This window comes from Onychomys torridus, chromosome 19 (assembly GCF_903995425.1).
Source record: "Onychomys torridus chromosome 19, mOncTor1.1, whole genome shotgun sequence".
Lineage (NCBI taxonomy): Eukaryota > Metazoa > Chordata > Mammalia > Rodentia > Cricetidae > Onychomys > Onychomys torridus.
In genome coordinates, this window is record NC_050461.1 from 35012349 (window position 1) to 35156527 (window position 144179).

Here is a 144179-nt window from a genome sequence, read left to right on the forward strand (position 1 = left end):
GGCTTTGGTTCCCAGCACCCACATAGTGGCTCAGAACTATCCATTTATAACTATAACTCTAGTTCCAGGATATCCAATGCATCCTTCTGACCTCTGAGGGTACCAGGTCTGTACATGGTTCATATTCATCTATGCAAGCATAACAGTCATACACAAAAGATATAAAATACATTTTGAAAAATTAAAAAGATATGTTTATCAATACAACATAATTCTAAGTATAATTTGTTGAATTTTAGGTGTAAAGGAAGCCAGGCATCCACTTAACAATATGGAAATTGATAGATGTTGTCTACAGGGAGGTTCCTTTCATTTCTACTCGCCCACTGAGCCAGGAAAACAGCTTCCCATGTCAGTAGAGTGTCTCCTTAATTTTGAAATACAGCCTGGGCACGGCATCACATATGACTTTAATAGACAACTTGAGAGGCAGAGGCAGGAGGATTTCTCTGAGTTGAAGGCCAGCCTGGTCTACATAGTGAGTTCCAGGACAGCCAGGTGTATGTAGAGAGACCCTGACTCAAACAGCAACAACATTTTTGAAAACACAGGTGGCTAGATGGTTGAGAGAACTTCATGTTTCACAGAGGAAAGGGCTCAGATACTTGGTTATAACCACTCTTTCAGTTAGTATAGATCTGCACTTACTCTATGCCGGATGATGTGTCTTCAGAGGCAGAGCCTGGAACAGTGCTAAGTGAGCTGAATTTGAGATTTTGTCCAATACCAGAAAGCCAAGAAATTTCCTCTGCAGTGGCATAAAACAGTTGAGGGACCATGGCAGTTTGAATGAGAACAGCCCCCATCAACTCATATATTAGAATACTTGGTTGCCGATGGTAAAACTATTTGAGAAGGATTAGGAGGTGTGGTTTGTTGGAGGAAGTATGTCACTGGAGGCAGACTTTCCTTGCATCATTCCCAGTGTGTGTGTGTGTGTGTGTGTGTGTGTGTGTGTGTGTGTGAGTGTGTGTGTGTATGTGTGCCTTGTGGGTGGGTGGGGTTGTATATCAAAATGTGAGATCCCAGCTGTTTCTTCACCTGTCATCATGGACTCTAACTCTCTGAAACCATAAGCCACATTAAACATTCTCTTTTATAGGTCGCCTTAATTATGGTGTTTTATCACAACAACAGAAAAGTATTGAAAACGGGTCTTATAAGAATGGCCTGAGCCTTCTTTGGTCCTCATCTGTTGTTGGACATCCAGCTATTTAAAGATATAGTACTTTCTTGTTTTGGTGTTTTTGTTTTGTTTTATTAAAACAGATTGTAGTTGCAATAGTTTATGGGCAATTCTGAATAATGATATAAAAGGAGACATGTCAATTGCTGCATCAGACTTCACAAGGAGCTTTCATAGTGGGTATTGTAACCCCCATATCAATGAAAGAAGAACTAGAAAAGTATGACCAGTCAATATCAGTCATAAATAAGTATTGTGCAGCAATTTCCTTCAATATAACCCTTGTAACTTGGAAGTAAACTTGTTAAGATACAGGATGTTCTAAGGGGAGGGAAATATTCCATCTTGTAGGAAAGCTCTTTCATGCCCAGGAAGAAAGCAACTTAATTGCTTCAGGAAGTCCCAGAAACTGATCAGATTTGCTAGGCCCCTCCCTTTCCAAGCATATTTAAGCAGTAGGGACTGCTGAGAGATACTCTCAGATAAGACAAGGTGCCTGGAGGGGACACTCTCTAACCCAGTGGTTCTCAACCTTCTTAATGCTGTGACCCCTTAATACAGTTTCTCATGCTGTGGTGACCCCCCAAGCACACAATTACTTTGTTGCTACTTCATAACTGTATTTCTATTACTGTTATGAATCATAATATAAATATATGATATGTAGGATATCTGATATGCAACCCCCAAAGGAGTCATGACCCACAGGTTGAGAACCACTATTCAAACCTTTTGAACCACCTGTGATTGTACAGTGGTCTCTAGATTTCCTGCTTTTTTGAGCAGTCAGCTAGTGGACTTGGTGATGTAAATGGCTTTGAGTCATTTCTGATTTTTTAAAGTAACCCCTCATCCATACCTTTGTATATAACTCAATAAACTCACTGGTTTGTCAAGCTGGATTTTGGTGGCACCCTTACTTTGGGCAGTTATCGGTTCCTTGTTTAGGGTTAGTAGATGCTGGCTCAGGTCTTCCCAGGAATAGTATCACACAACCACAGGTAAGATTAGCAGTACTTGACCACATGACCCATCTTTTTTCTCTCTCTGACATATGTTCTCAAGGATTAGAGCAAAAGTTAGGTTGGAGATTTTCTTGTGTCCAGCCTGGTCCCGCAGCTGCTCTGTCCCAAGTAAACACATAGAGGCCTATATTAATTACAAACTGTATGGCCTATGGCTCAGGATTCTTGCTAGCTAGCTCTTACAACTTATCTCAACCCATTCCTATTAATCTATGTTTCGCCATGTGGCTTCATGACATTACCTGTCCTCTCACATCTTGCTTTTCCTGGTGGCAGCTTGATATGTCTCCCCAACTCCACCATTCTTCTCTCTCTCTCTCTCTCTCTCTCTCTTGGATTTCCCTCCTGACTCCATTCTGCCCCGCTATAGGCCAATGCAGCTTTATTTATTAACCAATGGGAGCAACAACATATTCACAGCATACAGAAAGATATCCCCCAGCAGTTAGCAAATTACAATCTGTCATCAAATCAAGCTGTTTTTGAACAGCTAATGACCGAAGAATGATTTTTAAAAGATTCATGTATTTACTTATTCACTTACGTATATATTTTTGTCTCTACATGAGTTTGTGTGTACCATGTTCCTGCAGGTGTTCTTGCTGACCAGAAGATGGCAATGGATCCTCTTTTACTGGCAGTTGTGAGCTGCCTGATGTGGGTGCTAGGAACCAAACCTGGGTCCTTTACAAGAATGGTAAGCACACTGTTGTGCCATCTCTCCATCCCACTAAGAACAAGTTTTATATTTTTTAAAAGATTGCAAAACCAAAGAACAATATTGGTCCAAAAAGCCTAAAATACTGGCAGTGTGGACATTCATGAGAGGACTAAAAGTTTATCGCTTCCTACTCTCTGGGGACTATTCATGCAGCTAACCCAGAAGAACATTTAAAAAATCTTTACACAATTGTTGTAAAATACTGTTTGAAAAAGGCAGTTTTGGCTTTCCTGATGAATATGAAGAATACCAGCTTAAAAACAGGCTGTACATGTTCCTGGATCAGAATGTGTAAGAGCCAGCTGAACATGTTGCTGTCTAACTCCAGGCTTAGTGATAGCAAGATGAAAGCATGCAGTAGTGAAGGAAATATTTATATCATAGAAACTGACAAAATCTACACATGAGGACCTATTCCTTCCTCAACAGCTAGATTTGTGGCAAGAGTGCCCCCCTCAATGTCTGTCATTTGATGTCTGAAGTTGCTTATTATCAAATATGATGGACCATCATCCTAGTAAGAAAGAGATTTGGGGGTTTTCTAATTTCACAGAAAACAGTTTTTGACATGATACTGATTAATTTTCTTAGAGGATGAAACCAAGGTTTACAAAGAGATAGATACCACTTATAGAGGAGAGTAACAAAAATAACTAGGTTATGGGTTGCTGTGAGAATTAAATGTGTAAGTACATGCAATTTCCTGTAAAATTTCATAACTGAGCCAGTCATGGCAATGTCCAGCACATTCTAATTATTCAATTAATATTAATATCTACTCCTCCCATATGAGATGCTAATTCTGTGCAATAGAGCACACCTCAACCCTACCTGAACTATAACATAGCACTATGTTATCTTTGAATTAGGGAAACCGACTGTCCATTTTTATTCTGCCCTTAACCCTCCCAGACTCCCATCCACAGTTTTGCTTTCCAGGCTTTCAGTTACCCTTGGTTTGATAATATTAAATGGAAAGTTCCAGCAATGTACCATTTTAAGTTTAGAGGTATATGCTGTCCTGAGTAGCACATGAAATCGCACACTGTTCTGTTCTGTCCCACCTGAGATGTGACCACTCCTTTGTGTAATGTACCTATATAGCATGTACTACCTGCCTGCAAGTCACTTTGGTTATGAGGTTGACCATCGTAGTATCTCAGTGCCTTTGTTTTAGTTAACAGTGGACCTGTATCAAGGGTAGTGATGCTGACAATTTAAGTTTTTCAAAGAGATTCTGTAAAATGCTTTCTTGAAGTGGCAGGTTGAAAATAGAATAAGACAGGATAATAGAGAGGAGAGAGAGAGTGAAAGATGGGGGAGGTGGTGAGAGATTCATATAACATATTATGATGTCCTAATTGCTCTATGTTATTAATAACTATCTCTCATCTTCTTGTGTGCCTAACTTATACATTAAACTTTATTGGAAGTATTCCTTTAGGGAAAGAGTATCATTTATACATGGAGTTTGTTTACTATTTGTGATTTTAGGATCCATTGAAGGTCTTAGACCCTGTGTCCTAAGCTAAAAGGGACTACAGGCAAGTCAATATCAGGGCGTCTGGCCCTGTTCATCAATAAGCAAAGCTTAACGGCACCTGCCTTGTCAGCTAGTGGGATGATGAAGCGGAATAACAACGGGGAAGGTGCTTCACTAGAGGCAGTGTGCCGCATGAGTGGAAGGCATTATTATCTTCTAACAGTATCTTGAAGTGTGCACAGGGAGGCTTGGGGTGATGCTTTGCTGAAAGGGGAAATCAATGAGTCACATCTTCCTCTGCCTTTTGCCGCTTCATCAAAAGTGGTGAGTCACTGGCTGAAAATGAAAACATGGCTGCCATGATGATTCCCATGAAAGCTCATATCCCAGTTAGAGGTGCTCTGGTGTCCTTGTATGCTACAGGAAAACAAAAGTATTAACTGGAAACCAAGATCCTAGACTCTACTGATGCAGAAAATAAACAAGATATTCAAATAGGTCATTTGTTACTTTAGAAAATGTGTATTTATAAAAATGCTGTTCTCAGGGGTTGGAGATTTAGCTCAGTGGTAGAGTGCTTGCCTAGCAAGCACAAGGCCCTGGGTTCGATTCTCAGCTCCAGAAAAAAACAAATGCTGTTCTCTTATGCTCTAAAAATGTTAATTGTACCTCCCCAGCATCCTCAGATACTTCTCCAGCACCATGTCTGCCTGCATGCTGCCATGTCCTGCCATGATGACGATGGACTAAACCTCTGAACTGTAAGCGAGCCCCAATGAAATGTTTTCTTTTATGAGTCACCATGGTCATGATGTCTCTCCATAGCAAAAGAAACTCTAACCAAGACACCGGATCTTAACTAATGACATCTGCAATAACTTTTTTTTTTTTTTTATAAAAAATGTTCTGAAGTATTGGAACTTAGGATGTCATTATATGAATCTTGGTAAGATATAATGCCATCTATAGAAGCAACTTGTCTAGCTTCTCGATGTCTTGGTTTTCTCTCTTCTGGGAATGTAGAACCTTCATGAACCATAGAGGTGAGGCAAAGATTTAGCCAGTTAGAACACAGAGCACATTTTGAGATGTCCCTAGCAGATAGCAAGTCATCACTATTCTTCTCTCTCACCATGACTACAAATCATGTTCCCAGGAATTTTTTGTTTAGTATTTACATGTTAACACTCCTCCCACCTGACCAATAACCAGTGTTTTATACATATAAAAATAACATAAATATATGCTAAGTATTAAAGTCTTAAGGAGGTGATGCCTGTGTTAAAGGTAGTCCTGGTAGGCTGGAGAGATGCATCCGTGGTTGGGAGTACTTGCTGCTCTTACAGAGGACCAGGTTTTGTTCCCGTAACTCAAATGGTAGCTCCCAACTGTCTATAATTCCAGTTTTAGGATATCCGATGCCCTCTTCTGGTCTCTGTTAGCATGAGGCACAAATGCGGTGCATGTCCATACAGGTAAACAAACACTCATAGACATGAATAAATACTTAAAGAATAGTCCTGGAAACCTTCATGGGATGTGTTAGAAATGAATGGATCAGGGGTGGGGAGAAGATTTTAATTCTTTCAAAATCTCCTTTGGTGTACTAAATTTACTAATCCTTGATGTTCATTTCTCACCTATCAAATTATGAAGACTTATTACAATGATCAAATGAGCGTAAGTGAAGTGCTTGTCAAATGTTCCAAACATAATAGATGAGTAATGAATGTTGTAACATGTATACATATGCACACATACATACATACATATTTCTGCATATATAGAATGCTATAGGCAAAGACTTGTGCAAATCATTAAGACTAAGCCTCTACGTTTTAAAATCAAGGCAAAATTGAGCTTACTAGTTCATTGTTTCAGTGTGCAAGCATAATGTCTATTTTTCCAATTAAGACACATCCGGATCTCACTACCATGAGGACCTCTGCTGCAGATGCTGTGTGCCCTTCAACAAGGTTGGCTTAAAGTGGAAAATTGGCACCTTGAAAATATGGCCACAAGGGGTCAGTCGTATGCTGCATTCTATAAAGAAGTAAAACAGAGCCCTTCACTATAGTATTAAGCCACAAATTTCCTGTTCTGAGCTAGGAGTATGTGATTCCTTTGAAACCTCTAGACAAATGTCATTTTAGCTTGAAGAAGGTATGATTTTAATCTACAAAACAGAAATTCACTCACATGTTCATAAAGATTCATGTGCTGTGCTAAGTGTGCATTTGGGGAAAAGGATATTTTCATTAAACCTATGCTATGGCTAAAATGGCTACTACACACACCACACTACTTTAAAACAAAAATGCACACAGATATAGCTAATACTATAATTATATTAAACATAGTGGAAGATCACTTTGACGTTTAGAATGATACTTCTACATCTTGAATCTAATCATTACAGGCGATAACTCATTCTCTTGTGGCCTGGATTCTCATCTTTAAGATTATCGTGAGTAAATTAGAAACAAGAGAGTTATTGTCACATGTAACTCAGACAATTATAGGTGTCGTTGTTAGTGTTTTATTGCTGTGAAGAGACACCATGATCACAGCAGCTCTTACAGAGGAAAACATTTAATTGGGGTTGGCTTACAGCTTTCATAGGTTTAGTTCGTTATCAGAATGGTGGGGAGCATGTCGACACACAGGCAGACATGGTGCTGGAGAAGAAGTTAAGAGTTCTCCATCCCGATCTACAGGCAGCAGGAAGAGAGAGACACTGGGCCTGGCTTGAGCACCTGAAACCCAAAAAGCCCATCCCCAGTGACACACTTCCTCTACAAGGCCTCACCTACTCCCACAAGATCATCCCTCCTAATCTCTACTAAGTAGAACCGTTCCTTAATGACCAAGCATTCAAATATATGAGCCTATCAGGGCCAATCCTATTCAAACCATGACAGTAGGTAAATATCCATCCTGAGGCCCTAACATTTTGTGGTTCTGGATGCTCAATATCCTCCTTATTCTGTCTGTTAGAGCATAGGCACATGGCCAATGTGTAGTCAACAGATCTTCCCATTTGGGCTGTGCATGCCAAAGGCTCAGGGACATTTGGATATCTTTTGTTGCAGATGTGAGACTCCTAGCAAGTATCCAGGGTTAACAGTCCAGGGGGATGTTGTGGGGCTTTGCCTCTCTTGGTTTTTGCCTAAGGAAGCATAGTTTGCCCCCAAACATCTTACAACTAATTTGTATCTTTCTAACAAACTCAATTTTATTAGTAATTGTCAGGAAATGTTCTGTTTCCTGCAAGCTTCTGCTTCAAGTTGGTAGCAATGTGAAAGTTTCTGGTGAAAAAGGATTCTAACTGGTGGAAAGTGGAGTTTTTCCTGAATTTTATTTCACAGTACAATACTGGTTGTAAAGGAGAAGTTAGACACTGAAGAAAAAGATTAGGATGACTGTAATGGTATTCCCTAGACTGAGAGAACAGGGCTTCAACCATCCTACCTCGGGGACTGAACAGAAGGGTCTGAGAATAACTGGGGTGGCCATCACCAGGAGCTGCATGAGGCATCAACTAGGTCCTGGCTTCCTCTTCTTCAGAGGCTGCACTCAAGCTGTATTTCCTGTTGGACTACTGCTTCATCCCTTAAGCTTGAATGGCAGGAAAAAGGTAAATACCTCTGAAACCCACTGGGTCGAGACCAGTAGGGACATTGTGGACTCATGTGTATGTACAGACATGCTTCCTCATTAAAGCTTGAGTTCCTAAGCATAATTCACTAAACATGACCATTGCATCAGATGGCAAATATTAGATACTATTAGAAGATGACGTGCTCAGTTTCTAAAGTTAAATGTCATCAATTTTTTCAAATGGTCCACTGTGACTCAAAACCAGTCACTAAAACCAAGCTACCACCTTGAAACAACCAACTCCCAAGTAGCTGCCATTTGCTTCTCCAAAAGGATCTTATTTCTTGATGTAATACTATCAGGACAATGTTCTTGGAAAGAACGCCCATCTCCCTACCATGCCTGCTTCCCCAGACCTAGCCTGGGGGATGAGGCAGTTTGGGACAAAGACTGTCACCTAGTGTGGATGGGCATGCAAATGTCACTCCCTATTATGAAAAGATATTTTCAACATCTGTATTCTAGGTTGATGACAACCTGCCTTGTTAAAACTTGAGTGATTGTACTTAGAACTACTTTCTTTGGAGAGGTAGGTCTGAGCTGAAGAGAGTGGTAACAAAGGATGGTCTCTTCACAGTTTTCACCAGCAAAATCTGAAGCCTTACAAAATCCAATCACAATGGTGCCCAACTATATAAAACCAAGATCATTTTTCTCATGTCATCACTATTTAAAAGCCACTTGGCTGACCATTTGGGGGCACCTATGTCAAGGTGTCTGCGGACACAGCTGTGGCTGTGTTTATAGTTTTCCATTCAGTAAGATGCTTCTGATTCCAGACCCATGATTTGAAATTGCCATGTTTATAGATTGTTTGCAGAACAGCTACAAGTTAATATGAGATGATAAAACCCTTTTGAAAAAAACAAAAAACAAAACAACTTAGCTCAAACCCTGTTGCTTTCTAAACTTTCTCCTTGTAAAATAATGTGTCTTGCTTAATAGTACTTACCTTTAATCTTTAAGTATTTTCAAACTCCCTTACACAATTCCACTTGCTACCAGAGACCTTGATAGAGAGCCTCCTACCAAGACTAACATGCATACCTCTATCCTAACATGTGACCAGGATGTGGTTAAAATCTATACAAAGAAAAAATGAAGGTACTAGAATCTAAGGGTAGATTTAGCACCCTAGTGTCATAGGGAAAAACCAAGCTACTTCTTGCATGATTGATATTTATAAATCATTTGATGAGCTATTTTGAGACCCTTCTCTTTGTAGCCTGTGTAGTTAACAGCTGGGACACATTTACAGCATCCACTCAGTGATGACTCAGGGGCCAGGTTTGAATTTATTGATCTGTAGTTTACAGGTGTACTTACCTCCTGGTGTCAGAAAATTTCTTAGTAGTAAAAAACAAAAAACAGAGCAAAGAGTCCTGATTCTACTTTTTTCCTTCTCCTGATTCTACTTTTTCCCTTCTGTGTTTTTAAATTGGCAAGTAAATACTATTAGCATGATTGTTCTTTCTTTTAAGAAATAAGAAAGGACACAAAAATCTTAACATGTCTCCTTCCTGTCAAAGTTGTAGTGAGCAGGCTTGTTACACAGTTTAAGTTAAAATAACATGACTTTCCAAGGTGCTCCCAACCCCCACAACCAACAAAACCTTTCTTTGCAGGGGTAGCCAAGAATCTAGGAAAAGAATTGTTGATCAAGGCACCTTGACCAAGGAATGGTGCTTTAACGACCTTCATCTTAATACAAAATTATTGTCTTTCAACCCTGCTTCTTATTGAAAATAACAACGAAGACACATTTAAACCTTAGGAAGCTCTCAATGTGGGAGAAAACAGGAAAAATTAAAGCAACTAAAAATAATTTGTGTGATGAAGACTGCACTAAATAGTGGTTTGGCTCTTTCCAAGCAGTCTGTGATGGGTGCCAGTGGCTTCAGAGCAATGGCATATCAAAATATATAAGATGGGCTAGGCGGTGGTGGCACACGCCTTTAATCCCAGCACTTGGGAGGCAGAGGCAGGCAGATCTCTGTGAGTTTGAGGCCAGCCTGGTCTCCAAAGCGAGTGTTCCAGGAAAGGCACAAAGCTATACAGAGAAACCCTAATATATATATAAATATATAGAAAAACTAATATATATATATATATATATATATATGTATGTATATATGATGTTCTTAGAAGAAAACACTGTCGTGTAGATGGTGTGATCTCTAATAGAAGTGACAGTCCTTGATGGAACATACAAAAGTTAATATAAAAACTCTATGAAGATGCCAGTTTTTATATTATGGCCGAGAGCTTGAAATGGTTTGCAATTCTATATGAAATGGTGAATGCCCAGAACAGTGCTGGTTTGTCCTCTGTAAAAGGGCTTTGTGTTAGCTTGGATTTAAATAACAAAATATTAATGCCTCAGTGGCTTTTCAACTACAGATTTTTTTGTTTCACAGCTCTAGGGGCTGGACAAGTTTTGAATCTACTGAGAGCCCATGTCTTGGTTCCTGAGTAGCACTTTCTTGCTGTGTTCTCAGAGCAAGGTGAAAGATTTCTCTTGTGTCTCTTCGGTAAGAGTATCAATCCCATTTATGAAGGCTCCTTCTCCAATCTCTAATGGTCTCTGTAAGGTCCCTGATACATTTGAATCTTAAATGTCCTCCCGAAGTCGGGTGCACTGAAGGATTACTCTCCAACTAGTGGCCCTATTTGGGAAGACTGTGGAACGCCTTGAGGATCTGGAGCCTGAGTTGCAGAAGTCAGTCACTGGGGCTGGGCCTTTGGAGATGATAACCAATCCTTGGTTCCTATCACACTTTCTCTCTGCTGCCTGGTCAACTGCAAGGCAGATGGTTGTAGTTCACCACTTACTCTTGCTGCATGATTTTCTGCTCAAGCAAACAGGGCCTAGAAATTATGGATTTCTGCAACCATGAGAAAAGTAGCCTTACCTCTCTTGTCTCTGTCAGGTATTATTACAAAAGCAACACACAGTCCCACCTCCTTGAAAGTTAGAATTGCAACTATTTTTTTTTTTTTTGGTTAAACATAGATTCTTTTTTTCATACAATGTAATCTGAATACATTTTCCCTTCACTTTGTTCTTCCCAGTTCCTCCTCACCCCTCCAGATCCATTCCCTTTCTATCTCTCATTAGAAAAGAACAGGCTTCTAAGAGATAACAAATAAGACATAGTAAGATAAAATAAAAACTATCGTATCGAAGGTGGACAAGCCAAGCCAACAGCAAAATAGAGCCTCAAGAGCAAGCACAAGAGTCAGTCTTGAACCCTCCAACCTTTGGCCATGTGATGCACTGGGGATAGCATGACTGTGAAGCTTGGTCCATCTGTGTTTAAACCACAGCTCAGATGAATGCCTTTGAACTTGAGAATTCATAGACCTCGGGCTTACTCTCCAGTGAAACATAGAAAACTAAGCCAAATTCACAGGGCTATGTCAAAGACCAACCGGAAAATAGGAAAATAATAGTTAATATCCATAAAGGAATCACCACATGCATGGCATGGCTGATCACTTTACCACATAACACACTCACAGATGAAGTGTCCACGGAAAGGCTGTTGAGCCATGTGCCTTCATTGCTGTCATTTCAAGTTCTTGTAAGAACATAGATTTTTACGTTTCCACTTTATTTTTATTTTATGTGTATGGGTGTTAGGTCTGCATGTATGTCTGTGCACCACATGTGTGCAGCACATAGGCAGAAGAGGGCAGCAGATTCTTTGGGGCTAGAGGTCTAGATGATGGTAAGCCACCATATGGGTGCTGGGAATGGAACCTGGGTCCTTGAAACCCTAGCCAATCCTCTTAACTGCTGAGCTATCTCTCCAGTCCCAAGAATAATTTTTTTTTTCTTTGTTTTTTGAGACAGGGTTTCCCTGAGTAGTTTTGGTGCCTTTCCTGGATCTTGCTCTGTAGACCAGGCTGGCCTTGAACTCACAGAGATCCGCCTGGCTCTGCCTCCTGAGTGCTGGGATTAAAGGCATGTGCCACCACTGCCCGGATCCAAGAATAATTTTTTAATGAGAATATAGTACCCTAATGGACACACTTATATACTTTACAAAATCCCTACATTGAAAGACATTTCAATTGTCCCACTCTCGTTTCCTTTGTTATTATTAGTAATAACACAATGACAATAATTAACCAAGAAACATTTTCAGTCTTTCCTAGCTGCATTAAAATCTTTTTGCCTTTGACACAACTAAGCCCAGAAATATTATTACTCAGTCAAAAGATGTGAACATTTTAAAGCCAGTTTGCCTTCCAAATTGATTTCTCTAATTTTTTTACCTCACTCCATCTTTGCCAAAGTGAATATAATTTCATATTTTTCTAGTTGAGGCCTACAATGATATTTTGTGTAAGATATTTTGAACATCATTAATTAATTGAATAGTAAAAGTGAAAAATTTAAATTTCCTCTTTTTTTTAGGATTGTTTATGCTTACACATTGCTTTGGTATTTTTGTTGATTTGTGAGAGGCCTTTAAATATTAAGAATACCAACTCTTTGCTCATGAATTTTGCTCCAAAACTCACATCTCATTGTTCTCCCTTGAATTCGGTTTATAATAATTTTAAGGTTCATAAATTCTTATGCATGCTACAAAATCTGGAAATGTTCTTAGCATAACTCCTTCCATATTGTTTTATGCTCTGAAATTCCCTCTCCTCCCAGAACTCAGAAAAAGAAGTGCTTCCTTCCTTCTAAGTCTATTTTACGTCAATAGTGCTTTTTGCTTTGATTCTTGGGTCAGCCTTGAGGTTCTCTGATGGATGGTTTGAGAGGAGGGAGAGCACAGAGATGGGCCACAGACCCAGGCCCCATGCAAATGGAGGAAGAACAGCAGCTAAGGCAAATGAGGGCCCAGAAAAGTAAGCAATGGACTTCCTTCCTGGAAACACCAAACAAAGGAGACACGTCAGCAACTTGCACAGGCTCAGGTTTAGCTCAAGATTTTTAAAGCACAGAGCAGTTTCTTTTCTTTCTTCTTAGTTACACAAGGCAAACCATACATGCTCTCACCTTATCTCAGTGTCTCTGTCAATATATAAAAACTTTGAATCTCTCTCTCTCTCTCTCTCTCTCTCTCTCTCTCTCACACACACACACACACACACACACACACACACACACCCCACACACACATTTGGCCATGCAGTCACCATTATGTTCAGGTAAGTGAGGAGGATCCTATCTGTGAGACAAAGAAAGGACTTGCTGGCTTAATTCCCTACCACATTCAAGTTCAGACGGCAGGCAGGGATCCTGACTGAGACTGAAAAGCATACACAAATAAATCCCCAGCCAATGCTTGACTGGAGTAGATATATGGGAGTCAGGGGCAGAATTGACCAGCTGCTGGACCATATGATAAACACAGAGGATCATGGTGTGGTATAAAAACTGGGCATTTATATGGTACAGCTGGCCATGCATAATCTTCCCCTAATTTATAAGGCAGGAGCATCTGCTCTCTAGCTGTCTCTCTTTCCAATTTCCTAACAGCCTTCCCCTTGAGCTCTTAGTCAGTGGGGCAGCCCCATGATACTGCAGGGAAGAAGGAAGGACCACCTCCCGGGAATAAATGAAGGTCCAGAATCCTGTAGGTCAGGATTCTTGTCCATAAGAGGAACTAGAAGATGTGAATGCTGTATTGAAAATGGAGGCTCGCTCTCTCTCTCTCTCTCTCTCTCTCTCTCTCTCTCTCTCTCTCTCAGAGATCACAAAGCAGGAATTCTCATTCATGATTTCCTAGCAGTAACTCACAAATAACTCTGTCAGGAGCACAACCTTCACACACACACACACACACACAGAACTTTTGCAAGGCCATTGGTCAAACCACTATTTAGTTCACACTGGTACCAACCTCGTTATAAGTCCTTGAAGGTCAAGTGTGGTTGTTTAAGATATCTTATATATTCCTCATGGTACCTTTAACAACTTCCCATTGCCCCAACCTGTGAATGTTTTTACAGCTGACTATAGCCTGTGTCTTCCTATTGCTAGGCTATTCTAGTCCCAAATAAATATTACTGTTCTTTTGAGAATTTCCTTTTGATATTTAATTTGATAAAGACATGTTCTAAGTACCCATTATGCTGGCTTTGTCTTTGAACACTAGCACACACCCAAGAGGAGACAAAAACAACTGAACAAATGAACAAAGGACTTCTTTACATATATATTAAATGGTTGAGGACACTAATGTTCAACAATACTCAATGACCTTAAAAATCCACTCAGTGATCTTCCAATATTGTCCCTTGACATGGAAACTCATTGGCTGTGTATATTTTGTTGAGTTTTTTGTTCTCCACCCATGAGATCAGTAGAGGGTTAACAAAGCCCTTGGCAAGTGGTTGAGATGGTTTCAGAAACACTTGGCACACACTGAGCCTGTCAGTCCTTTCTCACACTCTACTTCAGCTGTCTCTCTTTCTCCTGGAACCCACAGACTCACCTTTGAAGGCCCACCATCATTCCTTCATGACTTGCTCAATGTCCACATTCAGCAATACCAACATTCAATGACGCATTGTATAATGTATAATGAAGTGATAAGGATCATCCAAGACGCTCACCAAAGCCTCAGAGGCTGGGAATCTCAAGTGGGGAGGGCAGAGCTGAAGTGTTGGCCAAATTTCTAGGTGATTCTTATCCTGAGTCTGAGACAAATGGATTTAACTAAAAATGAAGGCAGAAAGTTGCTCTGGTTATCAACAGAACCAGTAGATATTAAAGTGGGGCTCAACCAGGGCTTCCACCATCACCTCTGGACCAATTAGAAATACAAATCATTGCAGAAAGAATGGGCCTATGGAGGTGGGCCCACTTTCCTGTGTTGTAACCTGCTTTTCCCCAGATCCTTCTCCTGTGGCTGTGAACAGGTTAGGAAGTCGGGTATAAAGGGCTATTGAGGATGCACACCACTGGCAATGGTCCTCAGCTCCCTTTCTTGTCTCTTAAGGAGATGGGCCTTGTCTGCAGAAAAGGAAGGGTTCATGTTTGCTGGGGGTGAGGGGGTGGGGTGAAGGGGTGGGGTGAGGGGTGGGATCAGGGGGTGGGGTAAGGGGGGGGGGTGGAGATGGCCCTCTGCTAAAAGAAAAAAAAAGCTCCCAAAGAGCCATGACCTGTGGTAAACCAGAGCCCCGGTGTTGATAATAACACTTCACTAAGAAATCCCCTGAGAATCCAGCCACCAAGGCGACCTGGTTCCCTCTAGACATAAAGATGTTTCACTTTCCAAGTAGTTTCAGCTCTGCTTTCAGTGGTTAGCTGCTGTTCATTCTCAGAGTCTTTGGTGTAAGACTCTTCTAATTATTGCCACGGAAGCAGTGGCTGACATTACCACCTGCGGGCAGACGTTGCTGCAGTGTATTCACACATATTTCTGCCGCACTGGTTGGAAAGAACCAGGGGTGAGTAGGAAGTTCAGCCTTCAGCCGGTTGGCTCCAATTTTCTAAATGGTTCTAATATAAGTAAAACATGTCCTGTCTCTCATTTAATGTGTTTAAAATACTCTTCTTGAACAAGCAAATAAGCAAACGAATTCAGAAAAGTTTCAAATTAGGAAAGATCACTGTGAAGGCAGGTTGAAGAGCTCATATCTACCACACACATGGTGTTCCCCCACACACACACACACAATAGCATCAGATGTCAGCAGCACACACTCGTTATTACATTACATTACATTAATCAATACATTATTATTAGCTAAAGTCTCTCTTGTTCAAATACAAATGTCCTTGGTTTTACCTCATGCTTTTTTGTTGTGGTTCCTGGATATCACTCAGCACAACACGTTAGAAGTAATTAACACATGATATTTAGGCCCCATCGATCTAGAAGTGCTTGTTGCCCAGTGAACTGCTACAAGATGGCGCTTCTCCAATGCCGCCAAATGACCTTTGTCAGACTCGGGAGTCTCTTGTCTACTGCTGGCATCTCTGCAGTACTGACAAGTTAACTCAGTTGCATCCAAGTAGATTAAAGATCACACAGCCTACAGTTCCTGATGACTCTTCTGTTCTTGGGCAAAACACTGAAAAACATGGAGTCTAAAAACCCCAAGTTCATACATTTTTAAAGTAAGAAAATGATAGAAGCTTTCTTAAGAATGATGGTTGTTAACCACTGTCAGATTCATAAGCAGAGTCAGAGAAAAAAAAATGCATCAGTTGGACTTAAAAACGCAAGTAAAAGCAAAGGATTTGAAGTTATGGTTTTTACAAACTTGATTTGAAAATATGTAACATCTTCACTTTCTTTTCAGTCAAGAACTCATAATATTTATATACACAATATTGAGACAGTCTGGGGTTAAGGTTTTACAGTCATCTGTCCAAGAAGGGGATTTTCTTCCTGTTCATGAGTCAAGTGTATTTGTGCTTTGCTAAAAAAATGAACAGCTTTGTCCAAAGAGTGGCTGACTGATGACAGACTTTTATTTTGCTCTACGAAATTAGAGCCCCTTAAGTTACCGTGGGAGCAAACATCCATTTCTGAGAGTCAGAGGGTAACCAAAGGTCTGCTCCTTTGCCCTGTGTGTAAACGTTTTGGTTTAGAACTGGCACATTTGGTATTTATTGAACATGTATAAAGAACGGTGATTGAGTGAATTAAGGATTTGATTTTAGCCCTGTTCTAGTTTTAGAAAGGTTACTCTGGATGTATGTATGAAAATTAGAAAGAAGGGGGCACAGTGGGCATCCCACCAAACAGGAAGTCTGTGGCAAGCCTTGATAGTAGCCAAGACCCTTCCCTACCTTTGCCAGCAAGTAATTAGTCTGGAAAATGCAATGGACTTATTCACTGGACAGAGGAAGGCTGGAAGCCTGTGTGTGGGATCCTATGTGATCACATGATGTGAGTGTCCCATCATGAGTAGACGTGCTTTATTCTTTCACGCCACAAAGCAGGAGGAGCATTTCATGACTAGATGCCACCATGTCCTTTGGAACTTATGAAAAGCCAAATGGACCCCATCTTGACGCTCACATTGTCATTTTAAAATGTAAACTGGCTGAGTGTGCGTGACTAAGCAACTCCCTGCCTTTCCAGAATTAGTTGGTTGTGAGATTGCATGCTTCCAGTTACCATAAAACAGCCCTACCCTGCAGGCTTCTCTCTGCAGCCCCTACCCACCAGCCCCAAAGTGTTGAAGTAAGTGACTCAGGATTACACTCCCTATCTTCTTGATTTTTCAAAAATCCCCTCCCCTGTCCCTCATCAGAACACACCCTGGGTCCGCCCTTGGTTGAGTGCCCAAAGTACCGTTCCTATTTTCAAACCAGTTCTTCTTTTGCCTTTAGTATACCCTGGTTCTCTTCTGGGCGCTAATTCTGTGGCACAAATGGACTGCAGGATCTTTAGGATCCTCGAGCAAGAAGGTTCACTCTGAAAAAGGGACCCACCCATTCCGTCTCTTTCCCAGGCCCCTCCGTTTTTCCTCAATGTGCTCACGGCCAAGCGTCTATGCAGTAGGGACTGAGTCCTGTGTAGCTGTGAGGGTTAATACTGTCAGCTTGTGAGAACCTCTAGTTACCTAGAGATGGAGTGAAGTCAGGGAAGGAGACCCACTCTGAATGTGGCAACACCGTTACATAGGCTGAGGCGGCATCACTGAATAAAAACAAGCAGAGCCCAGGTATTCATCTCTCTCCGAGTCCCGAGTGCCAGTGTTTCCACTCCCGCCTCTACAATTGCCCCGCCATGACGGACTGTTCCTTCAAACTGTGAAATCAACCTGTCCTTTTCAAGTCGCGTTTGTCAGGCATTTTGTCATCGCCACAACAGAAAAGTAACTCAGCAGTGCTGACTGGCTCTCTGAGGCTGAGCAGTCTTAGTACTCCATCAGCCAATAGTCATAAGCAACTCCTAAAACCCTGGCATGTTGGCGTGCTTTGGAGGGAACCGTGATTTCCCAGGGGAGTGAACGCATCTATATTTGGTTTGGCTTCTATAACCCATCATGCTTCTGTGTGGCCAGCACTGCGGGCTTCCTGAATGTTTCATCATACAACTCCGTTTCTCACGAAAGAACCCAAACTTAACTGACATCAGGTCCCCTTGCTCCAGTAACTGGAACACTCGAGTTTGTATTGCCTGCCAGAGTCCATGAACTGAATCTTTCAGTTGCGCCGAATTCAGAACCACGGAGAAGGCAGCAGATTGACAGCTCAGAGATCTGTTTTACACCCATCTCTAGGGACCAGACTTCACAGTGAATGAAACAAAGAGAAATGGGAGCTAATCATTACAAGGTTTAATTGTATCCCTCTGGTCAGGTGGCCCGCCTTGTCTCTGAGAGTCACGGCACTGGCGCCCCTCTCCTCCTAATCTCCTACATCCCTTCTTCATTATCATCTCTCTCCGTGCATATTTCCAAGCCCACTGTATAAGATCTACATATGAAAGACAGGTGCCATCCTGCTGCCATGTGTCTGCTGTTAGCATGGCATCTTACTGGTAAACTTCTGCATGCAGAAGCATTCCATGTACAACAGCAACCAGTTATATGGAGACAGATTGATTAGTAAGGCTCTCAGAGTAGGAAAAGACCCTCCCTCTCTCTCCCTCTTCTTCTCCCTGCTTCTCCACCTAGGTAATTTTATGAGCTGTCCTAATCTTTTGTTAAACCTAAACAACTTCAATCACATCTTGTAAAGGCAATAGCATTGAGCAGATGAGGCATTTTGTAGCATCCCCTATCCAGGCAGTGTGGCTATGCTTCCTGTTGGCTATATGGGCCAGTGAAGACTCCCACAGCTCTTTTCTGTATCCAGATTTTTAGTAGGATATGTCTCCTCTCTTATGTGTTTTTGTTCTGATAGATTTCTTTTCTTCTTTGAATGGCAGGTACCTTGAGGTCACCTGAAAAAAAAAAATGAGGTTGTGTAGGAAGACAGATCTCTTTGCCCAAGAGTTCCTCTCTTTGGCTGAGGAGTTTATTAACAGGCCCCTGAGAAGGCCTACATGCAATGATTTTCTCTTTCTCAGTTTGGGATGTGTTATCAGTTGTCCTATCAAACCTTACCTGTCTCATCCTCTAGATTTCTATTTTTGCTCATCCCTGCTGATCGGTAGGCTTGCCATGACTTGTCTTTATTCTTTACTTTAAGGGAAAAATTTGTACAAATAGCAAAACAATCACTACATCTCAATATTCTCATGACTTCCAATGGCCTCCATTGAAGTAACAGAAGGGGCCTATGTTTTCAGTTATTGTAGATGACACTTTTACCAGATGTGACAACAGGGTCATCAGACTTTTAGTGTGAAATGCCTGGGCTTCTGTCATCATCGACCTCCCACTGTCCTATGCTGTGGAATAATCCTTCTGCACACTGTGTGAATATACTTCACTATGATTGATTTAATAAACAAGCTGACTGGCCAGTAGCTAAACAGATAAAATTAGTTGAGAAAGCCAAACTGAGAATGATGAGGATGAGGAAGGACAGAGTTGAGGAGTCACCAGCCAGCCAGAGAATGAGTCAGACATACAAAATGGGATAGAGGCAAAAGCCATCAGCCTTGGGGCAGCCCATAGAGTAACGGAAATGGGTTAAGTTGTAAGAGCTAGTTAGTAACAAGCCTGAGCTATTGGCTGAGCATTTATAATTCATATTAAGTCTCCGAGTTAGTCATTGGGAAGCAGCTGCTGATTATTTGGGAGCAGGCAGTGAGACAGGAAAACTCTGCCTAGAATCTTACTTTAATTTCCCAATGCTGTGATAAATACCCTAACAAGCAATGTAAGGGGAAGGTGTTTATTTCAGTCACAAGTCCAGGTTGCCATCCATCATTATGAGGAGGTCAAGATGGTAGGAATTTGGAACAGCTATTCCATCCAGTCAGAGGCAGAAAGAGAATGAACACTTACGTGCTTATACTCAACTCGCTTTCTCCTTTTTATACCGCCCAGGACCTAAACACAGGGAATGGTGTCACCCTTTTAGGCTGGGTCTTTCCACATCAATGAACATAATCAAGAAAATCCCCTCTCCCCAGCAGTTCACAAGCCAACCTGGTCTAGGCAATCCTTCGTTAGGATTCTCTTCCCATCACACACACTGTACCAATTCCACATTCTAGATCAGTGGTTCTCAACCTGTGAGTCACAATCCCTTTGTGGGGGGAGGTGCTGTCAAATAACCCTTCCACAGGGGTCACCTAAGACTGTTGGAAAACACATATTTACATTACAATTCATAACAGTAGCAAAACTTCAGTTATGAAGTAGAAATGAAAATAATTATATGGTTGGTGGTCACCACAAGATGAGGAACTACTGTATTAAAGGATTGCAGCATTAGGAAGGTTGAGAACCACAACTCTAGAATTTGGTTATGATGGTGTCACGCTCTCTTTCTGTATTACTTAGGTCAAGTACTGAGCTGTAAAGAGAATACAAGATCTCTGGCTTAAATCTGACAGACATTTCTTATCATCACGGACAGAACTAGTTAGTGTGTTCTGTTCCATGAAATCATTCAGGACCCATAGAAGTAAACCCACGGCTTTAGAAACAGAAAAATCAAGAATGATTCAAAAGTAACTGTCTTTCAGAGGACAAACTAGCAGGTTCATATACACCAAGTCCATTCACTTCTCTTTGATGAGAGCTAAAATATGTAACTTTTCCTAGCTTCAAAGGAGGCTAAAAAGTACCTCAGGCAGGCTAGCCTCAACCCTGAAAATGATGAGTGTGATTTTTGGGGGGATGATCGATAATGTCCCTTTTATTTTTACATCTTAGGTAGCTTCCAATTTGTTCCTGTTTTGAATCCTCTTAGTTTGTTACACATTACATACCTTAACCATAGTAAACCAAACATTTGTACCTGAAATTTATTTTATTTATAATGAGCATGTATGTAAGTCTGTAGATTTGAAGGCAGGTGCTTACAAGGCTAGAAAGTGTCCAGTTGTGAGCCACCGGACATGGATGCTGGGAATTAAACTCAGGTCCAGTGCAAGAGCAGTGCCCACTTGTAACTACTGAGCCATCTCTCCTTTCCCATGCCCTATAATTTCAACAACTGCACCTAACTTGACTTTCGAGGATATCCTTCAATCTAATTCATTATTCTGTTTGGGGTGTTACGTGTACCTGCTTTCTTACACTGTCATACACAGAAACACATCAAACTTTTTAGGTCTGGCTGAGTTTCTAAATATAAGATACTATCCCAATTTCGTTTGTGTTCCTTTATGTTCAAAATTTCGCCTTTCTTTATAAATGTTTTTAATTCTTATTTTAACACTGCCTTGAGAAAGTGCCTTGAGTTTTTCAAGTTCGTTAAATTCTGAGAAACATAACATAGTTAGTAGCAAAGTATAAAAAGGTATCATTTCTCACGAGGCTCCTCTTTACCTCTTCTGCATCTCCACACACATCCAGACACCCCAAAACCAAAGCCTAGGAGAAACATAAAGGGGTTTTCCAAGAAAATGTGTCTGGCTATGCAGGCTCAGAAAAATTCCTTAGGCATTAGTGAAACTTTATTATAGATAGTATTTTTATGGGGGTAGGCAAGTCACATGTAGCCCAAGTTGCCTTCGAGCTGTGGCCAAGGATGCATTTGAACTCATGATCTTCTTGCTTCCACTTCCCAAACATTGAGATTATAAACATGGCCAGATTCATGTGATGCTAGGAATTGAATCTAGGTAAGATTCCTGGGTGCTAGGTAAGGCACATCCCTAGCTGGTCTAAGCCTGTAGAAATAAGGGTCCCAGACAATAAGGTGTCAAGTAGGAGGACCAGGGATGAGAAATAAAGAAAACAAAAGTGGTGGCTGGGACCAGGCAGTCTTGCATAACCTGATGACTGATGCCAAGCTAGTCTATTACGAAGTTCAGCATTATGCTACTTGGTAGTGGAGTAGGGAATGGCCAAGGTCAGCAGAGAGCTAAGCCAGACAATGATGGCAAAGGGAACATGGATATCTTAGACACAGTTGCCTAAGGATTGATAACCACAACTCAGGGAGAAAGTTGGGCCCCCAGAAATTGCAACTTGGACTCCTTCGAGGCACTGGCTCCAGCCCTAACCAGGCTTGCCAAGGCCACTCCTGGGACAAGGCCACAGGACTAAAGATCCCATTGTCCTTTGATCGGGGCCTCTGAGAAAGTCCGGGCTTGGTCTGCCTCCCCACACCTAGCTGTAAACAATAAAAATTTTAGGTCAAGGCAAGAAGCAGAATTTCTTGCATGTCAAAAATAAAAGAATTCTCTTTAAAAAGACACCTGCCAAGCTGTGTTAGAAGCACAGTTTTAGAACAAAGCCACTTTCCAGACAGTCCAGGCCCCGTTTCCAATAGATGTCCCAAAGAACAACGCTATGTCAAAACTTCTCGGGAACCAGGAAGTAACTGGTTAATGCCTGAAGATTTTACTTTGGCATCTTTCTCAAAAATGAATTCAATTATCCTGCTCTGCTTTGGTGTTCCACGTGACGCTTAGACTTTGTTCGATCCTCCTTGGAGGCTCCGTTTGTTTCTGTCTCTCTCCACTTCACTGGAGTGCATAAGGTTCTGCCCTGGAAACGGGGCACGGCAGCTGATGCAGTACTTTGACTACAGAAGCCTCCAGAGTCAGTGTTCGCTTTCTGCGTGGTTTTCTGTCTTCACTCCTGGGGAGATCTGTTTCATTACCTCTCTAAATATTAAAGTAAGTAAAAGATCCCCCCCTACATGTTTATATGATCTAATTTGTTAGATGAAAAGAAAAATCTTTTTATGTCACACCGCTGGGCTAGAACTGTCTTGTGCATGGATTAGAATGTAAAGTTCCTCTGTGACTTGTAAAAACAGAATTGAAGCATCCAAAAACAAACAAAGAAACAAACAAACAGCAGAACATGTCGAACCATTCTCTATGCTTCTCAGGGTGGAAGTTTGGAACTGATATTTTCTTTTAAATGTCACTTTTAAGGCCAATAGTTTTAAAGGACTACATTCTATTGAATAGGTGTGAATGGACTTTGCATTATGAAATGAACATCTTTATTCTAGAAATGCTATTATCATTATTCAGAAAAGGAAGACACACTCTTCAAGCTTTCTGAGCTCTGAAAACATAGACCATGGAAGATGATGGCCTGGCCATGGCCCTCTCTGTCTGAATATCATGGGAACCACATGCTCAGTGTCATTTCTAAAGGGTCTTTGACTCATGTGAAGAGTTAATTATTCAGGGTACAGCGTGTCTATACACTAGATTAAATAAGTTTTCACCCTTCAAGAGAACATATACTTGTAACATGGAGATGAATGTTGAGAACATTACACTAAGTTTAAGAAAAAAATCCAGTCAAAGGACAGAGATTGAGCAATTCTGCTTAAATAAAGCATCTGAAGTAGCTAACCTCAGAAAACCCAGGGATGGTGGCCAAAGGCTGGGTGGAAGTAAGTGAGGAAACTCAAGAGTTTCTGTCCGGAAGGGCTAGAATTTCAGAGTATGTGGGAAAGATCAGGAGATGGGAGGTAGCAAGTGTGGCATGGCAGTGTGTATGTGTATTGTGTACCCAAAATGGTTATGACATAAGTTTTACATTTTAGATATTTTACCACAATAAAAAAATCAAAATCCTCTAGTTGAGGCTAAATTACAATCATGACACCGTTGGAATCAAAACCTCTTCTGTTTACTTTATCCTGTCCCCAACTCTGGACTGAACTGTGGTGTCAGAACACGCAGCAGTGAAGAGGCCTGGATTCTGGGCTGGGAATGTAGTTCAGTTGGTACAGGGCTTGAAAGCCATGGGTTCCACCCCTAGCACTGCACAACTCAGCATTCAGGAGGTAGTGACAGGAGAGTCAGAAGTTCAAAGTCACCCTAGGGAGGTCAGCCTGGATACATGAGACCCTGCCTCAAAATCAATCAATCAATAAACAAACAAACGCATACATGCATGCATACATACATACATACATACATACATACATACATACATACATAAACAAATGAAATTAAAGAAAGAGAAAAGAAAAAGTACCAGAATAATTTTCTGTTCATTTGCCTTTCCCCTTACCTCCTAGATTTTCTTATGTCCTTCTGGGCTTCCCCAGGCCAAGTCTTGGACCAGGTTTACTGAAAACGGAATCTTATTTTGGCTGAGTTGGTGCTTTTTTTTTCCCTCTTGTTTACTGTCCTGCCTGGCATTCTGGCAGGCATCTGAAGGCATTTGTAAGGCACAGTTGGTGATTGATTTCTTTTCTATCTTCAGAGCTTAACCACTCCACACAGGTGTATCAGTTGGTTTCTACCACTACACAGCAAATGATCTCTTCTTTTAGTCACCTAAGACAACAAACATTCATTTCCTTGCGTTGCTGAGAATGAAGAATTTGGAATGAATTAGCTGGGTGGTTTGGGGCCACAGTCTCTCATGATGTTGGAGTTCAGCTGTTAGGTTAGGATACAGTAATTGTAGGTCTTAACTGAGGCTAGATGATTTAAATAGAAGCTCTAGGTTGATCAAGGAGCTATTAATGGGTGGGGCTCAGTTTATTAGCTCGTAGCTTTCTGCATACCTTTGTTCACGATGTGGCACATCTATGGCTCGTTCAGTATATGTGAAGGAGTAAAGGCTGGCACGATGGCCTTCCTATAATGCTAGATTCATTCTTGAGTTCCCTCAGATAGCTCAGTGGAAGAAAAACCATGAACCCTGTAAGTTCTTGCAAGGAGAAGTGTGTGCTGCCCTCAGAGGACAGATCTGAGAGATTGATATGGAAAGCACAGTGATAAATATACATACTATCTCTTTATGACCCAATCTCTATGTGGCATATTCTCTCTTCTGCTAACTGATTAGATTTTGCTTTATAAGGAAGGGGACTGTGGGGGTGTGAATACCTAGAAGCAAGGACTTGAAGAGATGGCCATCTTGGAATCACATCGCAAGTGCCAGCCCTTAGGAGATGACTCTGTCTGGAGTCCTTCAGTGCCGTCATCCCCAGTGCTAGGTTTCCTTCAAGACAGCTGGAACCCAAGCTACCCCACTGGTCTCATGAAAACACCATTACCCTTGCCATGCTGAATGTTAGAAACGTGGATTTTTTTCCATTCTTTCCATTCCCACCTTGCTTCCATCCTGGACCATTTGGGCTAGTTTCTGCGTTCATCATTTTTCATAAGAAGCTTGTCATCTACATGTGTAAGAACACACATTCACAAATCCAGGGACAGGACCAAGTTCTCTTCCCATGGATCCAGAACTCCGGATTCTCCTAAGAGCTCTCACCAACTGCTTCTCTGTAGTGGTGTAACAAGCTGATGACTTCCAGCAGCTGGGCCAACCCCATGAGGAAGTGGGACACCTGCATCCTGCAATGCACAGGCATTCTCTTGGAATTCCCCTCCAATGGCTTGGTGGAAGGAGAACCACAGTGTCTGTGAATTCTTGCAGTAAAAATTTCTTCTCTTTAGAGAAACAGGCAGGGTGTGTAGGTGTTAGGGTCAACGGTCCACTTGGCCCTCCACTTGCTGGAGAGAGATGTCTGGCACAACTTGGCTGCATTCCTTATACTATAAATATACTTGAGCAATGCAGGAGGATGAGACGAACCTCATTTCACTTCCTGTTAGGTATGTGTTGCAGGGGTGGCATAAGTGCCAGCATGGAGGACCTCTTGGGGATGCCTTTCGTCTGAAGAACAGACTTCACATTCATGAGAAGCGTTGCAAGTGAACACGTTAATGAGACTCATGCTTCACATATCTGAATGCTGAAAACAAAGACAAGTCATTAAACCAAATGTCTTTCTCTGCAATCTTGACAAATGCACTCTCATAACAAAGTTAAAACAACACAAATCATGCTTCTTAAGTGATTTAAAAGTTGCCAGAATATTATTGCCAGGAAAGCAGGTAGGCTAACTGCTGATCTTTCCATATCCCTTCTCTTCTCCAAATCTAATCCCCCAGTCTCACCTCTATCTCTGCAGCAGAGCACCTGCTGCAGCCTCCCATGTTCTCTTGTCCCCATCTCCAGGGGCTCACACAGATGTCCTCTCCTAACCTCCCTCCCCAGATGTTGGATCTATACCAGTCCCCCAACTCCAGCAAGCAATCCCTGGCAATCTACAGGCTACTCCAGCCAGGGAAGCAGGCCAAATGCAGATCTTCACTTCTCCATCCATTCCTCCAAGTCCAATCCCCTAGTCTCATCCTCAGCTCTGTAGTAGACCACCTACTGAGGCCTCTCCTTACTCTCTGGTCCTAAGACCCAGGAGACTAAGCAGATGCTGAAAAAATACTTTGCTTTCCTCCCTCCTGTAGACCCCCCTCAACACCTCTATCTCAGTGCATCCCTATACCTAGAAACACATTTAACCTGTAATTCCCAGTGGTCACACTATCAGGATCCAAGAAGAATTCCCTACCAGGGAACACACAGCCACCACACTCTCCTAAGAACCAGAGAGGGCAACAGACAGAACAAAATACCCACCCAACAAAGACAAGACCAGGTATCAGCATCTAGAATTATAATCTTTCAAAACCCAGAGGCCTAGATACCAACATAAAAATACAATCAATTACAGTCAGAACAATATGTCTCCACTACATGCCACCAACCATATCACAGTAGGCCCTAAGGATGGTAACATAGTGGAAGCAAGAGACAGCACCTTAAAGCAGCCTTTATGAATATGATAGAGGTCCTTAAAGAGGAAATGAATGAATCTCTTTTTTAAAAAAATCTATGAAAATGCAAACAAACCATGGAAGGAAATGAATAAGACTTGAAGATGAAAAGAGACTCATTAAAGAGAAACCAAACTGAGGGGAAACTTGAAATGAAAAATTTAGGGTGTTGGACAGAAAACTCAGAGGCAAACCGCACCAACATGATACAAGAGATGGAAGAGAGACTCTTAGGCACTGAAGACAAGATAAAAGAAATGAATACCTCAGTCAAAGAAGATGTTAAGTCTGAAGAAATCCTGGCACAAAACATACAAGAAATCTGGAACACTGACAAAGCAAAATCTAAGAACAGCAGGAATGGGGGAAAGAGAAGAAACCTGGGTCAAAGGCACAGAAAATATTTGCAAAAATATTATAGAAGAAAATTTTCCTAACCTAAAGAAGGAGATGCCTATCAGTGTAAAAGAAGTATATGAAACAATAGACTGGGCCAGAAGAGAAATTCCTTTTGGCACATAATAATCAAAACAGTAAATGTGAAGAACAAAGGATGTTAAGAACTGCAAGGGGAAAAGACCAAATAATATATAAAGGCAAACCTATTAGAATAACATCCAACTCCTCATGGAGCCAAAAAGCTAGAAGGCCCTGAAAGATGTTCTATAGACTCTAAGAGACCAAAGATGATAGCCTAGATCAAAGACCTCAACATAAAAACCAGATACACGAAACCTGATAGGAGAAAAAGCAGTGAATAGCCTTGAACTCCTTGGCACAGGAAAAGACTTTCTGAATAGAACACCATTAGCACAAGCACTAAGATCAACAACTAATGAATGGGGCATCATGAAACTTAAAAAACTTCTGTATGGCAAAAACACTGTCATTCAGACAAAGTGGTAGCTTACAGAATGGGGAAAGTTTTTTACCAGCCATACATCTGATAGAGGATAATATCCAAAATATACAAAACTCTAAAAAGCAAGAAAACAAATAATCCAACTAAAAATAATTGAAAATTTAAATTTAAAAATAGGGTACAGGTCTAAATAGAGAATTCTCCAAAGAGGAAACTCAAATGGCTTAGAAACTTAAATGTTCAACATCCTTAGTCATCAGGGAAGTGAAAACCAAGACTACTTTGAGATTTAACCTTCACCAGCCGGAATGGCCAAGGTCAATAAAACAAATGACAGCTCATGCTGGTGAGGATGTGGAATAAGGAGAACACACATCTTTTGCTGTTTGGAGTGCAAACTTACATCTCCACTGTGAAAACCAATAGGATAGTTCCTCAGGAAGATGAAAATAAATCTATCTCAAGATACAGCTATACCATTCTTGGGCATATACCCAAAGAATGCTTCGTCTTTCCACAGAGAAACTTGCTCAACCAATTTCATTGCTGCTCTATTCAGAATAGCCAGAAATTGGAGACAATCTAGATGTCCATCAACAGAAAAGAAAGGATAAAAAAAATGTGGCACATTTATTCAATGTATTTAACAGCTGTGCATAACTCAAAACTACTGAGTATTACTCAGCTGTTAAAAAATGAAATAATGAAATTCACAGTTAAAGAGATGGAACTAGGAAAAAAATCATCCTGAGTGAGGTAATGTAGACCCAGAAAGACAAATATGGAATGTACTTACTTATATGTGAATATTAGCTGTTAAGTCAATGATAACCAAGCTGCAGTCCATAGAGTCACAGAGGTTAGGTATAGAGTAAGGGACTACAGGATCAGATGAACCTCTCTAAGAAAGGGAAATAGAATATATAGTTATGGATGCATGGTAGGGGCTGCAACAGGGAGACCAAGTGGGGAGGGTGAGAAGAAAGGAAGATGATGGAGGAATATAGGAAAAGACAGTTGAAACTAAGGGGCATTTGAGAGGTGGTATAAAAACCTAATACAGTCGAAGCTTCCTAAAATATATACATATATAAAGGTTATCTGAATTGTTGTAGAATATTATTTTAAGGTGTGTTACTTTTGTTTATGTTGCATTAGTTTAAGTTTGTAAAGCTGTGCTGCTGTGCCTGTGTAAAACACTTGATGGGCTAATAAAGAGCTGAACAGCCAATAGCGAGGCAGGAGAGAGAAATAGGCAGGGCTGGCAGGCAGAGAGGATAAACAGAAGGAGAAATCTGGGAGGAAAAAGAAGGTAGCCAGAGAAGGAGAACTCCATGGGCCAGCCACCCAGCTATACAGCCCCGACACAGAGTAAGAAGGAAAGAAATGGTATATAGGAATAGAGAAAGATAAAATCCCTGAGGCTAGAGGTAGATGAAAAGTTAAGAAATGTTGGCAAAAAACAAGGCAAACTAAGGCCAGGCATTTATAAGTAAGAATAAACCTCTATGTGTGATTTATTTGATAGCTGGGTGGTAGGCAACCCCAAAAGAGCAAAAACAATCAATACATAAATGAAATAGCCAAATAAATGGGGAGACATAACCCAAATTAGGCATCTCTGGTCAACACACACACACACACACACACACACACACACACACACACACTTCTCTCTTTTTACCCTGTTCCTTCTCTTGGGCTCTTTTCCTTCTGTTTTGTCCAATTCTGATGTGTTAGTTTTGTTTTATATTATTATATATTAATTATATTTGATTATTATTCTTCAGAAGATTGTTTATTTTCTAATGAGAGACATAAAGGGTGGATCTGGATGGGAGGGGAAGTGGAGAGGAAGTGGGAGGAGTAGAGAAAGGAGAAACTGTAATCAAGTTGTAGTATGTGAGGAAAAAAAAATCTATTTTCAATAAAAGGGAGAAAAAAGCGTCAGCCAAATATCAAAGGTGACTGAACTTAAATATTTCTACATACATCTAAGCTTTCTATTAATGCAGCAATAATATTTAGATGAATAATCTACCTATCTACTATTACTTAGTCTGTAACACGTATTCCTTGGGCCTCCTTTCTGATAGCTTCTATTAGTAATGACTAATTATATTTTTTTAATCGTGGTTGCTTTATCTTGTTTTCCCTCACAGCAATGACACACCCTCCTTCCTGCAACGGTTTCAATCCTTAGTTTCTTTCTGATTTTAATTTGGTGAGACTTTCGTTCTACTGAGGCCTTTGAATGGCTTTAAAAAATTGAAACAATCCAACTGAGGTTGGTGATGATGGTATCTTTGCTTTGTTTTTAGGAAGCTTTTGATAGTATACAATGTTCCATACCAAGAAACTGTAGAATATAAAAATTCAAGTTTTACTTTCTAGCAGAGATCTTCAGAGCGTGTCCCTGCTTTTTTTAGGGCCACTCATTTATTGTTTGGATTAAAAACAAGCCAACCATTGATTTAACAGCTGCTCCTCGGCACACTTGTTCTTTTGTCTGAGTGGTTTGTAAAATCAAATTTGATATAAGTTCCAAAAAGTCATTTGGTATTTAAGCAGATGGAAACAGTTGGTCTACTTCCTAAATCATTTCAAAGAATTTCATTATTGTTGACACAGTTTGGCCTCATCTCATGGTAGTAAGTTCTGACTATCATATATGTGATAAAGAATATGCCTAGACTTTCTGGCCAAAATTCTATGTTCTACCATATTTATTAACAGCCATGTGGATAATGTTAAAAGCTTTGTGTAGCTTTGGTAAAAATTATCCCACCAAGCACTGGTGTTGAATGCTTAATTCCCTCCGTAATGTCCAGAAGTAGAGCTTTTGGGATGTGACTGGATCATGATTGCTTTGACCTAAGCATTAGTTCAACCCTGTGATGGGTTCATAATCCATAGCACTGTTGAGAGGTGGATCTGCCTAGAGAATGTGGTTTGCTGAGAGTGTGGCCTTGAAGGTCAGGTCTTGACCATGGTCCCTCCTGCTCTTTCTCCTTCTCAGTGGCTGTAAAGTGGGCACATATGTACCTCACCATGGCATTCTGCTTTGCCACAGGCCTAAAACAATGGAGCCAACCACCCATGGGCAGAAACTTCAGAGAACCAAGATAATCCTTATTTCCTGCTAAGTCATTCATGTTAAGAGTCTTGTTACAGCAACAAGTTCAGGCTAACGAGTTTCTTATTAATGAGTTTCTTATCTATAATTTGGAATTTGTAACTAAAATTTCAAGTGAAATTTTCAAAATTTCAGACTTGTAAAATTTTTAATTGGTATAGAGTAATAAAGTTATTGATTTCTACATCTGTGATTGATTTTTCTGTTAGCTCAGCAGTATCCACAATAAAATTTGTTGCTCTGACTTTTACCCTTACTGTAGATAAACATTATATTTAGTTTTTCAATTAAATTACCCATTCAGGGACATGTTTTCCATTTAAAATTATTTTGTGCTGGATCATTAATTAACTTTCAAAATAATTTCTACTGAGACTAGAAAATCCATTGTCTTCTTTGACTCTTGTGCTATTAATGCCAAATAAATATCATTATACCTGGTGAATGTGTGTGCTTTGAAGACCACGGAATTGGTTTTCTCTGTTGGTGTGGGCTTAGTTCCTGTTGGTTCCGGTTGATTCCAGCTTTCAGTCTAATAGTTGCAAGTGTGTTGATGAGGTCTCTTCATTCGGAATAAAGCTGCCTTCAGTAAAGGTTAGGGATTTTGTATGAGCTAATAAAGATGTGCATTTGATGAGAATTTTTTTGCTTGTTGTCCTTAATCTGGTCCAGAATTAAACTTTCATTAAACAACTTCTAAAATTTATAAAATGTGGTTTTCCTTGCTTTAAAAAGTTTAAGTTAAAACTCCTCAAAGGCTTCCTGTGGCTTTTTCTCTTACCTTTCCCTTCTTTGATGTGTGTTTTACCAAATTGATCCATCTTTAGGCAGATCCAAAATTACGGGCTTATTTTTACATAACGAAGCCTAAATTATTCATTCTTACTTTATTCTTGATTAATAGGGATTCTCAGTTATGTAGTATTGAAATATAATTGTGTGCATGTTGTTTGGAATTTGTAATTTAATCTGCATTTAATTAAAATAAATGATAATATAAACTATGAGAATTATTATAATATCCTCTTCAAAAAGTTAATTCTCAGACTGATACGTTGAACAATGGCAGAACACTTGCCTAGCATGCTCAAAGCCCTGGGATGACCCTAAGAATTACAAAAGAAAACAATTACTTTATTCAGAACATTTTAGCACAGTAAGCGCTAAAGTGAAACAATGTTTCTATTTTATATTAGGTAAAGTATATCCAGGTAAAGTATATCCAGATAGCTGGCTCAGCAGGTACGGGTGCTTGCCAGCCACCAAGGCTAATAACCTGTGTTTAATCTCCGGAATCCCCATGGTAGAAGGAGAGAAGGGACTCCCACAGTTGTCCTCTGACCTCTGCAGACTCACCATGACACACACACACACACACACACACACACACACACACACACACACAAATAAGTAAATGTAAAAAATTATATTTATAATTAAGAAGATTTTAAACTAAATTATTTGCACTAAAATGAAACTTCAATGTTTTAAAATTTTAACTAAACTGTATTGCTTACTTTTATAAAAATAATCCTAGTTTCATACCTGTTATCTAGATGGGGTTGATACTACTTTTAATGATATTATGTGTAGGCTTAAGAGGGACAATCTTTTTTAAAAGTTAAGATTTATTTTATTTTAAACTCTCTCTCTCTCTCTCTCTCTCTCTCTCTCTCTCTCTCTCTCTCTGTGTGTGTGTGTGTGTGTGTGTGTGTGTGTGTGTGTGTGTGTGTGTGTGTGTGTGTGTGTGTGTGTGTGTGTGTGTGTTTGGTATATGTGTATGTATGTGTATATGTATGTTTGTGTATATGTGTGTGTGCTTGTGTGTATGTGGTGTGTGTATGTATATGTTGTTGTTAGTTGTTTTTGCTCTTTTTGAGGGGCCCACCACCCAGCTCTCCAAATAAATCATATGTGGAGGCTTATACTTAATTATAAATGCTGGCTTTAATTTGACTTGTTTCTAGCCAGCTTTTCTTAAATTATCCCTGTCTATCTTTTGCCTTTGGGTTATACCTTTCTCTATTCCTGTATACCTTTTCTTTCCTTCTTACTTTGTGTCTGGCTGTGTAGATGCATGGCTGGGTTGCTAGGTGGCTGACCCCTTGTGTCCTCCTCTCCTTCTCTCTCATGTTGTCTTCTTCTCCTCTCAGATTTCTACTTCCATTTATTCCCTCTGCCTGCCAGCCCCACCTATCCTTTCTCCTGCCTCGCTATTGGCTGTTCATCTCTTTATTAGACCAAGCAGGTATTTTAGACAGGCAAAGTAACACAGCTTCACAGAATTAAACAAATGCAACATAAACAAAAGTAAAACATCTTAAAATAATATTCCACAACAGTGTGTGTGTGTGTAAATATGACTGTGGCACCTAAAGAAGCTAGCAGAGGGTGTCAGATGTCCTGGAGCTGGAGTTACAGGCAGTTGTGAGTTCCCTGATGCTGATGCTGGGAACTGAGCAGGGTCCCCTGCAAGGGCTGTGTTTGTTCTTTACCACTGAGCCATCTTTACAGCCTGGAAGCAATCTTTATTTTTTATTTTAAATATATTTATTTATTAAAAATCTTTTCATTTTACATACCAACCCCAGTTCCATCTCCTTCCCCTTCTCCTGCCTCCTTACCTCCCTCACACTCTACACCCGTCCACTCCTCAGAGTGGGTAAGGCCTCCCATGGTAGTCAACAAAGTCTGGCATACCAAGTTGAAGGAGAGCCTAGCCCCTCCCCATTGTACCAAGGCTGAGCAAGGTATCCCACCACAGGGAATGGGCTCCAAAAAGCCAGTTCATGCACCTGGGGTAAGTCTTGGTCCTGCTGCCAGGGACCCCACAAACAGATCAAGCCAAACAACTGTCACCCACGTTCAGTGGATCTAGTTCGGTCCCCTGCAGGTTCCCGGGCTGTCAGTCCAGAGTCAGTGAGCTCCAACTAGCACCTGTCAGCTGTCTCTGTGGGTTTCCCCATCATGATCTTGACCTTCTTCTTCTTCTTCTTCTTCTTCTTCTTCTTCTTCTTCTTCTTCTTCTTCTTCTTCTTCTTCTTCTCCTCCTCCTCCTCCTCCTCCTCCTCCTCCTCCTCCTCCTCCTCTCCTCCTCCTCCTCCTCCTCCTCTCCTCCTCCTCCTTTTACTTTTTTTTTTGAATGCCGAATGCTGTTTATTGACGGAAAATCGAATTGTTCAACACTGATAGAAATTTCTTAGGTACTGTGTGCAATTGCTGCATACTGCAATCTAACTTGTTATAACATCCAGACACATGTTCAGAAACATGAGCAGGGTGCTCCTTGAAAGTGATGCTTTTTGGTGTGAACATTATCTAGTTTATGCTGAGAGAGGACAAATTTGGCAAAAGTACTTGCCTTTTTATTTGCTGTGGTGGTCTGAATGAGAATGGCCTCCATATACTCATGTTAGGATGCTTGGGCCCCAGATGGTGGACATGCTTAGAAAGGATTAGGCGGTACGGCCTTGGAGGAGGTGTAGCCATGTTGGAGGAGGCGTGGCCTCATTGGAGGAGGCATGGCCTTGTTGGAGAAGGCGTGGCCTCATTGGAGGAGGAGGTGTGTCACTAAGGGTGGGCTTTGAGGTTTCAGAACTCAAGGTATTCCCAGGTAGCTCTCCCTCTCCTTCCCACTTACAGATAAGACGGGAGATCTCAGCTCCATCACCATGCCTGCCTGCTTGCTCCCATGCTACCCACCATGATGGTCATATGCTTACCCTCAGAAAGTGTAAGCCAGCCAGCCTTCCTTTAAATGCTTTCTTTTATAAGCTGCCTGGGTCATGGTGTTTCTACAGCAGTAGAAAAATAACTAAGACACTCACTACTCATCTCTCAGGTTCCCTTGGAAGCATGAAGCTACAAGGTCTGGCAAACTCAGTAGCAGAATCCATAATGTGAATGGTGTGTGTGTGTGTGTGTGTGTGTTGTGTGTGTATGTGTGTGTGTGTGTGTGTTGTGTGTGTGTGTGTGTGTGTGTGTGTGTGTGTGTGTTGTGTGTTGTGTGTATGTGTGTGTGTGTTGTGTGTGTGTGTGTGTGTGTGTGTGTGTGTGTGTGTGTACGTGTATCATATTTGCACATGCATGTGGAGACTAGGGGTTGTTGTTACATCCCTTTCTTACTCTCCATCTTATTTTTTGAGACAGGCTCTCCTTATGAACCTTGAACTTGTCAATTTGGCTGGGCTGAATGACCAACTGGCTCATGATCCTCCCATCTCTACTTCCCCAGGAGATTACAGGTTCTCACTGCCGTACCTGGCCTTTTCTGTGGGTGCTGGGGCTCTGAACTGAGGTCCTCACTCTGAGGCTTTACTCATAGATCCACGCCCACCCCACCTACTATCTATACCCTATTTTATTTCCAGACATAGGACAACACATGAGAGAGATGTTTCCCTGAGAGCTGAATGGTATTGGTCGAGAGAACAGATGTTCTATGTGAGTACGGGTTCTATGTGTCAACAACTGGATGTAGTGCACAAGGTGTGTTCCATGTGCTTTTAATGATTCATAATTAGGTCACCAGGAATAGAAATGAGCTTAGTGCTGCTGAGGCCATGAAGCCTGGAGCAGGGAGTTCAAAGATTAAAAAAAAAATGTTCAAAGAGCTTTAGTATATGAGAAAATATGTCCTTAGTGTTTACTAATGGTTTAATGTTCAATTAATAGTCATTTTTAATTTGTTAGTCAAATGGCATTTTTTAAAAGGCAACATTCCCCTGAATAATTACATATTCACACAGGTAACAAAAAATCTTATAAATTTAATCCATTATATGTTTTCAAACATTTAACACTAATTGAAATCTGATAAAAAGCCTTTCAAAATGTAATGAATATTAAATCACAGCTCATTAATTCTGGAATCCTCTTAAGACAAACATAAAATAAAAAATATTTTAAAGTCCACAAAACCAATTAAAGCTGTTAGACCAAGGGATTATAGTAAAGATTAAACACTTCTCTTTATTCTTAGTCTTCACATTCCCAGAATTACATTTTTTTTAACGTCTTCTGGGGGTTTTGATAACCATCAGTTAATACTTGCTTAGGTTTTCAGCAACCTGACTAAATCTAAAGGAACATGAAACTTGCTTTGGGCCAACTGACTTCCCTGGCCCCTGGGTAGAAACCACCAATCTTCATACTGCACCATCTAATGCCAACTGCTGACCACAGGGTTGGCCTGCTGCATGAAATCACGTCATCGAGCATCCTCAGGTTGCTTGTTTGATGAAGAATCTTGTCACATATCTGGGTGCAATGAATGAATCCTGACTCCATTCTAAGTCATAACTGTTGTGATCACCCCAGGCTACTCCTGCTTGGTTTCCTTGTGGAGTTTGCCAATATAGGATTAATAAATAAAAGCAGTACAGTCATATGCAGAGCTTTATGACTGGAACCTTGTGCTGTCAGATCCAAGGAGAGAGATAAAGTTTTTGATATTAGCATGAAGCAAGGCAAGCATGTTCTAACTTGGATTTAGACACTCCCCCAACAACACAATTATATATGCACTTTTCTCCTGACACCAATTGCAGGGCTGTATAGGATCTTGCACTAGACAAGGACCATGTCTGTCCTAAACACTCGCTCAATAATACCTAGGTATATGTTAAAACTGACATTCAAATTTTCCCAGAGCAACAAAGGAAAATGAAAATCTTCTGCAGATGTAAGAATTATTTCTTTCAGAAAAGATATCTCTGCAGATTGTGCTTTCATTGACTTTAATCAAGTTTGAAGCTTAATTAGTGTTCTTTTTCTCAATGCTTATAAACATTTCTACTTTTCTATAACTCTTTGAACAAACTCTGTGTTCCTTCTGATCATGTCTTCAATATATACTCACTTGAATACGTATGTGCACATAATTAAATGTGGAGTTCCTACCAGGAATATCAAGATAAAAAATTAACAGTGCTAAATACCTACAAAGATTGAGACTAATTTAAATTATCATATTGTTATTGTATCGCTGGTGCAAAAAAGAAATTGAAACAATCGCTTCAGAAGACCATTTGCTGGTATTCACTTAAGCTAACCACACTCAAACCCTATGACCGATATTCCCTGCTATATAGCCAACAGAAATCTGTACTAGGCTTACTGAAAAGCAAATCTCCTTGTAATAGCCCCAAATAAGAGACAACTAAATTCCCATCCATTTACTATATGAATTTCATTTTAAGTAGATAAGGGAAATCTATTCATTTACACAACTATTGGTTTGTAACAAAATGTCAATGGATTTTATAGACATGACATTGGATGCAAGCAGTCAAATGCTAGAGAGTACATACTGGCAGCACTATTAACTGTGACCACTTGAACAAGAAGTGGTTTATCTATTGGAAATATTCTATATAGCAATGTCCCCTTACCTGCAATTTTCACTTTCCCAGCTTTCAATTACTTGAAGTCATCTCATTTCAAAAATATTAAATGGAAATCCTCAAACAATTTTTAAATTTTAAGCAACAGTATGGATCGCAGTATTATGAAATCTTGTGTTGTCCCACTGTACCCCAAGTGGGACATGAATTACCTATTTGTCCAACCTCTGAATGCTACTTATCTTAGGGACAGAATGAAAGAGATCACGTTTACACAATTTTATTACAGTGTACTATTATGAGTGCTCTGTTTTTTTTGTTACTGTTATCTCTCATTGTGACTAATTTATAAATTAATCTTTATTTTAGATACATGTAAGAAAACATATAGTATCACATATACAGGAGTCATCATTATCTGTGGTTTCAAGTGTCAACTGGAGTGTACTGTGCTGTGGATAAAGGGTGGCTAGTGTGTCTTCATGTGAGCAGTGATCACACATGTATGTATTTACACATGAGCAATTTAGTGATTTGCATTCTTTACACACATTTTCATATGTGAGTTATAAGAGGTGTTAGGAAAGATGGCATCTGCCATGATTTCATAAACCGGGCAGATTCCTCAAGCATCAGAAAGAGGTTCTGATGTGAACTCTCCTGTAAGAATAATGTAATTGTGCACAGTGGTAATTCAACACATTAGCTTGCTCTTCCCTGTGTCCATGCTGCACCAGCCATTATGTTAGTGAAGAAAATCCTTGGGGATGATTTACTACTAGATTATTTTTTCTGTGTTTCCTCATGCAGTTTGAAGTAAGGAAATGAACCTGTGCACTTTGAGGGTGCCCTTGTGGCAAGATTAGGTTCATATCTAGTATTTTGCAATACTAACACAGGCCTGAGATCCTAGCTCTTCCCACACCCACCCCTACCCACTCAACTTTGTCCTCTTTTTAAACTCATTCATTTCACCATCAAGTTCATTTTGTGCTGCCAAATATTCTTGGATGTGGGGCCATTGACTCGAGCATAGTCAACGTACTAGGGACCATACTCTTCAAGAAAACCAGCTCTCTCTCTTCTGCAACTATCAATTGGCGATAGATTCTCAGTCAGGGGTAGGACTTTGTGTCTTTTCCTTTCCTCCAGGCTGGGATTTATTTTCTGTCTTGAGTTTGTGTTGTGGGCTATTTGAAAATTGTGTGAAGATGTATTTGCTGTGACTGGTGTAATAAAAAGTTGACCGACAAGCTTGTAATCCCAGCACTCGGGAGGCAGAGGCAGGTGGATCTCGAGGCCAGCCTGGGCTACCAAGTGAGTTCTAGGAAAGGCGCAAAGCTACACATAGAAACCCTGTCTCAAAAAACAAACAAACAAACAAAGTTGAATGACCAATAGCTAGGCAGGAGGTATAGGCGGGATTTCCAGGGGAGAGAAAGGAAGAGGAGGAAGACTTGAGGCATGAAAGAGATGCCAATGAGGCACGAGGGGAATCAAACCTACAGAATGAAAGATAAAAAGCCATGAGACAAAATGAAGATTAATATAAATGGGTTAATTTAAATTATTAGAGCTAATGGGACAAGCCTAAGCTAAGGCCTAGTTTCCATAACTGATAATGAGCCTCCATGTCATTATTTGGGAGCTGGCTGGCAGAACAGAGAAAGACTCATTACAAGTTTGTGCAGGTCTTGTATACACTATCACAATCACTGTGAGTTCACATGTGGAACTTAGAACACTGGTTTCTTGTACTCATCTACCACCTTACAGTTTTCCTCTGCCTTCTTCCATGGCGGTCCCTGAGGTCTGGAAGGAAGGGGTGTGATAGAATTGTCCCATTTAAGGCTGAGCACTCCTCACTTCTTATCCTTTGCACCTTAACCAGTTGTGGGTCTCTGTGTTGCTTGCAGTCTGGTATAAATAGAAGTTTCTCTGATGAGGGTTGAGAGATGGAGTAAGCTATGGGTATAGTGATAAGTCATTAAGAGTTGGTTTAATATGCCCATTTAGAATCATAGTAGTGTGTTCGCTTCTCTGCTAGGGCCTATGATCTAAGAACCACAGATTCTTGGCCCTGATAACAGTGGGCAGATATTTCCAGGCTGGTCACTATTGTAGTTTACAGGGCTCACAGCTGGGTAATACTGATGATTATTTAGCACTATAAAAGCTAGTCAGGGGGTTGGGGATTTAGCTCAGTGGTAGAGCGCTTGCCTAGCAAGCACAAGGCCCTGGGTTCTATCCTCAGCTCTGGCAAAAAAAAAAAAAAAAAAAAAAAGCTAGTCAGTAGGGATGAGGCTTCCAGACAAGTACAAGCTTGATTTCCCCATGTTCAATGATTAAAGTAAGTATTGTCTTCAGCAATAGGATCTTACCATCAAGCTAATATGGTAACCAACAGTAGTGGCAATGGTCTGTAATGTTTAGGGATCTGTGGGACTCCATTAGCCAACAACTCCAAAAGAGGTGCCCCACTCCTGGCACTGGGGTTTTTATTTGTTGGCCTCCTGTAGTGTCTAGCAGGGGCATTGATCCCTTAAGGTGTAACTCTATTTAAAATCTTTTTATGCATATATATATATAAAGCATCTACATGAGTTTGACTTTTTTTAAAAAGTCTGTAGGGTTAGTCTTTTCTCCCCATACTTCCTCTTCTACTTATTCCTCAACCACATTTAACTCTTCCACTCCCCATTATTCCTCTTTCCCACTTTATACCACTGCATTCTATTTTTCATTCCTTCAATGTGCTTTTGCCCCAGACCTCAGATTCTTAATGGATTCATAGATCAAGGAATCACTTAAAGAATTCATCTGAATTCTTTATAGGTCTATAGAGCGAGTTCCAAGACAACTAGGGCTGTTACATAGAGAAATCCTGTCTCGAAAAACCAAAAATAAAATAAAATAAATAAAGGTTTTATTATTTCTTTGAGACTTTCATACAATGTATTTCACCATATTCATTTCCAACTCCTTCCCTAACTCCTCACAGATCCACCCCTCAACTTTGGGTCCTCCTTTTTAAAATTTTTAATAACTCATCAATTCTGGTTTATGCTATCCACGAATCATGGTCAATTTACCAAGAGTCAAACCTTTAAAGAAAGTTGACTCCCTCTACCCCAGAAGCCATCATCTCCATGTACCTCTTCAGTTAGGAGTTAGGGCTCATGAGCCACTTTTTGCTCCATGCCAGACTATTGGCTGGCTTGATCTTGTACACGTCTCATGCAGGGAAACTCAGCTGCTGTGAGCTCATGAGTGCAGTAGTCCTGTCATGTCCAGAAGACACTGTTTGGCTCTGGTCCTTCCTGACCTCTGACTCTTACAAACTGTCCACCCCCTTTTCCCAGTCACTGAACCTTGAGGAGGAGGAGGTATGACATAGTTGTCCTGCTTGCGCCTGGGCACTCCACAATCACTGTTGTCTGCACTTTGAGGAGTGGTGAGTGTCTGCAGTAACCACCATCTCTTACACAAAGAGATGTACCTGATAAGGTCTGGCAGCTACTTCTTTACAAAGACTTATTTTTAAAATAGAGATGACAGCATGAGGGGAGATTGTTGGAGGAGAGAAAGAAAGACACACACACACACACACACAGAGAGAGAGAGAGAGAGAGAGAGAGAGAGAGAGAGAGAGAGAGAGAGAGAGAGAGAGAGAGAGAGACAGACAGACAGACAGAAGACAGACAAGAGACACAGACACAGACACAGAAACAGAGACAACATGTAAGAAATTATTTGGCCAAGCCCTGAGGACATTATAGATGAAATCCATAGTTCATTTGCTAACACTGCCCTGCCCATGTATTAGGATGTCAAAAATCATTTCTGGTCTGAATTTAGAATATTAAGAAAAAGGGGCTTTGAGTCCGGCTTGTTCGCTTATGCCTGTAATATCAGTCCTTGGGAGGCTGAGGAAAGAGGATCATAAATTTGAGCCCAAACCTAGGCTTTTTATAAAGCAAGACCTTCTCTCAATTTAAAAATAAAAGACATTTTGCCCCTGAAGATTATATTCACAGAGGAAAAGAGAGCTATTGGTCTTTGGTATAGCATTTACACAGCCTTGTGGCCTCTGAACACTATCACATGGGCCTTGACTCACTGTTCTAATGAGTAGAAATGAAAGCTTGCTTGTGTTTAGAACCAAGAAAATGGAAATTTGGACCAAGTGGTATAGCCAAATGAGCATTTGCTGAAAACACAAGCCTGTGATTGGAACCATCTCTATAGATTCCTGGCCAGAATCAACAGAAACACTCCTGTAGGGCTTTCCAGTGTTAGCTACGGAAGGAAACCCTTCCCAGCATGTTCTTCTGAAAATGGAAGGTTTAAAGAGTGATGGGCAAAGGTTACTTTGGTAAATAGTACATCATCTCTACCACACACATTTGTACTATTGTCTCATTTACGGATCTTCTGATGGAAAAGGACAGAAATTCAAGTCCAATTAAAGCAGCGAAAAAAGGTAATTTATTTGTCCACTTAGAGCCCAAAGCTGGTTCTCGGCTCAGCTGGATTATATTATCAAAGATTCTCTCTCTCTCTCTCTCTCTCTCTCTCTCTCTCTCTCTCTCTCATCTGCTCTGTCTTCTTTGGGGAATTCCTTCTCTTCCTAGTGTTCTCCATCTACTGGGACCATTGCCCTTGGCAGTTTCAGGGTCATCTGATCCTGACAGCACATGGTTCTCAGCTGATCCCAACAGCACATGATTCCGGCACTGACAACACACTCAGTCCTCCACTCCCAATATTAATGGTTGAAAAGAACTCTGACCGTCCTCCCCAAGGCATGTCCCACCAGGTGATTGCCCTGTGTGTATGTCAGGGATGGAGGTGAGATGGTCTTCACCCTCTGAGAAGATAACCAACAGGGATAGGGAAAGGGAGAGAGCACATGGGGATGTCCTGCAGGAGTCCTGGGCTTCCTGCTAAGATGAGGGGTGGGCATGAGAAGAGGGCAAAGGTCTGAACCAATTAAATAGAGTCAATTTCAGGATTATCAGCCTTGGGTACAATATGGTTTCAGATGCAGGACAGAAGGCATGTTCGCTTCAAATACATATTTATATATTTTCAGTTGCACAATATAATGATGGCAGGACATTCTCAAGGAGTGCCTGGAGGCTTGTTCACAGGGTTCCTTTCTAGGTGTAGTTTCCTGTAAACCCCAGATGACTAAGTAGGATTTCATCAGACTCTCACACCAAATAACAACTACTTCAATGTGTAAAGTAAGAAGTAAGATTTATTGAAGTAATATGACAATGTGTTCTTAACATAATCAAGAATGTGGATACTGTAATGTTTCTCAAATCATTTCATATTATGTAAGCACGGCTGTGCTCAGGCATGAAGGCAAACCCAAAGCAAAACAAAATCAAAGTGAAACTCTGTTATCTGACAACATTCCCGTGCTAACAGTTGGTCTCTGTGTCCTTGAGGCTTCAGATGACTGAGTTTACCACCTCGCTGATGCCACCGTGACTCATGCTTCTGAGTCCCAACGATGGGGTCCTCCTCCTCAAGTCATCCCCTTCCCAAAGTACAAAAGCATAAAAAAGGTGCTAAGCCACACAAAGAGATAAAAATTGAATAATTCAAAATAGGAGTAAAACTCAATGTTTTCTGAACACACACGACAGCAAAGCCAATGCCCCAGATATTGCTTTACATACTTCTCTCACATTTTGAACCATCTGTGGCCATTTATTACTGATTGTATTTTTAGAAATTATATTTTGGAGCATCTTTCATGAAGATCACAATGTTCTCTCATAGACATCTCCTCACTAGCAGATAACTTAAGTTCTGTGAGCTACAGAAAGATTTAGCCACTTTCTGGGCCTTAGGCCACCTGAGCTTCACTCAGGAGAGGCAGTGGAGTTCACAGGGTTTTGATTTTCTTTATAATCTCAGAAACAATTTAAGTATCCATTGTCTGCCTTCAGCTTCCAGCCAAGTTTCCTACATGGACTCCAACTGTCCTCAACCCAACTATCATTCTAACAGAATGCTACCCCTTTGCCTGAATGGCTGAGTTACCAGTGTGGCCTCTATGTTTCCTCTGTCTTTGCTGCTGATAAATATATGCTTCCTTTTGACAACATAGGGAAATTCAAAGGCAATATTAGTCTTACTAACATTATGTGTTAAGTGAGGAGAAATTGTATTCTGGAGACTCCTTCAATATTTACATGCTATTGTTGAAAATCTTAATCTAGAGATTAATTCGGAGCCATGAGAGGTTACTTTTAAAGTGTTGGTCACTAAGTAAAAATATCACATAAAAAATAAAATTATAAAAATATATTCATGTAAAATAGAGATGTATAGAAATATATTAATTCATATAAAATATTAAATCAATGTATCTATGGCAAAGCAGAAAAAAATATTGATGCAGGATTGCCTGTTTATAATGCTTTAGAAATTATTGCAACATTTTATTAAATGCCTCTTATTCCTTTGGTCTTATTGTGCAGTTTTAACAGAAAAAAGATTATTGTTAGGGTTGCTATATGCAGAAATAAACTGTGTTTTCTAGAAGATCTTTATCTTACTATCATATCTTATTTTATTGAGGCAGAGTCTCACTGTGTAGCCTTGGCTAGCCTGGAACTCTCTATGTAGACCAGGCTGGTTCCAAAGTTGGAGATCTGCTTGCCTCTGCCTCTCCAGTGCTGGGATTAAAGACACACCCCATCACAAGCTCTTTATTCTTTATCTCTTCTTTAAACTCTAATTTTTGAATCTGTTCAAATTTACTTTATAACTGAAACAGAAAAGAAGGTGTTGACAGAGGAGCCTTTGAAAGGTGTTGGTAGACATCGCTCTAAGAAAATAGAAAAAGAAGTGCAGCAAAGCTGTTGCAGGCAGGAGCCTTGCCATCCTCAGATGGGTTCTGCCCTGCAGAGCACCTCAGACCGGCTCATGGAATCTTCATACATCTCCGCTCACTTCTTGGGCTTTTTCTGTCTAACATGGGCTGATATATGTCAGCTGCTATGCAGTAACTGGAACGGGCTGTCAGACCTTCAATTTGAACCATTCTCTGAGTTCCTTCATAGGCCTTTTGCTCCTACACGAGGGGAGAAAGCAGACGGTAAACGGTCTCCAGTGAGTCACTGATTCACTTTTCCTTTGTTGAAATCAGTGAGTTGTGTGTGATCACTATCAACCTTCAGGTAAAGCCTCCTTCCCCAAGGCCCTGGGCTATAACTGGATGAAGCCACTAGTTAAGTGGTCAAGCCACATGACTTCTTCTTGAAGGTGAAGGATGGAGGGAGCCTCGGCCAGAGTCTCACCTTCAAGTATGTGAGCTCTGAGTCAGGAAATGGTGTGGACTTGCAAGGTCACTGCAGTGTGACCCAAGGTGGGGGGAGGGGAGAGTGAGAGTCAAGACAGAGAGGGAGTCTGCAGACCTCGCCTCCCAGTTTCATTTTTCTGAGTTTTAGAAAGTCTGGCAGCACCTGTTTCCCGTTTCCGGCTATCATGGATGGCTTCTTGTCTCTTGCTGAACTAGCCCTCTTCGTTTGTATTTGAACCAGTTTGAGTGTGTGTTTGTTTGTTTGGTTTTTTTTTTTTCTTCCTTCCAACTAAACGAGCCCTGACTTAGATGGATACAGAAAAGGGACATTTCGTTCACCATTGAACCCAGATAAAGGTGCTGGCAGTGGACTTTCTAGTATAAACTGCCACAGCATGACTGCTAAAGAAGGGGGGAGGGGGGAAGGGGAGAGGGGAAACTGCTACTGGGAATATTAAATAAATAAATAAAATAACCCCCCAAGACTGCTAAATAATAAATACTGGGATTCAAAAGCTACTGAAATAAACAGGGAGTACAAAGCTAATAGAAATTAACACTAACATCAGACAAATGGAACGAAACATTGATATTAACTTTTCAATATGCAGGAAAGTCTAAAGAAGCAAGGTGACTACCTGAAAGGTTATGTATTGCTACACACGTGCACACACACACACACACACACACGCACGCACGCACGCGCACACGCACACGCACACACACACACACACACACACGCACGCACGCACGCGCACACGTGCACACCACCCACAGGAATTCATGCACACATCAATCCTGACTGCTTTTCGGTGACTATGAAAGAATAAGAAAGCAGGGAACAACGAACTGGAGACATAACATCAAAGAGACGTGTCGTGGGATAGGACCAAAATGTTACCTAAGGAAACAGAAGACCCGACATCCATCCATCTGAACTCACCTTTGCCAGTGAATTGTTAGTTATGAAAACTCGGTATACTAAGTCATAGTAACTTTCCATAGACGTATTTTTTCCATCTTGGTTTCTGTATGGCAGCTCTGGGGTATGCAGGAGAACCAGCAAAGATGCATTCACTTGGATTGCAGTCACAACCGGAGGGTCTAGCTTTGCTGGAGAAAGAATAAGCAAATTTGATAAACGCAAAACAGTTAAATGTTATAAATTGACACTATGCATCATAAGTCACTGCTGTGTTCAGAAACGTGTCAAAAATCATTATGAAGATAACTTTCCTTCCATTTGCAGAAGACTGATAAGATTCTGTGTAGATCAATATTGAGAGAATGTCTGCCAATCATTTTGTCAACACTATGATTTTGTTAGGAAATTCAGTATAAAAGTTATGTAGAGGGAGGTCTTAGAACAAGAAAGATATTATCAAGTTCCTTAAAGAGGTAAAATTTCAGAGCAGCCTTAAAACCATTCAAAGACTTGTAGCTATTAAATTAATTCAACAGAATTTTGTTGTATATTATGGGAATGGCTGGATAAAAAGAGAATTTTTGTTTCATGCATTTTTGCCAATAACCAGATTATTATTATTATTATTATTATTATTATTTTAATTGATTTCAGATTCACTAAAATTTTGCAGTGAGGATTTTCTTTCTTGGAATTCTTTGTAATTTTCACTATATAGATACACATCTTTTATAGTTCTTGAATGTTATCATAGATAGATAGACACATATCCTACTCGTATAGATACAGAGCTCTATATGTACTTTTTCTCCTGGAATTTTGATTCAGTATCTGCTAAATTTTCTTATTCTGTTTGCCATGTATTTAAGCTTCTCTTATTGTTAATTTTTTTCTTCGGGATAACATACTGAATGTTTTTTTTTTCTCCAGACCTGTTTTCCTGTCGGTGAGTTTATTCTTCAATTGTCTCTGACCTGAGCTTGAATCCACAATTTTTGTTTCAGAGATTTTTTTTTAATATTTTGTAAGTTCACTGTGTTATCATTTTTCTCTTCTATGTGTTTGGAAGAGCTACATTTTTAATACACACCTCCCACCCTGGCTACTTAATCTGGGACCAAAGGGAAACTGAGTTTTCAGCCTTCTTGAATTGTTGTCTGATTGCTTGTAGAAGAAGGAATGTCCCTGGATTTACACTTTACCCCTCCAAGAGCTTTGAGATTTAACGTTGCTTGTACATTTCATGCTCCAAATTCTCTGGCCATCACATGCAGATGTGAAGAACAGTCCTATTTGGTTTTATAGGACATTATGATATGTGTTTAATTGTTCCTAGACAAAAATTTAAGATTATTATCACACTTAGCATCTCCAAACACCCTTTCTTTAGTGTGACTCTGTGTTTACAAAATACTACTGTGCATTTTTTTTTCCTCACTAGAATATTTACATAGTGTTTGTCCCTTGTGGCCCAAGCAATGATTACAGAGATAGCCTTGTGATGCCCAGCATCCAGGGCCTGTGTTTTGAATGTCTCAATTCATCATCTTGGATTCTTATTGTTTAATGCTATTGTTAATTTTAAACTCCAGTACTCTTAACCTTTTGTGGGAGTGTGTACAGACTTAGAAATACCTGTTAACATAACTTAAACTCTCTGGCAGCTCTCCTCTTGTTTTTTGTTTGTTTGTTTGTTTGTTTGTTTGTTTCTTTGCAGGGATTGAAAGCAGGGCCATACATGTTCTACATGAGCTAGTCCACCAGCCCTGACACTCCTGTCCTGGAAATACCATCTCCCTGTAGTGTTTGTGAACATACCAGATTGTCAATCTCTTCCTATTTCTTTGACTATTTGTTATAACTCTTCTAAAATTTTTCCTGCTGGGGTATCTTTTGGGGAAATATCTTTAATGTCTAGACTCACAAAACAGTACCTGTCACTCAATACATTTTTCCTATCCAAATTTATCTACGTCCATTGCAATATATGCAAGTGACGCACAGATTGGTGTCTCTTTTTTTTTGTTGTTGTTGTTTTTTGTTTTGTTTTTCAAGACAGGGTTTCTCTGTGTAGTTTTGGTGCTTGTCCTGGAACTCACTGTGTAGTCCCAGTTGGCCTTGAACTCACAGAGATCCTCCTGGCTCTGCCTCCCGAGTGCTGGTATTAAAGGTGTCCACCACCACCACCACCACCACCACCCAGCCAGATTTGTGTCTTTAACAGAAGGTGTCCTTAGCTTTGAGAACTGGATCTGTACAGCCATTTCATGGGGGTGGCTCCAAGCATCTTAAATTCAACATAGTAAAAACTGAACTCAAATTCTTGATTACCCAACATGCCACAAAACTGCTCTTTTCCCATGAAATAGCATCAAAAATAATCTCTGGTCTATGTAGCTGTACCAGAGAGACATGGAGGCCAACTTTGACACATTTCTCTCCCTCTCCAGTATATCCAACCTCTCATCCAGTGTTACATTTTCTACAATCCTTCTCATGATCCTAATTCAAGCCACAGCTTCTTTCCTGTAGCCTGTTACAGTAGCCTACTGCTTCCCCTTCCTGCATCCTGTGTGTGCTCTTTATAATCTGTTTCCACCAATATAGTCAAACTGATCTCAACAAAACACAAGGCTGATAATGCTGTCTCCTGGGAAGTCTGATGATGCAATCAAAGTGACATCTTGTGAGGCCTGGGACACTGCTTGGCACTATAATGCTTGTGCTATACACTGTATTGGGTTTAATTCCCAGTGTCACAAAAATACAAGTTTTAGAACACATTTCCTTCTCTGGAGGAAGTCATAACTCATTAAGAGAGAATTCTCACAACTGCTACAACTCCAGGCTGCCTGCATGCATGTCTGGCTTCCCTGTACCAGTGGCTTTCCAGTCCCTAACACATGTCCTGCTTCCTCTTATAAGAAGGCCTTTGCAAATGCCTTTCCCTTTGCCTGGGATGTCTCCCCTTCTGTCTGTCTGTTTAATACCTCTTCATCTTGAGATCAGCTCAAGTGTCTTTTCCCAGCATCATCACTTTTCCTGACGCCCCTGGCCAGGTTCTTCCTTAGCTGGGATCTCATAGAGCTCATTTTGTTTCTATAGCATCCATCACAAGTACCATTTTGCGCGTGTGTGGTTAATGTATTACTATGTGTCTTCCCTACTAAGCAGAAAGCTCTGGGAAGAAACTTGTCTGCTACCTCTGCTTGCCATATTCCCTCTGGACCAGACGAAAGTGCAGTAACCTTGTAAATAGTTGCTGTGTGAGCAAAGGCGATTTGGGGTCCAAAGGAAACTCCATTTCTCCAAGAGGGACAAACGGTTATCTGTGGTGCCTCTTAGCACGCCAAGCTCATGCTGGCCTCAGGCTCCCTCAGGATCACAAGTACTTGTTCCACACTTTCTCACGTATAACTTTCGGTTTTGCTTTCCCTGTCTTCCTCCTCTTCTCCATGCTCTCCTCTCTCTGCTCTCTATGCACCCCTCTCTCTTCCTCCCTTCTCCTCTCCCTCCCTCCCCTCTTCCTCCCTCCCCCTGCTTCTCCCATGGCCATGTTCAGTCTACTGCTTTCTCCCCATCTGCTCTGGACTCCTCCAGAGGCCTCTGGCTCATATCTATAATAAAAGCCTTCCCCTTAACCACATCATGGAGTAGTCATGTTGCCAGTTTGCGTAGGAGGCAAGTTGATTTTTCATACGGCTCTAGCCATACATTTTTAATCCTGGTATCATATAATTGAAGTCTCACCCATACCGTCTGACACTGTTAACATCACGATTTTCCTTATTAACGGCTTTGTTTCTAGATAGACATCAGGAGTCAGAGCTCAGTGAACTGTGACATGATGCTTCTCAGAGTGGGTCTTGGGAGTGCCCATGCGTACAGGTGGCTCATTAGCGGGCACAGTAGGCTCTGGGAACATACTGTCCTCGGATCTTAGAGACCTGTTTTTTCAAAACAGGATCTTTGCATACCCTCAGGAGAAGAGGGCCAAGATGAAAGTGATCAGTCAGGTGTGGCTCTTCTCAAGGGCTCCAAGGAGCCCAACTTCACTGTTTTAGACACTGGGTTTCTCTTCTCCCCGTGAAGCTTTGAAAAACCACCCCCTAAGGCCTTTTCAGTCATATAGAAATAACCTAAACTCTTATTAACTGATACAGTCCTTACGTAAGTAGGACTGCCAGAGTCTTCCCTTGCCTGTCCTTATCTGATGGGTGAGACTTTAAGAAACATTTGAACTTGACCCCATTTCTCAGCTTAAATATAACAGATAGCCCACAAGTCCACTGAATGGTACAAACCAGCTCAGTCATGCACCCTCCTCCTTTACCTCAGTTAGAGAATTGTCTATGGAGAGTGTCTTGGGCTCGACTTTCAAGTTGTAGCCAGACAAGATGCTAGAGAGCATACACAGGTTTGTTAAATTCTTCTGCTCATGTCCTAAGTAAAAAGCTCGAGATAATAAATATAAATAAATAAATAAATAAATAACCTTTCTTCTGAGTTCCATTGCATCTAGCTTTTTGAACCTAAGTCACCAAGTTTACATCTAACTGGACATTGCATCACTTAGAAGAGGTAGACAGATGAGCCCTCAAACTCTTCAGACAAGGGGAACCAAACTGTGACAGATGGTAACCAGAAGGAAGTTCAGGTCTTAGGACATGTTCTCACAAATACTGGTTAGCAAGGTTGGTAAATGTCTGTTGGACTTACGATATTAGCACTTAAGACTATTTTTATGGGACTGGAGAGATTCCTCAGCAGTTAATAGCACTGGCTGCTGTTCCAGAGGTCCTGAGTTCCATTTCCAGCAACCTCATGGTGGCTCACAGCCATCTAGAGTGGGATCTGATGCCTTCTTCTGGCATATAGTTGTACATACAGACAGAGCACACATCCATAAAATAAATAAATCTTTTTTAAAAGTTACAAATGTTGGGGAAGGAAAGTACTGTTTATATGGACTATAAATAAGAAGGACAGGGTATGTGAAGTGAGAAAGCTTTGGGATAAAGAGAGATAGTTGTTGTTTCTGAGTGTATTGGGATTAAGAGATTGAAAAGTTTACATGTAAGTAGGGTACTGAATCTCTGGCTGAACCTCTGCCCCAGATTTCCAGGGTTGTCAAATAAGCATAATAAAATCAAGTGCCTAGTGTAGTCCTAGGATCCCATCAATACAACAGCATGGGTCTCAGCACCGCACAGGACCAGGCCAACCACCCAGAGGTTGTTCAAAGGCAGAGAAGAAAAGGCAAGCAACTGGCTGAAACTCACTTTCCCACCACGGGGTGAAGCGGGATGTCATGCTCCAGGCAGAGTGCCTCCCAGCCCAGGCTGTCATCACCCTCCCATAGTATGGCTCATACAGGTCTAAGGTTTCATTGGTCAGGTCACAAAAGAGCGCTGTGGTCCCCCAGCAGTCCGTTTTATTTTCCCATTGTCTCTGTCCATACCTGAAGAACGAAGAACACAAGAATGTGAGTTTCTGTCTCTCATCTGAGGACTCCCGTTTTTCCAGTGTGTTAATCTTTGTAAAGATTGAAACCTTACGCCATCTTCAAGAATGCACAAAAGTTCTTTCATACTAACCAAGGCAACAGCCCCCTGAAAGACGGATTGAACTTTGAAGCCTTCTGTCTCGCTAACAGAAGGGTTCATTTCCTTTCATATGTAACAGTGTGTTTCTCCTGGTGTATGGACCAGCATCCATTTTAACTAGTCCCTCCGAATTCTTACCACTTCTGAAGCCTCATCTCTACAATTCTTCCCCCTCCCACTTCCCATCAGCTTGCTGGTGAGTTAGAAGACTGATTCCAAGAAGTCGCTACTCCATGCTGTCTCAGGCGATGCTTACCGAATGGACACACATGGCTCAGCTCTTTATTGGCAACTGAGTGGACGCTGCACCCGGGGCTCCTTAGGGACCTCTGCTGCTAAGGACTGGGAGAAAGACACTGAAAAGATGGGGTGAAGCAAAAGGCCAGCCTGAGCCCATGGGTTGGTGAGTCAACCCAAGGGAAGACTAACGCCTTCCTTTCCTAAGAACATGGAGTGTGGCAAGCAGGAAGCTGGGGAGGAAAGTCCCTGGTTGAAGGACTTATTTTGTAGCCATATAATGAGCAATATTTCTTGTCCCTGTACTCTACCATCTACATAATAGCAGCAGCTTCACAGCATCAGGATTAAAATAGAAGCCACAACATAAATGCAGCACGATTTGATGACCTGGGACTATCATTTATGGAGGACACACTGTCTTTGTGAGGGGAACACATCTGTTGTGATTGACTTTTCCTGTTTCCTTTACTATAAGATTGTGTGTTTGTCCCACTCAAAATAGTGCAGATGTTAATGAACTATGAGCCACACAAACAAATGAAAGTTCTCAAAATTATGCACATGGCTTGAGCTGTTGAAAATACTACAGGGACGGGGGTCATCCCAGATACGCTGAATTTTATGTAAACTTAGAGAATTACAGATTAAAGACCGGGGAGCCTCAAGTTGAATCTTCGCTTCATGGTACAACAGTTCCAAATCCTCTTATTACTTTGGCCATGGACAGGCTCATTTTGGACCCATCTGTACTGCCTGCAGAGGCCATAGGAATAGAGAACCAGTCCCTGTTACCTGCATACTGCAAGCTTCTCCAGCTGGGTCCATAGTTTAAAAACAGAGAAACTTTTACTGAAAAGATTACCACATTTTACATAGGGGAATTGTTTTTTGAAATTAATTGATAGGAAAATCTGAGCTAGGATCCCCCCAGCCCACCCCAACTGAAGGGACATGGATGGATTTATGGATTAAGAGGTGGTATTCTGGCTCATCTCTACCCTTGATTTCCTGAATTTCTATTATAGACCATGAAAGCTAAGCTGTAATTGATCCTGCCTTTTGCTTAGCCAAGTTCCCAAACTATTTAGGAAAAGGAAAACCTCAAAAAACCCAATGGAATGTATAAGTTGAATCCCAGCCTCTCTCCAATCAGGACTGACTATTTCTCAGCCTTGACAAAGGAACGGAGTTGATTACATCTGAGTTTTGGCACTGATCTAGCAAAACAAGTATGAAGATCCCGTGACAGGAGCATGCTGCTGCATGTCCTAGTGTGTGGACATGCTCTCAGAAGTCATTAATACTTACAAAGAATTTTCTAGATAGTAAACCTACCCAAACACAAACTGACCCACTGAAAACATCATTTGCATACTTTCATGTCTGCCTCAAGTTCAACCACCAGTAGCTTTGCCTTAATGAGTGTTTGCTCCAGGCTGAGCAAGTGGCTGCCAACCTTCACTGGACAAACTGAAAAGCCATCATGTGCTGGAAATGCATGAAGCTGATGGACTCCTTCCTGAGCTCCCTAGAGCTGACATAGCGGTCTTAAAGATAGCATACATCATCACACCTTTGTGTCAAAGGACAACCTTCTGTCCCCACCTCTGCCTCTTCTCAACCATCCCAGAACTTCCTCACAAAGCCAAAAAAGCAAAATTCAGAGGTCCTCAGCTCCTCACACTCCATTGCATTCCAGAATGCATGACCCCGTGGTCTTCTCTGCCAACTGAATTTACTTACATTTTGTACTGCACAAAGTAGACACTGCCATTGGCGGTGAGGGAGCTCCCTGGCTGCCAGCGCAAAACGTTGTGGAAATTTCTGGACTGAAATTGGACCTTCTGAGGCTTCAGAGCTCCATGGACTGGCTGGGTTTCTAAAGTGGCAAGAAGGACAGCATTGGATGTTACTATGGTCACTACTGTTGTGAGAGGCAGATGGTTTTCATGTAATCTCTACATCAGGAACCCCTGGGGAGTTGCTCTAAGTGAAGGCACTAGTGACTATGAATTAGAAATGAACATTGTTGACTCTTCAGTATGATTTTGATGCCTGGTGAAAGTCCCCTCCCTTCTCCAGTTCTAGTGAGTGAACTCAGGGCAAGTTTTCACCACTGAGCTACACACACCCTTAGTCTAAGGTAAAATTGTAGAATGATGTGCTTTATACTAGGGAAAAAAGTCATGATACCACCAACCCCCAGGACTTCCTAATGGGTAAAGGAACTAAAACTCATGGAAAAAATATAGTTTATTCCCAAAAAGCGATGGGTTGTAAGACCCATCTGTGATGTGATGAAAGACCCATCGCCTGTCTACTTGCTACAAGTACACAAGTAGAGCTGTTCAGATTCACTGACCTACAGTAGTGGGAATTAGCCAAGACCTGCCGTGGGCTCTGGTGAAGATGTGAAGTCATAGGCAGGAAAGGGCAACAGTTTGCATGGCAGGATTATTTGTGTTTTCTTCTTCAAACCATATGACATGGGTGACCTAGCTATACCTGCACTTAATCTTACAGAGGCCAGAGATCTATGACAAGATTGATTTCAGGGTCCAAAGTTTCTGACAAGGGAGAAAAGGATTGTTTCCTTGGGTATTTCTTCTTACTAGCTGGATCATGCTGACATCATTATTTATTTATTTATTGTATATGTTTTGAAGGCCTCCAGCAATGCATGAATGTTGTTATGGACTTGGAAAAAGCCCATGCCCATGGCTTATTTTGTGAACCCAGATCCCTATCTGCTTAATCCTATTAAATATATAAAAATGATCAGGAGATGACAGGCACTATCTCCCAAAGATCCACACAGAGCTGACTTGCTAATGATGGTTGGCTCCTTGCCCTCTGTCTCTTGTGTCTTTGATTTTTCTTTCCTTTTCTTTTTTTCTTTTTGGTTTTTCAAGACAGGGTTTCTCTGTGTAGCTTTGCACCTTTCCTGGAACTCGCTTTGTAGACCAGGTTGGCCTTGAACTCACAGAGATCTGCCTACTTCTGTCTTCTGAGTGCTGGGATTAAAGGCGTGTGCCACCAACGCCCGTCTTTGATTTTTCTAACGGCTTCACTTCACCACTGTCCTAGGTAATGACTCACGGTGCACAAAGCACCCAGAGGCTTTTCCCATCATCTGCTCGTTGATAAAGATACCGCTGAAGTCTTCCACTCATGGTCTAGAGACCAAGCCTTGGAGAAGTGACTAATCTGCCCAGGAGCAAGTGTTAAAGCTGGTTTTGTGCCCAGGCTGACTCAACAGGCTGCTCCTTACTACTGAAAACTAAAAGTAAAGTCCTGGGTGAGAGGAGCTGATGGTGGAGGCAGACTAATACAGTAATAATAGGCCTTTAGGATAATAAGCCTCCTCCAGCTTCTTCCTTCTTGACACTGACTAGTGAATGAATAGAAATATTCATCAGAAGCTGCGCTCATTCTTTTCAAGTTATCCCCCAGACAACTAGGTTAGAGGGATAGTAAGTATTATTACTGTGTTTCCAGGTGTGGATACAGGCTCAACCAAGTGACATGTCATGCCCAAGGTTACAGATGTGGGATGGTAGGGAAGCAGGGTCATTTTGCGAGCCCTTGAATTCCTGCTAAGCAAGTCCTTGCTACCAAAGACAAGAGGAATGACCTACTGTAGTTCCCATATTTCTGTTAGATCGAGGTTGGGGTTGCTTTAATGCAGAGTCATAGAACAGCCCCCTAGTTGTGGGAGCCACTTAAGTGTCCCCATCTATTGACTTGGGACACCAGGGGCCTTCCTGAGAGGTTTGTCTTGATACATAAATGTTCTTCAAGAATTCTCCGTAAACACCATTTGTTTGTGGTCTCTGTTCTGTCAGGGAGGCTGCTTTAAGCACTCAGCATACACACTAACTCTAAGTCTACACAGTAACCTACAGTCTTCACTCCACAGATGAGAAAAGTCTTGTGCGAAGTGTTTTTTTAGGTAACAAATGGCAGGTGAAACCTAGGTCCTGACTATGTGGCTTAGGGTCTTGTGTCTTGTCCTCATAATCACTTAATGACAGAGAGAGAGAGAGAGAGAGAGAGAGAGAGAGAGAGAGAGAGACTATGAATCGTTTTTTACTGTGAAAGTGGCCCCTCTGTGCTAAACTCAATCCCTATGGAGCTATTCATTCAGGATACAGACAGCAACTGACCCCCATGTCTGCTGGAACCATTTGATGACCTTACAGAGTCCAGAAAATCATCCAAGCCATTCCCTGTCTTGTTCAGACTCAAAAGTGGCCAATTAAAAGGAAGTAATCAAGTACTTACCTGTTCCACTGGCCAGCAGGGACCTGATGAGGAAGCCTAGAAAGTAATGCTTCGGCATCATGGTTGCAAGTGTGCCTGTCTGGAGACCAATGATCCTGTCAGTGAGGAGAAGAGGGAACTGTAAAAATCCACACATGGACGTCACTTCCGTGGCCTCAACCAATGGCAAATGTTTCCTTAAAAAGAATTATTTTGTTGCATTTTGTTACCACTAAAGATACACACACACACACACACACACACACACACACCCCTGAATGTTTATCTGGAGGTTTGATAGCAAATCCTTACGGTAGGGTTGGGCAGGAGTTGTGCAAGGTGAGTTGAGTGAATCTTGAGGGACCTTGGCTTTAAGAGGCACGATGGTTGATGGGGACCAGGACTTCAGAGTAACATGCTTGGCAGTTGTAGCTGCCCCAGCCCCTGGCAGCCGTTCAAAGAGTTGCCTGCAACTCTTTTTGGAGAGTTTCTCAGGCTCCCTGGTATTTATGCCTCAGGCTCCTTGACACTCCTGAATCCCCCACGGAACTCCGTGCTATCCTGTTAGCTTTTCCTTCTCCAAGGTGGCTTTGAGCCCCTTCCAATAAATGTCTCCCTTTTCCCATTTCCAGCCCACAGTTTCCAGCCATACATCTCACGGAAGGTCTTCAAAGTTGCCAAACCAAAGGATGCCTGCAGATGGCGACCGTGGAGGACGGTCTGTTTGAGCGGTATCAAATCTGTGTCACCACTCCCGTGAAATCAGATTGAACTAGCTCATCCGCTCTGTCAAAACTCATGATATTGCATCACCAAAAAATTCCCCCTGTGTTTTTAGAGGCATTGAAAAGTTTGGCATATAAGCACAACAAAGTCATAGTTTTTTGTTTGTTTCTCTTTTTTTTCCCCTCCTGCTTTGAAGAGGCTCTTTAGGTCAAAAGAGGAAATGCACCCTGGCTTCCTTTTCATCGTACATGAATGGGGGAAAAATAAATAAAAAGGAAGGGTATGAATGCTTCTAGGTATGGCGGAAGAGAAAGTTTGTTGTAGACATGTGTGAGAGCATAACCAGAGGCAGGGAGTCTGGGAGAGTCTGAGCCCTGTGAGGAGAGGGAGAAAAGAAGGGAGGGAAGGGCCCAGGGGCAGCAGCCAGGAGATCCAAAGTTACAAAGAGAGTGAGTAACCAAAATGGTTGGATTATATCGGGAGGGGCAGCCAGCCCTCTGGGATGGAGAGTTCAGGCTGGGGGCAGGGTATGCCAGCCAGGAGGGCCCTGTAACTGGAGGGATGGCAGGGAGATAGACCTAGCAGCCAGGTTAACTTTGATATGATAAATAGGCACCTCAGCCATTTGCCCCAGGTTTGAAACCAAATAGTACGCAGGCAGATTCATTCAAATTCTTTGAAGAGCTCCTTTGGTGATGGCTGCTGAGTAGTATTCATTCATTCATTCATTCATCACCTCGTTCATTCACACTTGGCAAATATGTGCTGCCCCACCACAGAGCAGGCATTGTTCTGGGTAGTAAATAAGACAGACTGCCCTTGAGTTCCAGATGCTGAGTTCTCTAGGGGTCAGGGATGTAGATAGTACTGAGCTAAGGTTGGGATGTAACTCTCTATTCATGTCTCCCTTGTCTCTTTCTCTCTATCTGAAATGAGAAAGAAAAGGTTTGAGCAGGCAGCTGGAAGGTGCCTTCTCCTATTCTTCTCCATTAGCTAGGACTGGAGCTGTAGGAAGCTGGGGGAGAACACAGTAGAACCACAGGATAGAATGTGCTGCTGATACACCGCAGGGTTATTTGAGGACAGCTGTAAAGCATGTGGATGGTATGGAGATGTGTGATGATAACTCTGTCAGCTCCCCTTGCTTGTCAGACTTCTGAATCCACGCCCTCCACTTCTCTGAGGGAAGCTGCTGTTGTACAGGTTACCTCTTTGAAGAATCATGGAGCATATGCTGTGTTCCCTTTCTATGATTCTGGTGTACCTTGTCTCCCAATTTCCCCAGCATCATCCTTCACTTATTTGCTGATGTTGCCCACTGGATTTTAAACTTAGGGCCAGCCCTGATATTTTAAATGGCAGGTGATCATCTGGATTTGAACGTAGATGATATCCAATATCTTCACCATCAATGAATCTTATTTCAAAGCAATCAAATCGCTCAAAGTTCCAGTTTAAGGGGAAGGAGAAAATACATGAGTTCAGAGTGTTATGTTGAGCAGCAGAGAGTGAGATTCGGGTTTCCATGGAGCTACTGACTTTGGAGAAGAAGTAAAAAGTTGGGAGGAAGGGGAGAGAATTATGTAAGAATCCTTAAGAACTGAATTCTGGCTGGTACTATAGTTCAGTGGCAGAGTATTTTTTTAGCATGTTCTCAGTCCTGGCTTCGATCCTCAGCATCCAAATCACAGGGGAAAAAAAGTATCTAAGAACTAAATTGTCTCCATAACCTGAGCTTACGACAGGTCACATGTCAGAAACCAAACCAGTCTTGTTACCATTCAACGAGTTCTCTCCATGAGTAATATGACAACCCGTGTAGAGCCAACATCGCTAACGATTCACTAGGTAGACAAAAAGACAAATTATATTTTCTCCGTTAACTTGGCAGCCAAGGAATACGTACAGGATTGTTGCAAATGAAATCTGAAGTCATCTTGCGTCAAAAGAACATTCATCAGTTAATGGGGGCCCCCTGCTCTCCTTGCTTCAGTCATGAAATGCTAGCTTTAGACACATTTTCTGTCCTCTCCTTCCTGCCCTCTACTGCTCAGGAGGCAGAGTCTACTTGACTATGACAACAGGTGTCTCCACCGTGCTGGGTCTGGAGATTACCCAAGACCCTGACTTGGACAGATTTGAGTCTCTTCCTTCCTCCTGCGGTGGCTTCTAGAAGACCAACAATTCTTCTGAGGGAAAAAAAAAAAAAAAACTTATTTTTAAATGTGGCATGGATGGGGTCTTATTATTTTTTTGTTGTTCTTTTTTAGAGATACATATTGAAGTATTACAGATTAAAAAGGCATGATATCTGAGATTTGTTTCCAAATAGCAAGGGTCGTGGAAAGGCAATAATAACATGTAATAATCATGGGACACCATGTTAAGTATTTTCTGTGCATTAATTTATTTAAAACTCTCTCTTAGCCTAGGAGGTTGGTATTGTTCTCTTGATATTTCAGATCAAGAAACTGAGGCATGGAGAGGCTGAGAGTACTTGGTCAAAGTTCTGTAGTAGACATCCCCAGAATGAGGAGTAAATTCACAGTGTGGGGATTATAATATTGCCATTGTTATTCCTCATTTGGAATATTCATCTCATAAAGGGATAGAAATATGTCAAAGAAGAATAAAATACTCAGACAAACAAAATAAATTTTTTTTTTTAGCCTGTTAGATGCAGGTACTATTTGAGGCATGAATAGGCAAAAATGCACTAGACAGCATATCTAGCAATGACAGAGCCAAGATCATTTTCTGTAGCCAGGCACTGGAAGTAGATGCTCATGTACACGCCCCTTATTCTCCTTAGAGTGGTGTTTGAAAACTGATACTCAGGTGACTTTGGTGGTGTCCATCTTTAGTGGGTCAGATGGAGTGTCTCTTGTCTCTGCTCCAGACCCTCCCTCCATCTGTCATCACAAACACCAGCCCTGTGGATGTCTATAGTGGCAAAGGGGGACACCTGTCACCCTTTCTTACTCACTGGACGACCTTCATAACTCCCCCAGGGAATGCCTATGACCTTCAAGCAGGTCTGAATTCTGGAATAATTGGTTTGTAATCCAAATTGCTTTCAGGGTAGAATTCAGAAAAGAAGGACCCTTGTTATTCAAATACAAGCAATAAGCGCAATGTCCAACCTAAGTTTAATTTTGATCATTTGGGCCTTAAACAAAAATATATTACAGGTTGGATATCCCTGCTCTGAAGATATGAAAGAAATCTAAACTGGTCCAAAATCTTAAACTTTTGGAGTGCTGAGATGATACCCCAAGTAGATCCCATGTGATGGAAAATGGCCAAAGACAGCTGCATTAAGAACACCATAGGCTATGTGTGCAAACAGATATTAATAAAACATAAATGAAGTATATATTTAGATTCTGACTCTATTCCTAAGATATTAGTATATATTAAAACATTCTAAAATCTAGAGAATTTCCAAAAGCTGAAAGAATTCCAGTCCTAAGCATTTCTGATGAAGGCCACTCAATTTATGACATTTGAAAATCTCCATTCACATAACTTAGTAAAACTTCATGAAATCAACATTTTCTATTTTTTTCCTCTTTATTTATTTATTTATTTTTTTCTGGACAAGAGAGGTTATTAGTTTTGTTTTGACTGCTTTTGTTTTTCCAAAGAATGGGACGCCAGTGTGGTCTGCTTCATGTTTTCAGAATGGACCATTTGGTATTGAATAATCAACTGACACACTCTTCTCTGGGGAAGACTGTTTCTCCACATCTCAGTATTCCGTAGTCTTTGTCTAGGGTTGAGGCCTTATGTGCACCCCACTACCCACATTAGCATGACTATTGTTGTCATCCTTGTTCGGGTCATGATTAGGGAGCTTATTTTGATTGTTCTCCCCCCCCCCCCCCCCTAGACAGGGTTTCTCTGTGTAGCTTTGTACCTTTTCCTGGAACTCACTTGGTAGCCCAGGCTGGCCTCGAACTCACAGAGAGCCTCCTGGCTCTGCCTCCCGAGTGCTGGGATTAAAGGTGTGTGCCACCACCGCCCAGCAAATTTATTTATTTTTTTATATTATGTGCATTGATGGTTTACCATGGGTGTCAGGTTCCCTGGAACTGGAGTTACAGACAGTTGTGAGCTGCCATGTGGGTGCTGGGAACTGAACCCAGGTCCTTTGGAAGAGCAGTCAGTGTTCTTAACCACTGAGCCATCTCTCCAGCCCCTTGATTGTTCTTGATCAAGGTCATTCACTGACCTTGGAAACCCTTTGTGGTATCATCAACCATTAGGTCCTTTCAAAAGTACCTTCAAGCACTTGGCGACCCTGGAAAGAGCTTACACTGGAATCTGGATGGCTGGCCATTCCTTCCTCCATCATAATCTTGGGTCCTTGCTATCACGATGTTTTAGCATACTTGAGGCCATGACCTCCTGACTAGCCTTCCTGTCACTGCTACTGTCCTGTGTACCAAGTGGGGTGATCCTTTTAAACATGAGATTAAGACATTCCCCTCAGGAATGTGCCAACCTGCCCATCTCAATCAGAAAGAAAATAAATAATCTTACAGTTAGTTATTGGATCCTCCATGAGTTGACTTTGTTACCTCTAAATTCATCCTTTGCACACTCTCTGTTTTATCTACAGTTCTCCAGACTTCAGGGCCTTTGTGACATTGCCTTAACATGCCAGGCACAGTCCCTCTCACTCTCTTGAATGGTATTCCTGAGATGTACATGCTCATTACCTTACCTCCTTTGTGCCTATTTAACAGTGGCTTCCCATCTGCTCACCCCACATAGCAGGCCTACTCCCTCCCAGCTGTCTGTCTGTTATCCTCTCCGCTTACCATCACTGCACAGGATATGTTTTACGCTATTCCAACCATGCGAAATCTTCCTTGTCAGCTCATGAGCTTGAACACGTGGTCCCTGTCAAGTCCAAAGGAAATTTTATCCCTAAATTCTGGTGGTTAGACAAAAGCAAGCATTCCTCAGGAACCCAGGAAGCGGGTTCTCCTCCACCGAAGGAGCCAGTTCCCTTATTGGTGACAGAAAGGACAAATGGCTATCTGTGGTCTTTACCAAGGCACATGCTGGCCTCATGCCCCCTCAGTATCACAGTACTTACAGAGTCCATGCTGTTCTCAACTCCTCTGGCCCACCCTCCTACCTTAACTCTTCCCCAGCTGCTCCTTTCTCCTTATAACCCTGCTAATTCGGCTATGCTTTCCCTGATTTTCCTTGGTCCCTTCTTGGTCCTCTCTTTCGTCTGGACTCTTTCAGATGCCTCTGGCTGTTTTCTTCCTCTTATCTACAATAAAATAATCTTTCCCTTGACTATACCTTAGAATGGTCATGTCTATGCAGTTCCCAGCTGGTGACACTTTTTTTTGTGGGGGGGGGGGGGGGGGAGGTTGTATGATCTTAGGAGGTGGAAGGTTATGGGAGGAAGGGGGTCACTGGAGGTGGGCCTTGAGGTTTTTAAATAGCCCCTTGCCCTTTCTATTAACTCTCAGCCTCTCTGCTTCCCAACAGCTGTACAAAGCGACTATTGGGTTTCCTGCTCTTCCTACTGAGTTTTCCATGCTGTGATGGGATGTAGCCCCTCCACCCATCAGCCAGAACAAATACTTTCTCCCTAGATCGCTTCTTGTCATGTATTTGATCCCATGAACACATAAAGTAATTCACTCAGAAAGTTGGTACCCAGAGTGGTAAGAGCATTGGCGGAACCCAGGGCTAGACTTCCAGCATCTTCCTCATTGTTCTCCAGCTCACCTGTTCAGATACAGCCTTCCCTGGACTGGATGCTCTGTTTTTAGCTAGACTGGCTGGTCAGCGAGAGCTAGGAATCCTCGTGTCTCCTATTTGGGGGTTGAAAGAAGAGGAAGCCACACCTAGTTTTTTTTATGTGTTGAGGTCCTCATGCATGCCCTGGTACCACACCCATGCAGCAATCTTTCTAGCCAGGGGTCATATTTCCACCATCTTAGTGACTTTTATTGTTCCTGTAAAACAGAAACTGTTGGCAGCCACTTGCCAACCATTCTCTTTCTGTTCAGCACTCAAGGTTTTCTCCTTCACTGCACAGGGAAAGCTTCCTTGATCCCCCACTGTCCAGTGAGACCTGCTTTTCTTTCTGAACTACTCGAAACAGGCTTTTCCTCATTGGCTACTTACTATAGAAATGCCACATTCTATAAGGGTTTTTAGATTTTACATGTATGAATGTCTTGCCTGTATGTATGTCTGTACGCCATGTGTGTGCCTGGTGCCAATAGGGATCAGAAGCAGGTGCTGGATCCCCTGGAACTGGAGTTATGGATGTTTGTGAGCCACCATGTGGGTGCTGGTAATTGAACCCCAGTCCTCTGCAACAAGATCAGCAAGTGCTCCGTAGCCATTGAGCACCCCTCCATTCCTGACCCATTTTAAAAGAAGAGATTATTTTTAGAATTACTTTAAAGGTTAGGTACATATAAAATAGAAAATAATTCTACAGCATTAATGTACAGCAACAAGTAATATAAAAATATGCCACATAACTATGAAAGATTGGCCCAAGTGATCCAATAAATGAATACCCAAGTAAGTTTTTGTTTCAAAACATTTTACTTAAAAATAACAAGTAATGCTCCATAAAAAATATGCACAAACTTCCACTGATACATTCTATCAGATTCTATCAGCTTGAATTAAACTTTAAGTCCAACTTGGAGTAGCTTTCAGCTTTTCCTTCAAAGTGAAACTTGTAAACATGCTATCTACATGAACTTACAATATGAAGACATGTGAAAAAACTGTCCAGCATGTCCCTTGAGGTGGTAACGATGGAGTAGCAGCGGCTGCAGGAAGCAGGGTTAATACAGGAAAATTCACCACTGGTAATGCATCCAGAAAGGAGCTCATGAGCAACAATACATTCCTTTGAAAGAGTTTTGGAGTTTGCGGAGTAAACCCAGCAGGGCCCACAGGTTCCTGACACATGGATCTAAATCAAGACATTCCATGTAGTTAATACCAGCTGAGGTACAACTTCTCTTCATGAAATCAAAGCAGAAAAAACACCTAAGAAAATAAGATCCTTCGCCACTGGCTGAACTCAGGTGGTCTCAGGATGGCTCTCTGGCATCGGTTGTGAGTCTATACCCAATCAAAGACTCCTTCCCATCGCCATCATCCACGAGCACATCCACCAGCACGTGTGGTTTATCATAACCAAAGGAGGTGGGGGCCTTCGGCAAGGGTGTGGGCTCCAGCTCTGCAGTCTTTGTTTCCGGGTTAGTGTGTGGGAGGAATTCCGAGTCAGATATGGAGCTGCCTGACCCCACGAGGCCACTGTCGGAGCCGTTTCTGGAGTGATAGGTGGTGATGCTACAGGGTTCCGACTGGTTACTACTCAAAAGGGAAGAACTGCCTTTTTGTATGGGAGTTGGAGGGCTGTCGGGAGCCACCTCAGAAGTGCTTCCTTCAGGGTTCTTAGCCTCAGGTTCATCTGAAAGTTCTTCACATTCTGTTGCTCCTGGGTTGTCTGGAATTGTCACCGTGGACAATTGCTCTTCACAGATCACTGGCTCATTCTCAAGGACAGCTGGGTGGCATGATGTGATAAGTGATACATACTTGGATTCAGGTTTTGTCTCTGAAGTGGCATTTTTTACCACAGAGAGCTAAGTAGAAAGAAAGCAAGTAAAGACGGAAAATTAATGAGCTTAAATGCCTGTTAAAAAAGAAAAGGCCTAAAAAGCAAATGACGTACTTCGGAAAACATAGTTAAAATATGCTCACTGCATTTTTTTTTCTTGATCTTTTTGTTTGTTTGAGACAGGGCCTCATGTAGCCTAGGCTGGTCCTGAAGTCACTATGTAGCAGAGGATAACCCTGAACTACTCTGTGACACTCCTGCCTTCACCTCCCAAATGCTAGAACATAAAATGTGTGCCACCACGTGGCTTGACTGTTCTATTTATTTATTTATTTATTTGTTTGTTTCTTCGTTCGTTCATTCATTCATTCATTCATTCATTCATTCATTCATTCATTCATTTAGAGACAAGGTCTTACTATATAGCTCTTGTTGGCCTGGAACCCAGGCTGGCCTCAAACTCAGAGATCTACTTGCCTCTGTCTTCCAAGTACTGGGATTAAATGTGATCACCACATAGCCTGCCTTTTCCTTTTCTTTTTTTTTAAAAATAATTTAAGATTTATTTATTTTATGTATATGGTGCTCTGTCTCCACGTTCACCTGCATGCCAGAAGAGGGCATCAGATCCCATTGTAGATGGCTATGAGCCACCATGTGGTTGCTGGGAATTGAACTCAGGACCTCTAGAAGAGCTGCCAATGCTCTTAACTGCTGAGCCATCTCTCTAGCCCCTTTCTTTTCTTTTTAATGGAACTTATTTAAGACTACAAATATGAAGTCATTAAATATCTCATAAATGCATGTTGCCTTTTTCAAACCATCTTCTATGTGTCTGTGGAGAAGCTACAGCAAGTGTCTTCCCCATGTAAATTTCATGTCAGTGACTTGGCATTTCTTCAGAGTGATGTTTTCTTTAACAGACAGAGAACATGCTGAATCTTTCACACATTCTTATTTATGAAATTATGTCCTCAGGATGAATGACTGGAAGGATTATGTAAAAGGCTGCTGCGGCAGCAGCTTCCTGGCAAGGGGCATACAGTTCCATCTTGACCACCACCGCTGGAGGGTCAGGTCCATGTTCCTGCTCTAATGAGAAAGGGATGGCTTAATACCAGGTGGTCTCTTGCTTCCCTATAGTGAGGAGGACGGATAGAGCATAGATGTACTGTCTACTTACTGTAGATATAGTCCATCACCACCTTAGAGCCTGTTAATTACAGCAAATCCCACTGTGCCCTTTGAACATCGTAGATATTATTCCTGTCCTGTCTGAGTCAACATGCCATCATTTCATTACCTTCAAGCAGTCTTTAAATCATCTCAAGAGACTGGAGTGTGACTACACTCCAATGTCAAATGTGATAGTTTCATTCCGGGCCATCTTTCCTTCCAAATGCCAAACTGCGAGAAGTATTTGCATGTCTGCAGCTCTTCAAAAGCCAAGTTTTTGGGGCTCTAGGCTGGCTCTCCCATATCACTGCCTCTTGGAGAAGCATAACTAACCCCCATCCTCGAAAGTGGGGCAAGGTCTTTGCTGGCTCATACACAAGCCTCTTTTGTACTGTACACTCACACTGATTGTACTAGAGTGAACTGTTCCTTCTGGACCTTTAGCTCTTGACCAAATTTGTCAGTTTTCATCCTGAAAATTATAAAAAAAGGTACCTGGTGCACAGTGAAATATATGTGGCTTTGGGTATACGGCAGACTGAAAGATTAGTGTCCAGTGAAAACTACTATAACAAGATTAAATAGAATGCTAGTCATTGGAGCACATCATTTTCCTGAATGACACTTAGCATCGAAGGGACTGTCAAAGAAGTTCAGATTAATGTCAGTGTACAATTAAATAAATAATTAAATATATTACCAAGGACTTGGGTAGTATTATGCTTTTTCTCTTAAATGGATTCTTCTTAATATGCCAATATGCAAATACCAGGACAGCTCCTAGAAAGACGATAAAAGGCACAACAACCAGAATCCAAATCGAATCTAAAAAAGAAAAAAGAAAAGGGACAATCACAAATAGAAGACACGACATTCTGCATCAAAAAGTCCTAGCACCATTCTTCATGTTAATGTCATCAGTACCTGAAGGAACACTGGAGCAGAACTGGGCAATGGAACTGAAAACTCAGTGCATCCCAGTTAGAAGTCAGGCTCTTCCCAGGGCTGAAGCATCCTGGGACTACACTGCCATGACACAGGTAGCTGAAACAGCTTCTGAAACATCTTCACGGCCTCACAACAGGGTGTTACCAAGGGACACATTCCCCTCGGTTAAAAAAGCATTTTAAAAATGCCTCTCCTGAGAAGATATAAATTCTGGCAACATTGCTGATAACTCTTAAAACAATCCAGTCAGCCGGGCGGTGGTGGCGCACGCCTTTAATCCCAGCACTCGTTTGGCAGAGCCAGGCAGATCTCTGTGAGTTCGAGGCCAGCCTGGTCTCCAAAGCGAGTTCCAGGAAAGGTGCAAAGCTACACAGAGAAACCCTGTCTCCAAAAAACAAACAAACAAACAAAAAACCCAAAACCAAAATAAAACCAAAAAACCAATCCAGCCCTGCTCCCCAGAATTCCTCACCACTTATCCATCTGAAGACCCGTGTGACTATAAAAACACAGAGGAGCCACCTGCACACACATGCTCAGGCCCACAGATGAGCATCGAACAGCAGTATCGATTGAGGGGGCGCACACACTCTTTGGGTATTTTGTTCTTACTCTGCTCTCTTATTCACAAAACATCATCATCAGCATTTCCCAGAGTCCTCTCTTCTAAAAATAAACAATAGTCTAAACATTGTGACAGTGTGCGTCTCCTTAACAGCCAGCATTCCATAACTCTCGTTTCTATTCTAAAGCCACCTCTTTGGAATAGCAACTACACGTTACTGCTTAATGAATGCTTACACCATGTCCATTATGGGCTGTGGTTAAACGAAGTAAATCATTATGATAGCAATAAATAAATAAATAAATAAATAAACAAATAAATAAATAAATAGTGATTATTAGTGTTGTATTAGAAGTCTCACTGAAATCCCCCTGGGCTGAGGAAACAGCACACAAGACCTGTTTCTGTGACAAGGGGACAAAACACTAGCTGCCACCATGCAATCATCAAATCAATTCCTTTGTTATCCTATTTAGGCTTTTTACAAATTGGATTTGGGATACATGCACCAATTTTGTATATAAAGTAGGATTTTGTTTTCCAAATAGCTTAATGGAAATTAGCACAAAATTCACTACATTGTTTTAACTCATATTTGAAGCTATCATGGCCTGAAAGTTATTAATATTAAATTTTACATGTCTGGTCTAACATTTCAGCCTAGCTTTCCATCACTCAAAAAGATATCCATTGGGCTGAAGGAACAGTTCCATGGTTAAGAGCATTCTCTACTCTTCTAGAGGACCTGGGGGTTAAATTCCCAGCACCCACAAGGCAGCCTACAACCACAAGTGACTCAAGCCCCAGGGAATCTGACTCCCTCTTCTGGCCTCCTCAGGAACTGCATACATGTGGTCCATTAGACAAATATAAAGACAAAACACCCATAAATATAAAATAAACATTTAAAAATGATAAATGAAAACAATAAAGGTACAGGATACAAAATAAAAATATAAAAACAACAGCATTAATATTAAATTTGGTGAAAAAAAATAATGGAAACAATCCCCTTCACAAAGCTTAAAGAAAAACAAAGCAAAACCTTGCCTAGGGATAAATGTAACCAAGGAAGTACAAGACTCTGCCAGTGAAAATTTAAAAAAAAAAAAAAAAATTGAAAAAACAGATCAAAAGAACAAAACATGGAAAGACTTTCCAAATTCATGCATTAAAGTTTTTTTGTTTGTGTTTTTTTTTTTTTTTTGGTTTTTCGAGACAGGGTTTCTTTGTGTAGCTGGAACTCACTCTGTAGTCCAGGCTGGCCTTGAACTCAGAGATCCGCCTGCCTCTGCCTCCCGAGTGCTGGGATTAAAGGCATGCGCCACTGCCACCTGGCTGCATTAGAGTATTCATGAAAACATCTGTACCAGCACTGAAGTCTATAGTTTGAATGCAATCTCCACCAAAATACTAATTATACTCATCACAGAACAAAAAGAAACAATCCCAAAATTCATATGAAATTCACCACAAAAGACCCAAAATAGCTGAAACAATTTTGAGCAAAAAGATCAAAATTGCAGGAATCAAAATGCCTGATTTCAAACTAAATGGATGGTAACAAAGCACAGCATGCTAGGAGCAGACCAACAGATGTATAGCCCAGTGCAGCAGAGTGGGGGACCTAGAAATGAGCCCACTAGCTACAGACCACTAAAGAGGAGACCTTTCAATAAATGCTGGGAAAACCCAGTGGCCACATGGAGAAGATAATCCTTGCCACATTTTCCACAAAAATCAACTCAAGATGGACTTAAGAGTAGAAAACAGGAATAATATTTGAAGACAAAGGTATAGGTGATGCTCTGGACAGGACACAAAAGACCTTGCAAATGAATTCTGTAAAATCAGGCCTATCAAAAGAGACAGTCTACAGAGTGAAGAGAATGGGAGAAAACAGCAGCCATTCACTCATTTGATACAAAGTTAACATAAGGAATTTAAAAAACCTAACAAAACAAGTAACCCAATTAAAGAATGGGCAAATGAATACACATTCCTGAGAAGTAAAATGGCCAACAAATACATGGAAAAATGATAAATGTCCTTAGCCACCAGTTGAAAACACAAATCAAAACTACAATAGCAAATCATCTCTCTAAATGAAACTGAATGGCAAAGGGATCACTGCATGTCCATGTATATTGCAGAACTATTCATAATACCTGAGAGGGAGATGAAATATCTTCTAATGTATAACACACACACATATATATCCCCACACATTATATATACATATATACCAATACTATGTAGCCATACATATGAGTTAAAATCTTGTCATTTACAGGAAAAAGGATGGAACTGTGGGATAACATGCTAAGCAAAATAGGCCACACAAGTACAGCGTGTTCTCTCATATTTTGAACCTTGAAAAAAAAATCAGCCTTCATGAGGTACGGTAGTGCATGGCTGTAATCCCAATACTAGGTCAGCAGAGGCAAGAATGCCAGAAGTTCAAGGCCAGCCTGGGTTAAACGGAAAGTTCGGGCCAGCTAGGACTATATACAGAGAGACCTTCTCTCAAAAAGCCAAAGTCATCTAAGTGTAGAATAGTGATGGGGGGGGGGGGGGTCTGGAGAAGGGCGGGAGAACAGGGGAGCTGGAGTTGATCAACGATGCAATATGCATATACAGAAATACTACACTGAGCCGCTAACACACACTAATGCACGGTAACAACACATAACATGGATTCTTGGTTCTCTGTATACAATGGTTACTCAGTTCAGCGCTTGCCTGTGTTGCCATAGAGTCAGTTTATGATACCCATCAACTGATAAATTTTGTTGATAAGGTAATTACGCTCATATTATTTAATGGCCCCAAACTAAGTTGAATATAAAGACAGCATTCTTTGGGGATATGTGAACACGGGCACATTCTTACCTTCATCAATGTGTATATCTACTATTTTCTGATGACTAGTATGTGGTGATATATTGTGGACCCTAATAAACTTATCTGGGGATCAGAGGACAGAGCCAGCCACTAGATCAGACATAGAGGTCAGGCAGTGGTGGCACACACCCTTAATCCTATCACTCGAGAGGCAAAGATCTATCTGGATCTGAGTTCAAGGCCACACTCGGAACACAGCCAGGCAGTAGTGGCATACACCTTTAACCCCAGCACTTGAGATCTCATGCCTTTGCTTGGGAAGCACACACGTCTTTAATCCCAGGAAGTGATGGCAGGGCAGAGAAAGGTCTATAAGGCCTGAGGAAACAGTTCAATGAGGACCCTTTCTCAGGGTGAGGACTCAGACAATTTCAGTTTGAGGAATCGTGAAAACAGGGTAGCTGAGGAGTTGGCGAGGTGAGGTTGGCTGTCGCTTGCTCCTCTGATCTTTCAGCTTTCACCCCAATATCTGGCTCTAGGTTTTTTATTAAAAGACCACCTAAGATTGGAACAACACTAGCTTGTAAATGGGATGCATATCGGTAATGTTTTACATTAAGGACTGACTGACATAATCTCAGCAGAAGGGTTACATCTTATCATAAAACATTTAATGAGTTAGCAGAAGTTGTACCTAGTTTTACAGGGCTATGACAAATGGCCAGTGTTCAGATGGGTTTAGTTTACACTTGCATTGGTGTTCCAGTAAACTGTAAAGAGTTTTGTTGGGGTTTTAATTAGTGGTTTTTTGTTTTTGTTTTTGTTTTTTTCCTGCTAATGTATATTGGCAAACTGGTGTTGTCCTGGGTTTTGTAAGAGAGCAGGCTGAGCAAGCCATGAGGAGTAGCCAATAAGCAGCATCCACCCATGGTCTCTGCATCAGCTCCTGCCTCCAGGTTCCTGCCCTGACTGCCTTCAATGATGGACAGGGACGTGGAAATGTCAGGGAAACAAGCCTTTCCTTCTGATTTTCTCCTCAAGGTGCTTCGGTCATGGTGTTTTATCACAGCAATAGAAACCGGAACTACTAACAGAGACTCCAACCAACATTTTAGTGACTAGTCACAGGAAATCAACATTTTAGTGAAGAATAGTCACAGGGAAGCCAACTAGAGTACCTCAACTTTGGTCAGAAATACTTAAAATTAGTATTGTGAAGTACTATATGTGGTATTTTCCCCATTTTTACTACTGTCGACAAAAACCCAGAGCTCTCACCTTAAACAGAACAAGAGACAGTTTACTCTAGAGCTACTGTGAGTGACCACAGTCCAGAAACACATATTTAGTTTACCCCAAAGTTTTCATGGTTTTACAGAATGAAAGCCACCCATCAAGGCAAGTTTAAACTATCCTGGTGGTGCCAAGAGGCAGATACACTGAGATGTGGGAGCTATCTTACAGGTCCACAATGCTCATGACATTCCTAGCTCTTGGACTGATGGAAGACAGTGTTCTAAGTGAACAGCTTCTGAGAGGTTTTTACTAACTATCATGAGGTGTTAGTTCAGATACAGAGTGGGGCAAGGCATGGCTGTTCCAGAAGGCTAAATTGCCCCAAGACAAAGTAATTAGCCTCTAAATCTATAAAATTCCAGCCTCTCTACAGCACTGAAATCCCCATCAGTCCCTGCAGACACAGCTTCTTTTCAGGAGTTTTCATCCACATTTATTAACTGTATGAGATAATGGCCTTCATTATGACATTGCATCTAGGTATATAATATACTTTGATCATCTTCGATCCCCAACAAGCATATCCTGCTCCTCCCTCCCACAGACAGGCCAGTGTGTCTGGTCTTGAGATTCTCAACTATCTCTATTGTCTTCTTTTTTCATTATTGCTACACATACACATGTTATACATACATAGAAATATATAAGTACAACCTGCTGAGTCTGGGTAGAGCTGCTGGAAGGTGTGTATTTTTAGGGCAGACCACTTGATATTGGAGAAATAATTGGGAGCTCATGCCTGGGGAAGACTGACTGCCCCTCTCAGGAGTCAATCATTGCCTACAGCTCTTCTTCTAGGGGTGGGGACTTGGACGATTCCACTCATCCATTTTGGCATGTCAAGTGATGCTGTCATTGTTCAGGTCTTATTTAGGCAGCCATATTAGTGAGATTTCTTGGGTACAGCTTCCTCGATATATAAAAGGAGACAGCTTGGTCCTCTAACTCTTAAAATTGTCCCACCCCTCTTCTGCACACTCCCTGAGCCTCAGGTGTAGGGGTTGTAGGTATATCAATGGGTGCCTGGCTAACCAGGCAGTTGTTCTCTGCCTTATGGCCAGTTGTGGCCTTTTGTTTGGTAACAGTCTCTGTCTGCTGAAAAAAGAAGCTTCTTTGATAAGGGGCGAGAGCTGCACTTATCTGTGTGTGCAGAGCATGGTATTTAGAGCAGTTAGGAAGTACACAGGTTTGGGCACGTGGCAGTAGCAGGCTCTTATCTAGGTTCCACGGCCTCATCGGTCACGGGCAGTTGGCTACACTTACAGTGCCAGGCATGAATTCCCTTCTTCCTAGCATGTCTTACGTTCCTAGTCAGCGGCTGTTGGTTATCCCCAAGATGTCAATACCACTATTTCAGTTTTGGGGACATCATGCCATGCTGATCATTGCTGTGTTTCATAAGTGTCACAGCTGGGCAGGATTACTGGTTGATTTTCTCTCTTGGCATCTTGCATTACACCCCTTTCCTTTCCAACTGCCTTTGTTGTTCCCCTGGAAAAGCATACTTTTTTTTGGTTTGTTTTTTTTGTTTTTTGTTTTTGTTTTTTGAGACAAGGTTTTTCTGTGTAGCTTTGCGCCTTTCCTGGAACTCACTTGGTAGCCCAGGCTGGCCTCAAACTCACAAAGATTCATCTGGCTCTGCCTCCCGAGTGCTGAGATTAAAGGCGTGCACCACCACCGCCCAGCCACTTTTTTTAAAAAAAAAAGTCATTTGAATTAAGAAAAAAAATTAGTAGCTTTTTTAGCATAGAAAAGATATTCTAAAAAAACTTTAAAACGGGAAAATAAACAAAAAAAATATTATTTACAAGATGAAATAGTCTATAGATTTTAAAAATATTAACAAAGTGTATGGAAGAAAATGCTAAGACATTAAAAAATTTTTTAAAAATATTCTTATATTTAAAAAGTGCGCTAAAGTGCATAGCTTCTTCATTCTGGGGGGGAGGGGAAAACATTGCATTTATTCTAGTCAACATTGAAGGAAAACATGTATAGAATGAATACAGAATTAAAACCAGGAAATTAAAACCAGCTTGATAGCAAGTAAGTTAGTCTGTGACTTCAACACAGCACCGGGAAGGGCATCTGTTAAAATGTCCTCTATGGAAGAGATTCCCCTTAAAACCTAGAGAGCATGCGCAGTACACAGAATTATATACACGACACGCTGCATCACAGCTGTGTGGAGAAACCCAAGATAAAACCAGCATGCAAAGAAACCCCCAAGCTGTGACTGATGGTAACTGTTTCTTCTGACTTTAAAAACAAGCTACATAGCTTATTTGTGTGTGGATGTCTGCACGCACATGCCAACACCCATGAGTGGAGGTTATGGGAAACTTGAGGGAGTTGGCTTTCTTCTTCCTCTATGTGTGTCCTCCTGGACCCAACTGAGGCCCTAAGTCTTGGAGGCAGGTACCTTTACCCCCTGTGACATCTTCGTGGTCCTCTTTTGGCTTTACTCGAGTTAGCACATTTTCAAATTACCACTCGAAGCACAGATATTTGTGTACATAATTTTATATATTTGTTACATATCTTTTCTTTCCTGGGTCAGCCATCTAGTGGCATTTTAGTTTGGTTGCTGGAGTACATTTCAATGCCAGAGAAACTGCCTTGTTTTTAATGAGGAGCTTTTCTGGGGAAAGGGGTTGTTGAATATTTTTAAAAGAAAAGACAGGTGCTTAAGTTATAAATCAGTCCATTTATTTTCCCATTGCCCTATTTCAGTTAGCATTCTCTGTCTTCATCTAGAGGGGAGGGGGCAAGAGCTTACCTTTTCTGTGGTTATGGAAAAGGGGAGTACAGACTTCTTCTGATTTGTCTGTGGTAATGTCCCAGAATTCTGAGTGTCCATTTACTGCAACGCAGTATCTGGAATCCAGTGTGGACACTGAGATGTTGAACTGGCACAGGAATTCATTACAATCGTCCATATCCATCTTATGACTTGTATAGAGGATCTACATGGAAAAACAATATGAAAGTGCATGGCTTCTTTAATCTGAGGGGGGAATCATTGCACTACCCTAGTTAAACATTGAAGGCAAACACGTATAGAGTGAATATGAAATTAAAACCCGCTTTGATATCAAGTTATAAGTCGATCTGTGACTTCAACCCAGCACGAGGAAGCACAGTTGTTAAAATGCTCTCTATGGGAACAGGTATTGTTTAAGACTCGAAGAATGGAAATGTTCAGGGGCTGTGGAACTAGCTGATACTTGCTTATGCAGTTCCTAGAACACCAGAAGCAGCCGGAGAGAGAGGAAAGCGTTTCACAGGAAGCGTAAGAAAGTGGCAACATGAAGGCTGCAGGGTCCCTGCGCAGTAAGTACATAAAAATGTCCCAAGTACGTTTGTACTTCATTCACTCTACTAGCTAGAGCCCATGTTCACCTGTGCTCGGGCCTGGACACAACTGCAGTGCTGTAGCTTGGCTAGATATCCAGTGTGGCCTGTATAATAATAAAGGGCTGGTCTCTGAGGTGGCAATACTGGGGCGTGCCTGGCTGAGACCTTTATGAGATAGGCATCATGGGAAGTGGTTAAGCTTTGAGTATAAAATGGCCCTCACAGGCTTACGTAATAAGGCCTAGGTCTTCAGTTAGCAGTGATATTATGGGAGGTTCTGGAAAGTTTTAGAAGTAGAGTCTAACTGGAGTTAACAGGTCATTTGGGGTTTAGCCCTTGAGGGCACCTCATCCTGGCTAATCCTGCCTCATGCTCCAACATGTCTGTCCAAGCATATGAAGCCAGGTGACCATGGACTGAACCCTCAGAACCTGAGCCCAAATAAACCTTTACTTCTTGAAGTTGTTTCTGTCAGATATGTGATCACAGTGATGGGAAAATAATGAACACATAGCGACATGCCCCTGAAATGTATTGAGATCCCCCCCCCCCACCCCACCCCCACCTCCCCCACCCCCACCACCACCTCCCTTACTTCTGCTCTGCTTCGAGATGAAATGTCTCGTGATAGTGGTGTATAGCATGGTGCATGCCTTGTGTGTATGACGGCATGGATCTGGTTCCCAGCACGAGGAGAAAGATTGGTCATCACTTGTACACGTGCTGCTGTGATGTGCTCAGAGCTGAGCAGATGCAAACATCACCCTTTGTGTCTCTAAAACTGAGCTAAATAAACTTCCCCACTCCGTAAGCTAGTTGTCTTGGGTGTTTGTTCAGGTGACTAATACATGTGTATTACAGCGTCGGTTTAATATGCCTAACAATTCAGTGCAGATAAGAGGTAAGAAATATAACAGAAAGTCAGGAGCCCTGTAAGATGAATCCCACAAGGAACAAGGAAAAACCAACTGAGCCACCTGAAATGAAATAACCTGCTGGGTATGGAAAGAATACAAAGAGGAGCCGACAACCCCTGAACCCAAAGAGTAAGCAGGAATGTGCCAGAAGGAAATGGTGAAGGGCATTCTGGGAAAGTGCATGGAACTTCCAGTGAGCCATGGGCAAGCAGCATCTCACTCAAGAGAAAACAAATGCCAACCCCCAATGCCTTCTCTGTTTATACCTGCTCCCTGGACTCCTCCCCCTAAGCTCACTGGCTCCTGGTGTTGTCCCCACATGCCAACTGTGCCTCTGCCTAGATCTCTGCCTTTCCGAGGTCCTATGCTTCAAATGATGTCCCCACACACAGCTGCAGGGACCAGCTTCTGACCCCAGTGTTGGCTCCAGCTAACATTTCCTGGGAGGGTTCTCTGATGCCTCCACTCAAAGCTAAAGAGGCTGCCCCCACCCTTCTCTGCTGCACCGGGAAATCCCAAGTTTTGTTTGTACTGTTCGCTTCTGTAGTCCTGTGTACTTAGAAGGCACATAGTACGGTTTTGATAACCATTAAATAAATGGTGACACCGAGCAGAACGGAGGGAGCACAGTTTGAATCAAAGTATGGACTCCAGACCACGGCCAGAGTAATGTAATTATATCACTGGTGTTGTACTGCTAGTTTACCTTTCAGAAATAAATCATGGCTGCATATTATTTTATATACTGTATATTATTAGTAAGGAAAAAGAAAAAAATTCCTGGCATGATCTCCAACTCACCAGTAGAAACAGGAATATAGAGAAAGCAACATTCTAGAGAGGGCCCTGCGATTAAACACCCAAAGAGAAAACTTAAAGGCATCATCTGGCCGGTGTTGGCAATTAACTCCATACTGGGCCCCCTTCAATAGTATTTATGTAGTTTGGTTTTTTTTTTCTTACCAGAAATCTATGACCCACGAATCTGATCTGATATGCATGAGCAGCAGTCTACCTTACAGCTTATGACAGCAGCTTGCACAAGCAATAGAATGATTCCTATATTTAAAAAAGAGAAAAGAGGAACACACACCTCCCCACTTCTGTTTCTTTGCACATATATGGTGTAGACAAAGGTGTGACAGGCGCTTTCATCCTCAAACATGATCCCACGCCTTTCTCCGTTTACAATAACCGCCGGGTGAAACACATTGACAGTGAGCTGGTCTCTCCTCCTCATGATGGCCAGGCCAGGTGGTCCAACTTTCCCTGGGAAGAAAAGGAAAGTATAATTCCCCCCAGCACGGCTACTAAATCTACCCAAATCAATGGATGCGTTTCAACAACTCTGCGAAGATCTAGAAGACATTCCAGAATACAGAGTTTAATAAATCTCAGATAAGAAGCTTTCTTGCCTAGACTCTGCTTTAGTGATTTAATTTCACTTCTGACTTTGTCTTTAGGAAGGTACAATTAGTCAGAAACGTTGGTTTTTAGAAGATGAACAGGCTGGGCTGGTGGGACACTCCTGTGATGCCTGCTGTTTAGAAGGATAGCACAGGAGGACCATTAAGCTCACTACTTCTTGGGCTAAAGAATGAGTCTGAAACCAGCCGAGGCAAGTTAGTGTCAAAGTAAAAAGTAAAACCAGAAAGATGGAGATGTAGCTCACGGGTAGAGCACTTGCTTAGCAATGTAAGGCCCCAGGTTCATTTCCAAGCCCTCCACCCCCACGTAAGCATACAAAATAAAACTCAAGGAAATACCTTCTCTTTTATCCTTATTTTTTGTAGCTTAAGGAAGCTGTTTTCTAAAAACTGTTTCTGAAAAGGCCCTTATTTATTTGTTTGTTTTTTTACTTATTGTGTGTATGAGTATTTTGCCTACATGTATGTCTACATATCATGAGCACACATGGTGCCTGTGGAGGTCAGAAGAGGTCTGGGATTCCCTGGAACTGGAGTTACTGGTGGCTGTGAGCCGCCATGTAGGTGCTGGAATTACAACCAGGTCCTCTGGAAGAACAGCCAGTGTCCTTTTTTTCTTTTTCTTCCGAGACAGGGTTTCTCTGTGTAGCTTTGTGCCTTTCCTGGCACTCTCTTTGGAGACCAGGCTGGCCTTGAACTCTCAGAGATCCGCCTGCCTCTGCCTCCCAAGTGCTGGGATTAAAGGCGTGTATGAGTGTCTGTGCACAACCTCTGTGTCTCTGATGTATGGGGCTTGTGCTTCTCATATGTACATGCACATACTGTCTTCCAGCCAGGTCTGACAGTGACTCTTCAGTGCACCTTGGGCATACCTTCTGGGACCCTTGATAAAACTGTGGCAGACAAATCTGACATAAAGATGGCATGTACAAGATGAACCCAGAGAATAAAAATACCTAAAGTAAGCAAAGGAAGGGCTGGTGGGAAAGCCTTGAGTATATCTCTATCTCTATCTCTCTATCTCTATCTATCTATCTATCTATCTATCTATCTATCTATCTATCTATCTATCTATCATCTATCTATCTAAAGAGCTGGGGTAGAATCAAGGCATGTGGACACCACAGGCATGCCAGTGTGGAAATAACCAAGCACAGAGGGTGAGTGAGGGAGGAAGAGAAGTTGGAAGGAATGCCATCAGGTCTATCAGACGAGGGCACAGGCTAAGGGGAGATGCCCCACCCAAGATTTTAACTGCTACTGAGCATTCTGGAGCTGGAGTAAGAGCTGAGACCAGTAAACTATAGGGTAGGATGCTGGAATGGCAAAGAGCTGAAACCTTGGATTCAGAGACAAGAAAGACCTCTACACTTGTGTTTCTTTGGGACAGACAGACAGACTTCAAACGCTTCACTAGCCCTTGGTTCCCTGACCCTCCTGCCTACCTGCCGATGACAGGTGTGGGCCACCATCGCTGGCTGGCTGGAAACTCTAATGTATTATGTTAATGTATGTTAAGTTGGTATTTATGCTCCCAAAGTCTTCAAGGACTTAAGGGAGGTAGGAGGAATGAGTCCAACATCCACGTCCTCTGCGATCTAACTTTGAAATAAATTTCATATCGGACAGGGAAGGAAAGGCTGATGTCTAGCCATGCTGAACAGCACTGGTCAGGATTTGAATGGATTGTATGTTAAATGTAAAGTGGCAAAGTGAAGGCCAGTTTAGTGCTATTTGTGGGGCCTAGACTGAAGACATTGGCTCCTTAAATTCTGTCATAGGTTTACTAGACACTTGTAGCAACTATCAATAAAAGCAAACATACACTGAAGTATAAGTACTTCAAAATTAAAATGTATCCATGTAGGGAATAGATAAATGGCTCAGTAGTTAGGAGCACTGGCTGTTCTCCTAGAGGACCCAGGTTTGGTTCCCAGCACCTACAAGGTAGTTAGCAAACACCTGTAATAGCAGCCCCAGGGGGATCCAACGCCCTCTTCAGGCCTCTGAGGGCACTGCATGAATGTGGTACACATACATGCAGGCAAAGCACCCATACACATAGAAATAAATAAGTAAATAAAAATTTTAAGAAGTTACCCATGCACACAATCTTACTTACCCTGTCGGCACATAATAAACTCTTTTGAAAATGCGTAGGCAGATTCTTTCTGTCCAAGAGTAGCTTTAACTCTGGCCCAGACAGACATATCAGGATCTTGAATTTGTTCATAGATATTACAATGATGATCAGAAATGTTGATGCAGGCGTCAACCCATTCATTCCTAAAATGCACAGGAAGAGTGACACATGGTAAATCTTATTACCACACAAACTTTAGCCATCCATCTGTGTTTTGCTTTGCATCCAGCCAGCTGCTTGGAAGAGCTAAAATAAAAGAAGACAGAGAAGGCAGAGGAAAGTCTTGAATGGAACGTACAAACCCAGCATCCTTAACCCAAAAACTCGGAAATTCCAATGGCTTGAAAATTCAAGGCTCTGAGCACCCATTTGATGTCACAAAGGAAAGATGCTACACCATGCAAAGTTGTTTGTTTCCTGCATGAAATTTGTTTTTCAAAATATCATAGAGACTAGATGAGTGACAGAAAGTTTGTGGGGCATGTGCAAAGCCCTGGGTCCAATCCTTACAAAAATTCTATTTAAAAAAAATGGATAAAACACCATAACAAATCACAACAGCTGCTTTCAGGCTATATGTGGATAACATATACATGACCTAAGTCTTATGTTTACACTTAGGTCCCACCCCTAAGATATCTACTTAGGTATATATAGACCTTTCAAGATCTGAAAAAAGTCAGAAATATGAAATACTTCTGGTCATAAGCATTTGAGATAAAGCATACTTAACCCTTGCTCTAAATTCCTTTGTAAGAGACAGAACTAATACAATACATTTCATATTTAAGTTTTAAACCATTATGGGGCCTGTTAATACAGATATGAGTCAATTACAAAATCAGACACGTTACAAAAGCTCTTCATTGTGGTCAAGTTTTTTTTTTTGTTGTTGTTGTTTTGTTCTGAATTTATCTTTCTAGTAAAATATAGGCATTACATTTACATAACATTTTAGAAGTTCCTTGCCCACAAAAGAGCTTTGCATTTTCCCAACTTCATTATTATTTAATGACAATACGGATATGGGGTTTCTTTCTTATTTATCAAGTTCTTATTGACATTGCTGCTTAAGCGGTCCATCCTTCGGCCAGTAAGAGCCTGCTTCAAGATGGCTATTGACATGTCCTCATCATCTGTCTCTGCCATGGTGGAGACTTTCCAATTGCGTTTCTGTCTTCCCAGGCTGGGGTTGTTGCTTGGAGGTACAGTGCTTGTTTATGTGAACAAGTTGGACCTCAGCCCCACAAAGACGAAACAAAAACCCGCTAACCCAATAAAACAAGTCAAACTCCCTCAAACCCCTACAAAAATCTTCATTTTGAGGTGCAAACCTACACAGAGAAACCCTGTCTCGAAAAACCAATATATATATATATATATATATATTATATATATAATATATAAATATATTTATATATAATATATAAATATACTTTTATATATTATAAGATATAATATATATAAATATTTCTTCATTTGATTTCTTGGCTTAACTCTGGAAGCAGCATTTCTTTATGGAAAACACGAGGCTCTTCCTATTGGTTTCCACAACACTGCTACCCATTCTTGCAGGAAGCCAATCTCACTGGCTTGAGGGTTTTCACTCCCAGCCCTTCTTTTCCCAGACAACACCCACACAGACAGTTCATCTCATTCATCATCTCCAGTGGAGCACAGTGCATATGCCTCATAGAACTTACCTCTTCTTTTCATTGAACAACATAGTCTGGATGTCACTACATTTAGCTCCATAAAATATGAAATTGCCTTCATATTTTACAAAGCTAATACAGTAATCCATTTCTGTAGTGGACATGTGTTCAATCTCCTATTCGATCTCAAGTTGTGTTTTTATAACGGTGTATCTTACAGGTAAGTTCCTCACCTGGAATCAATAGATCTAAAAGCGAACACTGGCTGGAGAGACAGCTCAGCCAATCATTTACTTGCAGTGCAAAGCATGAGGGCCTGAGTTCAATCCTCAGAACCCATGTTAAAGAAACAAACAAGCAAATAACTAAACAAGGACTGACATTTGAGGTTATCCTGCCCTCTACATGTATGTGTATATACATGCACACACTACTACATATGCACGCGCGCACACACACACACACACACACACACACACACACACACACATACACACAGAGTCCACTTGACCTGTAAGTATTTAATCTGAGATACTGCTAACCTACTATCAAGGTGGTGTTTGCCCTCAATGACATTACCACAATGCACTTGGGTATTCCTTGCTAACAGCTAATAATCTTAGCTTCCTAAGAGACTAGAGAGAAATCTTGGAAGGCAGCAGTACTCTCTTTCACTACTGAGAAGAACTAGTCGGCATCCTGAGCATTTTGTGACATCCACAGACAGCTGATTAAAGTTGGATAAGTGGGAAGAAAAGATGATGGAGGAACACAGAGTGACGGAATATGCAAAGATTCAGATTAAAACAGGATAGAAATAATCAATGAACAATACTTACCCATAGTTCTTCACCTGTGCAGTAAAAATCGGAGTCTGTGGCATGTCCGGGTATTCCCAGCACAGGGTCGCATCCAAGTTATAAGACTTAATTAGAACATTGGTTGGTACAGGCACTGGAAGAGATTCAAAAACAACATGGGTCACAGTAGGAAACTAACATCAACAGCTGAAGACCTTATGTGATGACGTGTTAGACAAACATGCACAGGAAACTGGAAGTCAGTCCAGCAGACAGTGAAATCATTTCCATCACAGCAAACTCCTAGGATGTGTTTTATTGAAACTGTACAGAGGAGTGCTGATTCACTTTAGGTTACATAAACACTGTCGTGACATAAGATGTGATGGCTAATCCTCAATGTTGTCTTGATTATATTTAGAGCTACCCAGCAGAGAAACATGTGCATGTGTCTTCGAGGGTGGTAGTTTCTGGAGAAGTTTAGCTGAGAAGGGAAGACCCACCCTGGATGTGGAAGGCATCATTCTAAGGCAGGGGTTCTTAACCTGAGGGTTGAGTCCCCTTTGGCAACTTTTATTTATTTATCTTCAAAAAATATTTACAAACTGTGATTCATAACAGTAGCAAAATTACAGTTATGAAGCAATGAAAATAATTCGATGGTGGGGGGGGGGTCACCAAAGCATGAGGAACTGTAAAGGGTCGCAGCATTAGGAAGGTTGAGAACCAGTGTTCTCAGGGGTCCCAGACTGAATAAAAAGAGGAAGGGGGAGGGGAAGAATTGAGGATCGTCCCCGTCCCCGTCTCTCTCTTCCTGACTGGGTTCAATGTGACCAGCTGCCTCCTACCTACTCTCTGCTGCCACCCTGCGTCACTACAACAAACTGCAACCCCGAGACTGTGAGCCAAAGCAAGGTCTTCCTTCCCTAAGTTGCTTCTGTTGGGAGTTTTGAAACAGCAATGGGAAAATGAACTAATATATACGGGAAACACAAAGACAGCAGAAGACAATCAATTCCCACACCATTGTAGTGGTTCCGATAAAGAAACACACTGCCTACTGTACTACCAATCATTTATTCACTTCATCGTAAGCACTAGAGTTTTCAGGGTCTGCCAGCACAGACTGCACTCAATGTCTCCAGAAGAACTGGCCACACCAGGGCTTCCCACCCCCACTCTAAAATGCCACCAGGCTCTCAACACTGCCTCACAGGGGAATACACCTGTTCCTTTTTTTCTAGATAGCACATGGAAATCTGCCTAACTACAGCTGAAGCATCCACTGGTCATAACAGTTGAGAAACGGTGCTTTGTATGTTTATAATTTGAAGTAGCTCTTTAATATTTGGGAGGGAAATACCTAACTTCTATTATGTATCAACGTAGGGTAAAGCTTATGGCAAAGATTGAGATAATGAAGATGGGGGATGGAGTGGCAGTCCCCAGATCCAGACACTCAGCAGATTTTCTTGATCTTTCCAGGGCCATTAGCCAGACAACTGCAAACTATCCTCTATGCTTCTAGAAACACCAGATGCATGCTGGGACATGAGTACCTATCAGCTTTGATTTTCTAAGCAACTTCCTTGAGGGCAAGCCTAAAAATAGTGGTCTTGTCTGGCTCCTTTCTCTGTTTTTGCTAAGACTGCCTGTGGCCATTCACAACACAGAAACCTGGGGCTCCTTTAGGAGGGTGTTCTTTCATAGGGTATGTCTGTACTTCAACCTTCCCAAACAGGCTAGTTCCAGTTAATAATGCATGGCTTAAGAAGATATAAAAGCTACTACTCCCTTTCTCAAGAACAATTCAACATTCATACCAGATAAGCAGCACACGATGATTACAGCATATCTAAATCAATCAGCGCATGCAAGAGAGAGAGAGAGAGAGAGAGAGAGAGAGAGAGAGAGAGAGAGAGAGCGCACACACACACACACAATCTCAAACCAAACCAACACACTTACAGAAGCAGGTGTGGGGGAGCACACCTGTGATGCCAGCATTTAAGTGGACTTTGAATGGGAGTGTTTAGAATTCCAAAGCCAGCCTGTGAGATCTTAGCCTGAAAAACCAGGTCAGGAGTGGGGTGCACAATGAAACTCCACTACTTTCAGAAAAGCCATGTCTCAACTTCAGCATCAACTTCTGCCTCGGCAGAGCCTGAAAATGTCAAACCAACCGTTCTCATTTCCTCCTCACTCTTTCTGTTAGAATTTCAGACATACACATGAGGTTTTGATCAGATTTATCCCCACTCCCTCCCTCCATCCATATCCCTCATCACCGTATTTCCCTCCCAATTTCAGGAGCTGTTTTGTTTTGTTTTTTAAGGGCACCGAGTCCCTGAGTGCTCCCTGTATGTGCATGGGGCCATCTGGTGGGAGCAGCCTAGAGGGGAACCAGGGAGTATCCATGTATAAAACTGACACTCCCTTGCCCCCAGGAACCAACAACTGCTAAGAGCTCCTCTGTGAGCGTCCCGCGCGTGCGTGCGTGCGTGCGTGCGTGCGTGCGTGTGTGTGTGTGTGTGTGTGTGTGTGTGTAGGGGGTGGGGAGTCCTGAGCCCTTCTCCCATCCAGGCTGAGATTTTGAATATAAAACAAACAAAACAATTTATCTTGGAATAAACCTAACCAAGGAAGTAAAAGACCTGTACGATGAAAACTTTAAAATAATGAAGAAAGAAATTAGACCCCAGAAGACGAAAGACCTTTCATACACGTGGATTAGCAGGATTAATATTCTAGAAATGGCCATCCTACGGAAAACAACGTACAGATTCAATGCAATCCCCATCAAAATTCCAATGCAATTCTTCACAGAAACTGAAAATCTTAAAATTCGTATGGGTGCACAAAAGACCCAGGGCAGCCTAAACAATGACAAGCAATAGAAGCACTGCTAGAGGTGTCATCACATTCCCTGACTTCTGACTATACTACAAAACTATCACAATACAAACGGCACAAGACCTGAATAAAACAGAGACATTAATCAACTGAATAAAACTGAGGATCCAGATGTAAGCCCAGGCTTCTGTAGTCACCTGTTTTTGACAAAGAAGCAAAAAACAAAAAACAAAACAAAACAAAAAAACAAAACAAACAAAAAAACAAAAAACACAGCGAGGAAAAGCCAGCATCTCCCACAAATGGTGCTGGACAGAGTGGTCAGCTGCATGCGGAAGAGTGAGGCCAGACCCTCACCTCTCGCCCTGCACAGGGACCTCAGCAGAAGACCTGGTACCCTGCCTTCTTTTCACCAGCCTTTTCCAGAGTTAGTCTGTCAGCATTCGCATTTTGAGAAGAAAGGAGCCAAAACCAGATGGCGCCTTCAACGCTTTGCTCAAGACCCTCCTGGCTCACACAGCTCCCTCACTCGCTTGGGAAACACAATTTTTACTTGCACATCCTTAAAGGCAATAGCCGCTAAGCCTCCTGCCTCTGCAGCACAGAGATGCCCTTCCTCCCATTTCTGACAAGCTCTTTACTTCCTTTTAGAATCTTTTAATGTTTTTAAGGTTTATTTTTATGTGCATGAGTGTCTGCCTGCATCACAGGAGTGTCTGGTGCCGGTGGCGGCCTGGAAAGAACATTGGATCCATTGGAAGTGGAGTTACAGAGGGTTGTGAGCTGCCATAGGGAGCTGGGAACAAAAGCTGGGTCCTCTGCAAGAGCAGCAAGTGTCTTTAACCCCCGAGACATCTCTCTAGCACCCAAGATCCTCTTCTTAACTCTTCCCAATAGAAATAAATTTCTAACTGTACATACTCAACACGAAACTCCTGCCTTGAGAAGGCACATAGAAAGGATCACACTGTAGATGTAATGAACATAGTTTAAAAAAAAAAAAGGCCTTTTGACATGTAAAAAACAGCCTAGTCAGGATCCCCACTACACCCAAGGCTGCACCTGATAACCACAGCCCAGTGACATCACTCTCTCAAGATAACAGACACACAACTCGAACTCCACAACACCCACTGGACAGCATATAAACAGACACCAAAAGCAATGCTATGCTCTGCACATCTGGAGAGATGTTACCTTGACCTGCCCTGTGGCTGGAAGAGCTGTCCACAGGATCCTGACCCTCGAATCAGAGTCCTCTTCTAGAGACTGGACCTGACCTTCGTCTAAGAAACGTCACACAGGTGAGCAGCCTTGGTCAGATAAGCTTAGGACTATAGATAAGAATTTAGAGTGTGAACCTTGAGTGATGACCCTCATCATAATAAAATATGACTTACTAACTATGTGTATCTACTTTCTTGCTCAAGACAGTAGCCCAGGCTGGCCTTCAAATCCCTATATATATAGCCCACATCAAGCAATCAGGTAGTAGGAAGAAGTTTCAGTGGGTTACAGCAGGAATTATTACTAAAGAGAAACTTTTAGTTATTATACCAAAAGACATCACCTGTGGTTTAATGTAACCAGAAGAGAAACCATGTGGTTAGGTTATTAGACACCGCTTTTGTCTTTGTCAAACTTACATGACAACTGTCTCTAGGTTTCAGATTTTATCACCTGACCTTTAATTACAAGGCAGAGTAGTTAAAATAATTAAGGCTCACAGCAAACTTCTACTCAGGATATATTTATACTGTGTAAATAAAGATACATGTAGAGGAAGCAAAGAGGCATTATTATCTATGCAGTTTAAGTTTATGTTAGAACAGTTTCACAGACTAAAACAACCTTACAGATTTTGTGATCTCTTGAAAACAGACAGTTTTCTGCAACTTGTTTTCAGAGAAGGGGTCAGAATTATTTGAAGATCTCATTCCCAGACTCCTTCAATTCAAAACCAAAGGTCATAGTGAAATGAATCATCTGGGCCCTTTTCCAAGAGACTGGCTTTCAGAGCAAAGATCTACTGGCTTGTAGATGGGAAAAGCATGGGGACATCTCTGTTTTCACCACAGTGAAAACTGAGAGATGGAATGAAAAATCCATTTACAGAGAAAATACCAAGGTTTCGTTATTTTTGTCAAAATAAATTTGTGACTCCCTTCTCCCCCTGGAGTGGGTCATTCACAATCTGAGGGAAGAGCTGTTTTCCTTTATGCATTTCAATTTCTATTTTGGGAGGCAGCAGCATGCCTTGTGATTAGGCTGAACAGTGGTACCTTGAGTAGTCTTCCTTATCACTTCCTTTGCTTGGCACTGACTGAACCCAGGGCCTCGTGGATGCCAGACATGTGCTCTATCACTAAACTATAGCCAAAGCCCCTAGACTAATCTATTCTAAAGTTGAAAAATAGTTTGGGAACTGAAAAAAAAAAAAAGCAAACTGGCCTTTTCTGCTAAAAACAAAACACAAGTAAATGGTAGAAAAATAAGTGTTCGATCCTAAGCAAATTTTAAATTTCTTTTATTGATCTGGATGTATTTTTTCCAATATACATCTTCATCCATAACTAAGTAATTTAATATTTAAAATTTCCTGTTAAAGTAATGATACACACGTTAAGTGGTTGTGATTCAAGTATATAAAACTCCAGAGGGTACATCTCAGGTAGACCCTGAAGCCATCCTATGAATGACATAGGATTATGGTACGTACTCTATTAAGGAGAAAACGAAGCTTCAGGGAAGGTAGGTGAAGATGTCAAGGCACAACGTTTTGTTTGTTTTAATTAGACATCCTTGTGATTGTTTAACAAAACAAGGTCTATAACCTCCACATATACAGGGGGAGTGGAGATGATGTGTTCTGATAATTTCAAAGGAGTCTACTTCATGCAATGGTGCCGATTTTGGGCTCTGTCACAACTGTATAAAGCCACCGTGAAGCCTGAACAATACACTACAATAAGTCACTTCTGTAACTCAGACAAGACTAAAATGGATACTGTGTATTTTGATTATGAATCCCTGGCAACTAAAATAAAGATCTCCCTTTAATAAAAAAATTACATAGGAACCAATTCCTTTCTCTCAAGAAGTCACTTCATACTCATCAAAATTTCATTCTGATTACCTGTACAATTAAAACCATTAATTACTTATTAATTAATTACAATTAAAACACTACCGCCATGTGTTGCTGAATTTTGTATGTTAGCTTCTAAAAGCTATTATTTGTTTTCAGTCTCTCAGGGTTTGTTTTAGAATCAAAATATCATCTTTCAATATCTGTAGGGATTGTGAATCAGAAGTTCACTCTTTAAAGGAACTGGTGCCTTGGCCTGGAGGGTATAATCCCAGCACCCAAGAAGGCTGAGCAGGGAGTTCAGTTTGAAACTAGCTTGGGTTACATAATGAGATACCACCTCAAAAAAAAAAAAAAAAAAAAATACACAAACAAATAAACAAGCATGGGGACACAACAAAAATCTAAAGAAATGCACTTAAGAATCTACAGAATGTCCTGAAAAGAGTGAAGAGAGAGAGAGAGAGAGAGACAGAGAGAGAGAGAGAGAGACAGACAGAGGAGGGCTGACTCAGCCTGTATGATAAAATGCTAGGGTACAGTTCCGAAGGGCACAGATCTTATCACGGCGGGCAGGACTGGAAGACTTGGAAACCGTGAAGGCACACAGAAGGAACCTCAGGAGGAGGAAGTGCCTGGCACTCCATCTAAGGCACTGCCCCTGCCAGGCAGTTTCTCTCCACCCACATCCAGAGTCCAACTGACTCTGCCTTCTCAATATCCCCCCAAAAGGTCCCTCTCCTCCATCACACAGCAATTTCTTTTTTTTTTTTTTTAAGATTTATTTTATTTATTTTTATTATGTATACAGTGTTCTGCTTACATGCATGCTTGCAGGCCAGAAGAGGGCACCAGATCTCATTATAGATGGTTGTGAGCCACCATGGGGTTGCTGGAATTGAACTCAGGACCTCTGGAAGAACAGCCAATGCTCTTAACCACTGAGCCATCTCTCCAGCCTACACAGCCATTTCTCATGGAATCCTCCTGACACTGGACACTGAGCTCCAGCCTAAGGGGCTTTCTTCTTCAAACTACTTGCTATGATGCCTGGCCTTTCTAACCAGCGTTATCTGAACCTGCACAAAATCACCCATTGACACTGGGAAATGGTGGGCACATTATATTCTTAGCTCAGCCTCTTCAATTCTGTCAGGAACATTATGCTTCTATTTTTGAGAATACCACACCACACCTTCCAACAATGTCTTTCCCACACCAGCTGGCACACAACAAAGCTAGGGAAATCAGGGCCTCCCTTCCTCTGGGATTTTGTTCAGAGGAGAGTTGCAGGATTTTAAAATTCAAAGACTACCGGCACCCATGATTCCTGCCAAGGAGGGAAACTGACCATGGCTAGGCCATTAGAAATGAGAAATGGTAAGTTGTAGCCTTCTTGTGTTCTAAGAGCTAGCTTCCTGAAGCCAAGCTGAAAGCTCTCATTTTCTGCTTAACTCTGACTTGGATTCTCTGAACAGTTCTCTTTTGGGTTAAGTCAGCTAAAGCCACATTTCCATCCCTTGCTGTTACACACGGTACAACTTTTAATTACTTCCTCCTGCTCCCCTGACACACATTCTATGACAAGACACTTACATCTGCTAGCTTAGCATACCACTTCACATCCCTGCAAACACCATTCTTTCTAGACCTCTGGGTTAATGGTCTCTGTGAAATCCTCCTACAGTCCCCTAGATGGAGTTTGGGACCCCTTTCAGCCGCCTGAAAGTAAGTTCAAGTTCTTATCACTGTGAACTGCAATTGCCCACAGTGATGGGCAACTTGCCCTGGGTAACGGCTGCTGGCAGGCTGGTTAAGAACGTGGACTCTGCCACTTAGGAAGTGACCTCTATCACTTGGGCAGCCCGGTGTGCCTCACTGTGTCTGCAGATACCAGCAACACTACATGGGAGGTAAGAAAATAGATCTGTTATGCCCTCTGTTAAGACAGTGCCCAGCACTTAATAAGTCCTAACCATAGTTTGTCTTCCTAGCCCTGTGTCTATCCTAAGGGATGAAAAATTGGTTTGCTTGACAGGTTGTTTTTTGTTTTTTGTTTTTCCGAGACAGGGTTTCTCTGTATAGTTTTGGTGCCTGTCCTGGAGCTGGCTCTGTAGACCAGGCTGGCGTCGAACTCACAGAGATCTGCCTGGCTCTGCCTCCTGAATGCTGGAATTAAAGGCATGCGCCACCAGCACCTGGCCCAACCTTTTTTTTTTTTTTTTTTTTTTTTTTATGAGTGCATCCTCTATTTAATTAAAAATGTTAAGTTACCAAAGTAATAGATTTTAATGCAGCATTTTCATACATACTACATACATGTCATCATACTTTCTAATTTGTCCCCGACTTGCTCCTGCCTCTTTGTTTCTGGTCACCTGCCTACCTTGAGGACTCTCCCTTCTGTATTCACGTCCCATGTGTTTTATTACCTTGTTCTTACTTGTTTCTCCTCCCTCAAGATCTTTCCCTCCTGGTCTCCTTTACACACACACACACACACACACACACACACACAAATCTAGAGTCTATATATGGTAAGATAACACAGTATTTGTCTTTCCGAATCTGGCTTATTTCACTTAACACAACTAACACTATTCTGATTCCATTTTTCCCCCTGCAATTACGATTTCATTTTTCTTTATACCCGAGTGGAATTTCATTTTGTATATGCATCTCATTTTCTTTATCCGTTTTTCTGGTGACTGCCATGTAGGTGGCTTTTTCCTAGCGATTATGAATAGTTTTGCTTGACCTTTGAAGATCAAGTCAAGGCAGGGCTGAATGGGAATGTGGCACACCTAACTGGAGCTCCTGGAGTTAAAGAAGTTGGATGTCCCCAGGCCTTCCAGCAGCTACTAACTGGGAACATTTCAGACACTAGGGACTGGGAGGGAGTGGATGAAAAGTTTTATTGTTCTCTCTAGAGCTCTAATCATTGAAAACTATTCCCAGCATGTATTCCTAGTTTAATGTGAATAAGCAGGTGAAATCAGAGGCTCTGAGCAGTTACACTATAGAAAAACCCTTGCATCCCAAACACTTTCACACTTAAAAGCCAGCCTGACAAATCAGAACTACTTAATATCAGTTGGCATATCTTTCTTCTCTCCTACACAAAGGTTTTGGTCAACCGGAAAATAAAGTCTATAAACAGTGAGTTGCACACACGATGCCAAACGCTGCCCTGGAAACTAACTATAACAGACTAAACTTTAGTCACTAAAGGTTTGTGCTGTTGTGTTGGCAAAGAAGAAAGAGGCGAAAGTGGCGTGCAAACCACCGTGAGCCCGGCTCCCCTGAGGTCCCTGGACCGGAGATGGCTTTGCCTAGAGCGGTGCAGCCGGACTGGGAGGGACTTCCCGGCCGGGAGCCTCCCGCCTGGCCTCCTGCCCCAACCCTGCCCGCAGCGGCTCGAGTCATTACCGGAGGGCGGCTCTGGATTCCCGATGCTAGTCACAGCTCCGCTCCCGGCCTCCGCAGACAGCATCAGGACCACCAGCAGAATCATGCTGCTAGCTGCGGCTTGCGGGTCCATCCCTGAGCGAGAGACAGCTTTAACAGGGTTCCCCCGCGGCCTCTGGCCCGGGACTGGCGTCACGTCCGCCGCTGCACTTGAGTGTAGTTGGGGGGGACCAGGCCGCAGGGATGGGCGGAACCAAAGTCAAAGTCTAAGCCAATGAGAGCAGGCAGGGAGTGTAAGGAGGCGTGGCTTTAGAGAGAGGCGGAGCCTTGGCCGGGTGAAATGTGAAGGTAGAGGCAGAGGCGGCCCATGGGGGCGGGGGCGGGGCGGGGTCTGGTTGGAGGGGCGGGACCAACACGCGATTTGTAAGCGTTGATTGGAGATCGGGGACGGGGAGGGGGTTTGAGGCGGGGTCTGCGAGGAGGCGGGTCCTGGACGGATCTAAAGTGAATACGGACGCCCGGCGTGGGCGAGGTCTGGCTAGTGGAGTAGGGCGTGGGCGGAAGCCATAAACTGAGTTGGAGGAGGGGTGGACTACCCTGAGGCTTGAAACTAGGCGTTCCTCCTCTGTATTCAGGCTCTGGTTTCTGGGATACGTGAGGAACTCTAATCCAAAGGTTACTTTCTTTCAACTTGACACCACCTTTCGCAATTCCTCTTTCTGTTTTTGTAGTGACCCGGGGTTGCAGACTTTTGCCTCGGTCCACAACCCAGACACCATGGTTATCTAGCTCATCCATCTAGCAATCTAGGCGTCATGGAGTCTGAGGTTTTAGAAGAGTTCGCAAAAAGCCTTCCCCAATTCTTGCCTGTTTTGTCTGCGGGAACTTGAACCTCTGGTTTTTTAAAACAGTTTGTGCCGACTCCCACAATGCAAATCCAATGTGCTTGGGTAAGCAGTTTGTTCTTAGATAAAACAAACAACTACCACAAAAAAAAGTGCATATCCATTTTAATAATGAATTGTCAAATGGCAAATTATTATGTAATCTCTCATCAAGAGATTAGCCCTTTTGCCTCTGTAGCCACACCAGTTAGTTTGCATCTCTCTCATTTCCTTACGTCCACTTTAGCGCCCTTGCCCTTAATATAGACAACAGTCTAGACCTATCCTCAAACAAGCTGCTCACCTGCTTCAGTTCTCTGCTTATCACCATCTTTGCCAAAATTTTAGACTGCAACCCACTCTCCCATTCTCTTTATCCCATTCTGTTTTTAATGATACCTTTCCACTCCCCCGCCACACACGCTACAACATGCACATTGATTGGTTTTTCTCTGCTTCTTAGAATTCAAGCTCTATAAGGCTGAAATCTTGGCATGACATTCAGCCTTTGCTAGATGAAAGAAAGCCCTATCTTTAGGCAAACTGTTAAGAAGACATTGTGTGGATTAGGAATTATCAGCTAACATGTGCTATGTGTGTTAATCTCATAGCCCGGTATTCCTCAGACTTTGATGTCTGTATAGACCTTGGTGATCTTCAGGTTCATATGAAGTAGATCTGACTCAGGTGGAACTTCAGCTTTTTGAATTTCTGGAAAAAGTACACAGCGAATACCATCATTTTCGGAGCTAGGACCACACTTGGAATAGGCTTTACACTGTCTGCAAGACTGTTTCCTTTGATGTGTTTATGATCTACATCCCAAGAAAGACATTTCTAGTCATTGTATAGGTGCAAGGATAAATTACTGCACTTGGCTGTTTAGGGAGTTTAGAGTAGGATAGACCACAGTATGCGATTTGCAGACTCTGTTGTAGTGGATAGCACAGTGCTGTGGATATTGCTCTGTGTAAATAAAGTTCTGATTGGCCAGTGGCCAGGCAGGAAGTATAGGCGGGACAAGAGAGAAGAGAATTCTGGGAAGTAGAAGGTTGGAGAGAGACACTGCCAACCGCCGCCATGAAAAGCAACATGTAAAGACACTGGTAAGCCACAAGCCATGTGACAAAGTATAGACTAACAGAAATGGGTTAATTTAAGATAGAAGAAGTAGATAACAAGCAGCCTGCCACAGCCATACAGTTTCTAAACAATGTAAGTTTCTGTGTGCTTTCTTGGTTGGGTCTGAGCAACTGTGGGACTGGCAGGCAAGAGAGATTTGTCCTGACTGGGCCAGGCAGGAAAACTCTAACTACAGCACAGGCTGGCAATTACTCAGGAAGCAGCTGAGGAATTGGAGAGTAAGATGCAAAACATTTCTTAGGGAGTCTGCTGGGATAAACCTCCTGGATGGGGGCATAAACCTCCTGGGTCGGGGCCGGAAGAAGCGGAGCAAGAACCCGATGTATGAAGACAGTCCAACCCCACAAGCTGCTCTGAAGTCGGGGTGGCCTTGTAGGGGTGCCCTAGATGGGTGTGAGAAGTGAAGCCATGCCTCACTACCCCTGAATATAAGCTAGAACGGGACATGATTGGGGGGCTTCCATGACTTTAGCTGAAGCATTTTCCCGAAGAAGGCTGGCAGGGGAGGTTGACCACTGGCAGCGCTCCTGGTGGCAGGGAGGGGATGAGACTAAACCTTCCACTTGTGTGGAAGGGTTTGGATGAAGATTCACAAGCACATCACCCACTGCAGAGCATCCTTCCAACACTCTGTTGTGGTCCCTCAGAGGCTGAGGATGCTTATGAATTCACTAAATGTTCTTGAGTGCTTCTGTGGCTACCCAAGATAGCTATGCCCTTAAATACTGACCTGAGCCAAGCAGACATGGCACCTACCCCCACAGAGCTTGCATTCACTGGGGAAATAGGTATTGAAAGGGCACTACTAACATTGTGCCAGTCTTCAAGGAGAACAATGAGATTAAAGAATTTTAAGTGTGTGTGTGGTGGAGAGTGGGGATGGGGGAGGGGCTTAGTCTGGATTTTAATAGGGGAAAAGACATTTTGTTTTGTTTGTTTGCTTGTTTGTTTGTTTGTTTGTTTGAGTTAGGGTCTCTTGTATCCCAGTCTGGCTTTGCACTCACCCAGTAGACAAGGATGACATTAAGCTTCTGATCTTCCTGTCTTCCTGATCTTCCCACCTCCCAAGTGTTTAGATTATAGGTGTGCACCATCATACCAGGTTTCTGCAATGTTGGGGTGCAATCCCATAACTCCATGCATGCTTCCAAGTACTCTACCAACTAGGCTACACCTGCAGTCCAGGAGATCTTTTCTTAAAGAAGTTACAATGTTGTAGCCCAAATTTGGGGTTTGGGGTGTATGGGGGGTGGGAAGAGGTAGGTTCTACGGGCTAATAAGATTAGAAGGAAAATAAATAAAATCTATATATTTTAAAAATCCAATTATACAAATTTTGTAAAGTAGATACAGAAAGGAATAAATGATCAATGTTTTGGCTTCTTTGGTAAATTTCCAATGCCTAATCATTGGAGAATATCCAAGTATATGTTGGTCTCCCCTGAAGCCTTGGGTAGGTTTTTAAATCATGAAAACAAATTTGGGGTGAAGGTGGATCATCCAAAACTAAATGTACATTGAACTACTGCTCAGAAGGAGAGCTAGGGTTTGAAGGCCAAATTCAACATGGCTTAGAGGAAATCAATAAGCCAAAGAAAATCAACTAAAAGCTTAGAAACAGCATGATCTAGTGACAGCAGTTAGTAACACACATTGTGCCTAGGCTCTGGCATTTCCTTCCCTTTATCAGGGCAGACATGTTTGCCTGTTTCTCTTTAAAACAGAGGACTTGAGAATCTGTAGCTGGGGCACAGAGTTTTACGTTCTCTTCACCAGTCTATAAATAACAGCCAATACCCTTAACCCCACACACTTCCCCAGGCCTCTGTCTCCACACTGCTCCTTATCTAACTTTCTGTTTGATGCAGTGTTTATCATCATCTGGAGAGCTCGCTGTGAATTATATATACCCAAAGGACCTGTGCTGTATACACACTACGTTTTTTTTCCCAAAATGTATAAATGTATGTGACACGATCTCCACAAATAATTATTGAAATTGTGTTTATAATTACCAAAGAATGCAAGTGGGATTATAGGAACACAAAAAGGGGCTTAATATGAGATTTAAGAAAGTTAAGAAATGAGGGTAAACGTGTAACACACATATTTCTTTAACTTGTCTCTTGCTATTGAAAAGATAAACTTTTACTGAAAGTGACTAGAATGTTACCAGAAAGATGAACTGTTTATTTCCCTCACTGCCACATCTCCTGCCCCTGGACAAGTATCTAACAGCCCATCAATCTTTATCAAACAAACAAAAGAAGAAAAACCCAAGCTTATTAAGAGATATAGGGTGACATCATGTATAATTTAATTTACAGTTGGCTACAATGTAACTGGGTCACTGATGGGTGTTCAAGTGTTTACATATTATCAGTATGCTATACTAAGGGAAAGCATTATTTGTTTCTGCTAGCCTACCTCTCTCATTTATCATGCTATTATCTGATCTTGTCATGCCATCCTCTGCCTCAAGGTAGTTATTTGTGGGACAGGAAAGTGACCCACTGAATGGAAAGGAGGACATGACCGCTCCTAGGTCTGGTTGAGAAGGGTTTTATTGTAGATATGAGGGTGAGTACAGCCAGAAGCATCTGGGAAGGTCTAGACTGCACTGGACCACAAGAAGAGAAAAAAAGTGGGGAGATCAAGAGAGGAAGAAAGGGGACAAGCAGACCAAGAGTCCAAAAGGTCAAAAGTGAGCCAGCCAGGAGCCAAGAGGCCCAGAGGGAGAGAAGAACCAAGAGAGGAGCAAGAGCGCCAGTTGCCAAAATGGCTGGTTCATATAGGCAAGAGGAGCTGGGGGGAGGGAAGGGAAGCCCAGGTTTAGAGGTGAGGGTGGGGTGAGAAGAACTGGGAGAAGCCACAGGTACTGAGTGTGACTTGCCCCCGGTTTCTTTGGAAACTGACACCTCATATGGTTTCTCTTAGAAGACTGCGTGGAGAGTTGCTATGTGCAACTCCCCATCTCACTTCAAGAGGTTATTTTTTTTTCCTTCAATCTCCTATCTCACAGCTTTCTTGCTATTGCGGCTCTAAACACTCAATGCTACTTTTCTGACCTAGGTGTAGCTACATATGGTCATATGACTTCCTTTTGATCAATGACTGTAAGCAAAAGTCTGTATGTGTATGACTGGAGAGCATCTTGGGAACCGATACAACCAGAGAACAGGCTGGCCTTGACCCTTTTCTGAGTCCCTGCTTTGATGGTACACATGGTGATGTCTACTGGGCAGTGGCAATCTGCAACCCTCATGCAATCAGTCTGAGGAGAAAACAAAGCCATAGCTAAAAATGGCCGTGCAACGCCACGTGGGAGATGGCGTGACTGGTAAAGTCCCTGCCGCATAAATGTGAGGGCCTGATTCAGATCGGCTGCATCCACATCAGCAGCAGGCAAAAAGTCTGTACCACCAGCTATGGGGGTGTGGCGGGGGAGAGGAGATGGTAGATTCTTGGAGCTCATTGGCTAGTCAGTCTAGGCAAACTGATGAGCTCCAGGTCCAATGGGAAACCCTGCCTCATAAAATATAGTGGGGAATGATTGATGAAGATACTTGAAGTCTATCTCTGGCGCCCTATGCCAGTGAACACACATGCATGCTCATTTGCACACCCAAATGAGCTCATAATATGATGCACATATGTATCCGCACGCGCGCGCGCACGCGCAGACACACACACACACACACACACACACACACACACACACACACACACACCACATACAAAACTGGAAGATTGTGGATACTGGAAGCCTGAGTCATCGGTGTTAGCATTGAGCCGTTGAGCCAATGTCTATGACCATTCGCCTCTGCATGTTTGCCACGGAGAGAAAAATAAATGCTTATTGGTTGAAACCATTGTCGAATTGATTTTCTGTTCATTGTGCTGAATTTTATCTCAGGGTGAGGCTGTCCTAAGTAAATTCTCGTCCAGATAAAGAGCTGAGGTGTAAACCACAGTCTAGAAGAGGAAAATACAGAAGCAGAGGTTACCACTAAAGCACAACAGAGGGTAGAAAATTAGCAAGCAAAGAAGACCCCTTGTTTGGGTGGGAGATGGGGACAAGAGCAAGGCCTTGACCAGGTCTCACAGCTGCAGCAGCTGGAAGGCTTGGTGGAGCTGCTGTACACTCTGAGCTCCCTGAGACTAGTTGACTGGCTATTTTTCTCTTCTGGCCTTCCCATTTGTCTTTATAACAGCCTCTGTCTCCTGGGGTGTCGGATCTCTGCAGCTAAAAGAGCTCAGTGAGAATAATTTGCAGCCCTGTATGGTCAGTCTCCCAAAAGAATAGCTTCTGCACACTTGGAGAAATCAGCTCCCAGCATCACTCAAAATACTGGGTTCAAAAAGAGAAAATGTTGCTAAAAAGAACTGAGTGACCTAGAGAAGTACAGTCTGTCCCCAGTGCCCCATTACTTCCTGTTTCAGTGAGTACTACCCCCCAACCCCCATCCCCTCTACACCAGAAAGGGAACTCAGCACTCTTGTGCCCACATTGTTCTCTGTTCTCTTGCTTCTTGCAGACAAGGAAGCTCCTCCTAGCCAGAGCTGCTCTGATTCCAGCAGCTTGAAAGCTTCTCTCCACTCTTACCTTTCACCAGCATCTAGGCAGATGTTTTTACATGGCTTTGGGTCCCGATTAAATCAATTAATTTCCTGGCACCAGAAATTTGATAACTTTGGGACTGGCACTCCAAATAGATGCATTTACCCTAACATAGTTCTTCATCAGCTAAAAAATGATTTTTCAGAAACGATGTTGGGGGTCTTAAAAGGAAAGCAGAAATTAATATATTTTTCCCTGGGCAAAGGAGTCTTTGAACTGCTACCAAATCATGATGTGACAGTTCGTTTTTCAAAAGTGGGGTGTGCCTTTTCTTAGTTACGTTGGCACTTTGGTGATTGGATTCAAACAGGAGACATATTCTATTTGGTAGACAGAGAGTAAAAGGGCATGTGTTCCTGCTTAGAGTTTAATAGTGGCTTTATTACTATTGTACTGGATGTCAGTGGTAGAAAACAAGAGGCTTTCTTTTGTCCTTTGTTATGGAGACAAAGTCTGCCATAAAACTGGACTAGCCCCAAACTCATAATCCTCCTGTGTCAGCCTACTAGCATTGGGATATAAATGTGTGTGGCTAGGCCTGCCTCCTCCTGTCTAAATTCTTACCTCAGGTGTCAGTCACCTACTGGTGCCTACGGCAGGCAAGGGCACCTTCCAAAGACAGCCTAGACTTTACACCTAAAGAAAGAGGCACCCACTTTCTTTGAGACATAAAGAGAAATCTCTTCTTCCTTAGTACAGACAAATTCTCCTTGGAAAGACAAAGAAAGAGAGACCTAGCTGCTTATGGTCAGAAGTCTAAATAGGTTTCTTCAAGAAGGCAAGACTGGAGCTCCAAGCTTTATGCCTACCAGGTATCTCCATGGTCCTGAGGCTTCACCACCCTCCCATTCCCCAACTCTGACCCTTGACAGGAATGTATGTACCTTTGGGGAGGAGGTAAATGGTTCTGAAATTCTCCTTTAATTATCACTTTTAACTTTGAGCCTTGTTCTTCTATCTCAGGTTCCACATTTCAGTAAACTTTTCTCAAAAATCTTAATTGTACAGAAATATAAGAATATTTCTCTGTGGCCTATAATTCTGCAAACGAGCTACATCTTCATTACCGTCACATCATTTCACACAACTCTTGATTGATGTGACTTTCTTGGTTTTTATTTTAGGCATTTGCCACTGGTTTTTATTTTAGGCATGTCCCACTAGGAAGGGATCTTCAAGCTTAATTTTTCCTCTCACCTCAGGACACGGGGAATGTGGTGTTTTGGCATTTGTGGAAAGAGAAAAAAGAAAGCAGGAACCTGTGACTTCCTGCCCTTCTCTTTTGGCACAGACCATGAAAATTTTCTCTGACCTGCTGAAGCCATGAGAGTCTCATTCCAGAGGTTTATTTTTGCTGTCTACCAGAAAAATCTCTCCTTGAGCCTTCAGGCACAGGGACAAAGAGCAGAATGTGAATGACCAGACATTGCTCCGTCCCTTCCAGGTTATTATTGTCAGAACACCCCTTTATTATCCAAACCAGGTTCTCTCCAACCACCCACATTACCAAACGGCCTCAGAACACCCAGGCTCCAGTTTTATAGTTTACCTTTCCTAATGAGGGTTCTTATGAGACAAACAGTGAACAGGAAAAGGCACCCACACACACACACCAAATGAACCTCTAAGTGTCTAGAGGATCTAAGAATGTGTATACCTCAACACATAGACCTCTATGAGAGAATTACTGCATTGAGTTCGTGTGAACATATATTTCTGGCATAACTTTTGACTTGAAATCATAGGGCAATGAGAAGGTGATGTCTTGCTAGTCTATTTTATTAAAAGCAGTTTTGTCTTCGTGGACACTTGTCATGTGGGAAAAAATATGTTAACATGGTCAGGGCAATCCTGACTGTCATTCAAGAGAGAACAAGACAGTCTTGGTGGTGGGTGATTTATAAAGTGGAAGATTTGCCGCAGCTTTATGAAATGCAGCAGAGGCTGGCTGCACCTCTGGTGAGATCGCTACAGGGAAATGTTAGTTCTAACCCAGTGGGCTGGGAGCAGTCAGGAAATCCTGTCATAGGAAGGGACCTTTGAGCTCAATCTTGAAACTGGTTTCTCCTCTCACCTTGGGCTCCTAGCAACTGCCAAATAGTGGTAGAGACAACTGAGTCTTTTTAACTACGTGTTTCCTTTATTTGCAAAGCATGCTTACTGCTTAACATTTCAGTTGGCTACAGGTGACAAGGCGCTGTCTGGGTGTGCTTTCTGCTTTTGTCTCTTGCAACTCATGTATTGCCCACCAAATAGGCCCCTCCACCCACCTCCTCAGTCATTCATTTCAGATTGAAATAAATACCTTCACAGTTTGGGAGAAGACGATAAAAACACATTTTCACAACCCAAACATAATGAGCTGGGTGTGGGGATGTCTAGTCGTAGCTCTTCAGGAGGCTGAGATGGGAGGAGACATGCTTGAGTCCAGAGTTCATGCTGAGCCTCAGCCTGAGCAACACAAAAAAAGTCCTTTCTCAAAATAAAACATAATATGTGTGTGTGTGTGTGTGTGTGTGTGTGTGGTGTGCACATGCATTTGTGCTTTTTTTTTTTTTTTGTTTTTTTGAGACAGGGTTTCTCTGTGTAGCTTTGTACCTTTCCTGGATCTCGCTTGGTAGCCCAGGCTGGCCTCGAACTCACAGAGATCCACCTGCCTCTGCCTCCCGGCATTTGTGCTTTTTAAGCCAAAAAAAAAAAAAAAAAAAAAAAAAGTTGAGGAGCCATTTAAATGAGACCATAGCATTAAAAACAACTTCAACAACAACCCCACATGAAAAGAAAAGGAGCGATTTGGTTTTTTCTTGCCTTTTCTTCCTTTTTAAGTGAAAAAAAAAAAGTGATGTTTGGGGAAGCAGAATTGCCCAGTGTTTCTCTAAAAACTCCAAGATAAGGGCTGCCATTTCCAAAATGAGTTATTTGTGCAGTTTCTGTGCCACAGAATGCAGGGCTAACTAAGAGTGAGGAAACCATTGTCTGGCTTCCCATCTCAGCTCCTTCGTTTGATAGCTGTGTGGCCTTGGTCCACTGCCACACCTCTGGGAGCCTCATGCTTGGTTGCTGCATTTGCCTTCATAGAGTAGATAGATATGAGAGTCTGGTCACAGGGCCTGGGGGAGAGAAAGTGCTGGAAAAATCGCAGCTGGTCTCAGCTGTAGCCACTTTCTTTCAGCTCTCGGTCCCAGCACGCTTTGTATACAGCCCATTCCTTTTTGTTTGCCCAACGTGAACATTCATCTGACCAGTGGTGTTGGGCAAAACCACCCTGGACAGAAAGGAATGGACTCCTTCGTGACAGGCCAAGGTCACCAACCTGGTAATAGATCATTTCCTGCATATTATAAAAAAGGCAAAGAGATTTAAATAGGCTTTGAGTCATAGTCCCCAAATCTCTGATCCCTGGGCATCTCTTGAAATAATCAGCTCTGTCTGAACACTGGATTCAGGAATATATTATGGAAACTGGTGTGAGTTGCAGCAGGGAGGGGCAAATGGGCTCTGAGGGCCACCTGGTGATCGCCAGAAGCGAAGAAGTCTGGAGGTAGTTAACACTGGGTTGAAAGCTGAGCTGTCTATTGCTGAGACTGAGTGGTCCTGTTCCATAGGAAACAGAACCACTGATGGCCCACTGGTTGTCCACTAACTTCTTCTTGAAGCCTTTTTGTTTATGTTCATAGAACAGGTCTGTCTTAGGGTTCCCCAAGTTGACAAGCTTTGAGCAACTCTCTCCTTCCTTTGGTCACCCAGGAGGGTGGGGATGAAAAAAGGGTTCTTCATAGAATACCCAGGCAGACGATGGAAGAAACATTACTAGGTTGATTCATAATTGTGGTTGTTGTGGTTGTTGTCTTTTGTTGTTTTAAGTTGGAGAAGCAAGGTTCTGCTCCTTATCTCCATATGCTCTGTCCACAGCGAAAGCTTCTAAACACAAGCTGCATCCTCTCACTCAGCCTTCTGTCTGAGGCCTTGACCATGAAGCCACCCCCAGTGAAAAGAGTGCTTTCTCAGCGGCTCTGGTAGCAGCTCTCCTCGATGACCTTCAGTGTGGCAAGGAGCCGTCAGAACAAGAACGAAACGGGAGAGTTTGGTCTTGTGACAGTTCCCAGATAGCCCTGTAAATTATTCTCCTTCTGAGAAATTAGAAACTTTCTGTTGCTATTGTTCTAATAAAATTAGTGTATTAATAAAATTCCTTGGCGGGGGGGGGGGGGGGGGTTGGTTTTTTGTTTATTTTTTATTTTTTTGAGACAGGGTTTCTCTGTGTAGCTTTGCGCCTTTCCTGGAACTCATTCTGTAGCCCAGGCTGGCTCCGAACTAACAGAGATCCCCTGGCTCTGCTTCTCGAATGCTGGGATTAAAGGCATGTGCCACCGCCGCCGCCACCACCGCCGCCGCCGCCACCACCACCACCGCCGCCGCCACCACCACCACCAGCTTTGTGAAAGAAAGAAGAAAGGAAAAGAAGAAAAGAAGAAAGAAAGAAAGAAGAAAGAAAGAAAGAAAGAAAGAAAGAAAGAAAAAAGAAAGGAGGGAGGGAGGGAGGGAGGGAGGGAGGGGGGAGGGAGGGAGGGAGGGAGGGAAGGAAGGAAGGAAGGAAGGAAGGAAGGAAGGAAGGAAGGAAGGAAGGAAGGGGAAAGAAGAAGGAAGGAAGAGAAAATTATAGAAGGGAGCTGGCATGGATTGCCATTGTGCTGATTAAGGATGGTGGTCTAGATCACAAAATTTCCACCATTTCTTCCTCCTTCAACAACTTATCATCACCTCTCTCTAAAGGCCCTTCTGGCATTAGTCCGTCACAGCCCAGTATCTTACCACCTGAAGAGTTGAACTAACATTGTAGTGGATCTTGAGCTAGAGAAGTCAGGATATTAAGGGTGGGGCTAAGAAAACATGTGCTGCAAAGTTGGCTTTCGAGGCAGAGAAGAACACTAATGGGTGCTGGGAAATTACTCGTGGCAAAGCGATATCTCCAGTCCGGGAGTCTATTGTCTTTTTTTTTTTTTTGGCCAGGGCTGCTCAGGGGTTTAAACCAGCCTGCTAAGTGGCCACTGTATTGGGCAGTGCTCTAGTTCTGGTGAGAAATGAGAAGACAGATGAGCTTGAACAGACTGAACTGAATGCTGGAGGACAGGAGATAGCCACAGTAGAGAATCCTGTAAAGGCTGTTGCTCAGCAAAACAGCAGAGCCAGCGTGCAAAGCAAAGGCCACACTGAGGATACATCTGTGTTCAGAAACACCACTCCTGGGAAGGAGCGGATGGGCCTTAGACAAGACTTGATCCAGGGATTTGGTAAAGGACTAAGGACTTTCTGGTTCACAGACATCTACGTGCTTTTTCCGTACTTCTCTGTCCTTCCTCATCTTAAGGCGGACTTCCCCATGATCACAAGGTGGATTGCAGAAGCAACAGAGCCACAAGGCTCCTTCCTACTGACATCAAAAGATGGGTGTTATCCACAGATCCCAAACACTTCTTCTGGAGATAGAAACCGAGGGAAGGTAGCAGCTTTAAAGTGAATTATCATGGTTCCACTCAGTATGAAGGTTGTAACCTCATGCAAGGATCACGCAGCAGGGGAGGCCCACCAACCTGTTCAGAAGGGATTTTTGAGGTTTAGTGAAATATAAATAGTAGCTAAGTCCATTGCATTGCCAACTAAACTTGTGATAGATTAAGCACAATTGTATAAATCAGGGATCTTCAGGGAAACAGAACCAATGGGATGTATGTGTGGGTATGGATATATGTGGAGAGAGGAGTGTGTCGGGGGTATGATTCAATGTTATAGCACTTGCTTCATGTGTAGGTAGTGGGGAAGGGAAGAGAGGGGAAGGGAAGGGAAGGGAAGGGGAGGGAAGGGAAGGGGAGGGAAGGGAAGGGAAGGGAATGGGTAAAGAGAGGAGGGGAGGGGAGAGGAGAGGAGAAGGGGAGAGATTTTAAGGAATTAGCTGACATGATTGTAGTCTTTGGCGAGGCCAAATCTGCAGGCATTAACAGCAGCCTGAAGAACCTGTGGAAGAATGGGCCCTTCAGTTCAAGGATGGAGGCTGGAGACAGGGGTGAGCTGAGGTCCCAACTCCAGCCCAGAAGCTTCCTGCTCCAGACTCCTCCTGCTGCATCTTTGTGTTGCCATTTTGGAGGACTCATCACAGAGAGAGCTGAGGAAGGTGCTGGCCCACAGCCAGGTTCCCAGAAGCAGGCTTGGTGGCACACACCAGGCTACCCAGCTACATAGCTGAACATGTGTTGATGGGCTTGGGGAGGTAAGATGTCCTGAAAACGGTAAATTAGCAGGAAATCTGCAGGCAGCGTGTGGTTTTGACTTATATTCTAGGCATGTTGCCTTATAAAGATTGGAAGTCTGAGAGACAAGCAGTGAATTACTGAAGTTGAGAAAAGTGGGGAGGATCTGTCCTGATCTTGCTTTGTGGAACATGGGCATCAGGTCTGACTGTGTGAGGACAAACATGAGTCCCGACTCTGCAGACCACATTGTCTGTGTTCTGTGTCTTCTCATTGCCTTAAAAAGCGACCTGTTAACAGTTTTGTTGCAAAATGGTGGTGATGATGATGATTATATTAAATTTAAATTATATCTCTTCCAGGAAAAAAATAAATAGAATTATGGAAATAATAATATTTGGATGGTAGAATTAGTTGTTTTCCCTCTGTTAAACCTTGTGGGGGATTTGAGCCTGAGTCTAGAAGTTTAAATACCAACATCAAAGAGTTTCTTTTTTAGGAGGTGTTGAGTTTTAATCATTACTTAATTACTTAAAAAGATTTGGGTTTTTTTTTTTTTCTCTGTGGTTTGAAGTGTGTGCGTCAGTTTGACGGTGGGGGTTTGGTGAGCTGTGCCTGTGGCTTTCTTGGCACAAACACTCACTGTAAATATTGCTTTCGATCAAGTTTACAGGAATAGACTCATCTCTAAGTGGAAGATTTTAGAACAAAAAGTGGATTGGACGTTGAGATTGTTGGTTTTAGTTGTCAGCCGGACACTACTAGATTTACTTGGGAAGTGTATCAAAGGTATTGTCTAGGTTAAGTTTGCCTGTGGATGTGTTTATAAATGCAAGGGTTAAACGAATTAGTGACCAACTCTGAGTGCAGCTCTGCATTAGTTTATGTTGTAAAAGTTGATTAAACAGGAAATCCAAAGCCAGTAAGGATGATGATTTCATTGGTCTCTCTCTCTCTCTCTCTCTCTCTCTCTCTCTCTCTCTCTCTCTCTCTCTTGAGACAAGATTTCTCTGTGTAGTTTTGGTCTGTCCTGGATCTCACTCTGTAGCCCAGGATGGCCTCGAACTCACGGAGATCCACCTGCCTCTGCCTCCCAAGTGCTGGGATCAAAGGCGTGCACCGCCACCACTGTCTGGCTCATTGTTCTCTTAAAACAGTGTTTCTCAACCTTCCTAACACTTCAGACCTTTAATATAGTTCCTCATGTTGTGGTGATGCCCACCCCCCGCTAAGATTATTTTCATTGCTACTTTATAACTGTAATTTTCCTACTGTTATGAATTGTAAATGTCTGATATTCGACCCTTGTAAAAGGGTTGTGACCCACATGTTAAGACACACTGTCTTAAAAGAAGGTTAAATAAATAGGCTGAGTGCGCAGTAGAATAACAGTCTTAGATCTTAAGTGACCTCAAGGTGTATTATTAACTCCAGTGTGAGGCCCAGCAATACAGTCTCTTAGAATGTAAAAAATACTTTTCATAATATTGCATCACCACAGTTTATTGGGGATTATATTGATTACATTAATTGGTATGGGAAAATACACTATGTGGATGTTCCTGAACTGTATAAATGAAGTAAATGAACTGAGTGGGTGTGTTCATTAATTCATTGCTCTCGACTGGGATACAATATGGCTGGTTCTCTCTAGTTCCTGCTGTTGTGACTTCCCTGGTATGATGGACATACCCTGGAATTGTGAGCTAAAACAAACCCTTTCTTGTTAAGTTGCTTTTATTGAGGTAATATTTCCCTCTTTCCCTGTGCTTTACATATTTTTCAAATTTATTTTTCCTTTTATCTTGGCTTTTTAAAATTTTTTATTATTTAAAACAATTTTTAAACTTAAATATATTTTAATCTTATTCTTCCCGTCCCCCAAGTCCTTCCAGGTACTTGCCCTCCCTAGGCACCCAACTTTAAGTTCTTTTTTCAAAAAAACCCACAAAACTCAATAGAACAACAAAACCAAGAAAACAAAACAAAACAACACCTAAAAAAGGAAAAAAAAAAAAACCCACTAAACTATAATCAAATAAAAGCACACACAAAACACTGTGGATTCCATTATATGTTGGTCAACTACTCCAGAATATGAGGCCTACCCTGAGATTACTAATATAACCAGTGTCACTCCATTAAAGAAAACTGATTTTTTGCTGGGCGGTGGTGGCACACGCCTTTAATCCCAGCACTCGGGAGGCAGAGGCAGGTGGATCTCTGTAAGTTGAGGACAGCCTGGTCTACAGAGTGAGTGCCAGGACAGGCACCAAAACGACACAGAGAAACCCTGTCTCAAAAAACAAAAAACAAAAAAAAAAAAAAAAGAAAAGAAAAAAAAGGAAGAAAGAAAAGTGATTTTTCTCTCTTCTAGCAGGTATAAATGATAGTTCAATTGTTATTTACCATAGTGGCTAGGTTTTTATTCATTCATTTTTTTTTAAATCACAAAACAAAATGTAATAAGATAAAATGAAAACTATCACATCAAAGTTGGACAAGGCAAACCAACAGAAGGAAAAGAACCCAAAAGAAGGCACAAGAATCTTAGACCCACCTGTGCACACACTCAGGAACCCCATAGAAACACTAAAATGGAAGTCATAATATATCCACAGAGAATCTGGGGCAGACATGTTGCTTTAGTAAGGGTTTCTATTGCTGCAACCAAACACCATGACCAAAAAAGCAAGTTGGGGAGGAAAGGGTTTATTTGGCTTATATTTCTACATTGCTGTCCATTACTGAAAGGAAGTCAGGACAGGAACTCAAACAGGGCAGGATCCTAGAGTCAGGAGCTCATGCAGAGTCCATGGAGGGATGCCGCTTCCTAACCTGCTCCTCCTGGCTTGCTCAGCCTGCTTTCTTATAGAACCCAGGACCACCAGCCTAGGGATGGCTCCACCCACCATTGATCACTAATAGAGAAAATGACTTACAGCTGGATCTCATGGAGGTATTTCCTCAGCTGAGGCTCCTTCCTCTCAGATGACTCCAGCTTTGACACAGAAAACCAGCCAGTACAAATGTGCATCCTGCTTCAGTCTCTATAAGTTCATATGAGCTTTGTTCATGTTGGTTTAGAGGGCCTTGTTCTCCTGGTGTCCTCCATCCTCTTTGGCTCTTACACTTTTTCTGCATCATCTTCTGCAGCATTCCCTGAGCTCTGAGGGGAGGGATTCCATGGAGACATCCCATTTAGGGCAGAATGTTCCAAGGTCTCTCTTTCTCTCTGAGTAATGCCTGACTGTGGGTCTCTGTATTTGTTCTCATCTGCTGCAGGAGGAAGCTTCTCTGATGATGGCTGAGCAAGGCACTCATCTATGAGTATAGCAGAATATTATTGGGAGTCATTTTATCACTATAAATAATTTTTTTCTTTTTCTTTTTTAAGAGCAGTATTATTTGATATTACCCTAGGTCCCCTGGGCTATCTACTCTTAGATTCTTGGTCATGCAAGCAGTGTTAGGTATGTGTTCCATCTAGTGGAATCAGTTATTGGTTGGTTACTTCCACAAGATTTGTGCCACCATTGCCCTAGCATATCTTGAGTGTTAGTACACCTAGGGCACCATTATGGATAAAGGGTTTGTGACTGGCTTAGTATAGCATGCTTTTTCATTTGCTCACAAATAACACAGACTTTTTAATTATAAAAGCTTGGCCATTAGCTTAAGTTGGTCCCACTAGCTCTTAGAACTTAAATTAACCCATTTATATTAATCTTTGTTCTGCCTCGTGGCATTACCTCTCTTCCATCATGCACCTCCTGATTTCTGTCTGTATCTGGCTAGCGACTCTGCTTTTCTTCTTCCCAGTCATCTCTGTCCCTGGAAGTTTCACTTACTTTCTTCCTGCCTAGGTATTGCCCATTCAGCTCTTTATTAAACCAATCACAGTGACACATCTTTTCACAGTGTCAAGAAATATTTCACAACAGCTTGGTGTTTTATTGAGATGCTATTTACCACAGTAACAGGGAACAAACTTAAGACAAGAATTGGTACTGAGAAGTGAGGCCATTGTTGTAATAAACCTGACTCTATGGCTTTTATGTCCTTTGAGCTGTTTTGTGGGAGGAGTGTGGAAGAGATTGGAACTTTGGGCTAGAAAAGCTATTGAATGTTGGAAGCAGAGGTTCATAGGCCTCTGCTAGTAGGAGCTTGGATGCTGAATACTGAGAGAAATAAGAAGAGCATAGGCTCAGCTTATGAGGTTTCAGACAGGAACAAAGACTCTATCAGGAGCCAGAATAGGGACTATTCATGTGATAGTTTGGCCAAGAATCTGGCTTCATTCTGCCAGTATCCTGAGAACTTAGATGTTAAATTTAAGGACAAAGGACTGATTTGCTCGGCAGATGCAATTTCAAGGTGAGATGGTACTCAGGCTGGTGCTGAAGAAGCAGCTATGATTGATAGAGAGATCAGTACCGTAGCAGGGGAGCGTCCTGTAAAGTGTTACTCGACAGTCAGTACACAGAAGCTGATACAGCTGTGGTTCAAAGACGACTTGAGGTATACAATGTTGAAAGTGTTATATACATGGTACTGGTTTTGAAGGTCATAAGAGATGCAAAATGGAGGTAGTCATGAAGAGCTGCTGAGGTCTGGTGCTGTGTGGCAAGCTTGGAATCACAGCAGAGAAGGCCAGTGCATGAATCCATGAAGGTGATGACTCAGCTGCAGAACCAAGACTTTGAGATGTCCCCCAAGGAAAGTTGCAGACTAATGGAGAATCTGTGTGCACTGAGGTGGCAGAGCTGGAGGAGTGTAGCTACCTAAGCCCTTTGAAGCTCAGCTAATTTCATCAGATACCCCAGATGAAAGACTTGTAGCCATAGGATTTAGTATTATCCCAGCTGGATTTTTTCTATGATTATTTCTTGTTACTTTGGGAATAAGTATATATATATATATATATATATATATATATATATATATATATATATATATATATATATATTCTCACCATTACAGGTTAGAAATATTTAACTTGATTTTGATTGTATAGAAGTTCATAGCTAAATTTTTTTTAAATATTGAAAAATTCAAAGACCACAGAGACATTTAAAGTAAGACTGAGTTTTACATCATGAGATAAACATGAGACTTTGGAGACAAGGGATGGGAGGTTATGGATTAAAGTGATGTGCTGCTGCCTGTTATACAGTCTAGAATTACCTGGAAAAAAGCATTTCAGTGAAGTATAATCTGGATCAGGTTTGTCTGTTGGCTTATCTATAGGGGAATTATCTTGATTAATTGGTGTGGGAAGATTCACCCACTGTGGACAGCACCATTCCCTAAGCAGGAAAGCATCCAAGAATGGAGAAAGTGAGCTGAGCATAAGCAGGCATGCTCTCTGCTCTTGACTACAGATATAGTATGGCCAGTTCTTTCAAGTTCTTGCCACTGTGACTCCCTTGCTATGGTAGAGTGTAACCTGGGATTGTGAGCTCGAAGAAGCCCTTCCTTTCCTGAATTTCTTCTGTCAGGGTATTTTATCATAGCAACTAGGAAATGGAACTAATACCTAAATTCAATCTGTTTTTGAAGGTTAACAATTTGAGTTTAAAAATTAGTAAATTTTATCAGGCCTGTAGGTCTGAAATAAAAAATATCTAAAGATGTAATAGTCTAAACATTCATTATCCAAGATGGTAGCCATTCACCACCTCTGACGTCTGACCAGTATGGGTAGCTGAACAGTCATGTGCTGTGAGTGGGAAGACTGAAACTAGATCTGGACCACTTTGTACCGAGGAAGAAAGCAAAACTTTTCCTTAGTATTATGAATTCTATTTCCTCTCTGTTTACTTAAATAAAATAGATGGCCAAACTCAACTTCCCTTGTTTCTTTATCCTTTTTACATTTATTTCATGTGGCTAATAGAACATTCAAGAGTGGCAAAAGATGGTTCAGCCAGTAAAGGGGCCTGTTGCCCAGCCTGATGATCTCAGTTTGAGTCTCTGGACCCATGTGGTAGAAGTAGAGAAAATCAACTTTCACAAGTTATCCTCTGACCTCCACAAGTATGCTGGGGCACATGGACATGCACAGGTATACACTCATACAGTCAGACATACATACATACATACACACACACACACACACACACACACACACACACACAAAATAAATAAGTAAGTATGCAACAAAATTTTTTAAATGAAATTCAATACATAAGCCTTGAATTAGGTCATTTGGGCTGCAAAACAATGCCTTTCCCTTCTGTCCTTTTTGTGGTGGCCCAAAGAGGCTTCCAAGTGAGATCTTCATCCAGGTCAGAGGATCTGAGCTTACTTTACACAGCAAGGCTGCATAATAGGATAATTTGGCCAGGGGCTTGTTTACCAGGTGTTTGGAAGGGGCTACACTTGGCTGTATGTTGTGCTTTGATATAGCAAGGGGTAGGTCTTTTGCCTTGTCCCTTGGCATATTATAAAAAGCCCTTTTGAATAAACCTCTGGGCAACTGGGTATTGACCTAGGGTCCTCCCAAAGCTGTCCTGTGTCTCTGTCTTTCTCCTCGTTGTCTAGGTCTATCTTTCTACCTAACATTTCCTCATTCCTCTCTCCTCCACCCAAGAACCTTTCAATAGGTGGGAGCAGGTCGGAGCTGGACTCCTACAGACGGCCACACCTTTTCTCTGTGTCTATGGGCATTATGTTGGTCTTGAAAACCCTGCTAATCACTGAAGCTGTCTGTCGTCGAACACTATGTTTTTTTTTTTTTTTTTTCTCACCTTTGTTCCATCCTCTGCTTTTGCCAGTAATGACTTCCTCAAACAACACATCCCTGCTGTGGAGGGGGTTAAAACATGGTATAAAGTATTTTTAACTATTATGGTTAAAAATATGCAAAGCAACAGGTATGTTTTGATGTTTCTTTTTCTCTTTTTCTTCCCTTCCTTCCTTCCTTCCTTCCTTCCTTCCTTCTTCCCGCCCTGCTCCACCCCCACTCTTCCACTCCCCTACTCTGCCTTGGAAGGATCTCATTCCAGCACTGGTTGACTTGGAACTCACGGCGATTCTTCTGCCTCAACTTTCTGAGTTCTGAAACTACAAGTGCGAGCCACCTCATTCATCCTGGTCGTGTTCTTTCTTAAAGGCAGAAAGGAGTTACTCACCTGAAAGACACCCTCCCTACATTGGAACATTGGATATCTCATCTTCAAGGACAAGAAATCATCATGGGGAGGATTCTGAACAGCCTTTGTTAAAATAACTGACCTTTCAACTCTCTCCATATGGTTTTTCTGCTTGTTCACACCATTCTTTGTTCAGTTTAGTATATATGTGAGATGTGAGTGGCTCTAACTATCTGGCTTCTTGAGGTCCTTATAAGAGCCCTTATATCAAGTACATCTGGCAAATAAATGTGTGTGTGTGTGCTTTACTTCTGTTCATCTATCTTGTTGCAGGATATTTGATCACACTGTGAACCCTGAGATTGCCTTATTTACTGAAAAAACCTGTTTCTAGTTATGATGTGGCTCAGCTTCCAACCAGTTGACAGGAAGTAAACAAGAAAACACACACACACACACACACACACACACACACACACACACACACACACAACAAAACCATAGAGAGTAAGAGGAAGCCAGGAGGATGAAGAGTGAGAGAGAGATGCCTATAGGAAGTAGAAGGGAGGGACATGGAGTTGGAAGAGTCTTGTTTGAGATGACATAGGAGAAAGGCTTTCTGGGAAGTCAGCTGAGGAGGAGGTCAGCTGGGTACTTTCTCTGCCTCTCTGAGCTAGTAGGCTTTCACCCCAGCATCTGGTTCCCAAGTCTTTATTGGTAGACTCTAACAACTGAGATTTTGTTAAAAAAAAAACAAAAAAAAACAAAAAAAAACCACTATCTTCTATCAGTGTATTCTCGGAGGGGGAATTTGTCTGCCTCTATGCTGTGCTTAGCATTGGCAAAGACTCTTTTTAGTGAGCATTAAATCCAAATCTTCTGCCTGGCTTCTGTTTCTGAGGCTTTGAAATTACATGTTGATTTAGTTTGGAATGTTGGGAGGACAAGGGGCCTTTTCAGGGGTTCTAAAGACTGAGCCTTAACACAAGAAGCAGAGAGGAAGCACCCTGGGGTCTACCAAGGAGAGAAAGCTTTCCCATTGTTTGTCTGTTAGCACTCATGCAGTTAAAAGGCATGCATATGGCTCGTAATCTTGTTCATGTGTCAATTTCATGAGGAACACACCTTCTGCAACCTTAGCTAAACCTGGGAGTTTGCTCAGCAAGGGGCTTTGGGCCAAGACCCATATCTAATCTTCTGTCTCCCACGTTGTTAGAGCTGGAGCCCGGGCATTGGCAACGTTCACAAGTTATGCTCGGCTACTCCTTCACAATGGGCCAATTTGAGAAATACAGGGAAAACAGATTGTTTCAAGGTGGCCAAATTGGGAAGAGGCAATAGGGGTCCAGTGACTCCCCCAAGATCATCTTTAGGGTCCTGACATGAGGTTTGGTCTTGACATGGCAAGAGATACAGGGGTTGTGGTCTCCCCCTTTATAAACCTAACATCGTCTAAACTCCAGTCTCCTTGCAAGGTGGCCTCTTATGGGACAAGTTCCTCCTCTGGCTGGTGTAAGGCTTCTGACCTTTTCTTTTCCCAACACGAGATTCCTGGGGGGACATTCCAGTTTCTTGGGATGTACTATTTAAACAGTTTAACAGCAGAGTTAAAATTTAACACTTTAGAATTTCTTTTCTGGCATGATGGTTGCATTTCTTACAATGTTTTGGCCTGAGGCTTGGACCATCTCTCAATGTTTGCTTCTGATGTAGTAATAGTTAAGAGTATGTATCACAATTTGCTTAGCCGACCAGGCAAGCGGGTTAATTTATAATTGGATTCCCACAATGCGAAACTGTAGATTGTACCAACGTGGACTGTCACTTTGGAGTGCTGGTTCAGACAGGCAGGCCAACTCAGAGGATCTCTCCCACACTCCCAAGCCAGCTGTCCTGTCTTAGCAGGTTCATGTTTGGCCACATGTGACTCAGACATTTCCTGCTCGGGCTCATGTTCCCCAGGAAAAATCCCCTGGGCTCCTGAGCCAAAGCTTGTCTTTTGAAGCCTCTGGTCTACTTTGGAAGCACTTGTACCATAAGAGGAGGAAAGTAATTAACTGCAGAATACATGAGTCACTCCTTCAAGACTGAGGAAGCAAAGATTTTAATCTTGGGACTTTCTGGAGGGGATGGCATCATGACTGCAAAAACAAGGTGAAGGACAGAGACAGGGAAACTCAAGCTTCTCTCTCCTCCCTTGGCCTCCCATTCTACCGGTTATATTTTTCAATGTTTTATATTTCTTCTAATTTTTTTTATTATTATATTGGTGTTTTAATTTTACACATCAGCCATGGGTTCCCCCGTCCTCCCTGCTCCAGCCCACACCCCCACTTCTCCCCTATCCCCTCCCCTCCATTCCCATCTCCTCCAGGGCCAAGACTCCCCTGGGGATTCATTTAAACCTGGTGGATTCAGTACAGGTAAGTCCAGTCCCCTCCTTCCAGGCTGAGCAAAGTGTCCCTGTGTAAGCCCAAGGTTCCAAACAGCCAGCTCATGCACTAAGGACAGTCCCGGTCCCACAGCCTGGATGCCTCTCAAACAGTTCAAGCTATTCAATTGTCTCACTTATCCAGAGGGCCTGCTCCAGCTGGGGGCTCCACAGCCTTTGGTTCATAATTCATGTGCTTCCATTCGTTTGGCTATTTGTCGCTGTGCTTTTTGCAATCTTGGTCTCAACAATTCACACTCTTACATTCCTTCCTCTTTCTTGACAATTGGACACCTGGAGCTCCACCTGGGGCCTGGCTGAGGATCTCCACATCCACTTCCATCAGTTATTGGATAAGAGTTCCAGCACAACAGTTAGGGTGTTTGGCCATCTGATCACCAGACTAGGTCAGATCAGGCTTTCTCTCGACCATGGCCAGCAGTCTACAGAGGATGTATCACTGTGGATTTCTGAGCATTCCTTGGGGATATGCTCAAGAGTGATACAGCTGGGTCTTGGGGGAGATTGATTCTCAATTTTCTAAGGAAGTGCCATATTGATTTCCAAAGTGGGTATACAAGCTTGCATTCCCACCAGTAGTGGAGGAGAGTTCCCCTTGCTCCACATCCTCTCCAGCATATGCTGTCTTCTGTGTTTTTGATCTTAGCCATTCTGACAGGTGTAAGGTGGTATCTCAGAGTTGTTTTGATTTGCATTTCCTGGATAATTAGGGATGTTGAGCAATTCCTTAAATGTCTTTCAGCCATTTGAACTTCCTCTGTTGAGAATTCTCTGTTTAGTTCTATAGCCCATTTCTTAATTGAACTGTTGGGCATTTTGATCTCTAATTTCTTGAGTTCTTTATATATTCTGGATATCAGCCCTCTGTCAGATGTGGGGTTGGTGAAGACCTTTTCCCATTCTGTAGGCTGTCGCTTTTTCTTGTTGACCGTGTCCTTTGCTCTACAAAAGCTTCTCAGTTTCAACAGGTCCCATTGATTGATTGTTCTCTCAGTGTCTGTGCTACTGGTGTTATATTTAGAAAGTGATCTCCGGTGCCAATGCATTCAAGAGTACTTCCTACTTTCTCTTCTATCAGGTTCAGAGTAACTGGATTTATGTTGAGGTCTTTGATCCACTTGGACTTAAGTTTTGTGCACGGTGACAGATATGGATCTATTTGCAGCCTTCTACACATTGACATCCAGTTATGCCAGCACCATTTGTTGAAGATGCTTTCTTTTTTCCATTGTACATTTTTGGCTTCTTTGTCAAAAATTATATGTTCATAGGTGTGCAGGTTAATGTCAGGGTCTTCAATTCGATTCCATTGGTCCACATATTGGTTTTTATGCCAGTACCAAGCTGTTTTTATTATGGTAGCTCTATAGTAGAACTTGAGGACGGGGATTGTGATGCCTCCAGAGGTTGTTTTATTGTACAGGATTCTTTTGGCTATCCTAGGTTTTTTGTTTTTCCATATGAAGTTGAGTATTATTCTTTCCAGATCTGTGAAGAATTGTGTTGGTAATTTGATGGGGATTGTGTTGAATCTATAGATTGCTTTTGGTAAGATCTCCATTTTTACTATGTTAATCCTGCCTAACCATGAGCATGGGAGATCTTTCCATTTTCTGACATCTTCTTCAATTTCTTTTTTCAGGGACTTAAAGTTCTTGTCATTCACATGCTTAGTTAGAGTAACCCCAAGGTATTTTATATCATTTGTGGCTATTGTAAAGGGTGATGTATCTCTGATTTCCTTCTCAGCCTGTTTGTCTATTGTATACAGGAGGGCTACTGATTTTTTTTGAGTCTATCTTGTATCCTGCTATGTTGCTGAAGGTTTTTATTAGCTGTATCAGTTCCTTGGTTGAATTTTTGGGGTCACTAATGTATACTATCATGTCATCTGCAAATAGGGAAAGCTTGACTTCTTCCTTTCCAATTTGTATCCCCTTAATCTCCTTATATTGTCTTATAGTTCTGGCTAGAACTTCAAGTACTATATTGAATAAGTATGGGGAGAGGGGACAGCCTTGCCTTGTTCCTGATTTTAGTGGTATTGCTTTGAGTTTCTCTCCATTTAATTTGATGTTGGCTGTTGGCTTGCTGTAGATTGCCTTTATTATTTTTAGGTATGTTCCCTGTATTCCTGATCGCTCCAAGACCTTTATCATGAAGGGGTGTTGGATTTTGTCAAATGCCTTTTCTGCATCTAGTGAGATGATCATGTGTTTTTTTTTTTTCTTTGTTTATATGGTGTATTACATTGACAGACTTTTGTATGTTGAACCACCTTTGCATCCCTGGGATGAAGCCTACTTGATCATGGTAGATAATTGTTTTGATGTGTTCTTGGAGTCTGTTTGCCAGTATTTTATTGAGTATTTTTGCATCAATGTTCATGAGGGAGATCGGTCTGTAGTTCTCTTTCTTTGTTGCATATTTGTTTGGTTTGGGAATCAGGGTAATTGTAGCCTCATAGAAGGAGTTTGGTAATATACCTTCTGCTTCTATTGTGTGGAACAATTTAAAGAGTATTGGTATTAAGTCTTCTTTGAAGATCTGGTAGAATTCTGCAGTGAAACCATCTGGTCCAGGGCTTTTTTTGGTTGGGAGACTTTTAATGACTGATTCTATTTCCTTAGGGGTTATTGGACTATTTAAATGGTTTATCTGGTCTTGATTTAACTTAGGTGTGTGGTACCTATCCAGAAAATTATTCCATTTCTTTTAGATTTTCCAGTTTTGTGGAGTAGAGGTTTTTGAAGTATGACCTGATGATTCTCTGGATTTCCTCATTGTCTGTTGTTATGTCCCCCTTTTCATTTCTGATTTTGTTAATTTGGATGCTCTCTGTCTTTTGGTTAGTGTGGATAAGGGCTTGTCTATCTTGTTGATCTTCTCAAAGAACCAACTCTTAGTTTCATTAATCCTTTGTATTGTTCTCTTTATTTCTATTTTATTGATTTCAGCTCTCAATTTGATAATTTCCTGGCGTCTGTTCCTCCTGGGAGACTTTGCTTCTTCCTGTTCAAGGGCTTTCAGGTGTGCTGTCAAGTCACTAGCATGAGATTTCTCCAGCTTCTTTATGTGGGCATTCAGTGCTATGAATTTCCCTCTTAGCACTGCTTTCATAGTATCCCATAAGTTTGGGTATGTGGTGTATTCATTTTCATTGATCTCTAGGAAGTCTTAAATTTCTTTCTTTATTTCTTCCTTAACCCATTTTGATTCAGTTGAGCATTATTCAGTTTCCATGAGATTGTAGGATTTCTGTAGTTTTTTTTGTTGTTGTTGTTGAAATCTAACTTTAAACCATGGTGGTCTGATAGAACACAGGAGGTTATTCCAATTCTTTTGTATCTGTTGAGATTTGCTTTGTGGCTAAGTATGTGGTCGATTTTAGAGAAGGTTCCATGGGGTACTGAGAAGAAGGTATATTATTTTTGTTCAAGTGGAATGTTCTGTAGATATCGATTAAGTCCATTTGAGCTATAACATCAGTTAAGACCATTATGTCTCTGTTAAGTTTCAATTTAGCCGATCTGTCCAGAGGTGAAAATGGGGTGTTGAAGTCTCCCACTATTAATGTGTGGGGTTTTATATGTGATTTAAGCTTTAGTAATGTTTCTTTTACATATGAGGGTGCCCTTGTGTTTGGGGCATAAATGTTCAGACTTGAGACTTCATCTTGGTGGATCTTTCCTGCGATGAGTATGTAATGTCCTTCATCATCTCTTTTGATTGATTTTAGTTTGAAATCTATTTTGCTGGATATTAGGATGGCTACACCAGCTTGCTTCTTAAGACCATTTGATTGGAAAGTCTTTTCCCAGCCTTTTATTCTTAGGAGGTGTCTGTCTTTGAATTTGAGGTGTGTTTCTTGTATGCAGCAGAAAGATGGATCCTGTTTTTGTATCCATTCTGTTAGTCTGTGTCTTTTTATAAGTGAATTAAGTCCATTGATATTAAGGGATATTAATGACCAGTGATTGTTCGTTCCTGTTACTATTTTTCTTTTTTCGTGGTAGTGTGTGTGTACTTCTCTTCTTTGGGGTTTACTGCTGTGGTGTTATCTATTGCCTGTGTTTTCATAGGTGTATCTGCCTGCTTTAGGTTGGAATTTTCCTTCTAGTGCTTTCTGTAGGGCTGGGTTTGTGGATAAGTCTTGTTTAAATCTGGTTTTGTCTTGGAAGGTCTTGTTCACTCCATCTATGATGATTGAAAGTTTTTCTGGGTATATTACTCTAGGCTGGCATCCATGGTCTCTTAGTGTCTGCATTATATCTGTCCAGGTCCTTCTGGCTTTCAAAGTCTCCATTGAGAAATCGGGTGTTATTCTGATGGGTTTGCCTTTATAAGTCACTTGGCCTTTCTCCTTTGCTGCCCTTAATATTCTTTCTTATATTCTGTACGTTTAGTTGTTTAATTATTATGTGGCAAGGGGACTTTTTTAGGGGGTCTGGTCTGTTTGGTCTTCTATAGGCTTCTTGTAGCTCCATAGGCATTTCCTTCTTTAAGTTGGGAAAGTTTTCTTCTATGATCTTGTTAAATATGTCTTCTGTGCCTTTGAGTTGGTATTCTTCTCCTTCCTCTATCCCTATTATTCGTAGGTTTGGTCTTTTCATGGTGTCCCAAACTTCTTGGACATTTTGGGTCATGACTTTGTTGGTTTTAGTGTTTTCTTTGATGAATCTATTTCTTTTAACGTATCTTCAACACCAGAGATCCTCTCTTCCATCTCTTGCATTCTGTTGGTTACTTGCATCTGAAGTTCCTGTTCGTTTATTCAGATTTTCTATTTCCAGCATTCCTTCTGCTAGTGTCTTCTTCATTTTTTCTATTTCCCTCTTCAGGTCTTGGACTGTTTCCCTTGTTTTTTCATGATTTTGTTTCAGGGTCTTATTGTTTTCTTCTGCTTTAATTGTCCTTTCCTCTAGTTTTTTATATTGTTCTTCCCATTTTTGTTTGTCTGTTCCTCCACTTTCTTTTTGATTTCTTCTGTATAAGGCTCTAGCCTCTTCATGATGTTACTTATAAGGTTGTTTCCTTCTCCTCCTCCTCCTCCTCCTCCTCCTCCTCCTCCTCCTCCTCCTCCTCCTCCTCCTCCTTCTTCTTCTTCCGTTCCGTGATGTTCAGGTCTATCTGTTGGAGAAGGGCTAGGTTCTGGTGATGCTGTATTGCTCTTTATTTTGCTGTATGTACTTCTGCCTTGATGTCTGCCCATCTCCTCATGGGTTCGTTCTTGGTCTTATCAGTGTACTTGGTCCAGACAGAGCTGACAGATTTTGGGAGCCTCTCTCTGGCCCAGATGGGAGCTCTGGTCCAGATGAGAGTGCTGGCCGGATAGGAGCTGGGAGGCTGGACTCTGAGTCTCAGGAAGTCCCTGGAGTCTCCTTACCTTGTCCAGATGGGAGCTCTTCTTGTCGAGATGGGAGTTCCGGGACAGGATGGAAGCTCTGGTCCAGATGGGAGTTCTGGGGTGGATGGTAGCTGGGGACTCTCTGGTCCAGATGGGAGTTCCAGGGCGGATGGGAGCTGGGGGCTGGTCTCTGAGTCTCAGGAAGTGGCTGGGGTCTCAGGCAAATGGGTGTGGGGGCAGGGTGTGGTGACTGCAGGATCTGCCTGCAGTCTTGGAAAAGGCTGGAGCCTTCCCGCAGGGCCCACCGATTGGCCTGAAACTGGGGCCAAGTTGGTCAGGACCTCCCGGGATGGCGTGTGTCCAGGAGTGGGACCCAGGGGCAGTTGCCTCTCTGACTATAACCCTAGGCACTCACCTCTGGTCCCTATTTCTTCTAATTTAAGAACTTCCGTTGAAGATGGGTATGATGGTTACCCAGAGCCAATTGCTACTTAACATATACAGGAGTCAAATGTCATGCTGGGGCTGGGAGACGCCTTAGTTAGTCAAGTGCTTGTTGTGTGAGCAGGAGGAGTTTGGATTCCCAGGTAGAAAGCCTGCTGGGCTAGGGAGGTGCAAACAAGATTTCCGGGGTTCTTTGGTCAACCTGTCTAGCTATTTCATGAGCTCCAGGGTCCGGGAGGGATGCCGTGTCAAAAAGTAAGGTGGGAAAGCCGTGGAGAAAACAGCTGACATTGACCTCCCGCCTCTACACACATGTGCACACATGCAGTAAGACATCACATCATATAAAATACAGTATAAAAATACACATTGCGGTTCCACTAGTTTGGAGACAGTTGATTAGCTTGAACTGTTTGGGAGGCACCCAGGCAGTGTGACCAGGACCTGTCCTTAGTGCATGAGCTGGCTGTTTGGAGCCTGGGGCCTATGCTGGGACACTTTGCTCAGCCTGGGTGAAGGGAGGAGGGGACTGGACCTGCCTGGACTGAATCTACCAGGCTGAGCTGAATCCCCAGGGGAGTCCTTGCCCTGGATGAGATGGGAATGGGGAGGTGTGGTGGTGGTGGGGACTGGAGGAGGGAGGACAGGGGAATCCGTGGCTGATATGTTAACTTAACTTAAATTAAATTATAAAAAAAATACACATTGCTAAATTTCACTGACAGCGTCTGCGCTGAACTGGTCTCTGTGCTTTGGAACCTGGGTTTTCAGGAATCCTTTCCCAGGGACGTTCAGCTTGGGATTGAACTGGCCAAATGCCACTGAGGCTTATTCTCCCCTCCTTTCCTGCTTGTTGATTCTCATTCTCCTTTGCTCCACCCATTTGCAGGAAAGAGCTGCAGGAGGTGGCCTCACCTGCTCAGCAGGAAAAGGTCACTCCATTTCCCAGCAGTAGAAACACCTAGGTGAGTCAAACCTGTGCCTTGGGGACCGGTTAGGTTCACTAAGCAGGAGGTAGGCAGCCTTTTGATGCTCCCTTGGCAGCATGTGTGAGAATCTGGAAAGCTGCTTTGTATTAATTGATGAACTTTTATTTTATTTTTATTTTCTTGCTGGATTGTAACTAAGGTGCTGTGATAGGGTGAATGTAGCTCTTTACTAAGAAAATAGGTGAATTGGATGATGTTCGATTGTCTTTCAAGTGTCCAATCTGGCTCCCCCACCCCAGCTTTTTCTTTCTGGAAAGTATGTCCTAAAGCAAATTTTAGTTATGAAATACAGGACTCTGTCGCAAGTGAACAAAATTATTCACCTTTGAAAAGTGAATAATCCTAAGGAACCAGCATCTTCCAGTCTCGCCTCACACTCCTTGTCCTCTCTAGGCTCACTTCTAACAGAGTTCAATTTTCTACTCTGTTTTGTACCTTTTATAAGTGGCATTGCACTTCATGTACACCTCGGTGTTTTAGATGCTGGCCATTGAACCCAAGGCTGTGTGCCTACCAGACTTGCACTATGCAACTGAGCTATAGTCTAGCATATGCTGTACACTTTTTTTTTTTTTTTTTTGATGTGGTTTCTTTTGCTAATCAGTAATCTTCAAATGTGGTCTATGACGTGGTTTTTAATGCATCCCCATGTAACAAATAGAGGTATGACGTAAAGAAAAAAACAAAACACCAGGGAGTCAAGAAACACGATTTTGTTGCCCACAGAGAACTCTTGTCAAGATTTTTGGTTATTTATTTCCAGTCTTTAAAAATATTTTATTACTTCATGTGTATGAGCATTTGTCTGCATGCAAATTTACACACCAGATACGTGTGTGGTGCCTATGGAGGCCAGGACAGGGGGCCAGATCCCCTGGAAATGGAGTTAGGGAAGGTTGTGGGAAACCATGTGAGTGCTAGGAGTTAAATCCCAACCCTCTGGAGGAGCAGCCAGTGCTCTTAACCACTGACCCACTCAGGCCCCTCCAGTCATCTGTATAAACTGTTTTAGAATATTTTGCAGCTAAGATATGCCAAGTACTTAACTTTGAATCCAGACTTAATATCATCGTATTTTTGCAATTTCTTTCCTCATAATTGGTTTTGGAAAAATACCATTTGAAAATGTCATATATTGTGATTTTATAAGTGACTCATGTGCTTGTCTCTTGCTCTGAGGCTGAGCATTGAAAGTGTTTGTTTTTTTGTTTTTTTTTTTTTCCAAACACAAAATGCAGGTCTTGACATTTTGCTATTTTCCTATACTCTTCTTATTTACTGGGTGACCATCTGAGTATACAATGACTTGTCAAATATATGAACATTATAGACAAAGCAGGTAAATAGTTCCAAAAGTATTGTCAGGAACTTTGTCATGGTTTATACTCCCAACAGCGACATGTTACCATCTGAGTCCCCTTACAGTACTAAGGATTCCTATATTACTATATTCCCACATTATTGGGCTTGAATGGGGACCACTCAAGTTCCAAGTGAGGTTGAATATTTTCATGCCCACTTGCTTTTTGTGTTCTGTGTTTGTTCTTCTTATAAAAATCAATTTATTTTCCTGGTCACATTATATGATCACCAACTATGGTGTATATATCTGCGTATTTATTACTGCCCCTTCTCAGAAAGGTAGGGTCTGTGTTTCCACCCTGAGATTGGAAGGGAGGCTTGGCCAATGGCACAAATAAGTAACTTCCAGGGAATGGAGTTGGCTTGATTTAATTGTGACGGGCTGTAGCTGACATTGAAAAAACAGGCTGGTATTGATAAGTGATTCTAAAATTGGGCTTCCAGATATTTCAACCATCCCAGCACTTCCCAGAATTTTATTGATGATTTTCATTATCTTTAAATTTTCATATTTAATGAAAGCTTTCCTCTGTAAGGACCCACCCTCCCTAGTCTTGAGAGGCTCCAATGCTAGTCTTGTTTGTTGGTGATGCAGAGTGTTGAACAGCTGGCACGCTAACATCTTTCTTTTTCAGTATCCTTTTCTTTCCTCATTAGGCCAATAGTTCCTGGTTGCAGATATTTTCTTTTTCTTTTTCTTTTTGAAAGTTTGCTACTGACTGAATTATCCTCCATACCTCATGCCCTGGGACGGTGCAGAGTCCATGTTCTCACTTTCACAATATAGCAGAAGTTTGACACAAAACACACTGGTAATTTAGAAGCAATTCCCTTTAATATTTAAATTCTCACTGCTTGAACCCACTAATGTTCCTTAGGTGGTTTGATATGGAGAGACTTGAATATGTGTTTGAGCTACTGGCTTTCAACTTCTGGATTAAACTATTTTGATATGTAAAAGTACGCTTTTCCGATGTCTCCAGTCAAGTAGTGACTTCTTATTCCAGACTATGAAAACCAAATCCAGAAATACCACAGCTGAAAAACTTCAAGCCAGATGTTTAATGAGTAAACTCTGAAGCTTGTATATAGGATGAGCTATAGTCTAGCTCCAGAATTTAGGTATTTAAGGATCTTAAGAATTGTCAAACCCGAATCCCCAGTTAGAGTTCCCTTTCTCCTTCCTTTTCTTTCTTCCTTTCCTTTTCCTTCCTTCTTTCCTTCCTTCCCTTTACTCTCCCCTCTCTTTCTTCTTGTTAATGATTTTTATTGTATGTTATATAGATACTTAAGATAGGTAAAAAAATAAAGTACTATCCCCATGGCACTTTATTTCTAAAATTAGACTCATCAGAGTATGTGTAAGCAGCAAAACGCAATGCTTGTAAGTGTGTGTTTCTGACTTCGGACAATCCATTCAGTCACGGCGTCACTATCTGACTTGGGACAATTGATTTGGTCATGGCATCACCATGACGGTCAGTTGCAGCATGTTTCCCATCACTGTGAAGAGCTCCTTTGTCACAGGCTCCACCCTCCACCAGACCCTGGCAAACCCTCATGTGTGTTCTGTCTATATAAGTCAATCTTTCCCAAATGCTGGAAAAGGGAACCATTGGATTCTATGGCCTTGGACCTGGCTGCTTCCCCCTAGAATGTTGTTTGGAGATTCTGCATGTTGCCCTATATACTTAGTTTTGTTTTTGAATTTAAGAGGAGAATTCCAGCTACCCTTTCATCATTTCATGGCCATTTGGGTTGCTTCCAGTTTTGGAGATTATGAATAATGCTATTACAAACATTTATGGGGGAGTATGTTTGAATCCTATTGGAGTAAACACTTGTGAGTGAGATCACCAGGTCCTGTACGAAGTAATTGTTTATAGAGACTGGGCCACAGCTTTCCAAACCTACAACAGCCAAAGAGAGTTCCAGTTGCTGTGTGTCCTTGCTGGTATTGGGTCAGGTTTGAAAACGGACTTAACTTTAACCATTTGGTAGCTTATATTTTCTTGGAAAACATCGGTTCTTTGCTCCACTTAATTGGTGCTGTTGTTTTTCACTATCTTGTGTTTCCTTTTAAATGAGCAGAGACTGAGCCCGTCAAATTATGATGAAAAGAGGAGACCTCTTAAATCATTCTCACCTGTGGCTGTACTAGAGGCTTCTCTCTGGCATTACAGATGGTGTTGACAAACATACTGGAACACGTGACGTGTCAGAAGGCCATGGCTCTGATAGGTAGACCTGTTTGTGGCATTTCTTGTGACTAGGATAGCAAACTTGACAGAAACGCCTTGATAGAAGAATGATTTCCTTTGCTTTGTGGGTCAGGAAATATAATTCACCACTGCAGGGAATGCATGGAAGGGTGAACTGCCCACCACTGCAGCCATGAGAGCATGCATAAGACACCGAAGACACTGCAGGAGCAGAAAGATGGCCCCATGTGGGGCCCTGATACATGGAGTCCAGCCCTGTGACCCAGTCAGCTGGCTAGGGTCTCGGTCTAAAATGTTCCACAACCTTGCCAAATAGCTTTCCCAGCTGGAGACCAATTGTTCAGACACATGATCTCACTCGGGGGACTTTTCTCTTAAAAAACAAAGAATTACAACAGTGAGGAAATGGGTAAGAAAAAATTCTTAGTATGCTGGGAGAAAAGCCAGAGAATCTGGGGACTCCTCAAGAAAAGCTTTGTTCCAGAATGACTAATCAGGATGGTTTGTTGGTAGGAACAAACAAGGGATATATAGGGCTTGCTCAGTAATCCAGTCTCGAGGCAACAGGGGCCTGAACTGGATTGTAGCATTAGTAAGGCTGGATATGGTAAAACTTTAAAAAGGTAGACGATTATTTAAGTTAATATCTGAATAGTGATGCAAAGGTTCATAAAGCATTACAAAGTTAAATTTCACAATTTGATGAGAAGGATCCCAATATCACAATAAAGCATCTTTATTTTATTTACTTATTTTTACTTATTATATTATTTTATGTGTATGGGTATGCCAGCGTGTACATCTGTGTACTGTGTGCATGCAGTGCCTATGGAGGCCAGAGAGGGTTTTGGATTCCCCTGCAATGGGAGTTAGAGGTGACTGTGAAGAACCATCTGGATGTTGAGACTTGGGCCCTGGTCTTCTGGAGGAGCAGCCATTGCTCTTAACCACTGAGTCACATCTCCAGAGATGTGGTAAGGCATTTTAAAAATTCCCACCTTGCTAATTCTGTGGACAGGCAATTGCCCAGGTGTAGTTAGAGTTTTCCTGCCTGGCCCACAGTCAGGACAGTCTCTCTCACCCGCCAGGCCCATAGACGCTCAGAACCACCCAAGTAAACACACAGAAACTTACATTGTTTAGAAACTGTATGGCCGTGGCAGGCTTCTTGTTATCTACTTCTTCTATCTTAAATTAACCCATTTCTATTAATCTATACTTTGCCACGTGGCTTGTGGCTTACCATTACCTTACATCTTCCTTGTCATGGCAGCGGCTGGCAGTCTCTCTCTGCCCCAGCCTTCCACCTTCCAGAATTCTCTTCTCTCTAGTCCCGCCTATACTTCCTGCCTGGCCACTGGCCAAACAGCATTTTATTTATACAGAGCGATATCCACAGCACCCAAGTGTGTTGATGTTTGACACACAGGGCCTCTTGGCACAAAGGGAGCCTTAACCCCAGGCTGTCACTGCCTGTGATTTTCCTTCTGCTATGGATCCTTGCCCAGTTCCATTGCATTTCCCCATCTTGTGAGTGTCTATGTCTCTAGCCTGAACCTTGTTACCCATCCTCAGAAGCGCTTATCTAACTTACTCAACTTCCACAGCTCTACGAGCAGACTCCTGGCCTCTGGAATCCCAGGCTCACGTTTCGGAGGTTTTCTACTATTCCAAGTGCTCAGGTCCCAAACTGAAAGTCTCCCTAGACTTTCCTCTTTGTCTCACATACTAGTTCCTGTCCATCCTCACAAGTTTGGTTTTGTTGTTGTTGTTTTGTTTTGAGACAGGATCTTATAATGCAGAGCAGGCTGGCCTCAAATTCTCAATGTGCCATCTGCCCCTCGCTTCCAAGTGCTGAGAGTCAAGGCACACGCCACCATTACCACCCACCATTTCTATTTATCTTCCAAAACCTAGACTGTGGCTTTTTTTCCCCTCTGTCCATGGATCAACTCACAAGTGCCTCTTGGTTGTTTTCCCTCTCATCCTCTCAGATACAATCTAACAGCAAAAGCCAGGGTGACTTCAATGAAATAAACAATTCGATGTTTTCATTGCAGTATTAAAAACACCTCAGGGGCTTCTCATTGTATCCAGAATTAAAGGAAAAGTTCTTAGAATTGGCCAATGGCTAAAACCACAACAATCAGCTCCTTGCTATGGCACTGACCCAGAACTAGTTGCATCTGGTAATGACCCCTTCCAAGATCTCTAATAGATATTTGAAACCCCCGTAGATAGTATTTTTCCTTATACATGTGTACCAACTGCAAATTTTCCTATTTTCACCCAATAGACTTCCCTTTGCGTCTTCTCACTGCTGGTATCACTAGTCTGCAGCTGGAAGTTTTTCCTGTTCCTCCTGGCCCCATGGTCCAGACAAATTTCTCCCATCTGTGGTTCCACGGCCACTTATAAAAATAATTACTCAGAGGCTTAATATTAATTACAAACTTTATGGCCTATAGCTCAAGCTTCTTGCTAGCTAGCTATTATAACTTAACTCAACCCATTTCTATTAATCTACGTATCACCACATGTTCCATGGCTTTACCTGTGTGCTCATTACATGTTGCTCCTTGGATGGTGGGCTGGTGTCTTCTCCAATTCCACCCTACTTCTCTCTGTATCTCCACTTGGATTTCCTGTCTGCCTCTAAGTTACCTTGCTATCAAAGGCCAAAGCTACTTTATTTGTTAGCCCATGGGAGCAACATACATCTTCACAGTGTACAGAAAGATATTCCATGGCACTAGTCTTACGTTTTGGGATTGTTATTACATAAAATAAGAATATCTAGAGCACAAGAGCTGCAATACAACAACTGATCTCGTAACTGAGCTGGTTATTAAGGGGCGAATGGGTGAGCAGCCTATAAAGTGTGGATATTCTGCACAATTCATAATTCAGTAGGAAAGCATAGGAGTTTGCATCATGCTATTCATGTTTGAAAATGGAAAACATACCTTGTATCTTTCAGAAAATTTCCATTTAGTACTTCTGAGCAGTGCTTGGGCATGGGCAAGTGACTCCGAAGGAAGCAAAGCCACAGATAGGGGAAGCTACCGTGATTTACATTGCTCACCGCAAAATGAACCGGCAAACTCCTCCCTACAGTTAAAAGTGTTGAGGGCCAAGCCTTAAAGAAAGTACAGAGCTCTCAGAAGCATAGGAAACCTACGAGTCTGTGTCTGTCCTGCTAGCTCTGCTGGGACCTGCTCTTGGCATGCCCTTCTCTGTCTCACTTTGCTTACGTCATAAGGCTTTCTTTGGGTTTCTTAAATCTGCCAAGCATGTTCCAACCTCATGTTTTGTTTCCTCTGCTCAATTTCCTCTTCCTTACGTATCTGCACAAGCCAATTCCTCGGGTCTGTGCTTAAAAGTCCATGGGCTGGCATAGGGACACTGGGAAGGAGCTCTTTGAGAGATAATACAATGAGGTTCAGTCCCATATTAAGAACAAGTTTAGATTTTACGGATCTAATACAGGTAATTAATGACATACAGAATCTCTAAGATGATGGAAGTTAAATTCTTCCCCAAACTTGTACAGCTCTTGGTTTGGAATTGCATATGTGATATTCAAAACAGAGAGCACCATTAGATGGTAATGGTGTACACAGGCAGGGGTAGGGGGAGATGTATGGGAACTTGGTAGTTTGTAATTCTTACAAAATACGGTGACCTGATTCGAAGACTCTCACTGGAGAAATGATTTGGAGCATAATAATTAAATCAAGTGAAGAAATAAAGAAGGAAAAGAGCAAAAGCCTAGGGCTTCACCACGTAGAAACAATCATGTTTATGGGGACAGGAGGTTTGTAAAGAAATGCATAAAATGAAATTAAAAAAATAGCACATCAATTCTGGTCAGAGGGGTGTGGTTTTGAGTCTTACTTTGCTGACACGTTAGCTGTGCAACTGATTCTCTAAGGCAGTGGTTCTCAGCCTGAGGGTCACCACCCCTTTGGGGGCGTGCATATCAGATATTTACATTACCATTCACAACAACAGCAAAATTACAGTAATGAAGTAGCTATAAAAATAATTTTTATGATTGGAGGGTCACCACAACATGAAGAACTTTATTAAAGGATCACAGCATTAGGAAGGCTGAGAACCACTGTTGTAGGACTCATTGGCCTTGGCTGTAAGTGGAAACAACAGTAACAACTTTTTCCTGGGATTCCTGTGACCAATAGATGCAATAATGTAGGTAAAGCAACAGGGCTTATTGAACATAGTAAGTTCTAAATGGATGTTATTCAGTATTTTTAAGACTTATTTATTTTTGTTCTGTGTATTTGCTTTGATTTTATGCATGCATGTGTACCACATGGGTGCCTGATGTCTGAGGAGGCCTCAGGAGGGCAGTGGATTCCCCTAGAGCTGGGGGTGCTGATGGTTGTGAGCCACCACGTGGGTGCTGGAAACTAAACCCAGGTCCTCTGCAAGAGCAGCAAGTGCTCTTAATCTCTGAGCCATCTTTTAGTCCCAAGATTTTGTTCAGCATTTTTATATCTTAGGGAGGAAATCCTTATCAGAAGATACATACAAATAGTGTCCTCTTAGGTAGAAAGAGAGTAACAGCCAGAGGGCATGGAGAACACCAAGAAAACACCACCCTCTAAATCAACAGGACTGATGCATAGATGAACTCGTACAGACTGTGGCAGCATGCACAGGTCATGCATGGGTCTGCACCAAATGGGATCCTGGACTGAAAGGAGAAGTGGACACATGCCCCCAGACCTAAGCCAGAAACTCTCCAGTTGATACCCACATGGAAATGAAAATTTAGTTTCCTCCAAGGGAATCTTATTGGGGAAACAAAATATTCTTCAGGGTAGGGTGCATGCCCAGCCATAGACAGCAGACAGGAAATAAACTCAACAGCATATCTGGAGGTTCTTTGTCTCATAATATCATGTCAGGGCTTTTCCTCTTTAAAAATTTTTTCATTTTATTTTATTTATATTTCTTCTCTCTTTTTACCCTACAGGTCCTTTGAATATAGATTATGGCTTCCTGTTTAGTGTTTTTATGGAATTTCAGAGCGTTCGAATGAGTGGTCTATCTGTTTCTTGTGCCTTCTCTTTGGGTTCTTTTCCTTCCGTTTGTCCAATTCTGATGTGTTAGTTTTTGTTTTATAGTGTTGCATTTTATTTTGTTGTTTTCCCTTAGAAGGCTGTCTGTTTTCTAATGAGAGAGAGAAAAGAGTTTGGATATGGATGAGAGGAGAGCTGGGGAGGAACTGGGAGGAGTAGAGGGAAGGGGACCATAATCAGGATATATTATGTGAGAAAAAAAAATATATTTTCAATAGAAGGAACATTTTTTAAAATGTCCTCTTTATTTATAGTCCTGAGTTTGGGTACAGCATCTTGACTTGCTTGTTGGAAGGATGTGACTGTTTATGTTATAATTCCTCGTGGTTTGGCTGAGAGGAAGTTACACAATGTAGCTGTTTTATGCTGATCGCTAAAGAAAGTTCTCTGTGTTACAAAGATGTGGAAATTTGTGGATAACCTAAAACATTATCTAAAAACTGGACTTTGGGGCTTTTGAGAGACCACATGTGTTTGAACTGCTTTCTGTTGTTTGTGTGTATAAAGGAGTAGAACCTTGGATTGGCTGCTGTCCAGACTTGAGCGAGCAGGCAGGGAAGGCAGCATCCTCTCTCCTCGACTTTGATCCATACAGTGGCCATGCCTTTGTCTAAAACAGGAAGATGGCTATTCTCTTTTATTTTGTTTGGGATATATTTATGGAGGAATCTATTGTAAAACATCCTATTTATTAAGAGACTCCAAACACCCCATTCCAACTCCCTCAGCTCTATCATCCCAGAAGATATGGTAAAGTGGAGGTTCTGCATTGTCCCACATAACTATGCATGTCTCCATGAAGAAGTCCTTGCATGCTATCCCTAAGATGCTGGTTTCTATTCATGATTTTTTTTCAAAGGAGAGAGAATGTTCTTTAATCAAGCTTTCCTCTTGGAACTCTTTGTGGTTTATTAGAAGTGGCTGAGAACCATGTGGTTCACAAACTATGGCCGTTGACAAAACTTTAATGGGAGACAACAAGCACCTAGTATATATTAGTCAAATATTTGAAGGCAAAGAATGCAGAATTATTATGGCTTCCTGGAAGTTCTTTTTGGTCATAAGCTCTGACTGGCTGTGACAATTAGTATCACTCCATGTTTGCTAGATTTACAAACAGTGTTAAGAATATTTTTGTATTGAAATGTGACTCTGCCAGGATCAATTATGCTGTAGCTCATAATCCAAACTGGGCCATTATTAGAATGAGCTTCAGGGGGCTGGAGAGATGGCTCAGCGGTTAAGAGTACTGACTACTCTTCCAGAGGACCTGGGTTCAATTCCCAGCACCCACATGGCAGCTAATGACTGTCTTTAACTCCAAGATCTGACACCCTCACACAGACATTCCTGAAAGCAAAATATCAATGCAAATAAATTAAAAATAGAATGAGCTTCAGATGATGGCTCTGCCGTTTTCCAATTGTGTGTCTCCAAAGGACTCATAAATCTCTAAGCATGGGCATTGTTGTCAATTGCTAGGACTGGAAAGTATGATTCAGGCAACAGGAAACAGGTGTTGGTTACTTTCATTAGTTACTAGGTTGGTTAATAACTCAGTTGTCATTAATACCTCAGTTAGTTATTTAATCAATTAATTGTCATTAACTACCTATTTCATAAATACTGGTTCTCCATTCTTCATTATAAAAATAGATCTTTGCTATTTAATTCTCAGTATTTCATGCCCCAAATTCTCCTATGCACAGGTTCGGCACATTAAGAATTGATTCAATTCATATGACAAAAAAAATCTCTAATTTTCTAACTGCTGGTTATTAAAATAGTTGTACTTTTTCTAGGTACTCCCTCCAAACTTGAGTCTAAGGTGATTCCTGGAGGTCCTTGTTCACTTTCATTGACTTTTTTTCTTTTATTGGAAGTAGAGACGACACTATTATTTGGAAGTAGAGATGACACTATTATTTGGAAGTAAAGATGACACTTTTATTTGCCTGTGAAAGACTTTATAGTTGCCCTAGTAACAGAATAGATATTTTTAAACTTATTGGGAAATACTTCCCTCTTCACCTAAATTACAGCTATAGTCTTATTCTAATACATCTGCTGATGTACAAAGACAGTCTCTATATGATGACCACACCCTGGCTTTATGCCATGCAGCAGCTTTGAATGCTTGGAACAGAAGTGAAGAAGTTGGAGAGAGAATTGAGTCATTTACCAAAGTTATACAGGCCCAAGAGAAACCTTCACTGATTTTTTTTTTTTTTTTTTTTTACAAAAATTGACTTTAGCTGTAAATAGAATGATACAAAATTCAGAAGCTAGACAAATAATAATTGAATCTTTGGCCCTTGAAAATGTTAATTCACCATGCAAAAGGGGATTTAGGCCTTTAATGGTGAGATCGGCCCCTATAGAGTAATCGATCCGAGATACAGTCAATATTGAATCTCATAACCATGATGATACTTGGGTAGAAGAGATGATTTCCATCAATAGCAAAGGTCTGAAAAGAGATTTTTTCATTACTTGGTGTTCCTTGTATAACCGAACTCCACTACCTGCAGGAAGTAACTTAAGGATACTTAATGAAATGAAATTTGGCAAATGGACATATTTCATTTTGCAGAGTTTGGAAGATTAAAATATGTATACCATACCATAGATACATATTCAGAATTTCAATGAGCAACTGCTTTGAGTTCTGAAAAGGCTGATTTTGTAATCATACATTTGTTAGAAGTTATGGCCATCATGGGTATACCTGCTCAAATTAAGACTGAATGCTCCAGCATATGTCTCTAGTAAAATGAAACAGCTTTTTTTGCATATTATAACATAAAGCATATTACAGATATACCACATAATCCTACATGGTAAATAGTTATAGAAAGATCTAATCAAACTCTAACAAATATGCTTAATAAACAGAAATAGGTAATAAAGACCCCCAGAGATAGATTTCATAATGCTTTATTAACTTTAAATTTTCTAAATGCTAATGAGAAAGAAATGATATTGAACAATAGAAAAAAACTGCTGAATTAAATCAGCCTGTATACTTTAAAGATGTGTTGACCTCAGAATGGAAACCAAGATACATGCAACATTGGGGAGAAGGTTTTGCTTTAGTTTCCATAGGAGAAGAAAAGCTATGGATACCATCAAAATTGATAAAGATTAGATTTGAACAAGAGAGACATCTTGACTAGAAGAGATGATAGTTCATCAACCAGCATGACCACTCAAACTAAACTAATTTATATGACTGATCAGATATGACTTGCCAAAAGGAAATTCCCCGAAGTTAGGGTCAGGGAAGGTTTTTGTTTTTTTTTTTTTTTTTTTTTTTTTATTTTTTTTTGTTTTGTTTTTTGTTTTTTTTTTCTGGAGCTGAGGATCGAACCCAGGGCCTTGGGCTTGCTAGGCAAGCGCTCTACCACTGAGCTAAATCCCTAGCCCTAGGGTTTTGTTTTTTGTCTTTCCAGGAGAATGAAGGCATCAAGCTAAGGAATCTGAGGAACACTGGACAAATGAGACATCTGAATGAGAACAAATCATCCAGAGAAAATGACCCAAGAGAAAGAGTAAATTGGCCTATTGGCATATCACATTTCTAAAAGGATAAAACTTCATAAATCTTCCCAAATGTTTGTTTCTGCTGTTCACTACAGACATATAAGGCAAATGGTCTTTTTGTAGTCTCAGTTCAATTACAAATTAAAGGTGTCTTTGGAGTGTGGCTTTCTCTGTCTCTAAACCCAAGCACATTTGTTAAGGGAAAATCCAAAATCTCTGTTTTATGTCAGAAAAGCCATCTCATATGAGACAGAAGGAAAACCAAAATTAAGAGACTATTCTATTGCCACTAATTTCATAGTTTTTTGGTTTTATTTTAACTCTTTAAAACTTTTCTTAAGGTATAAATATTATCTCAAAATTTATAAAAATTAATATATATATTTAAACTTTTTGTCATGATATTAATGGTCATATAGAGTATTAATTCTAGAAAAAGGCTTTATCCAGCTTCCTGTACATGATTTTGGGTTTGAGTCTCTATTAGGTAACTAAGAATTAAGTTTTTGTACTGTGGATGTACATGGCAAATTATGGTCCTTTAACCTTTTTTGAGATGTTCTGTATATGGCATTTAAAATGAGTAAGTTTTCTGCAGTAAACCATGACCATGCCTAACAGTGACCTTTGAAGTCTCCAAAAGGAGGATGAGGCCCCACAATAGCGATTCCACCTGGGCTATGGCAGTGCACTAAGCTGACAAGCATCACCTAAAGATTGGCTTTGGACTACAAACTGCTCAGGACAGTTTCAAGTTGGGTAGCTAAGATGGTCCAGCCTCATCAACGACTCCAGCCAGGACTTCAGATAAGCCCTGCACTTTCCCATGACCCAGAGACTGGACAACAAATGGTACAGCTATCAGTTATCAGTTATCCCAATTTTTTCTTCAGGGTCCCCTAAAGATGCCGTCACTCCCAGACAGCAGGAAGTAATTGTGAGAACAGGACACTCACATTCCCAACCAGTCAGGTGGGCAGTTTTTGGTCATTCAGTGGGTTATGGGTATTTGTCATTGTTTAGGGGGGTTGGTTGGTTACGTTAGGGATAAGGTGACATTAAGAAGAGGGGTAGGGGGTTGGGGATTTAGCTCAGTGATAGAGTGTTTGCCTAGCAAGTGCAAGGCCCTGGGTTCGGTCCTCGGCTCTGAAAAACAAACAAACAAACAAAACAAACAAAAAAAAAGAGGGGTAGCCATGCCTTTTGAGGCAGGCTCTGAGACAGCACCCAAGTTCAGCAGAGGAGCTGAGCAAGCAGCTACTTAGCAGAAGGGGGCGGGGTGGGGCGCTTTAGAGAAGGAATGTGGAGAGTGTGTCAGTGAAAGCACACTTAGGCTTTTGGCTGGGATCCAAACACAAGACAAACAGAGAGAGAGGGAAAGCTATGCATTTTGAGGTAGAACTCAGGAAAGAGGACATCTTAGCAGGCTCAGAAGACCTGCAAGCAAATACATTTTGTGAGGAGTGTCTGAGGAGGGTGAATATGTTATCTCACTAAGGGGAACATTCCTCCCCTGCCCTTGTCAGTCTTTGGGTGAATCAGCTTTCAGGAGGGATGCCCTCATGGCCTGTTGATTGACAGGACCATTTGGAGTCACTCTTAAGGGAGAGGACAACAGCATGTCTTTGTAATCTTATGTTTGGACAGATTATAGTGTCATGTCTCCACCCCAGGCTCAGATTCCATTCTTTGGAGCAGGAGGAAGCAAGTTTTCTTTAGTGAGCTTCAACAAAGCTGTGATACCACTAGCTTTTCATAAGGTATTTTAAATATTAAGAAGGGGCCCGTGTGGTGCTTTCTTTGCTGGTGTTACCAGGGAAACAAGAGGTAGGATCCAGGTATGATTATGAGAAAGTGGTACATCTTCAATGGGCTCTGAGTCTGTGACTGTCTAAGTCTCTGACTAGCTACCTAACAATATCCAGTGCATCTTGCCCGTCCATTCCATGCATAATAGACTCCTGTGCTGCCTCCAGCCCATACTACTGTAATTAATGACAAAAGGTAAAATCCTCTTTCTGGATATCATGCATCATTGAAAATTTTAATTTTGATAATATTTTGTTGTGTTTTTTTCTATAATACTTTCTGAATTCATCTTTATTGTTCCTTGATTCCTTTTATTTACTCACTAGTACTCAAATAATCCCTCCCTTTTTTGAAAGTATTTTTATCTTTTGGTAATTGACTTTAATCTGTTTGTATTTTTTTGTAGTTATTGTGTTATTAGAGTCTGTTTTCGTGATGGCTAGGAAGACAATTTAGCTGAATTATGTCATGTTAAATATTTGTACAGTCGGAGGAAACATTTTTGAAGAAAAGTTTAAGAAGTAAGAAAAGCAAGAGTGGAGGAGTTGAGGGTACAGCCAGGCAGCTGCAGAGAAAGCCACAGTGTAAGAAGTAAAGAAAGAAATACAGAAATAGAGAAAGAAGAAAGGCAGAGGCAAAAGGTAACGAGGATATTTTAAGTTAAAGAAAGGGCTTTTCATCCCTAATTAGACACACAAGAGAAATCCAGCCCCCACATCAATAAAGACAAATATATATATATTTTTTTCCTTTTTTTCAGAGCTGAAGACTGAACCCAGGGGCAAGCACTCTACCACTGAGCTATATCCCCAACCCCAGACAAATATATTTATAAGAGATTGGGTTATGAAGACAAAACGTCTATAAACAACCCAAGTGATCAACTACCAAATAAAAGGGAAGTAAACTATGGTACATTTTCCCAATGAATGGCATTTTACATGGGAAATGAACTACATTCAACACGAGTGTATTTTAGGAATAAACGCTGAGTGAATGTGTCAAAGCCAAGAAGAAAACACAAGTTTTCTCCATTGAGCTGGCAATCGGAACAGTTAAATGTCATAGTGGGTTTACCTTTGTACAGTTTTAGTTCACACACACTAATGTGAACCAGCAAAGACAAGGAAACCAGGAACACAGAGTTCTGGAAACCTCTTCCCTCTGAGGGAAGATAAAACTAGAACCTCAGAAAGCAGCAATCAAGTAGACAGAAGATTTGTTGCTGTACTAATGAATGGGTGGGCACTTGTGGATGCTCATTGCATTATATAAAGCTTTTATGTATAAATTATAGAAAGTAGAGGAACAGCTGATCTGGAATGTTGAGACTGTTATGACTGATCCAAACCAAGTGTGCCTGGAAATGTTCCTTACAATAGAGAGATATCCCTCCCCCAAACAGAGAGGTAACTCTTGCAATCCTGAGTGGAAATGCCCAGTAAGCCTATGTGAGAAGTAGTAGGATGAAGGATGTGTGTAGATTCAGAAGGGGATGAAAGTGCCCAGCTTTAGGCATATCGGGGGTGGAGGTGGGGGTGGGGGGGGGGGGGGAATCTTGACAAGCTTTAAGAAAAGCTGTATTCAGTGACATTTGTTAAACCTCGATCATACCAACTTTATTCTGGGCCATTGTGAGAGGTTATAGGGATCACTGTGATGGGGTCTTGCAGTGAGGACAAAAGACTGAGTACAACCCTGAATCCAGCATGGGCAAGTGGGAACTTATTTCCAAGCAGCAGGATGTGGCTGAGTGGGTAGAATTGAGTAAGAGGAAGCATTAAAGGGTAAAGACGAATTATGTCTAAATTTCACCGAAAAGATTTTTTTTTCTGAGGACAGGCCAGGGTGACCAGATGTCCCAGGGGTGGGAGGGGTGAGTGGCAGGTGAGGAGGTGGGGTGGGAGGGGTGAGTGGTGGATGAGGAGGTGGGGTGGGAGGGGTGAGTGGTGGATGAGGAGGTGGGGTGGGAGGGGTGAGTGGTGGATGAGGAGGTGGGGTGGGAGGGGTGAGTGGTGGATGAGGAGGTGGGGTGGGAGGGGTGAGTGGTGGATGAGGAGGTGGGGTAGGAGGGGTGAGTGGAGGAGAGATGATCCTTCATATTGATTGGATATGGAAGGAGGGAGTTCCTGCTAATTTGACTGCTAACATGCTGAAACTGGATTTCATATATAAATGAAAGGATGGGCCTAGGAATATGACTAAGTATGGCCAAGCAAGGTGTCTTTATCATAAAGAAATTGACAGGGTAAAAAAAATGAGGAAAATAAACATAAATATTTAATAAGGGGTATTCATTATATAGTGAAAGCTGTGTGCACTTCAAGACAAGGAAATGAACTATCTAGTAAAAATAATTTTGATAAAAAGAATGGCCAATGGGAAATATGAAATATAGAAAAGAGCCCCTGCCCAATGATAATCATAACACACTTAAAAGTTCAAACTTACTGATTGAAAAACAAACAAACAAACAAAAACCAATTTATTATTAAGATAGCATATTGGCCCGAATTCTAGCTGCCTCTTTGAGTGTGAATTCCTTGTGAACTCCTGTGATGTCAGGATGTCCCCTCAAAACTCATATGGAAATTCAGGTGCAACCTTGCTAGTATCAGGCACTTAGGAGGCAGAAGCAGGTGGATCTTTGTGAGTTCGAGGCCAGCCTGGTCTACAGAGTGAGATCCACGAAAGGCACAAAGCTACAGAGAAACCCTCTCGAAAAACAAACAAAAAAAAAAAAAAAAGAAAGAAAGAAAGAAAGGGAGAAAGAAAGAAAGAAAGAAAGAAAGAAAGAAAGAAAGAAAGAAAGAAAGAAAAAAAGAAAGAGAAGGCTCTGTTCTGGGGAATGGTCCAGTCAGTGCACATGAGACAAAAAGAGTCACCTGAAGGAATCCTTTTAAGGCCAGTTCCCTTCTCTGCTGACTCTGGGATGCAGTCCTTACCCAGGACTATCCCAAGTACTGATTGGCATCTATTTCCTTTCATTGTGACCTTTCTGGGCTCACCATCTTCTGAGAGGCTAGAATTCCACCCGCCTCTTTATCTGCTCTACACATGGTGCATTGCTTAGGTGATGTTTGTGAACTGAACTGCACTGACTCACTACCAAGCTTATTATGAGGCTCAAGGATGTTTCATTATGATAAACAATTATCTTTGTAAAATTTAAATATGAAAACATAATATACTAGAATAAATAAGTATAGTTAATACACAATGAATACTTCATAAATGACCAGGAAATAAATAGTAATTGGGTAACCAGTGAGGATACGCTGCCTGACTCTTGTAGAATTATTTCTTAGTACTGTGGATGTGATGTTCCTTTTCCAGGGAACAGAAAATGACTGGCGGTCAGTTATGACTAAATCTTCTAACGTATTTCATTGTTGCTCAGGATTTTTTTTTTTTTTTCATTTCAAAAATACTGTCTTGATTTGGACCAACTGTTTGTGAGTTTTGCAGAAGTTTTGGTTGTGTGACTCGACTTTCTCATCCTGTTTTAACAGAAGTCTACACGCCTCAGGCAGCAAGACGACTGAGTGGGTCCTGGTGCATTCCACCGAGCCCGAGGACATGAGTTCAGTGCCTCGAGCTCACACGAGAGAGGCAGGAAACTGACTCCCACAAGCTGTCCCACAAACGGCCCCTGACACATAATAGAAGTAAAAAGCCCCTTTAAAAACCATTTCATGCCCCTTTGATAGTCTAGGGAGAAAAGGAGAAGTCTTCCCGTGGATAGAGTCTCATTACTCCTATTTCCCCCTCCCTATAAGGATGGAATACATTTTCTTCAATTTGGCAAGCAACATATACTCCATGATATGCAAGTAATCAGTGAATTTTTTTTTTTTCGAGACAGGGTTTCCCTGTGTAGCTTTGCACCTTTCCTGGAACTCACTCTGTAGCCCAGGCTAGCCTCAAACTCACAGAGCTCTGCCTGCCTCTGCCTCCCCAGTGCTGGGATTAAAGGCGTGCACCACCACCGCCTGGCTCAGTAAATTTTCTTACATGAGCATCTGGTACTTTAAACTGGTGTGCGAGTCTCACGTAACAGTAGGGAATATTTGTATTCTGTGAACGTGCAAAAGAGCTCCATTTTGAGCAGAGTGCTAATAAATATGTACAAAAGTTTAAATTACCTGTATTCCTTCTTTTGAATTTTAAAATATTATCCAATCACATTTAGTAAGAGTTTGGGGTTTTAGCCTTAAAATTTACCAGGCACTTAACCATGGGGGTGATAATTAGTGTTAACTCTAAAGTTATCATCACTGACTGAGGCTTACCATTGGCATTTTTGGATGCTGACCTAAGAAAGGTTCCTGTGGAGTTTGGGTGACTCTGCAGAAGTTTGTTGGGAAGGTGAGTGGGACTGTTCAGAACCACTGGTCAGAGAACATGGTGGACATACTGGCAAGGTTCTGTGGCATTTAATGCGTATTCCCACCTGGAAGTAGCGCTATCGAGAAATGTCCCCCAGAAGCACGCATACTTGAACTCTTGGTCCTCAGTTGGGTGCTATTTGGGGAGGTGATAAAATGTTTAGGAGGTGCAGCCTTTCTAGGGGAAGTATGTCACTGGGGACATGCTTTGAGTGCTTGTAGCTTCTCCCCAACCCAGTTCACTGTGCCGATGAAAGATGCCATCAGCCATGTTGGGATGGCTAAGGAAACCCCATTTTGTATTAGGTACCCATTTTAGTCACTGTTTGCCTCTGGCCTGAATTCCTGAAAGACAAGACAACCTTGACTCCTTGCTCCCTCCCTAGAATGGTAGGTATGACTGTTGTGGACTGATTCACTGCTTGCTCTGGATTCTGTAAACTGGCTTTTTCCACTGTGGGCAAGGGGAATAAATCAATTAGTTGCTCATGTAGCTGAAAATTCTGCAGAAATGAAGTAATGGTGGTTTTTGACTTTAAAATAAATGCCTTCCTTCAACTCCTTCAGAGCAGCGTGTCTCTGATTTTGGCTTAGAGACTGCATCCCTGCTAGCAGTTTTAATAAATTTGGTTAATTATAATCTGAATTGAGTCTGTAGGTCTTTTCCGGTGGTCTTGAACTCAACAACGATACCATGCCACTGATCTCCACCATAATGTGTGGTTCATCCCTTTGTAATCATAAGCCAAAATAAACACGGTCTCCCTTAAGTTGCTTTGGGTATGTTATTACAGGAACAGAAAAGTAAGCAACATACATATGTAGAGGCAGATCTTATAATTTCCGTCTTACAGAAGGAATAACAAAGGCCCCATAATACAAACTGGCTTTTGATCTCTGTACTTCTTTAGGTTTAAGCTGTCTTTTGTATTTAATTTTATTCACGTTATGTTAGTCCCAGCCTCCACTTAGGAGAGAACAAACTACCCTCCCCTTTAATAGCAACAGTTATCCCGGACACTTCCCGGGAGAAACTTAGAAATGCCTTTAATTTGTGGCTGAAGGATCAGATAGATGAAATTGATTCAACTTCAAACGTTCTTCTGTCTCCTCTGCAGATGAGACCATCTTAGTCTTCTTGAGGCTCTGTACTAAAATACTATAACTCAGATTGCTTATAGCGTAGTTTTTCCCCTCACAGTTCTGAAGCTGCAAGTTCTCTCTCTATATGTCTCTGATTTGACTTAGAGACTGCCAAATAGGCAGATGCTTGTGAACTGACCTGGACTGACTCATTACCAAGCTCATTATGAGGAACAAGGATGTTTCATTGTTTCATTATGATAAACAATTATGTTTGTAAATTTTAAATATAAAAAAATACACTAGAATAACCACTTGGAGGCTTACTTATTTTCTGGGTGAAATATATATATATATATATGAAATATGCATGTAATAAACTTCTATTTACATTTCTCTTCTTCCTCTGTCTTTTGTGACAGGCCTCCATTCCAATTCTAAACCCGTGAGAGTTACTAACTTTCCCCATGCACATACCTGCCTCAATCCATTCGGTACACAAGGCAACGATGGATGAGTTCAGAAGTCCTTAAAGTCAGGCTGGTCCTTCTTGTTATCTGTCTAGGCTGTAAGCTTGTTTCCCTGAGCTCACTGTGTGTACCTGGGAGATGGGACAAAGCCTCGGTGCAGACCTATTGTGTTTAAGGACTGAGGAAGGGCTAGTTTTTTCTTCGTGGCCAGGTCTGGTGTCAACGGAGAAGCCTTAGTTGCCTCCCTGGAGAAGGCCTACTTCCATGGCCAAGGATACTGCATCCCTCTGCATAGATAGGCTAAATGACTCTCTACAGTCTCTTTTTCGAGGGCATGAATCTCATTTTGGAGGGCCACATCCCTATGACCTAATTACCTCTTAAGAACTTCACCTTTCTACCCACCTCCCCCCAGCACTGGGCTTACAGACACGCGTCTCTGCACCCAGGGAATAAGTAGAAATAAAGAAGATGGATAACAATAGATGAAAAGAAGGCTGATCTCATTTAATGTTTCTTACTTTCCTCGCTCTTCATTTCTGTTTTGAAACATTCTGAAAGCGATCTTTAAACATTGTTATAATTTCTTAATGTAAAATACACCAGGTATATAGACCTGTAAAAATAACCAACTTTTACTATTTTAAGGAGAATGCAGTGACCTTGGTTGAGAAAACCTGAGGGGTCTGGGGAGGCAGCTCAGAGGGGAAAGTACAAGGGATGAAGGCTTGAGTTCAGATGTTGGTACCCGTGTTAAATCTGGGTACAGTATGCTTGTCTGTAAGCTCAGTGCTGGGGAGGTGCTAGAAGGCACAGAAAGGTAGGATCCAGGAGTTACTGGCCAGCTCATTGGCCAGCTCATCTAGCCACACTGGCCAGCTTTAGGTTTAAGGAGAGACTCTCTATCAAAAAGTTAGCTATCAAGTGATAGAGGAAGACAGCAGGTGCACACATATACAATCACTCGAACGCACTCACACAAAGATGCAGCACACAGTCATGCACACGTACAAAGACACACTACCACACTACACATATGAAGAGAAAATAGCTGCTCTATGACCTTCCCCTTTCTCTCTCCACACTTCCCTGTGCTTTCCACACGGTGCTTTGGAGTTGCAGCAACAAGGATGCTGTCTCCAGCTTCTTTGGCCTTCCAGGTGTCTTTGGCCGTTGTCAACTTTTCCTACGCAGTGCGGCTCCCTTTTATTGTGAAATCAATTTGAAGTTGCCATCTGCTTCCTTTATTGACTTAACCAACTCCTCGAGGGGCCTTCCTCTTACCTCTCAGAGTATACGACATTGTAAAATTTGTGTTGATCATTTCTTTGCTTTTATTTTTTTTTTTCCACAAAAAGTCATCTCCCCACAGATGGTGTTTGATTTGGTGATCTATGTCAAAGTGTACGTTCTTTAGTTAGTTCTCTGTGACTTGTGAATTTAGAATTTCCCATCCCTCACTCGATGTTCCATTTCCTTCCTTGCTACTAGTTTGGAAATTATATATTCAGTTTCTCTGTATTTACTAGTTATTTTAGGAACTTTAATGTGCATATTTCATTGACCAGGTCTCAACTTAAATCCAGGGTTTACTTTCCCTTTAAACTGTGGACTCTTAAAATGCTTTATCCTCATTGTCTCTTTCCCATTTGAATGCTATTTTTAGTCAACATTTCAGTTATATCTTATAAAAAATGGGCATTGTTGGCTTTTGTTATTTCATGTAATCAGTGACTGCTTAGGTTTAGCTGTGTGCTTACAGTTTTTTTTTTCTTCTTTTTTTTGACTCACCATTTCTTTTTCAGGTTTGAGATATTCCTCTGGGATGTTTTCCTGCTAGAAGAAAAAAAAATAGTCTCGACATTTTTGTGATGTAAATCTAGTTGGCTGCTTGATTTGCTTGAGACATGCCTAATAGATTAGTCGAGCACACTTCTGGGTTGCATCTTGAGGTGTTTTTGAGGATGGTTGACCAAGGGTAAAAACCAACCCTGAATGTGGACAACAGTGTCAGCAAGTCTGGAGCCTGTATGGAACAAGAAGAGGGAAAGGAGGGAGAGCCAGCTAACAGAATATTCTGCTTACTGACTGCCCTGAGGTGAGCAACTGCTCCCCACATGCTCTTAACACCGAGGTATCTTCCTCACCAGAGCCTGAGCAAGCGAAGTCTTCCCTTTGTTGAAATTGTGCAGGTATTTGTTGCAGTGATGAACCTTCTAAGGCAGTGTTTTCACGAGAATATATTGCTAGTTGGGTCTGACTTTGCTTGCAATGTCTTTACCCTTGTTTTATTCAGTTTCTTTTTGTACTTTCAAGATACAAGGTCAGTCTTTTGACTTCTGCTCTTGATTTAGAGAGAGCAGTTGCTAATCTAGTTGTTAGTTGTTAATCTTTGGAAGGATTATTTTATGATTATTATTATCATTATTATCCTCCTCATCATCATCAGGCTACTTTTGGATGCTCTTCTTTTCCTAGATGCTTTTCTTTGTTTTAATATATCTATAGATATAGGTATTATTTACTTTGATATGAACTGAAGACATGAACCCTCCAAGGCACGGTTGAGGGGCAGGTTTTGATTGCAGATATAAGGGAGAAAACATCCAGAAGCATCTAGAAGAGTCCAGAGAAGGGAGAGAAAGTAGTAGACTGAACATGGCCAGCAGATTGGGCCTGGCCAGGAGAGGAGAGAGAAGGGGAAGAGCAAGAGAGGAAGGCAAAGAAAGAAGAGGATCAAGAGAGGGGTGAAAAGGGAGTAAAATAGCCAAAATAGCAGGGTTATAACTTATATATTATGTAAGTTATATAACTGTATGTCCTTATAAGGACAGTGAGAAGAGGGAGCAGGGGAGCCCATGGCGTGGGGGAAGTTTAGGGAAAGGGGCAGGGTGAGAAAAGCCAAGATGCTAGCATGAGCTTTGAAATGTGTAACAGGTACTGAGGGAGCCTGGAGGCCAGCATGGGCTTTGGTATGATAATAGGTGCCAGAGACAACCATCTGTCCCTTCTGCTAGTGATAAGGGAACTGGCTAGTTTGGTGCAGGGGAGCCAGCTTCTTGAGGAATGCTTGCCTCTGTCTATCTGCCAGAATTTGGGGAAGTGAAGTTTCCTTTGGCTCTGACAACCTTCCCTAGTATTCCTTGGAGTCACTGAATCTGACAGTTGGCATCTTCAGCCAATTGCAAACATCTCCCATCCAACAACTATCTCCTTAAAAATTTTCTCAGTGGCTGGAGACATAGTTCAGTGGTAGAACGCGAACTTGGCATACATGAGACCCTTGGTCCATCCAACCAACCAACCAACCAACCAACCAACCAACCAAGTAAATACATCTGTCCCATTGTAGTAGCATATTCTGAAAAACTAATTAGAAAGACTTAGTTTTCTCATTCTATGCCCCAGAATTCTAACCTATCTTTTCTAATTCTTGCCACATGACCTTTCTGCTATGTTCAGTTACTCTTCCTTTAAAAAAAGTTTGTCTTTAGTTTATGTATGCCTGAATGTATGTTCATGCACCACATGTGTACAGAGCCCTCAGAGACCAGAAGATGAAGTTGGAGTCCCCAGCCTGGAGGCTTCTGAGCCACCATTTGAATTCTGGGAACTGAACCTGGGTCCTCTGGAAAAGCAGCCAGTGATCTTAACCACTGAGCAATATTTCCAGTCCCTATTACATATTTCTTATGGTAGAAAGAAGAAATTGACTTCAAAATCTAATCTCACCCATCAGTTAAGAGCATGCACAGAGCTATGTTAATGTTATATTATTATTTATATTATAATTATATTATAAAATATTATATTATAATATACTATTTATATTATTCAGGAAACTCCCAAAGAGTGTGTTTACAAGTGGGGTCTCAGGTGATGGAAGGATTATTTTTCTAGTATGGTTTTTCTAAAACCACACTAAATTCATAGTGAAATCCTTATCATGTTACTAGGTTCACTTCCGACATTTTGTTCCTTAAATCTTTGTGACAAGGACTGTTAAAATGAAAGTCAAAACAAACAAAACACGTTAGGTGGTAGATGTCAGTTCCCCATGGAGAGTAATTCTCTTCTCTATGTTTACTCCTTGCTTCATGAGAAAAGACCTTTCAAGTCCTCAGGTCAATCATTAATATAACTGTCTGTCTAACTATGTCTGAGTTAGTAAAAATAAGTAATGGTAATACCTCATGTTTGCAAAAGTCAAACTATTATTCTCCTTAGAAAGGCTCCGATAAGGTTTAGGTTTTTGAGATTGTTATGTATCATTTTGCAATTTTCTTTAAAAACAAGATTATTATGACTCAACAAGTCATGAAGCTATGTACTTCATTGAAGTAGCTTCTTCTGCGAGTCAGGGATAACCTGGGTGGATATTGTTACTGTGGGTCATCTGGTTAAGTGGCTTGGTAAAGGCCATGATAGTGTCAGAGCTTGGACATCACCTGTATCAGAATGTCCTACTTCATTACAGCATGTGGAAGCATGTTTTAAAGTCTCCAGTGTTATGTGGATCCCCTACAGATATCCTATGGATTAGCCTTCTAATTTTGTAAAGGGAAACACTAGGACGCAGAAAAGTTAAATGAATAATCAAAAACTACACAGTCATCAGAGTGTAGCTCTTTCAACCCTCCAGTCTTGGTTGTTTCTTTGTGCAAATCTATAATTGTACTGTGAGTTGAAACATTATTTATTTATTCTC

The 144179-nt window shown here is 41.8% G+C and overlaps 2 protein-coding genes across 2 annotated transcripts; both read right to left on the reverse strand.

Annotated features, from left to right (window-relative positions):
- Nucleotides 1-44025: 44025 nt before the first annotated feature.
- Nucleotides 44026-55519, reverse strand: Il22ra2 (interleukin 22 receptor subunit alpha 2). Its single transcript, XM_036168555.1, has 5 exons — nt 55459-55519; nt 52918-53053; nt 50611-50789; nt 45347-45516; nt 44026-44175 (listed from the first exon to the last, which is right to left on the reverse strand). The coding sequence occupies exons 1-5, from the start codon at nt 55517-55519 to the stop codon at nt 44026-44028; spliced, it is 696 nt and encodes a 231-aa protein (XP_036024448.1).
- Nucleotides 55520-62744: 7225 nt separating this feature from the next.
- Nucleotides 62745-90497, reverse strand: Ifngr1 (interferon gamma receptor 1). Its single transcript, XM_036169277.1, has 7 exons — nt 90286-90497; nt 80955-81069; nt 78440-78603; nt 75984-76159; nt 73396-73582; nt 65664-65788; nt 62745-63812 (listed from the first exon to the last, which is right to left on the reverse strand). Exons 1-7 carry the CDS (start codon nt 90395-90397, stop codon nt 63255-63257), a joined length of 1437 nt encoding a protein of 478 aa, XP_036025170.1. The 5' UTR covers nt 90398-90497; the 3' UTR covers nt 62745-63254.
- Between the last annotated feature and the right edge of the window lie 53682 nt (nt 90498-144179).

Coding starts and splice junctions, on each gene's coding strand:
- Il22ra2 (XM_036168555.1), bottom strand. CDS start 55,519: ATGATGCCGAAGCATTACTTTCTAGGCTTCCTCATCAGGTCCCTGCTG. Junction 45,517..50,610: donor CTTCACCCCGTGGTGGGAAA/GTGAGTTTCAGC, acceptor TTCTTTCTCCAG/CAAAGCTAGACCCTCCGGTT. Junction 44,176..45,346: donor CTAACAATTCACTGGCAAAG/GTGAGTTCAGAT, acceptor CCCCTCGTGTAG/GAGCAAAAGGCCTATGAAGG.
- Ifngr1 (XM_036169277.1), bottom strand. CDS start 90,397: ATGGACCCGCAAGCCGCAGCTAGCAGCATGATTCTGCTGGTGGTCCTG. Junction 78,604..80,954: donor GCACAGGTGAAGAACTATGG/GTAAGTATTGTT, acceptor TGTGCATTTTAG/GAATGAATGGGTTGACGCCT. Junction 76,160..78,439: donor GTTTATTATGTGCCGACAGG/GTAAGTAAGATT, acceptor TTTTCTTCCCAG/GGAAAGTTGGACCACCTGGC.